Source organism: Ranitomeya imitator, chromosome 4 (assembly GCF_032444005.1).
Source record: "Ranitomeya imitator isolate aRanImi1 chromosome 4, aRanImi1.pri, whole genome shotgun sequence".
In the NCBI taxonomy this organism is placed as follows: Eukaryota; Metazoa; Chordata; class Amphibia; order Anura; family Dendrobatidae; genus Ranitomeya; species Ranitomeya imitator.
The window spans coordinates 652,868,799-653,012,977 of record NC_091285.1 but is presented as its reverse complement, the minus strand read 5'-3'; the positions used below and the strand labels follow the sequence as shown (position 1 = coordinate 653,012,977).

The window sequence follows — 144,179 nt, the reverse complement described above, 5'->3', positions numbered from 1 at the left end:
TCTGCCCTCAGTCACTGGCTTTACTACTCTGGCGGAGAAAATTGCGCGGGAGCCCACGCCAATTTTTTCCGCCATTTAACCCTTTATTTTAAGAGCTAGAACGGCCAAATTTTGCAGATACACACTACTGACATTAGTAGTGTGGAATCTGCAAAAAAAATGGAGAGAAGACATGGTTTACTGTATGTAAACCATGTCTCAAATCATGTCGGGTTTTAGGAAGGAGAAAGAAAAAGCCGGTATTGGAATTACCGGCTTTCAAGCTGTATAGCGCTGGAAAAAATATTAATATATATACATATATGTGTCTCACTGACATATATATATATATATATATATATACCTATTCTACGTGTACACATTTATTCTACCTATTCTACTGTAAGCTGTCAGTGTGATTTTACTGTACACCGCACTGAATTACCGGCTTTTCTCTCTAATATATGTGTCTACTGACATATATATATATATATATATATATATATATATATATAGACAGTATATATATATTTTCTTTTCTTTTTGGGACACATGGATCACTTCTATAGCGGTATGTTGGTTTTGCTAGCCTGCGAGAAAACCACGCAGTACGGATGCCATACGGATTACATACGGAGGATGCCATGCGCAAAAAACGCTGACACACCCTGCCTACGGAGGAGCTACGGACCACTTTTTTCGGGACTTTTCAGCGTATTACGGCCGTAATATACGGACCGTATTGTTTTACGCTGTGTGTGACGCCGGCCTAATTATTCCAGCAATTTTTTATTCAATAAGTGAAATGGTGCTCCTTCCCTTTCAAGCCGATTCAGCGATGACAGCGGGTGATCAGCGACCAAAAAAAAGGTCCTGATCATACCCAGCGACCAACGATCTCCCAGCAGGGGCCTGATCGTTGGTCGCTGTCACACATAACGATTTCGTTAACGATATCGTTGCTACGTCACAAAAAGCAACGATATCGTTAACGAAATCGTTATGTGTGAAGGTACCTTTATAACTTCCTGTGAGGATATGGCCGCTTACGAAACACTATAGAACAAATGGATGAAGAGCGGAGACTTTTTCCAGCACGGAGCACCGGTTTTGTTGTGTTTTATTAGTGATTTTCTTGCTTGTCAGTTCATACTCAGGAATCAATGTTTCCATTGAGTGACAGTAAGCAGAGGAAGAGGAGCAGGCTAGATCTTAAGGTACCTTCACACTAAGCGACGCTGCAGCGATACCGACAACGATGTCGATCGCTGCAGCGTCGCTGTTTGGTCGCTGGAGAGCTGTCACACAGACAGCTCTCCAGCGACCAACGATGCCGGTAACCAGGGTAAACATCGGGTTACTAAGCGCAGGGCCGCGCTTAGTAACCCAATGTTTACCATGGTTACCATCGTAAAAGTAAAAAAACAAACACTACATACTTACCTACCGCTGTCTGTCCTCGGCGCTGTGCTTTCCTGCACTGACTGTGAGCACAGCAGCCGGAAAGCAGAGCGGTGACGTCACCGCTCTGCTTTCCGGCTGGCCGACGCTGACACAAGATGCAGGAGGAGTGCAGAGAAGCAGAGCACCGGGGACAGACAGCTGAAGGTAAGTATGTAGTGTTTGGTTTTTTTACTTTTACGAGGGTAACCAGGGTAAACATCGGGTTACTAAGCGCGGCCCTGCGCTTAGTAACCCGATGTTTACCCTGGTTACCAGTGAAGACATCGCTGAATCGGTGTCACACATGCCGATTCAGCGATGTCTGCAGGGAGTCCAGCGACGAAATAAAGTTCTGGACTTTCTGCAGCGACCAACAACATCACAGCAGGATCCTGATCGCTGCTGCGTGTCAAACACAACGATATCGCTATCCAGGACGCTGCAACGTCACAGATCGCTAGCGATATCGTTGTGAAGTTGTTTAGTGTGAAGGTACCTTTAGGTAAAGCTATGGCCAGACAGGAGACTGCTAAGGGTAAATGTAAATCAATTATCCTATCAATGCATTGTTCTACCAGCCTGGGCCCATGGGTGTGGATGGAAACAATAGACACAGGGGAGCCGTCACCACAGGGGGTCTCACAGCAGCCTCAGGTGATGGAATATGCTTTGCTACGTTCACATTTGCATTGTTGTGTGCTGCGTCGGCGGCGCAATGCACAACGCACGCAAAAACGCATGCAAAACGCAGCAAAACGCTGCGTTTTGTGACGCATGAGTTCATTTTTATAGTGCAAAAAAAATGCAACAAGCAGCATCCTCTGCGCCCTGACGCTTGCGCCCAAAAAACGCATGCGTCACAAAATGCAACAAAACGCATGTCCATGCGCCCCTTTGTTAAATATAGGGGCGCATGGCGCATGCGTCGCCGCGGTTGCGCCCGACGCACCGCAAATGTGAACGTAGCCTTCTGTGAGCTAAAGAAAATTGTTTCAAGGGGCAGGTTGAAATGGCACATGGATTGAATCAGGTTGTTGTTGGAGGGACTTCGAAGGTAGAGGACCCAAGCTGGGATGGATGATCTATGGAGTTTTGGAGATCGGTTGCCGACTGGAGGGGTATCCATGAGCTACAGTCGTGATATCCATCATCTGGAGGAACATAGGCTGTGACTGCACACTATCCAGCTGGAGATACCAAAAGGTGTGGGCCAACCAACAGTTGGGAGACAGGGGGTATCACCTGATATGGAGCCAGTGGAACTACCGATCTCAGATTGGGAACATGTGGACTGAGGACATTGTATGTTGGCCATCTACCTGGATTTGTTGTACAACCATGGAAGTATGGAATAAAAAATAGTTACATCGTTAACCTGCCTAGTTGATTTTTATAAGCCACAACCTCCGATCTTCACACTTCATAACAAAAAAAAAAAAATCAAAAACTGTGCTAATGTAAAGTCGACATGTGGGAAATATTATTTATTAACTATTTTGAGTGATATAAATTTTTGATTTAAGGGCATAAAAAATAAAAGTTTGAAAATTGCTAAATTTTCAAAATTTTTGCAAAATTTCCAATTTTTTTCACAAATAAACGCAAACCATATCAAAGAAAGTTTACCACTTTCATGAAGTACAAAAAATAATCTCAGAATATGCGGGATCCATTGAAGCGTTTCAGAATTATTACCTCACAAAGTGACATTGGTCAGAATTGTAAAAATTGGCCTGGTCATTATCATGAAAACAGTCTTTGAGGGTAAAGGGGTTAGGGACCACTTTTTATCATTGTTAATTAGGAAGTATACCTTTTTTCAGCAGTTATGCAATCTCTATCACTAGATTATTAATTGCCCGCAATGCCATTTGTTGTAAGGAAAGCCTTCATCCCTTCTAAATACACTGCTATAGCGCTAAATGTAAAGAACCGTTTCCTATTTAGCTGCTGGAATCGCCTTTTCTCCACCTGTAATGAGTGCCCCCTGGTCCTCAGTATGGTCATTGGAAGGAATAAGTCATTTAACAGTCCCTTGTACTGACCACACATCTATCTATACATGTAAATGAGATCTCTGAGGCGTCTTTTCTTCTAAGCTAAACAAGCCCAACTTTTCCAACCACTCCTCATAGGAGAGGCCTCCATCCCTTGTAATAATCTTGTTGCCCACCTTTGAACTTCTGAATATCTAAATGTGGAGCCCAAACCTGGATTCCATATTCTAGTTGCGATCTTACAATTTATTTAGATAGGTAATAATACCTTAAGGTCACAGGATTTCTCTTTTTATACACCCCAAAATCATGCTTGCTTTTCCAGCTGCTGCCTGACATTGAGTACTGCTCAGCTTACTTGTAACCAGAATACCCAAGTCCTTCTCCTGTTCTGTGGTCACTGATACATGTGTCTATTTGATGTATTAAGTCAGCACTAATTATTATTCATTTATATAGCACCATAGATTCCATGGTGCTGTACTGAGAAGGGGTTACATACAAGTTACAGATATCATATACAGTAAGCAAACTAACAATGACGGACTGGTACAGAGGGGCGAGGACCCTGCCCTTGCGGGCTTACATTCTACAGGATGGTGGGGAAGGAGACAGTAGGTTGAGGGTTGCAGGAGCTCCGGTGTTGGTGAGGCGGTAGCTTCGATAGTGGTGAGGAGGCAGCGGGGTCAGTGCAGGCTGTAGGCTTTCCTAAAGAGATGAGTTTTCAGGTTCCGTCTGAAGGATCCAAATGTGGTGGATAACCGGACGTGTTGGGGCACAGAATTCCAGAGGATGGTGGATATTCGGGAGAAGTCTTGGAGGCGGTTGGATGAGGAGCGAATAAGTGTGGAGGAGAGAAGGTCTTGGGAGGACAGGAGAGAAGGTCTTGGGAGGACCGGAGATCACGTGAGGGAAGATGTCGGGAGATTAGTTCAGAGATATATGGAGGAGACAGGTTGTGGATGGCTTTGTAGGTCAGTATTAGTAATTTGAACTGGATACGCTGAGGGAATGGGAGCCAGTGAAGAGATTTGCAGAGGGGGGAAGTGGAGGAGTAGGGAGGAGAGAGATGAATTAGTCCGGCAGCAGAGTTAAGGATGGACTGGAGAGATGCAAGGGTGTTAGCAGGGTGGCCACAGAAAAGGATGTTGCAGTAGTCGAGGCGTGAGATGATGATGATATACAGCAACAGGATTACTCCGGCCGTGGTGAATTACTCTACATTGATCATCATTAAAGGGAACCTGTCAGGAGGATTGTGCACAGTAACTTACAGACAGTGTCAGGTCTGTGCCGTTATACTGATTACAATGATACCTTGGTTGATGAAATCCGTCTTGTGGTTGTTGTTTAATCTATATTTGTAGTTTTCAGTTAATGAGATTCATGTGCGCCAAGGGGGCCTGTGGGTGGGGCTGTGGGCGACCTGTGGGTGGCTTGTGGGGGGGCAGCCTGTGGGTGGGGCTGTGGGCAGCCTGTGGGTGGGGCTGTGGGCGACCTGCGGATGACTTGTGGGTGGGGCTGTGGGCAACCTGTGGTGCATATGCATTTGTATAGCTTATGACAGGTCACAGACATATTTAAAAACACATAATACTAGTGAGGGTAGAATTAGTGGATAGTCTCCAGTTACTTATATAAAGTGCTAGTGCTTTGATTAGAGAAACAATTGGTAATTGCAGCTGCACTATCGGTGCATGGACTTATTGTTTGGTCACATAGACTAATCGGCAACTGTTATCAGACAGACATACTACTTGCAGCCCCTCTCCATACTTATCATTCCCTACTGATCAGAAATCCCAGTGGTTAAGGTATGAGTTTGTATCACTTAATCCACCAATCCCTGGCTATATGCCAGCAGATGAATGTCTCATCAAGTTAATTTACCACAAATCATTGTTTATTTGATTACCGATGAATCCTACCTATTTAGATTTCTATCAAAGTCCGCTGCGCCTATTCTTTTGTGGATATCTATAATATAACGCTGGGAGCGTCACTCTGTCCGAAGCCTTTATAGACTGCGCCGGCGCAAGCGCCGGCGCAGTCTGGGCCTCACAGAGTGACGCTCCCGGGAGATCGCGGTATGCGTTCACACTGAACGCACACCGCGATCTCCAACAGAGAAGCAGGGACCGCCAGGAGGGTGAGTATCGGCCATATTCACCTGTCCTGCATTCCACCGCTGAGCGCCGCCATCTTCCCGGTCTTCGGCCTGTTACCTTCAGTTCAGAGGGCGCGATGACGCGCTTAATGCGCGCCGGCGCCGCCCTCTGACTGAACAGTCACAGCCAGGAGACCGGGAAGATGGCGGCGCCCAGCGGTGGAACGGGACAGACAGGTGAGTATAGTAAGTGCTGGGGGGCCTGAGCTGGCGGCGATACCGGCACCTGACCCCCACAGCGCGCCGGTGTCCCCGCCTGCTCAGGCCCCCGGATGAGTGCAGCACATGACAGGATGGGGACGCAGGATGGTTGCAGCACATGACAGGATGAGGACGCAGGATGGGTGCAGCACATACCAGGATGGGGACGCAGGATGGGTGCAGCACATACCAGGATGGGGACGCAGGATGGTTGCAGCACATACCAGGATGGGGACGCAGGATGGGGACGCAGGATGGTTGCAGCACATACCAGGATGGGGACGCAGGATGGGGACGCAGGATGGGTGCAGCACATACCAGGATGGGGACGCAGGATGGGGACGCAGGATGGGTGCAGCACATACCAGGATGGGGACGCAGGATGGGTGCAGCACATGACAGGATGGGGACGCAGGATGGGTGCAGCACATACCAGGATGGGGACGCAGGATGGGTGCAGCACATACCAGGATGGGGACGCAGGATGGGTGCAGCACATGACAGGATGGGGACGCAGGATGGGTGCAGCACATGACAGGATGGGGACGCAGGATGGGGACGCAGGATGGGTGCAGCACATACCAGGATGGGGACGCAGGATGGGTGCAGCACATGACAGGATGGCGACGCAGGATGGGGACGCAGGATGGGTGCAGCACATGACAGGATGGGGATGCAGGATGGGGACGCAGGATGGGTGCAGCACATACCAGGATGGGGACGCAGGATGGGTGCAGCACATGACAGGATGGGGACGCAGGATGGGGACGCAGGATGGGTGCAGCACATGACAGGATGGGGACGCAGGATGGGTGCAGCACATGACAGGATGGGGACGCAGGATGGGTGCAGCACATGACAGGATGGGGGCGCAGGATGGGTGCAGCACATGACAGGATGGGGACGCAGGATGGGTGCAGCACATGACAGGATGGGGACACAGGATGGGTGCAGCACATGACAGGATGGGGACGCAGGATGGGTGCAGCACATACCAGGATGGGGACGCAGGATGGGTGCAGCACATGACAGGATGGGGGCGCAGGATGGGTGCAGCACATGACAGGATGGGGACGCAGGATGGGTGCAGCACATGACAGGATGGGTGCAGCACATGACAGGATGGGGGTGCAGGATGGGTGCAGCACATGACAGGATGGGGACGCAGGATGGGTGCAGCACATGACAGGATGGGAGCAGCACATGACAGGATGGGGACGCAGGATGGAGCAGCACATGACAGGATGGGGACGCAGGATGGGTGCAGCACATGACAGGATGGGGATGCAGGATGGGTGCAGCACATGACAGGATGGGGACGCAGGATGGAGCAGCACATGACAGGATGGGGATGCAGGATGGAGCAGCACATGACAGGATGGGGACACAGGATGGAGCAGCACATACCAGGATGGAGACCATATACCAATATAAATGCTCGCCACCCGGGCGTAGAACGGGTTCAATAGCTAGTACTATATACTGTGCACTTCACCAGTACATGCCGTTAAAAATGTAGCAGCCATTTGCCTCCCCAAAATGTTTCACTATGCATCATCACCAGTGGAATGAGCTATAAATCTGCCTGCTTGTTAGGCAATCTCTGCATATGTTGCGGCTATCAGCCACGACACAGACAGCCACGGGAACTCGAACATATTGTTCGAGCACGCCGCAGACACACATTTAGCACACAAACACATTTGCTCATTACTATTATTTATTAATCATGTAATTAGATGTATCTGATTATTATGCAGCATAGAAAAATCAAGAGGACACAGCTGCCTAAAAAGTGTAAAAATGTGCAAGACGAGGACTTAGCTGCTTGTAAAAGGTTAATCTACCAACCAAAGGACATAGCTGCTTGATTACAGTTAGTCGATTAGAGGAGGACATAGCTGTTGGAAAGGGTTAAGCTAGTATGGGGGACACACATGCATGTAAAGGGTTGCTCCCAGTGGCGTAACTACAAAGTTAGGGGCCCCGGTGCGAACTTCCAAATGGGGCCCCCCCCTGCAGCCCTGTCATACAACTCAATGTAACCCCCATAGAATAATGGCCACACATGATGCTCAATACTGTATAACGGCCACCACACATGATGCTGCATACTGTATAATGGCCACACATGATGCTGCATACTGTATAATGGCCACACATGATGCTCCATAGTGTATAATGGCCACACATGATGCTCCATAGTGTATAATGGCCACACATTGCTCCATACTGTATAATGGCCAGACAGTGCTCCATACTGTATAATGACCACCCACACATAGTGCTCCATAGTGTATAACGGCCACACAGTTCTCCATACTGTATAATGATCCCACATAATGCTCAATACTGTATAATGACCACAAATGATGCTCCATACTGTATAACGGCCACACATGATGCTCAATACTGTATAATGACCCCCCTCCTGTATGCATGGCTCATCTCCCTCCTATCCCATATACATAGCTCATATTACCCCTCCTACATGCATGACTCATATCTCCCCATGTATGCATGGCTCATATTCCGCCCCTGTATGCATGGCTCATATTCCGCCCCTGTATGCATGGCTTATATTCCCCCCTGTATGCATGGCTCATATTCCCCCCCCCCCCCGTATGTCCCCCCCCCCCCCCCCGTATGCATGGCTTATATTCCCCCCTGCATGGCTCATATTCCCCCCTGCATGGCTCATATTCCCCCCTGCATGGCTCATATTCCCCCCTGCATGACTCATATTCCCCCCTGCATGGCTCATATTCCCCCCTGCATGGCTCATATCCCCCCCTGCATGGCTTATATTCCCCCCTGCATGGCTCATATCCCCCCCTGCATGGCTTATATTCCCCCCTGCATGGCTTATATTCCCCCCTGTATGCAGGCTTATCTCTCCGCTCCTACTCGGCGCGCCGGCTTATGTCCTCCTTCATCCCCCGTCCCCCCGGCCCTCATACTCACCTGTCTTCCCACTGCACGGCCGTGCCGACATCCCTCGCGCTCTGACCCGACTCCAGGCGGCGGCGCCGGCGCAGCACCTTCTTCCTGCTTGAGCGGTCATGTGACACCGTTCATTAAGATCATGAATATGCGCATATTCATGATCTTAATGAGCGGTGTCACGTGACCGCTCAAGCAGGAACGAGCTGCAGTGCAGACGCCGAGACCATCGCTGGAGCAGGGTGAGTATTCAAGGCAGCGGCAGCGGCGGCGGCGGCGGCGGGGGGGGGGCCCTGGAGCGGGGGGAGGCACTGCCAGTCCGAGCCTGCCTGCCGGGCCCGGGCCCCTGACCTGCCGGGCCCGGTCGCACTGGCGACCGCTGCGACCGCGGTAGTTACGCCACTGGTTGCTCCGATTCTCTCGATTCATATTGCAAGCGCCTATAGCAAACACACTGAGGAGAAACTGTGGAAGGTTTTAACATTTTTTTTTTTGTTACACAGCCTAAGCTGACCTGCGGTGTGTTTCTGACATCCATAGCATGTCAATGTCTCTTGCGGTAAATATGTGTTTAACTTTTACAAATCTATGGGGAAAATCCATATGTGCATGTGTAGCAGAGCTGTGCTGTGTGTATAACACCGCAGAGAGACACTAACAATAGATTTATTACCTCCCTATTGTACCTTAGTACATGAAAATTAAATGAAATCCATCTTGTGGTTGTTGTTTAATCTTTATTTGCAGTTTTCAGTTAAAGAGATTCTCATCACAACCACAAGATGGATTTCTTCACCAGGTATCATTGTAATCAGTATAACGGCGCCGACCTGACACTGTCTGTAGTTACTGAGCACAATCCTGCTGACAGGTTCCCTGTAAGCATCATATTCATTTTCAGCACCACAAAATTTATTAAATTCAACTGTTCTTGTCTGTGAGCCAATTTGGCTGTAGAAAAGTGTGACCGTCTGTATCCAGAGCAATGAGAACGGATCTTCCACAATTTCGCCCACGTGGAATGGAAAATTCTGCATGGAAAGAAAAAATGTTGCATCAATAAGTAACGTGTTATTTATTCCATGGATTCAGCACGGAGAAGTCTTGTTACATGGCGCTAGTCCTTGTGCTAATTTGCAGCAGAATCTGTAATAGGCCGGTCCCACAAGTGTGAATAGACCCTTGGGGGTGGATTGTGTTACCTGTGAATTTGCCATAGACTCCACTGCAGATTTTACACTTTGTATTAAGGGGTTATACAAAGGATTACATAAATAGGATAGGTGATAACTTATTGATCGGGTGAGGGTCTAATGGCTGGAGCCTGTATCAACTACCTGCCCGCCGCTCCATTCATTCTCTACGGGATTGTTGGAAAAAGCCGAGTGCAGCACTGAGCAGCCCCTAGGGAATTAATGGAGCGGCGCTCACACATGCGCACTTGCCTTCCACTATGATCCTATTTTCTGGGGTTTTATCAGAACCAATGCGATAATAAATTTATCACAGAATTTAAATGAACCAAAAAATGAAAAGCAATAAAAAAACAAACAACTAACAAGCATGCTAAGTACTAACCACTATACGATCACGGCTGGCTGTAGGATGGGCTGCAGTGAAGGGTGCTGTCTCTTTAATGACCTCACACTATACAGTAGAGTGCTCTGTATGAGAAACATGTCAGTCTGGTCTATATTGCATCTACAGCATGTGGGATTTCTCCATGCAAAGTTTTTATCCTCTTAACCCCTTAAGGACCAGAGGTATTTCTGTTTTTGCTTTTCCATTTTTCGCTCCCCTTCTTCCCAGAGCCATAACTTTTTTTTATTTTTCCGTCAAAATGGCCATGTGAGGGCTTATTTTTTGCGGGACGAGTTGTACTTTTGAACGACACCATTGGTATTACCATATTGTGTACTAGAAAACGGGAAAACAATTACAAGTGCGGTGAAATCCCACACTTTTTTGTTTTGCTTTTTTACCAGGTTCACTAAATGCTAAATCTGACCTGTCATTATGATTCTCCAGGTCATTACAAGTTCATAGACACCAAATATGTCTAGGTTCATTTTTATGTACTGTATTTTTCGGACCATAAGACGCACCCCAAATTTGGGGTGAAAATTGCAGAAAAAAAAGATTTTTTATAAGATGGGGGTCCATCTTATTATCTGAATTTAAGGTATCTTACCTGAGGGCTGGCGGTGACAGAGCAGGGACACAGGAGGCATGGTGTCGGCAGAGGTGCAGTGATGCTGAGGCGCGGTGGGCGGTACAGCGTGCACCTGAGCAGGGTCCCTTCTTGCTTAGGTGGGCAACGCCACGGCCTGGTGTTCCTGGGGGGTTGCGTTAGTGCTGTGGCGGCGGCAGAGGTGCGGTCACCTCCTCAGGTGAGTTCTCGATCTCCATCTGCGCACGCGTGGCCTCAGGAAGATGGCCGCCGCCACCGAGAAAGCCGTGATTCACCCGGCTCTGCTGCTCGCCTTGGATACCAGGCTGCGCCTTTACCTCACCTGTGGAAGGGACCCTGCTCACGCCATACCGCTCACCGCGCCTCATCATCCTCGCACCTCTGCCGCCACCACACCACTGCCGGTAAGCCTGCATTTTAACTATAAACGTACCACCCATTTTCCTCACAATTTTTGTGGGGAAAAAGTGCGTCTTATAGTCCAAAAAATACGCTAAGTGGTGAAAAAAAATCCAAACTTTGCTTTAAAAAAAAACAAAAAAACACCACTTTCCGATGCCCGTAGCGCCTACATGTTTTGTGATCTGGGGTTGGGTGAAGGCTTATTTTTTGCGCGCCGAGCTGACATTTTTAGTGATACCATTTTGGTGCAGGTATGTTCTTTTGATCGCCAATTATTGCATTTTAATTTAATGTTGTCGCGTTTTGACTCTTTTTTTTTTCACTACGCTGTTTAGTGATCAGGTTATTCCTTTTTTTTTTTTATTGATAGATCGGGCGATTCTGAATGCAGCGATACCAATTATGTGTAGGTTTGAATTTTTTTATTGTTTTATTTTGAATGGGGCGAAAGGGGGGTGATTTGAACTTTCACACTTTTTTTTATTTTGTAATATTTTGAAAAACATTTTTTTTTACATTTGGCTTATGCTGGACTCTATAAAATGAATGAAATTTTATTATATTGTTCATCAATTGTAATCATGATACCAACGATTTACGTACATGTCGAAAATAACTTATTTTTATGTAGTACGGCTTTTTTGAACTTTAACACTGTTTGTCATATGTCAGAAGACTGTCTGGCGCCGTTATTTGAATTCTGAACGTATATAAGCGAGGCAATAGTACCATGTGTCATATCTTTCTGTGGAAACGTCCTGAAGAAGCCACGAGCTTCGAAACGCGTTGAAAAAACCACCCGAACATCTTATAACTATATCTGGATCCATCATTTGTCACAGCAGCGCGGATTTTATCCACATTCATCTATTATAACGGTTCTGAGAGGTCGCAGCGCCGACCTGAGGATCTGCAGCAGCTGACAACTACACGTTTTTACTGTGTACCACCAGGTGAGTTCTCTCATAATTGATTGGAAACAATCCTGGGGATAAGACCCTATTTGCGCTTTTTTGTCTCCTACCTTTCTATACTTAATAGACTCCATAGGAGACTAGAAGCTGCCATAACCCGATCGGCTCTGCTATATACAGGCAATGATCAGATTGCCTGTATGTAGCAGAATTACTCATTTGCTATGAGCGCCGACCACCAGGCGGCGCTCATAGTAATCCAGCAGTGACAACCATAGAGGTCTCCAGGAGACCTCTGGTTGTCATGCCGACCCACAGTCATGTGACACGGGCGCCGATGGGAGGAGGTAATGAAGCGCTTCCTGCGCGTGCATGTTAAATGCCGCTGTCAGAGTTTGATCAGCTGTCATGTGTCAGAAAAGGTGCAGGCTCATCGCCAGAGCCGGCACTAAACGGGAAGGCGTCCAATGACGGACTAAGCCCGTCATTGGACGTTAAGGGGTTAATATATTGCAATCATCCTATTATACAGCACTGTTTACTTACAATTGATCATTTTGTTCTTTTCCAGCTAACTTATCTGTTTTCCATTAGGTCTATGACATCACGTGATTGACCCCTTCCTGACCTGTGACGCCACGTAGGCATCAAGAAAGTCAGTGCCAATCCGACCTGTGATGCCTACGTGGCATCATGGAGGGATCACGTCCCTGCAGATCGAGTGAAAGGGTTAACTCCAATTTCACCTCTGCAGGGACAGGGGGAGTGGTACTTTAGCCCAGGGGGGTGGCTTTGCCCCCACGTGGCTACGATCGCTCTGATTGGCTGTTGAAAGTGCAACAGCCAATCAGAGCAATTTGTAATATTTCACCTATGAAAAGTGGTGAAATATTACAATCCAGCCATGGCCGATGCTGCAATATCATCGGCCATAGCTGGAAACTCTGATCTGCACCCCCCACCGATCTCCTCCCCAGTCCTCCGTTCTGTGTTCCGCTCCCCCCATCCTCCGGTCCGCTCCCCTCATGCTCCGATCCACCCCCCGTGCTCCTATCCACCCCCCCATGCTCCCTCCCCCAGCCCCTCATACTTACCGAGCCTCCCGTTGTCCGTCCGTCTTCTCCATGGGCGCCGCCATCTTCCAAAATGGCGGGCGCATGTGCAGTGTGCCCGTCAGCAGATTCGTTCCATGTACATTTTGATCACTGTGATAAAAACTATCACAGTGATCAAAATAAAAAAAACTAGTAAATGAACCCCCCCTTTACCACCCCCATAGGTAGGGACAATAATAAAATAAAGAAAATATATTTACTTTTATTTTTCCACTAGGGTTAGCGTTAGAACTAGGGTTAGGCTAATTCCACACTAGCGTCGGTACGGGGCCGTCGCCATGCGTCGGCCCGACGTACCGACGCAAACTGCGAAAATAATGAACAACGGGAGCAGCGGATGCAGTTTTACAATGCATCCGCTGCCCCATTGTAAGGTGAAGTGACATGCTGCGGAATGTAAACCGCTGCGTTTCCGCAGTTTTTTCCGCAGCATATGCACAGCATTTTTTGTTTTCCATAGGTTTACATTGAACTGTAAACTCATGGGAAACTGCTGCGGACCCGCAGCTGCGGAAACGCTGTGGATCCGCAGCATTTTACTCAGCGTGTGCACATACCCTTAGAATTAGGCTATGTGCACACGGTGCGGATTTGGCTGCGGATCCTTGTAAACCTATGGAAAACCAAATCCGCTGTGCCCATGATGTGGAAACACACTTGGAGCTAATTTTTCATTCAAAAAGTCAAATGGCGCTCTTTCCCTTCCGAGCCCTGCCATGTGCCCAAACAGTGGTTTACCCCCACACGTGAGCTATCATTGTACTCATGAGAAATTGCCCAATAAATATTAGGATCCATAAATATAGTTAAAAAAGGGGAACTATCTGCGCTGGAATCAAAATTTAAACCCCTTGTGAGGACCGAAACTATTAGGAAATAATGACTGCTAAAAACAACAATGTGTAAAAAAAGTGAAGATTAAGATAACAGATAGGCGTTGCTGTTATATAGTAACCTAGTAGTGTGGTAGCTGATGACAAACTAAAGACCAAGGAACTAGAGATAATGCAACCGCCGTAAAAAATATTAGAAATATATTAAAAAGGCATTTGTAAATAAGATGTACCTGGTGAGGCTACAGCTATAAGGTGCAATCTTCCGTCGCTGAGTCCACTTGTGTTGCCAAAGAAGGGTAGAATCAAGTGAATGCCGTGTGTTACCTTCAGGAGTACGGGCTGCAGGCACTGCCCCGGCCGGCGGCAGAAAGTCCTGCGCTCGCTTCCTCCGTGGAGTGTGTCAGCGCTGCTGGGCTGAGCCGCTAGGTACTCTGCTAGGATTTGGTCCATTACACTCTCCTTAGCCTGTCACATGAGCAATCACGTGACCGTGATGTCACGTAAGGTCATGCAACAGCAGAGTACCTAGCGGCTCAGCCCAGCAGCGCTGACACACTCCACGGGACTAGTAGAAATTATGTCTCCATATCTTACCAGGGGGTCTAGCTAGGGCCGAGAAGAAAAAGCAACATTTGGCACCTTCTAGGTCTTGGAGGTGAGACGTTAATTGCGGCCTGAGGGAACGTATCCCTGAGGACCTTTCCACAAGAGAAAATAATATATTCATTGGGGGCGCAGCTGTGGCCCAATCAAACAGGCAGCATTTATGATATTGGCCTGAGAGGTCGGTCTAGAAACCTGACCTCAGACTAAAGTTGTAAATTTAGGCTGCAGACAGAGAATTGTGTTCACATGATGGGGGCAGCCTGAGAAGCTGATGTGATCTAATCTACATTCTTCCTTCCCTCAGGGAGCAGAAAGCAACCATCAGTTAGATGATTTCTATAAGTTTTCTCCTGTTTATTTTGACACTGTTTTGCATAAGTTGTATGTCTTTTTATTACCATATTTTTATACCTTTTTCTTATTGTAAGCATTGAACTTTTTGCTATTAAAGTATAAAACTTTAACAAGTTGAACCTTGAATGTTCTAAAAGGATCCATAGCCTAAAGGTGTGAGCCTTATGAGTGATAGACATATTTTTATTAGTATTATTGTTAGTTCCGGGACTCATCGCCTGGGTATTCGATGAGTAGTGGCAGCGCGTATGAGCGGGGTCTGTGGCCTGGGTCGGTGTGATTTATGCTCCCATTACAGCATAGGACAGAGGTTGAATGCTGGGACTGAAAGTGGGGAGATAGATTAACCCTTGCAGGCACAACCCCAAGTCACATGTGAGAGCAGGCACGTGACGAATAAGTGACCCCACGGAGTAGGGATCCGTGACAACTTCCTATAATCATCACAAGCTTCTTAGGCCGGCGTCACACTTAGCGTAGGGAAATACGGTCCATTTTTTACAGGCGTAATACGCAGAAATGTTCCTGAACAGTGACCCGTATTCAATGCGAGGATGCAATTTTTTTCTCAAAAAACTATCCGTGTGTCATCCGTATGGCGAGATTTTCTCACCGGCTTGCAAAATGGACATAGAATGGATCCATGGGCTCAAATATTCATACATACATATTACAGAGCTAGATTGCAGAAAAGCCGGTAATTCAATTGCCGGCTTTTGCCATCTCCTCATCAAACCCAACAGGTTATCCGTTATATTTTTACATATTCCTCACTAATAATGTTAGTAGTATCTGTGTGCAAAATTTGGGAGCTATTACAACACCATATGTATTTATTTCAATAAAATACTTAATTCTTAATGTGTGTATTTATAACCCTTTACTACTATTGGATTAATAATGGATAGGTGTCTTATTGACATCTCTCCATAATTAACCAGGTTTAATGTCACCTTACAATAGCAAGGTGACATTAACCCCTAATTACCCCATATCCCACCGCTACTCGGGAGTGGGAAGAGAGAGGCTAAGTGTCAGAATAGGCGCATCTTACAGATGTGCCATTTCTGGTGTGGCTGGGGGCAGATGTTTTTAACCGGGGGAGTCCTATAACCATGGTCCCTCTCTAGGCTATTAATATCTGCCCTTAGTCACTGGCTTTCCCACTCTGGCGGAGAAAATTGTGCGGGAGCCCACGCCAGTTTTTTCCGTGATTTAACCCTTTATTTTAACAACTAGAGCACCCAAATTTTGCACACACACTACTAACATTATCAGTGAGGAATATGTAAAAATATAACGGATAAGAAATGGTTTATTGTATGTAAACCATGTCTCATATCCTGTCGGGTTTGACAAGGAGATAGCAAAAGCCGGCAATTGAATTATCGGCTTTTCCATCTAGCACTGTATTAAATATAAATATACAGTACATGTGTGTGTCAATGATGAATATATATATTTATATATACACACACACACACGTATACTATGTACCACAGAGAGAACACAGTCACTATGTCCCATAAAATATCAACCTTTATTAAATATATATTTCAGAGCGCAACCACGGCTCCTTCCTCAGGACACACTCCTCAGGACACGACACACTCACACCCCCTGAGGAAGGAGCCGTGGTTGCGCTCCGAAACGCGCGTCGGGGTGGGCTCTGGATCCCCCACTGCTGGCGCACATTAGGTAAATACCCGGGTAATATATGCGGCTACTCCTACATATGTTTGTGGATATATGATCAGATATGGACGTATTGAGCGAGAATGTTCCTTTGCATTAGCAGTATACTCTTTGTATAGGTCCATTGCTGACCCTTGTAGGTCACTATTACTAGATACTAATTTTCTAGGCCCATATTCCCGTTCACATTATGTGTTATAGACTACCATATTCTTATGTGCTGATGCAGTGGGGGGTACCATGTAGCCCTTTGTGTATGATGGTGTTGCAATACAGTTGGTCTTACCAGCCCCATTTTACCTTATGTACTTGGTCTTTTGTTATGTTTTTTATATATATTTAATAAAGGTTGATATTTTATGGGACATAGTGACTGTGTTCTCTCTGTGGTACATTAGGATTCCTGTCTTACAGTTGTCCCTTTTATTTTATTCCTGATATACACACATGCCACACTGTGTGCCATTGGCAGCATTAATTATTGGTATTATTTTGTGTGATCTCTGTGTGTACTATGTGTGCTACAATTTCATCACCTATACTATGTGTAGACATTTATTTTATCTATTCTATTCTAACCTGTCAGTGTGATTTTACTGTACACCGCACTGAATTAACAGCTTTTCTATAGAACACCGCTGCGTATTTCTCGCAAGTCACACGCATGGTCCGTGTGTAATTCGTATTTTTCTCGCCCCAATAGACTCTCATTGGTGGATTTTTTCACGCAATATGCTGACAGACGCAGCATGCTGTGATTTTCCCAGCCCAGAAAATACGGCCGAGAAATATACGGCAGATAGGAGCTGCCCCATAGAGAAATATTGGTCCGTGTGCAATGTGGGTTTTTTTTTGCGCCTCTCATACGTCCATATTCCTCTCAACTGGGATTTTGGCGCACTCTTCTTTTGCAAACTATTACATGTGTCTCATATATGAAGGCGGCAACAGCAATTTTAGTATCTCTCCACAGATGTTCAATGGGATTGAGATCCGGACTTATTGCTGCCACTTCAAAACTCTCCAGCGCTTTGTTTCCATCTGGGTGCTTCTTGATGTATGTTTGGGGTCATTGACGCAAACCCAGCTTTCTGACAGTGGGCACTACAATGCAATCCAAAATCTTTTGGTAATCTTTAGATTTAATGATACCTTGCACAGAGTCAAGGCACCCAGTGCAAGAGGCAGCAAAGAAACCTCTAAAACATTTTTGAAATTCCACCATATTTGACTGTAGGTGCTGTGTTCTTTTCTTTGTAAGCCTCATTCTGTTTTCAGTAAACAATAGAATGATGTGCTTTACCAAAAAGCTTTATCTTGTTCTCATCTGTCTACAACAGTGTTCTCCAAATCCAGTCCTCAAGAGCCACCAACAGGTCATGTTTTCAGGATATCCTTAGTATTGCACAGGTGATAATTGCATCACCTGCACAGGCAAGCATTCACTGACCTGTGTAATACTAAGGAAATCCTCAAAACATGACCTGTTGGTGGCTCTTGAGAACCGGAGTTGGGGAACACTGGTCTACAAGATGCTTTCCCAGAAGGATTTTGGCTTACTCAAGTACATTTTGGCAAACTGAAGTCTAGCATTTTTATGTCTTCGTGTCAGCAGTGGGGTCATCCAGGGTCTCTTGCCATAGCGTTTAATTTCATTCAAATGTCGACGGATAGTTTGCGCCGACACTGATGGACCTGAGCCTGCAGGACAACTTGAATTTGTTTTGATTGGGGCTGCTTCGCCCCCAGATGGACTATCCTGGTTTGCAATCTTTCAAAAAAATTTTCTTTGACGTCCACATACTGGGGGATTAGCTACAGTGCCATGAGTTGTAAATTTCTTTATTATGTTGCACACTGTGAACAAAGGAACATCGAGATCTCTGAAGATGGAGTTGAAACCTTGAGATTATTGATAATTTTCAACAATTTTGGTTCTCAAGTCCTCAGACAGTTCTCTTGTCTTCTTTCAGTTCTCCATGTTTAGACAGTTCTCTTCTCTGTATATTTGTGATGATCCAATGCACACAAAGGAAATACACACGTGCAATTATAATTATTTTCTGGGAGAAAATTATTTTCTTGAACAATTTCAAGGGTGTTAACACTTTCAGCAATGACTATGTAGAAACAGGAGGTCAATTTTCCCTGCATGACTCATGGAGTCACTGAAAACGCAACTGACAGAAGGAGGGAGCAGCTGGGTCAGGAGTTGAAGAGGGGAATAATTTCTACAGGGACTACAGACCCTGTTTCTACATAAACCAGAGGAGAAAATAAATAAATAAATTAGTTGGGTAGAAAGGCAAAATGAGCAATTGTAAGTGTACTATATAACATGATTGCAATATGTGACACTGACAAAAACTAATGGGCGAGCTACCTTAAGGACTTTTTTCCACATAGCAAACATTTTTTTTTTGTGGGGGGGGGGGTAACATACTTTTTGGTATATGGCCCTGATAAAACTTTATTGATGCTTCCAAGTGTGGTTTATGTGCAGTGGAAAAGCACTAAACACACTTTTTTTTAACCTGGAGACTTTGCACCTCATGCAAGCTTATAAGGAAAATTAGCACAAACAACTCGCAAGAAACATTGACAGGCATATTGGCAGCTTAGAAACATGTGCTGCAGATCAGTTTATACAGCGTAAAAAAATAAATAACAGTGGGTATAAGATTTCTATAAATCCCCTCAACTTTGCTGGAACTGTAAGGGTATGTGCACACATTCAGTATTTGATTGCTCTTGGCAAGAAAAGCGCAGCGGCAATAATGTCTGTTTTTCGTGCAGATTTTTCCCCACTCAGGAGTGAAATCTGTGGCAAAATCGCAGAAACAATTGACATACTGCAGGTATAAATCTGCATGTCACAAATAAGCAACGTGTACGAAAATTCTGGAGTCTCATTCACTTTGCTGGCATCAGGAAACTCATTTTAAAAAAATAAATAAAAGCGACAAATCTGCAACGTGTGCACAGGCCTTCAGACACTGCATTTTTTGTTCCTTAAATGAAAATATGCAGCGTCAAAAACTTATCCTGAGAACCTAATTGGAACCGCTGAATGTGCGGTTGGAAAGGTACGAGGAAATCCAGGATAGGGCGAGGTCTTTGATGCCAAAGGAGGAGAGGATCTGTAGTAAGAGGCAGTGGTCAACTGTGTTGAAAGCAGAGGACAGGTCTAGAAGGAGTACAGAGTATTGTCCATTAGCTTTCGCGGTAAGTAGGTCGTTAGTGATTTTGGTCAGGGCTGTCTCAGTTGAGTGATGGGGGCGGAAACCAGATTGTAGATGGTCAAAGAGCAAGTTAGATGAGAGGTGGAAGGAAAGTTCAGAGTGGACCTGCTGCTCCAGGAGTTTGGAAGCAAATACGAGCAGCGATATTGGGCGATAGCTGGACATATCAGTTGGATCGAGGGTTGGCTTTTTAAGGATAGGCGTGATTGTGGCATGTTTGAAAGCAGAAGGGAAGGTGCCAGAAGATAGTGATAGGTTGAAGAGGTGGGTTAGGGATGGGATAAGTGTGGTAGTGAGGTTGGGGAGGAGGTGGGATGGGGTCGAGCGCACAGGTGGTGAGGTGCAATCTGGAGAGGAGACAGTTAAGCCCCCCTTCAGTGATGTTGGATAGGGAGGTTATGGGGTTTGGGCATTGGTCTGTTATACAAAGGGGTTGTGGTGGTTGAACAATGAAGACTTGCCTTGTCTGGGTGATCTTATTTTTAAAGTGTGTGGCAAGGTCCACTGCAGAGATGAGGGAGGTTGAAGGGGGCAGAGGAGGGAGTTGAAGGTTTTGAATAACTGTTTGGGGTTGTAGGATAGGGAAGATACGAGGGTTGTGAAGTAGGCCTGTTTAGCAGAGGTGAGAGCAGATTTAAAAGTGAATGTTGCCTGTTTGAATGCAGTGAAGTCGTCTTGCAGGTGTGTTTTCTTCCAACGCCGCTCCGCAACCCTGGACCCTTGCCGGAGCTTTTTAGTGTAGTTATTGTGCCAGGGTTGTCAATTGATACGTCGCACTCTGCCATGGACGAGGGGCAACTGTGTCAATAGCTGATGCGAGAGTGGCATTGTAGACAGCAGTGGCACTGTCTGTGTCATGGAGGATATGGATGCCAGGGGTAGGATAGAGTCAGAGAGTGTGTGGGTGTCTAGGTGTGCAAGGTTTCTGCGGGTTTCCTATACTGGGGTTGGTCTGTACTCCTCTTTTTTCTTTGGCTCACCATGGGGTATTTTTACTTGATAATACCCTTTGTGCGAAGTGGTTATATAGTCATCCCCACTTTTTTCCTCTAGCCTTACAGAGAACCTGCGTTCTTCTATGCTACATATATTGCCATTTTTTCCAGCAGGTGGGGCTACTCCTTTGTGCACTTCCTTGGCAATATATTTATACATGGTATTATGCACACTTACAATATGCAATAAATCTATATCATAACAAGTTATCATTAGTATCAGAATTATTTTAGTTTTACTTAACTCTTTTTTTTTTCTTTCTTACAGATTCCCAGTGTCCACACATTTCTTGTGGGACACTCCCAGTATCCAGCTTAACCATTGTTTATCCCTACCCTTTTGTGTCTTTGCACCTCCCTATTAACCAACCCTATTGTTTATGTCCATTGTCATCATCATTATCACTGTCTAGCATTGCTGTTTGTTCCTGGCTCATCCCTTTTCACTGTGCATGCCCTGCAGTGGTATCTCACACTGCTGTACCTTACATCCTGCATATATTTTTTCCTCCTTCATTGGAGCATTACATTCCCTCCTGGGTTCATAATGCACTATGCTGAGCTCCTTCGGCACATGTGCATTGTGTACTATGGGCAGAGAGTCTGCCTGCACGGCTCCTTGCCCTCATGCTGTGTGACTTCCTCTTCCGGTCCCTTGCTTGCCTCGCTCCTGATCATACCAAAAGGTATATAAACTGCTATTGATCATTTTATCTACATCTTCCCCTGACGAAGCCGTCCTTACAACGGCGACACGCGTTGGGCTCCTCCCCACGCTGCTCTCTGCCTGACCTTACCTTCCCCCGGCTGCAGCACCTCTATTTCAGCTGTGTTATATGTGGGTTCTGCTGATTCTTACTTATTCGAGGCTGTGGTAGTGAATTTAGGCACAGTTTTTCATCCAGAACTCCCTGTATCTTGTGCCTTGCGGCCTCTGGTGCAATACTTACCTCTCTTTGCTGTCCTCTATGCTGTGTCTTGTGACCACTGACAGTGTAATCTTGCGTCTGCATACAGGTATTTCTGGTATATTTGCCTTAGGGAGTGTTGCTTCATGGTTGGTTTTATCGGTGGTTATTGCCCATCGGTTCTATACCTTTCCGGGGTGTGTATTTATGGTATTTTCTATATTCTAGGTCGTTTTTTCATTATGACTATGCATATTATCTTTACTATATATAACATGACCTTTTGTATTTTGGCAGTAGCACTGGGGATGTTGTTGTATACATGTATTTTTTAAGTGTTTTTATATATTTGTATCAATAAAAGTTTTGCCTCTTTATATATAATTATATAGCGGTGTGCTCTCTTTTGGAGTGGTTCTCTATCCATTTTTGTGCTATCTACGCTACCACTCGTTGTACCCCTCCAACCGACAGTATACTATTAGTAGTGCACCAGTGTTTCTTTTCTTCTATAGGTTTCTGCGGGGGTGCGCATTTTGCTGGACATGGATGACCGGTGGGGAGGACAGGGATGAGAAGGTGAGCAGATGATGGTCGGATAGAGGGAGAGGGGAGGTGGTGAAGTTAGATAGAGACGAATACCAAGTCTAATGTATGTCCGTCTGTGTGGGTGGCTGCGGAGGACCACAGATTAAGCCCAAAGGATGAGGTAAGGGACAGAAGTTTGGAGGCTGTTGACTGAAGAGTATCAATGGGGATGTTGAAGTCACCCATGATGATGGTGGGAATGTCAGCAGAGAGAAAGTGAAGAAGCCAGTTGGAGAAATTGGTCAATAAAGGCAGTGGCCGGGCCTGGAGTTTAGTATATAGTTTGGGTAAGATTAAATACCAGACTATGGAATTCATACTACCTACAAAAGGTCCACCATTAAAGAGTCCGACAACACCAGTATTCAGTTTATATAGGATATACTATGTTGTAGAGGACATAACTCATATGCTAATGAGGTTTCGATGCACCCTTTGCATGGCCGAGTTTGGTGCACTGTTATGACTCCTTGTTTGCATAATGGGGTCCTTCCACCCATGTCTGATTGAAGCGAGCACTGCCTGAATGCCGTCGGTTTGTGTGCGCTCTGGCAAGTGAACACCATCAATCAAAAGCAGATGAAGGGCCCCTATATGCAAATGAGAAGGTGTAACGGTACACCAAACTTTTGGCCACACCGAGGCCTACTAATTTGCATATGAATTAAAAATTATTTGCTCAGGTACACTGCTAGTACGGTTCTTATAGGTGACAAGTCCCGAACAACACCATATAGCCCATTTAAAATGCTTTTTTTGCTGGATACAAGACTCCCTTTAAAGAAGATTTAAGTAGAAATTCTAACTCTGGAAGACCCGTGTAATACTTAATTTCCCCTGCAGGGGAGCTGTAAGGATATTGAACACCTGTTGCTGAGAAGATAGGTCCCAGTTGAGTTTACGTCCCGTTCTCTCGTCTGTAAGTTGTGTTTCATGGGATACCCATAGATGAGACAAGGTACTTAGGATAGCTACCGCTCTGAAGAATGAAGGAAGGTTTCTTTCCACGTATGTACAGGGACAGCGGAGAATCTGTACTTAGAACTGCTGACCACCAACAACCACCCATTAATAGTCTATGCTGAGTAGTTGGGCTCCCTACAAGGATCCCACTGAAGTTGCCATGTCCTCCTTTATGAACTCCAGCCATCCCAGATTAATGTTAAATTGGAGCCAAGTCGCTGTTTGAAGATGAGCAATAAAAAAAAAAAAAACCCACGGTCAAATTAGGTACAGAACAACATTTTATTACAAAGGAAAAAAAAAACCCTTATCTAAAAACAATAGGAGCCAAAATAGCAACTGAAGTCCTTCTGATGGTCATAACGTAGGATGCAATCTCCCACTAATCCGAGCAGTCTGATCCCAGACTGTGGACTAAGGGCAGAGACAGACTGCCGTATAACGTGCGCGAGAATCGCATCGCACTGCACGGACTGGCCCGGCACCTCTCCTGACCTGAGCAAGACAGCGTGATGGATTACTATGCAGCTGTCAAGTTCCGGTCAGGAGAGCCGACATCCAGTACAAGGTTTACGATGCGATTCTCGCACGAGAAATACAGCAGTCTGTCTCTGCCCTAACACCGAAAATCCGGAGAGCACTGGGTGAGGGCAGCGAGAAGGTGACGGCTACTGGTAATACAACTCCAGGTTCATCCCATCGTGTATTTCATCTGGAAGGGAATCAGTTAAGGAATGATTGTCCTGGAAGTGTGCAGTTTACTCAAGTACCACGACTGTCGAGTTGTTAGAATACCATGGAGAATTGAATTATTATTTCTCACAAATTCACCAAAAGGCGAAAAATTTTCCTCCCCTTCACCCAATATTGCTATTTATTAGTCATGTAATAAGAGGTCTCTGTACTATTCAGCCCAGAAACATGTCCAACTGAGAATTTTAGAACAGGTTCGACAACCTCATGTCTGAATAGAAGCGCGTCGAGGAAACATGGGCGAAGGGAGTAGTGTGTTTAGTTTTTACTGTCATTCACTTGTTTGGGGGAGGGGGGGGGTAATATGTGGGCCAGTCATTGTGTTTGGGGGCTGCGCGGGAATGCTGTGGTGTCTATACTGTGTTGGGAATCATCATTCTTTGCTGGGGGATGATGTGAGGTCCAACATACTGAATTGGGGAGCAGGATCATCATGCTGTGTGGTGAGATCACGAGGACAATACTGTGAGGGTCATCATTCTGTATACAAAAAGCTCTAGGGGATCATACTGCAAGGAGGTCATCATTCTGTGTGTGGTGTCATACTTTTTGGCAGGTTGCAGAGGCATACTTTGTGGGGAGATGTGAAACCCATATTGAGTAGGTGGGCTGTGGGAAGGCATGAAACCTTATGTGGGTCTATGGGGGGGTCATTATTCTGTGTTTGAGGGTTGTGTGAAAGCATACTGTGTGTAGGTGGCTGTGAGGGTCAACATAAGGTGTTGGAGGAATGGGCGATCATAGGGAGCTATACAGGATCATACTGCATGGGTATGTATGTTGAGGGGCTATTGGACAGTCATACAGTGATGGGAGTATGTGCAGGAAAACATACTTTGTGGGGGCAGTCTGTGCAGGGCTGGGGGAACCATCGAACTATGTGGGGAGGCTGTGCAGAAATACCGTTTTTGGATGAGCTGTTGACCATGTTAAAAGGGCTGAATAACAGGAGCAGTATGAGTTTAATGATTTTTATAAGCTTTGTATAAAAAGCACAAATTATAGGATTTTTATCTGCACAATAAACAGTAAAATGTTGTCATTGTTACTATTGAACAGAATTAATTTCAGCATACTCGTTCAACACTTTGCAACAGTCACGGTCTCAAGTGGCACCTTGGGGAAAGTCATTTTTTGGCCCATTTCTGTTCTAGAGGAAGATGTGGCTGCATGTAACGTGTTAATCTACTAGAGAAGAACATAGCTGCGTGTAAAGGGTTAATCCACTAGAGGAGAACCTAGCTGCGTGTGAAGGGTTAATTGAGTTGAGAACATAGCTGCTTGTAAAGGGTTAATAACGAGGACACATATGGTTCTAGAGAGTTTTTCAGAGTCTTTCAATAAGAAAGGTTTTATACTTAAGAGATAGTAGATCATCTTTAAACAAAATTAAATGTTCCATCTCGCATGCCATGCATCCACATTATTTCACACCCCAGCATTGTGGCCCCATAACAGCAGGAGACCTGTATACATCTGGAATTCCTAGAAGCCGTAGGACACAACCTTCACTTCAGACTTTTACCCATTTCCTTGGAACATCCTCTGAAGCCCCCTGACATTATTGCTCCTCCAGTGTGGGATCCACAACAAAATATTGAGATTTCTATGAGTGTTCATTCTCAGAAAGGATACAGTCGGCAAGTGAAACGTGGTCCTTAAATATCGTGTACCTGAAAACGGAAAATACCCAGAAAACGTTAGACCTTCTACACAATCATTACAGAGCATGTCACATTCAACTTCTTACACACAAGAGATATAGATGACACTTTTTTGGGCTGAAAGTCCCCCTCTCTGCTTATACTCGAGTCATACCCAGGGGTCGGCAGGGGAGGGGGAATCGGAGCTGTGTAATAATACTCACCTGCTCCTGGCGCAGTCCCTGCACTTCCCTGGCAGCTTCTTCCTGTAGTGAGCAGTCACATGGTACCGCTCATTACAGTAATGAATATGGACGCGACTCCACTCCCATAGGGGTGGAGCCGCATATTCATTACTGTAATGAGCGGTACCACGTGACCGCTCACTACAGGAAGAAGCTGCCAGGGAACCAGGGAAGTGCAGTGACTGCGCCAGGAGCAGGTGAGTATAACAGTGCGCGATATTCATCTGCTCCCCATTCCACCGTCGGCGCCGCTGCGTCTTCTGCAGTGACGCTCAGGTCAGAGGGCGCGATAACGCAATTAGAGCACGCCGCCCTCTGCCTGAACAGTCAGTGCAGAGAACAAGGAAGACACAGCGGCGGTCGGCGGTGGAACGGGAAAGGCGAGTATAGCAAGTGCCGGGGGCCTGAGCGACGAGAGGTGAGTATGTCTTTTTTTTTTATCGCAACAACAGCATATGGGGCAAATGTCTGTATGGAGCATCTTATGGGGCCATGTGCAGCATTATATAGGGCAAATATCTGTATGGGGCCATATACAGCATTATATGGGGAAATTATATGTATGGGGCATCTTATGGGGCCATGTGCAGCGTTTATGGGGCAAATATCTGTATGGGGCCATGTGCATCATTATATGGGGCAAATGTCTGTATGGAGCATCTTATGGGGTCATAATTAACATTTGTGCAGCATTATATGGGGCATATTTTAATGTGGAGCATCTTATGGGGCCATCATGAACTGTATGGAGCATTATATGGGGCTCCTGATTCAATATGGATATTCAAAAACAACCTACTGATGTCTCAATTTTACTTTTATTGGTACCAATTTTTACTTTTGACATTTACCGGTAGCTGCTGCATTTCCCACCCTAGGCTTATACTCGAGTATTTAATTTCTCACAGTTTTTTGTTGGAAAAAAAAAATATATATATATATATATATATATATATATATTTATTTTTTTTTTTTTTTTTTTTTTTTTTTTTTTTTTTTTTTTTACACACATACATACAAAGATATCCCAAAAATCTGGCCTATGCCTGGGGGGGGGGGGGGGCTTTGCACCCGATTTTTCTTTTTTCCTCTCTTTTGTATTCTTGTGCTGCTTTAATATTCTTGTTTTTGATAAGACAGATACACACTGCTGGAGTGGTGCTACAAAACTAAGGTCCCTGCAGCTAATATATTTCCCGCCACCGTCTTCACCTTTTATCATCACTGTTACAGTCCCACGGTGACATCTTGTTACAGCCATTTTTGACTGACTGGAAGTCAGAAGTAACGGTCACAAGATGTCAGCAAGGAACTCAGACTTGCACTGAAAAGTGACCCGTGACGCGCTCCAGTATATACTGGTGAAATTCGGCAGGTCATGAACTGCAGGAGACCAACAGGAGTGGTGACGATAGAAGGTGAAGATGGCGGGAGGTAAGTGTAAGACTAGGGGTAGGGAGCTTAGATTAGAAGCACCACTCCAACACCTGGTTTGGTGTAAGAGGCGAGTTCAGAGCTTGGTCTAAACATCATTTAAAACAAAATCGCCGGAGTGGCGCTTCCTAATATAACTTGCATTACAAAATCTTCAGTTTTATTCAAATTAGTTGATCTAAAAGTGAAGAGTGCCTTGTCCATGGACTGGAGCGGTGCTAATTTTCTTACCCCCCCCCCCCCCCCAGGATCTGAGGTTTGGCTTATAATTATCTAGGCTGGCTGAAAGGTCGACTGTGTCGACCTTCACACAAATGGCACCACAGCTGCGGATCAGTCGCCTTGGGAAACCTGGGAGATAAGGAAACTCACACTGACCCGGACTGTGGTTGCGCGGAGCGACGTGCTCATCTCTAATCGGGACCTGCATGGGCGCAGCATGTCCTGAGCAGCTGAAGGACCGGTCACAGGCTCAGACGCAACTTCAAACTGTGGTAATGTAGACTGCATGAGTGCGGTTTGATGGGGAGTGTGGGAGCCGGGGCCGTGCTCACTGTACCATGCTCCACAGCGTCACTCACTATGGGAGCCGGGGCCGTGTTCACTGTACTATGCTCCACAGCGTCACTCACTATGGGAGCGTGTGAGGCGGGGGCCGTGCTCACATATTACCTGTTCTATACTCCACAGCGTCGCTCACTATGGGAGCGTGTGAGGCGGGGGCCGTGCTCACATATTACCTGTTCTATACTCCACAGCGTCACTATGGGTGCGTGTGAGGCGGGGGCCGTGCTCACATATTACCTGTTCTATACTCCACAGCGTCACTCACTATGGGAGCGTGTGAGGCGGGGCCGTGTTCACATATTACCTGTTCTATACTCCACAGCGTCACTCACTATGGGAGCGTGTGAGGCGGGGGCCGTGCTCACATATTACCTGTTCTATACTCCACAGCGTCACTATGGGTGCGTGTGAGGCGGGGGCCGTGCTCACATATTACCTGTTCTATACTCCACAGCGTCACTCACTATGGCAGCGTGTGAGGCGGGGGCTGTGTTCACATATTACCTGTTCTATACTCCACAGCGTCACTCACTATGGGAGCGTGTGAGGCGGGGGCCGTGTTCACATATTACCTGTTCTATACTCCACAGCGTCACTCACTATGGGAGCGTGTGAGGCGGGGGCCGTGCTCACATATTACCTGTACTATACTCCACAGCGTCACTATGGGTGCGTGTGAGGCGGGGGCCGTGCTCACATATTACCTGTTCTATACTCCACAGCGTCACTCACTATGGGAGCGTGTGAGGCGGGGGCCGTGCTCACATATTACCTGTACTATACTCCACAGCGTCACTATGGGTGCGTGTGAGGCGGGGGCCGTGCTCACATATTACCTGTTCTATACTCCACAGCGTCACTCACTATGGGAGCGTGTGAGGCGGGGGCCGTGCTCACATATTACCTGTACTATACTCCACAGCGTCACTCACTATGGGAGCGTGTGAGGCGGGGGCCGTGCTCACATATTACCTGTTCTATACTGCACAGCGTCACTCACTATGGGAGCGTGTGAGGCGGGGGCCGTGCTCACATATTACCTGTACTATACTCCACAGCGTCACTCACTATGGGAGCGTGTGAGGCGGGGCCGTGTTCACATATTACCTGTTCTATACTCCACAGCGTCACTCACTATGGGAGCGTGTGAGGCGGGGGCCGTGCTCACATATTACCTGTACTATACTCCACAGCGTCACTATGGGTGCGTGTGAGGCGGGGGCCGTGCTCACATATTACCTGTTCTATACTCCACAGCGTCACTCACTATGGGAGCGTGTGAGGCGGGGGCCGTGCTCACATATTACCTGTACTATACTCCACAGCGTCACTCACTATGGGAGCGTGTGAGGCGGGGCCGTGCTCACATATTACCTGTACTATACTCCACAGCGTCACTCACTATGGGAGCGTGTGAGGAGGGGGCCGTGCTCACATATTACCTGTTCTATACTCCACAGCGTCACTCACTATGGGAGCGTGTGAGGCGGGGGCCGTGCTCACATATTACCTGTACTATACTCCACAGCGTCGCTCACTATGGGAGCGTGTGAGGCGGGGGCCGTGCTCACATATTACCTGTTCTATACTGCACAGCGTCACTCACTATGGGAGCGTGTGAGGCGGGGGCCGTGCTCACATATTACCTGTACTATACTCCACAGCGTCACTATGGGTGCGTGTGAGGCGGGGGCCGTGCTCACATATTACCTGTTCTATACTCCACAGCGTCACTCACTATGGGAGCGTGTGAGGCGGGGGCCGTGCTCACACATTACCTGTACTATACTCCACAGCGTCACTCACTATGGGAGCGTGTGAGGCGGGGGCCGTGTTCACATATTACCTGTACTATACTCCACAGCGTCACTCACTATGGGAGCGTGTGAGGCGGGGGCCGTGCTCACATATCTCCTGTACTATACTCCACAGCGTCACTCACTATGGGAGCGTGTGAGGCGGGGGCCGTGCTCACATATTACCTGTACTATACTCCACAGCGTCACTCACTATGGGAGCGTGTGAGGCGGGGGCCGTGCTCACATATTACCTGTTCTATACTCCACAGCGTCACTCACTATGGGAGCCGGGGCCGTGTTCACTGTACTATACTCCACAGCGTCACTATAAGAGCGTGTGAGGCGGGGGCCGTGCTCACATATTACCTGTTCTATACTCCACAGCGTCACTCACTATGGCAGCGTGTGAGGCGGGGGCCGTGCTCACATATTACCTGTTCTATACTCCACAGCGTCACTCACTATGGGAGCGTGTGAGGCGGGGGCCGTGCTCACATATTACCTGTTCTATACTCCACAGCGTCACTCACTATGGGAGCCGGGGCCGTGTTCACTGTACTATACTCCACAGCGTCACTATAAGAGCGTGTGAGGCGGGGGCCGTGCTCACATATTACCTGTTCTATACTCCACAGCGTCACTCACTATGGCAGCGTGTGAGGCGGGGGCCGTGCTCACATATTACCTGTTCTATACTCCACAGCGTCACTCACTATGGCAGCGTGTGAGGCGGGGGCCGTGTTCACATATTACCTGTACTATACTCCACAGCGTCACTCACTATGGCAGCGTGTGAGGCGGGGGCCGTGCTCATATATTACCTGTACTATACTCCACAGCGTCACTCACTATGGCAGCGTGTGAGGCGGGGGCCGTGCTCACATATTACCTGTACTATACTCCACAGCGTCACTCACTATGGCAGCGTGTGAGGCGGGGGCCGTGCTCACATATTACCTGTACTATACTCCACAGCGTCACTCACTATGGGAGCGTGTGAGGCGGGGGCCGTGCTCACATATTACCTGTTCTATACTCCACAGCGTCACTCACTATGGCAGCGTGTGAGGCGGGGCCGTGCTCACATATTACCTGTACTATACTCCACAGCGTCACTCACTATGGGAGCGTGTGAGGCCGGGGCCGTGCTCACATATTACCTGTTCTATACTCCACAGCGTCACTCACTATAGGAGCGTGTGAGGCGGGGGCCGTGCTCACATTACCTGTACTATACTGCACAGCGTCACTCACTATGGGAGCGTGTGAGGCGGGGGCCGTGCTCACATATTACCTGTACTATACTCCACAGCGTCACTCACTATGGGAGCGTGTGAGGCGGGGGCCGTGCTCACATATTACCTGTTCTATACTCCACAGCGTCACTCACTATGGCAGCGTGTGAGGCGGGGCCGTGCTCACATATTACCTGTTCTATACTCCACAGCGTCACTCACTATGGGAGCCGGGGCCGTGTTCACTGTACTATGCTCCAGAGCGTCACTCATTATTCTGATGGTTTTGGTTGTTGGCAGGCCGTCCCCTATACCATCTTAAAGCCTAATTAGACAGGCCGATCACCTGACAAAAGAGCAAAAGGCTCATTTCATGCGCGATCCATCAGTTTATATATAAAGTTGATATTTCAGTGCGCAGTCCATGTGTTATGACCCGGCTTACACACTTAGCTCTGGGTGTGACCACCGCCCCCGGCCACTTACACACCAGCAGGAGACAACGCTCGGCGCCCATTCCCGGGGACTCACCACTTCTTCAGGACTATCTTCTCCCACCGTGTTCCCGTCTGAGCAGCTATCAATTTCTTTAGATCTTTGATGGTGTCTTCTGAGCTGCACAACACAACGTTAAGGAAACACCAAAATACAATGATCGGCCTGCAGTAACATATACAGAATATCTGATAACCTTGAGAAAATAAGTAAGTGAGACTGATGCCAAGAGGGACACACGGCCTCCTCCGTGCGGCGGGGCGTCTGGCCAGTCCGTCAGAATCACATTTCCTCGCACATCCTATGGAGGGTCTTGTTTGCGGCGGACACTGGAAGGATACTTGCATTTTACTCGCACTTTCTTCCCCAATCGGTCGTTACACACCACCTCAATCATGATGAGGCCTGGAGGTAAAAGAGTCGGTGAATTTATGGGACCGTAGTCAAAGGCCTTATTGACCCCTAAAGGGACTGTCCAGCACTTTTATATGCAAGGCACATTCTTCAGATAAATCATCAATATCAGATTAGTAGCACTAGAAGCAGCGGGGGTGCCGGACCGCCACTGATCACCTCTCCGAAGGATAGGCCTTTAATATAAAAGTACACCTGACAAAAAGGGTATTTCCATCATCAAAATCCGATCCCAATATGTAGTCGCTGTAAAAGTAATAATATGAGCAAATCCCTCCAATTAGAAATGTAGTATAGTTCTTCCGATTAACTATGTCGCTTACCCTACGTGAAGGGCACTGCAGTAGCTAAGGTATCCATGGTTGCGACTAGTCATATAGTAACAGTTGCTGGTGGTCGTAACCATGGATACCTAAGCTACTACAAGACCCTGCACATGGGGTAAGCGACATGGCTAATCAGGAGAACTATACTACATGTCTAATTGGAGGGATTTGCTAACATTTTTATTACTACTACGTATTGGGATTGGATCTTGTAGAGGGGAATACCCCTTTAAGGACTGGGTAATTTTTTCTCATTTTCTCCTCTCCTTCCTAGAGCCACAGCTGCTTTTGTTTTGTTTTTTCGCATAGACATTTTTTTGCTGTGACAGTTGAATGACATCGTTCATTTAATTATCTAACGTCCTGAAATAACAAGAAAATGGTGAGCGGTGAAATAAGCGTGATGCTTTATACGACACAGGCTGTGGGGCACAGATGACCCGGTGGTGCGGTTATCCAGGCCCGCACCGTTACAGCAATTACAGACTTATATAGGTTTTTTTTTTTTTTTAAGTGCCTTGAAAAAAAAATGTAAACCTTTGTGACCGTACGTGCCCCAAAATGGCTCCAGTACAGAGTCAGCGTCACCCGCAGACAACAGAGTCCTCACTGGAAAATGAAGAAATGGGTCTCACATCATGCTGACACAAAGTAATAAACATTTTTTTTTTCACAAAGTGATCAATAACTTTATCATTTTTTGGCGGAGGCGCAACTACAAAAACAGAAATTCAGGGCACATGGCCCTTCACCTCCTCGCACAATCTAGAAGAAATGGCAGTCTCGCCTGATGCTCAGTCTGCAGCTTCATGGTAGCACAGGGATGGCTGTGAGGGGCTCTTCAGTAGTCCCCCAGTTGCTATGGCCCACAGTGATCAGGAGGCACCAATATCGGCACATTGTTTAGATGCCACTGTCTGAGATCGGCATGTAAGGGGCTAATCAGCAGCCATCAGTGCGAGCCCCAGGGATAGGGGACGTCTGTATGACACAGCAGACACCTGCAGCGTATGGAGAAGGGTCCGCTCCCGATGACGCCCCCATACACCCTCCACTGCATGCTGGTACATTATGTTAGGAAGGGGTTAAAACACAGTTGGTCGCCTCAGGGTTATAGCTTTAAAAAAAAAAAAAAAAAAACTGGATCCTTTGGGATTCTTTAAGTTTTATGCAAATTAGGTGCTTGGAGCGCCGTGGGCGGGGCCACATCAGCCACAGCACCTTTCTTTCTCTGACTGATCCAGAGGGATTGGGTGAAAGGGGTGGAGCTTGCTGACGATCACACGGCCCCACCCACTGCGCTTTGAGCCCCTTATTTGCATATTTGTCAGTATATGCCGCCTGTGACAGAAATAAGCCTCCATCATAAGTACAGAGTGAAATGAGACCCCAGGGCCCGGCTCCTGCTGGAAAGGCTGTCAGTCAGTCGGGATCAGTGCACACGGACGGCCTCGGTCCCCCGCTCAGGGCTGAACCCCGGACTGGCCGGGCAGCAGGATCCGACACTTCCAGTAATCCCAGAGTGCTCGGGGGCCGCCGTACAGACCGCACCTAGGGGCGCCCTCTGCTGGTGGCATCTGTGTGGCCCCTACTTACATCCTGACACCGGAGAGTTCAGACCCCGTCCAATAATCCAGGCGCTTTCCTCATCACGCCCCCAGAATCCGGATTACAGGCAGCGTCAGTCCCTGCAGCATCATACAGACCGTCACACGGTCCATAGAAGGCATGCTGGGACTTCTAGTCCGGACGGAGCCTGCTAGGAGGCAATAAACAGAAACGTCCCGGCGTCATTACCCATAACCCACAGGGACTGTGACCGCCACGTACCGTGAGGAGCCGCCGCACCGCTGTCACCGAGAAGAACGCTACACTAACTTCCGGCGGAAGCGAGACGTACTGTCTAGACAGCAGGGCGGAGTTTATGGCCAGAAGACAGGCTGCCTAGTCCGTTGGAGGTCTACTCTATGGTATGATCGGTGCAGCGTCCACCAGAGGGCGCTCGTGTGTCAGACGTTTAACAGCCACGGCCGGGCGGCCCCCGAGCACTTCTGGTATTGGGGCAATAGCCCTGGATCGTCAGATGCCGGATTACTGGAAGTGTCGGATCCTGCTGCCCGGCCAGTCCGGGGTTCAGCCCTGAGCGGGGGACCGAGGCCGTCCGTGTGCACTGATCCCGACTGACAGCCTTTCCAGCAGGAGCCGGGCCCTGGGGTCTCATTTCACTCTGTACTTATGATGGAGGCTTATTTCTGTCACAGGCGGCATATACTGACAAATATGCAAATAAGGGGCTCAAAGCGCAGTGGGTGGGGCCGTGTGATCGTCAGCAAGCTCCACCCCTTTCACCCAATCCCTCTATGATCAGTCAGAGAAGGAAAGGTGCTGTGGCTGATGTGGCCCCGCCCACCGCGCTCCAAGCACCTCCCAAAGGATCCAGCTTTTTTTTTTTTTTAAAGCTATAACCCCGAGGCGACCAACTGTGTTTTAACCCCTTCCTAACATATAATGTACTGGCATGCAGTGGTGGGTGTATGGGGGCGTCATCGGGAGCGGACCCTTCTCCATACGCTGCAGGTGTCTGCTGTGTCATACAGACGTCCCCTATCCCTGGGGCTCGCGCTGATGGCTGCTGATTAGCCCCTTACATGCCGATCTCAGACAGTGGCATCTAAACAATGTGCCGATATTGGTGCCTCCTGATCACTGTGGGCCATAGCAGCTGGGGGACTACTGAAGAGCCCCTCACAGCCATCCCTGTGCTACCATGAAGCTGCAGGCTGAGCATCAGGCGAGACTGCCATTTCTTCTAGATTGTGCGAGGAGGTGAAGGGCCATGTGCCCTGAATTTCTGTTTTTGTAGTTGTGCCTCCGCCAAAAAATGATAAAGTGATTGATCACTTTGTGAAAAAAAAAAGTTTATTACTTTGTGTCAGCATGATGTGAGACCCATTTCTTCATTTTCCAGTGAGGACTCTGTTGTCTGCGGGTGACGCTGACTCTGTACTGGAGCCATTTTGGGGCACGTACGGTCACAAAGTTTTACATTTTTTTTTCAAGGCACTTAAAAAAAACAACAAAAAAACTATACAAGTCTGTAATTGCTGTAACGGTGCGGGCCTGGATAACCGCACCACCGGGTCATCTGTGCCCCACAGCCTGTGTCGTATAAAGCATCGCGCTTATTTCACCGCTCACCATTTTCTTGTTATTTCAGGACGTTAGATAATTAAATGAACGATGTCATTCAACTGTCACAGCAAAAAAAATGTCTATGCGAAAAAAAAACAAAAGCAGCTGTGGCTCTAGGAAGGAGAGGAGAAAATGAGAAAAAATTACCCAGTCCTTAAAGGAGTATTCCCCTCTACAAGATCCAATCCCAATACGTAGTAGTAATAAAAATGTTAGCAAATCCCTCCAATTAGACATGTAGTATAGTTCTCCTGATTAGTCATGTCGGTTACCCCATGTGCAGGGTCTTGTAGTAGCTCAGGTATCCATGGTTACGACCACCGGCAACTAACTGTTACTATATGACTAGTCGCAACCATGGATAGCTAAGCTACTGCAGTGCCCTTCACATAGGGTAAACGACATAGCTAATCAGAAGAACTATACTATACTAGATGGTGGCCCGATTCGAACGCATCGGGTATTCTAGTGACGTAGCATATTGCCCAGTGACGCAGTATATTACCTAGTGACGTAGTATTCAGCACAGAGCCACGTAGTATATTGGACAGCGATGTAGTATATTGCCCAGTGACGTAGTATATTACCTAGTGACGTAGTATTCAGCACAGAGCCACGTAGTATGTTGCCCAGACACGTAGCATACAGCACAGAGCCACGTAGTATATTGGACAGCGATGTAGTATATTGCCCAGTGACGTAGTATATTACCTAGTGACGTAGTATTCAGCACAGAGCCACGTAGTATGTTGCCCAGACACGTAGCATACAGCACAGAGCCACGTAGTATATTGGACAGCGATGTAGTATATTGCCCAGTGACGCAGTATATTACCTAGTGACGTAGCATACAGCACAGAGCCACGTAGTATATTGCCTAGTGACGTAGCATACAGCACAGAGCCACGTAGTATATTGGACAGCGATGTAGTATATTGCCCAGTGACGCAGTATATTACCTAGTGACGTAGCATACAGCACAGAGCCACGTAGTATATTGGACAGCGATGTAGTATATTGCCCAGCCACATATGTCACAGGTTAAAAAATAAACATATACTCCCCTTCCGATCCGAGGGCACATTGTAGTTCTAACATTCTCACCATACTTGTAGTTTTGTCGCCTGTGTGAGGTACAGGCGGCAGCTTCCGGTCCCAGCCTGCTCGCGCAGGGCCTATGATGACGTCGTGGTCACATGACCGTGACGTCATGGCAGGTCCTTCTGCCAGACCATCCGTGCCAACGGAACGTGCCGGTTGCGTCGCGAGGAGCGGAAAAGGCGGCGTAGGTGAGTATGTAATTTTATTTATTTTATTATTATTAACCCTGTGTGAGCCGTGAGCGGAGGGGTGTATCCGGGCGCCGGGCAGTGAGTGCGGGGAGTAAGGAGCGGCCATTTTCTTCCGGACTGTGCGCGTCGCTGATTGGTCGCGGCAGCCATGACAGGCAGCTGGCGAGACCAATCAGCGAACAAATAACCGCGACAGACAGGACAGACGGAAGTGACCCATAGACAATTATATAGTAGATTTCTAATTGGAGGGATTTGCTCATATTATTACTTTTACAGCGACTACATATTGGGATCGGATTTTGATGATGGAAATACCCTTTTTGTCAGGTGTACTTTTATATTAAAGGCCTATCCTTCGGAGAGGTGATCAGTGGCGGTCCGGCACCCCCGCTGCTTCTAGTGCTACTAATCTGATATTGATGATTTATCTGAAGAATGTGCCTTGCATATAAAAGTGCTGGACAGTCCCTTTAGGGGTCAATAAGGCCTTTGACTACGGTCCCATAAATTCACCGACTCTTTTACCTCCAGGCCTCATCATGATTGAGGTGGTGTGTAACGACCGATTGGGGAAGAAAGTGCGAGTAAAATGCAAGTATCCTTCCAGTGTCCGCCGCAAACAAGACCCTCCATAGGATGTGCGAGGAAATGTGATTCTGACGGACTGGCCAGACGCCCCGCCGCACGGAGGAGGCCGTGTGTCCCTCTTGGCATCAGTCTCACTTACTTATTTTCTCAAGGTTATCAGATATTCTGTATATGTTACTGCAGGCCGATCATTGTATTTTGGTGTTTCCTTAACGTTGTGTTGTGCAGCTCAGAAGACACCATCAAAGATCTGAAGAAATTGATAGCTGCTCAGACGGGAACACGGTGGGAGAAGATAGTCCTGAAGAAGTGGTGAGTCCCCGGGAATGGGCGCCGAGCGTTGTCTCCTGCTGGTGTGTAAGTGGCCGGGGGCGGTGGTCACACCCAGAGCTAAGTGTGTAAGCCGAGTCATAACACATGGACTGCGCACTGAAATATCAACTTTATATATAAACTGATGGATCGCGCATGAAATGAGCCTTTTGCTCTTTTGTCAGGTGATCGGCCTGTCTAATTAGGCTTTAAGATGGTATAGGGGACGGCCTGCCAACAACCAAAACCATCAGAATAATGAGTGACGCTCTGGAGCATAGTACAGTGAACACGGCCCCGGCTCCCATAGTGAGTGACGCTGTGGAGTATAGTACAGGTAATATGTGAGCACGGCCCCCGCCTCACACGCTGCCATAGTGAGTGACGCTGTGGAGTATAGTACAGGTAATATGTGAGCACGGCCCCCGCCTCACACGCTCCCATAGTGAGTGACGCTGTGGAGTATAGTACAGGTAATATGTGAGCACGGCCCCCGCCTCACACGCTCCCATAGTGAGTGACGCTGTGGAGTATAGAACAGGTAATATGTGAGCACGGCCCCCGCCTCACACGCTCCCATAGTGAGTGACGCTGTGGAGTATAGTACAGGTAATATGTGAGCACGGCCCCCGCCTCACACGCTCCCATAGTAAGTGACGCTCTGGAGTATAGAACAGGTAATATGTGAGCACGGCCCCCGCCTCACACGCTGCCATAGTGAGTGACGCTGTGGAGTATAGTACAGGTAATATGTGAGCACGGCCCCCGCCTCACACGCTCCCATAGTAAGTGACGCTGTGGAGTATAGAACAGGTAATATGTGAGCACGGCCCCCGCCTCACACGCTCCCATAGTAAGTGACGCTGTGGAGTATAGAACAGGTAATATGTGAGCACGGCCCCCGCCTCACACGCTCCCATAGTAAGTGACGCTGTGGAGTATAGAACAGGTAATATGTGAGCACGGCCCCCGCCTCACACGCTCCCATAGTGAGTGACGCTGTGGAGTATAGTACAGGTAATATGTGAGCACGGCCCCCGCCTCACACGCTGCCATAGTGAGTGACGCTGTGGAGTATAGTACAGGTAATATGTGAGCACGGCCCCCGCCTCACACGCTCCCATAGTGAGTGACGCTGTGGAGTATAGTACAGGTAATATGTGAGCACGGCCCCCGCCTCACACGCTCCCATAGTGAGTGACGCTGTGGAGTATAGTACAGGTAATATGTGAGCACGGCCCCCGCCTCACACGCTCCCATAGTGAGTGACGCTGTGGAGTATAGAACAGGTAATATGTGAGCACGGCCCCCGCCTCACACGCTCCCATAGTGAGTGACGCTGTGGAGTATAGAACAGGTAATATGTGAGCACGGCCCCCGCCTCACACGCTGCCATAGTGAGTGACGCTGTGGAGTATAGTACAGGTAATATGTGAGCACGGCCCCCGCCTCACACGCTCCCATAGTGAGTGACGCTGTGGAGTATAGTACAGGTAATATGTGAGCACGGCCCCCGCCTCACACGCTCCCATAGTGAGTGACGCTGTGGAGTATAGTACAGGTAATATGTGAGCACGGCCCCGCCTCACACGCTGCCATAGTGAGTGACGCTGTGGAGTATAGTACAGGTAATATGTGAGCACGGCCCCCGCCTCACACGCTCCCATAGTGAGTGACGCTGTGGAGTATAGTACAGGTATTATGAGAGGACGGCCCCCGCCTCACACGCTCCCATAGTGAGTGACGCTGTGGAGTATAGTACAGGTAATGTGAGCACGGCCCCCGCCTCACACGCTCCCATAGTGAGTGACGCTGTGGAGTATAGTACAGGTAATATGTGAGCACGGCCCCCGCCTCACACGCTCCCATAGTGAGTGACGCTGTGGAGTATACTACAGGTAATATGTGAGCACGGCCCCGCCTCACACGCTGCCATAGTGAGTGACGCTGTGGAGTATAGAACAGGTAATATGTGAGCACAGCCCCCGCTTCACACGCTGCCATAGTGAGTGACGCTGTGGAGTATAGTACAGGTAATATGTGAGCACGGCCCCGCCTCACACGCTGCCATAGTGAGTGACGCTGTGGAGTATAGAACAGGTAATATGTGAGCACGGCCCCGCCTCGCACGCTGCCATAGTGAGTGACGCTCTGGAGTATAGTACAGGTAATATGTGAGCACGGCCCCCGCCTCACACGCTCCCATAGTGAGTGACGCTCTGGAGTATAGTACAGGTAATATGTGAGCACGGCCCCCGCCTCACACGCTCCCATAGTGAGTGACGCTGTGGAGTATAGTACAGGTAATATGTGAGCACAGCCCCCGCCTCACACGCTCCCATAGTGAGTGACGCTGTGGAGTATAGAACAGGTAATATGTGAGCACGGCCCCCGCCTCACACGCTCCCATAGTGAGTGACGCTGTGGAGTATAGAACAGATAATATGTGAACACGGCCCCCGCCTCACACGCTCCCATAGTGAGTGACGCTGTGGAGTATAGTACAGGTAATATGTGAGCACGGCCCCCGCCTCACACGCTGCCATAGTGAGTGACGCTGTGGAGTATAGAACAGGTAATATGTGAGCACGGCCCCGCCTCACACGCTGCCATAGTGAGTGACGCTCTGGAGTATAGTACAGGTAATATGTGAGCTCGGCCCCCGCCTCACACGCTCCCATAGTGAGTGACGCTGTGGAGTATAGTACAGGTAATATGTGAGCACAGCCCCCGCTTCACACGCTCCCATAGTGAGTGACGCTGTGGAGTATAGAACAGGTAATATGTGAGCACGGCCCCGCCTCACACGCTCCCATAGTGAGTGACGCTGTGGAGTATAGAACAGGTAATATGTGAGCACAGCCCCCGCTTCACACGCTCCTATAGTGAGTGACGCTCTGGAGTATAGAACAGGTAATATGTGAGCACGGCCCCCGCCTCACACGCTCCGATAGTGAGTGACGCTGTGGAGTATAGTACAGGTAATATGTGAGCACGGCCCCCGCCTAACACGCTCCCATAGTGAGTGACGCTGTGGAGTATAGTACAGGTAATATGTGAGCACAGCCTCCGCCTCACACGCTCCCATAGTGAGTGACGCTCTGGAGTATAGCACAGGTGATATGTAAGCACGGCCCACGCCTCACACGCTCCCATAGTGAGTGACGCTGTGGAGTATAGTACAGGTAATATGTGAGCACAGCCCCCGCCTCACACGCTCCTATAGTGAGTGACGCTCTGGAGTATAGCACAGGTGATATGTAAGCACGGCCCACGCCTCACACGCTCCCATAGTGAGTGACGCTGTGCAGTATAGTACAGGTAATATGTGAGCACGGCCCCCGCCTCACACGCTCCCATAGTGAGTGACGCTGTGCAGTATAGTACAGGTAATATGTGAGAACGGCCCCCGCCTCACACGCTCCCATAGTGAGTGACGCTATTAATGGAAAGGCATCTGCTGCTGATGCTCCTGCTGGCTCTGTTGTATCTGCTGCATCAACAGCCTGTTGGTCTCTTGCTGCCGTTGCTCCTGCTGTGACTGCAACTGGACCCAGTGTTTCAGCAGGTCCTCCATTTTCCCCGGCAATGCTTGCTTGCTGGCTTACAACAGACTTGACCCAGGACATTCAATAATAGACTTACGTCTTCCGCTGGGAACGCTGCCCGCACGTCTACCACCAATTGTAGGGATTTCACTCACTCAGGTGCGACGGCTGACACTCAGGAGGCACGTTCCTTTAAAAGTTCACAGTTCACTTCATAAACCACATGGCAAAATAAGAGCAAACAAATAGCCTTTAGCTCAGGAAAAGGAAACAGTGTCCAGTCCATCAGGCTCAGTCCTGGAGCCTTAACACACTCAGGAGGGTTTCACCTCCACACATATCTGCTGTGTTAAGCATTAGCCTGTCTTGTATAGAGCTAACCACACCCAGTAACCCATCATGATTAGCCATGTGGTCTGACATCACCACAGGTCCTGAAACACATAATCTTGTATATATATGTGCAAGAAAGAAATACTCCAGGCTACATTACAGCAACAAGGCACTTATGTGACACATACCTCCCGTCGACTACACACCCTTTAGCTATGCTACAGTACACAGAATTAAAAATAAGATGTAAAACACATAAGTCATAAGATTTTCAAAAAAAATTATGCAGATACAATACAGTAGATGTCAGCACCTAGGGGTGCTCTTCTTTGATTTTCCCTTGGGTAAATATGCTATCCTGGTTTTACTTGAAGTCTGTACCACCTTGTGTGCCTATGTTGATCTTATACAACAAACCATTATACATGGAACATGCTAAAGAAGCCGGCTGTTCACAGAGTGCTGTATCCAAGCAGATTAATGGAAAGTTGAGTGGAAGGAAAAAGTGTGGTAGGAAAAGGTGCACAAGCAACCGGGATAACCGCAGCCTTGAAAGGATTGTTAAGAAAAGGCCATTCAAAAATTTTGGGGGAGATTCACAAGGAGTGGACTGCTGCTGGAGTCATTGCTTCAAGAGCCTCCACACACAGAGGTATCCAGGACATGGGCTACAAGTGTCACATTCCTTGTGTTAACCCACTCATGACCAATAGACACCGCCAGAAGCGTTTTATCTGGGCAAGGAGAAAAAGAACTGGACTGTTGCTCTCTGGTCCAAGGTGTTTTTTCAGATGAAAGTAAATTTTGCATTTCATTTGAAAATCAAGGTCCCAGAGTCTGGAGGAGGAGTGGAGAGGCCACAATCCAAGCTGCTGGAGGTCTAGTGTGAAGTCTCCACCATCAGTGATGGTTTGGGGAGCCATGTCCTGTGCTGGTGTAGGTCCACTGTGTTTTATGAAGACCAAAGTCAGCGCAGCCGTCTACCAGGAGATTTTAGAGCACTTCATACTTCCCTCTGCCGACAAGCATTTTGGAGATGGAAATTTCATTCTCCAGCAGGACTTGGCCCCTGTCTACACTGCCAAAAGCACCAATACCTGGTTTAAAAACAACAGTATCACTGAGCTTGATTGGCCAGAAAACTCGCCTGACCTTAACCCCATAGAGAATCTATGGAGTATTTTCAAGAGGAAGATGAGACACCAGACCCAACAATGCAGATGAGCTGAAGGCTGCTATCAAAGCAACCTGGGCTTCCATAACCCCTCAGCAGTGCCACAGGCTGATCGCCTCCATGCCACGCCGCATTGATGCAGTAATTGATGCCAAAGGAGCCCAGACCAAATATTGAGTGCATTTACTGAACACACATATCAGTAGGCCAACATCTCGGATTTTAAAATCATTTTTCAAACTGGTGTTATCAAGTATTCTAATTTACTGAGATAATGACTTTTGGGTTTTCATTGGCTGTAAGCCATAATCATCAACATTAACAGAAATAAACACGTGAAATAGATCATTCTGTGTGTAATGACTATGTAATATACAAATTGTCTCCAGAGAGGAAGAGGACTAGAACTCTAGTGCCACCTATAGGAACTAGGAATTCTATATAATGAGTTTCACTTTTTGTATTGAAGAACTGAAATAAATTAACTTTTGAATGATATTCTAATTTTGTGAGAAGTACCTGTATTTCTCTTCTTTTTTTTGTACTAATAAAAATGTATTGATCTATATTGTGGCAGCGAGTATGCTCGTTACTCGGGTTTCTCGGAGCATGCGCCGGTGTTCTCTGAGTATTTCAGCGTGCTCGGAGATTTAGTTTATGTTTATGTATACCCCTCCTCACATGTAAAGCGCCATGGAATAAATGGCGCTATAATAATAAATAATAATAATGTCGACACACATGCATGATTTGCAGCTGCTAGATTAGTGGGGGTTTGCCTTACGATGTTTTTTTTTTCCCCTTTTTTAAGAAAGAGGAAGACATTTAAACTTTAAAAAGATGTGTTTGCTTAAAAAAAAAATTTACCCCAATCTACTTATTTACTGGGCAGACTTGGCGTTGCACAATGGATCATATAGAAGAAGAAATGACCAGCTCCCTCAGTCCAGAACTCAAGGGACTACTTGCAGCAAATTAAGACGAGAAGAAGATAGGCTTCCAGCTTCTTGAGTTTTTCAGTATCAGAGCAGGTTTGCATTCGAAACGCGTTGCTGTATCCGCTGTGATCATGGAATCTTTTTTTTATGGAATAATTGTTTTTTTCGAAAACTCATGAAGCTGGAAGTCTTCCTTTTTCTTATTACACAATGCATGAATCTGTAGACTTACTTTTTGAAAGACATGGTAGAGTTTTATCAGAAGAGGTTCATCAACTGTTCCTAAAAAAAAAAATGCACTTACCTGCGCAGACAATAACACTTTGGCTCTGGTGAAAGGTACAGGCACAACCATATACAGTATGCCATAACTTTTGGGAAAAAATACCCTACATTTACTGTCCGTACTACACCCTGCTGTGAAATCCGGGCTCAGAGGATACTTCGTTTCTCTCTGTTTTGCTCCTATTGTTAAGATGCAATGACCAACACCAGATATGACTTTTACACCACAAATTTCAGAAGTAACTCTTCCTGCAGATGTTAATGCATGTATTTCTTCTTTATTTATTTCAGGGGGGTGGTTTGAAAGGCATATCCAAAATAGCTACATCCTTAAAGGGAATATGTCAGCAGGTTTTTTATATTTAATCTGAGAGCGACATGACGTAGGGGCAGAGAGCTTGAGTCCAAGGATGTGTCATTTACTGGACTGTGTTCTGTAGTTTCAATACAATCAGTGTTTCATGAAAAGGAGACTATGACTGGAGGACTAGGTCTTACGTGCAGGCTAGTCAGGCTAATCTGTGTAACCCCGCCCCCAATACAGTAAGCAGCCAATCAGTTGTGTGGGCGGGGTTATATGCAGCTCAGCATTCTGAACACTGCTAGATCTACACCAGAGAAAACAACAGATCAAAACTACACCAAGTAGTTTAGCAAGTGACACATCACTGGAAACAGGGTCTCTGTCCCTACATCATGCTGATCTCAGATTCTGTAGTAGAATCTTACTGACAAATTCCCTTTAAATCATTTTGTTCTGTTGGTTTTAGCATAAGAAAATATTCCCATGGCGTGGAACAGGGGCACATAATTATACAGGCTGTGAGCAAGTTACAGTGCCGTCGGCCAAAGACAGGATTTTTGTTAGCGGATTTCATTTGATGTCTATGTGATACAGCAGACGATTCCAGGACATCCAAGCTTGGATTTTATCTCTGCGCTACTATTTTTTGAAGATAAACTCATCTCTATCTTGCTTTGAATAATCAAAAAACTGACCACCTGCTACGAAGACCCCTGTACTTTTTTAAAAGAAAACTGAGGTTTTCTCACAGACCGGTAAAATTACCTTTATTTTGTTGGAGAACTTGGACAATTTGAGTTTGGATTTTTGCCAGCTCGAATGTCATATCCATAAGTGGCAATCAGCTCTTTTGCAGACTTAGGGGCTTGATCTTCTTCCCGAAATTAGTCGTGCTTCCACCTCCCCTTGACCTCAATATGTTGTTTTTTAATCCTGTAAATAGATATGTTTTGATCATATGGTTGATTTTCTGGACTCGCTCATAGTTGGTTCTGCTAATAAATGCCGTATTATTTTATCCTCATGATCTCACCTGGGTGACCTGTCATTTATCCATCGGAGGTCATGATGATAGTACTTTTTGTTCCGAGGAACGTAAGCTGGATTATTACGGTCTTTATAGTAAGCCACTTTTTGATATTTCTTTTCTTGCCTGTGTTTCTTCTTCCCCTTCTTTTCTTGCATGGGGACCTCCTTTAAAAGGAATATGGAAACTAAGAATAACGTAGGAGTATTGATGGTGAATAATGAACTTAACGCTCTCGGCCAAACTACCATCTAAAAGTGCCAGGCGGATAGTAGTGCAGACAAGAGTTCCCGACACTTTTTGACCCAAACTGTCCAGCTCTAGTTACATAAGGAGACAGTCACTGGAATCAATGATGATTCATGGGCGAGTTGCACCGTGATCATGCAAGTCTTTATCAATTTAGACATCATGGAAGTCAAAGTGAGAATGAGGTGCCACGACAAGGAAATGTCAACTGGTGTCAAACCAGAAGCCAGGAGAGTACGTCATAAACAGAAGGAATGCAAATATGAAAAACAAGTCAGCTCATCTGTCCATGCTACTCCTCATCTGATCCCGCACGGAAGGAAGCCGAGCAACTGGTTAGAAATGAACACGTGGAGAAAATCCAGCGGGATATACAGTACAGACCAAAAGTTTGGACACACCTTCTCATTTAAAGATTTTTCTGTATTTTCATGACTATGAAAATTGTACATTCACACTGAAGGCATCAAAACTATGAATTAACACATGTGGAATTATATACTTAACAAAAAAGTGTGAAACAACTGAAATTATGTCTTATATTCTAGGTTCTTCAAAGTAGCCACCTTTTGCTTTGATGACTGCTTTGCACACTCTTAGTAACATAGTTAAGGTTGAAGGAAGACTATAAGTCCATCTAGTTCAACCCATAGCCTAACCTAACATGCCCTAACATGTTGATCCAGAGGAAGGCAAAAAAAAACCCATGTGGCAAAGAGTAAGCTCCACTTTGGGGAAAAAAATTCCTTCCCGACTCCACATACGGCAATCAGACTAGTTCCCTGGATCAACGCCCTATCAAGGAATCTAGTGTATATAACCTGTAACATTATACTTTTCAAGAAAGGTATCCAGTCCCCTCTTAAATTTAAGTAATGAATCACTCATTACAACATCATACGGCAGAGAGTTCCATAGTCTCACTGCTCTTACAGTAAAGAATCCACGTCTGTTATTATGCTTAAACCTTCTTTCCTCCAGACGTAGAGGATGCCCCCTTATCCCTGTCTCAGGTCTGTGATTAAAAAGATCATCAGAAAGGTCTTTGTACTATCCCCTCATATATTTATACATTAACATAAGATCACCCCTTAGCCATTGTTTTTCCAAACTAAACAGCCCCAAGTGTAATAACCTATCTTGGTATTGCAGGCCCCCCAGTCCTCTAATAACCTTGGTCGCTCTTCTCTGCACCCGCTCCAGTTCAGCTATGTCTTTCTTATACACCGGAGACCAGAACTGTGCACAGTATTCTAAGTGTGGTCGAACTAGTGACTTGTATAGAGGTAAAATTATGTTCTCCTCATGAGCATCTATGCCTCTTTTAATGTATCCCATTATTTTATTTGCCTTTGTAGCAGCTGCCTGACACTGGCCACTAAGTGTGAGTTTGTCATCCACCCAGGTCTTTTTCATTGACGGTTTTGCCCAGAGTTTTAAAATTAAAGAGAACCTGTCACCCCGTTTTTTTCAGTATGAGATAAAAATACCATTAAATAGGGCCTGAGCTGTGCTGGACAATAGTGTATTTTGTGTACCCTGATTCTCCACCTATGCTGCCGAAATACCTTACCAAAGTCGCCGTTTTCGCCTGTCAATCAAGGTGATCTGGTCAAATGGGCGTGGTGAAATCGCTTCTTCTCCCCCAGATCTTGCTTATCTTTCCGTTGGTGGCGTAGTGGTTTGCGCATGCCCAACAGGGGAATGCACTGCGCAGCTGAAGAAAAAGAGCACAATTTGCGCTATTCTCCGTTTTTCCGCTGGCGGCGGCCATCTTCCTGAGGCCGCGCGTGCGCAGATGGAGCGCTCTGCTGCCCGGGGCTTCAGGAAAATGGCCTCTGGATGCCGCGCGTGCGCAGATGGGGATTGCGGCGGCCATTTTCCTGAAGCCGAGTTCGCATCTCGGCTTCAGGAAAATGACCGCCACGATCCCCACCTGCGCACGCACGGCATCCCGAGGCCATTTTCCTGAAGCCCCGGGCAGCAGACACAAAACAGACATGTTCCTGGTGAGTTTTCAAGTCTGGAGAGAAAATATGAATGTTATCGAGGTAAATTACAACAAATCTTCCAATGCAATCAGAGAAAATATTATTCATAAAATTTTGAAACAGCAGGTGCATTTCCTTAGTCTTGCCCAGGTAATAATTGCATCACCTGTGCAATGCAAAGGAAATCCTGAAAACATGACCTGTTGGTGGGCCTTGAGGACTGGAGTTGGGGACCCCTGCATTAGATAATCCGAAAGGCATGACAAGGTTTTCAAACAGACCCTCAGATGTTAACCCCTTCATGACCGTGGGATTTTCCGTTTTTCCGTGTTCGTTTTTCACTCCCCTCCTTCCCAGAGCCATAACTTTTTTATTTTTCCGTCAATTTTGCCATGTGAGGGCTTATTTTTTGCGGGACGAGTTGTACTTTTGAACGACATCATTTGTTTTAGCATGTCGTGTACTAGAAAACGGGAAAAAAATGCCAAGTGCATTGAAATTGCAAAAAAAGTGCAATCTCACACTTGTTTTTTGTTTGGCTTTTTTGCTAGTTCACTAAATGCTAAGACTGACCTGACGTTATGATTCTCCAGGTCATTACGAATTCATAGACACCTAACATGACTAGGTTATTTTTTATCTAAGTGGTGAAAAAAAATTCCAAACCTTTCTAAAAAAAAAAAAAATGCGCCATTTTACGATACTCGTAGCGTCTCCATTTTATATGATCTGGGGTCGGTTGAGGGCTTATTTTTTGCGTACCGAGATGACGTTTTTAATGATAGCATTTTGGTGCAGATATGTTCTTTTGATCGCCCGTTATTGCATTTTAATGCAATGTCACGGCGACCAAAAAAACGTAATTCTGGCGTTTCGAATTTTTTTCCCGCTACGCCGTTTAGCGATCAGGTTAATGCTTTTTTTTTATTGATAGGTCGGGCGATTCTGAACGCGACGATACCAAATATGTGTAAGTGTGATTGATTTTTTTTTTTTTATTGATTTATTTTGATTGGGGCGAAAGGGGGGTGATTCAAACTTATGTTTTTTTATTTTTTTCACATTTTTTTTTACTTTTTTTTTTTCACTTTTGCCATGCTTCAATAGCCTCCATGGGAGGCTAGAAGCAGGCACAGCACGATCGGCTTTGCTACATAGCAGCGATCTGCTGTTTGCTGCTATGTAGCAGAAAAACAGGTGTGCTGTGAGCGCCGACCACAGGGTGGCGCTCACAGCTGCCGAGGATCAGTAACCATAGAGGTCTCACGGACCTCTATGGTTACTAAATACAAGCATCGCCGACCCCCGATCATGTGACGGGGTCAGCGATGCCATCATTTCCGGCCACCCTTCCGGATGCGGTAGTTAAATGCCGCTGTCTGCGTTTGACAGCGGCATTTAACTAGTTCATAGGCGCGTGCAGATCGCGATTCTGCCTGCGCCTATTACGGGCACATGTCAGCTGTTCAAAACAGCTGACATGTCCCGGCTTTGATGCGGGCTCACCGCGGAGCCCTGCATCAAAGCAGGGGAGCTGACGTCGGACGTACTATACTGTCCGACGTCGATAAGGGGTTAAAAACGCCATTTTACTCTCATCACCCTTCCGGATGCGTATCAAATTGTAAGCCCCTCTAAGATCAAGTTTAGAAAACATCATGGCCCCAAGAAGCTGATTATACAGGTCGGTATGAGTGGAAGTGGATAGGTATTTTTAACCATGATCTTACTTAGTTCTCGGAAATCAAGTCAAGGACGGAGACCCCCCCATAATTCTTTTTAAGAAACAAAAATTCAGCAGCTATAAGGAAGGAGGAAGGATGGATATGACCCTTCCGTAAACTTTCGCTAACATTCTTTCATAACAACCCGCTCAGGCCCCAACAAATTGTAAAGGTGAGCTTTTGGCAACTTGGTGCTAGGAATAAGATCAATAGCGCAATCATAGGGATGATGGGGAGATAGTATCTCCACCTCTTTTTCCCAAGAACACATCTCCAAAGTCCTTCAGGTACCCCAGAAGACCCTCCAGACTAGCGGAGCATATTTGTACATTTTTTAGACATTTCTTGTAACAATTGGGGCTCCACTTCACAATCTCCTTATGACACCAATCAATAACTGGATTGTGAACCTGCAACAATGGAAACCCCAGTACCAATCTAGCAAGTAAATTATCCAACACAAAACAGGAGATAGATTCAGAGTGGAGTGCTCCCGCTTGGAGAGTGAAATCAACCATTGCTCTCTTGACCAAATTGGTAGCTAATGGTATCTTGTCAAGAGCGATGATTTGAATGGGTCTTTCGAAACTAACTGTCCCTAACTTCAGAACCAGTCCCAAATCAATTAGCAGCACATCCACAGTCAATAAACGCTAATGTTGATAACACCTGGTTCTCGAAGGAAATCATCGTATTTAACAGTACTTTATCAGAGCAAGAACAAGGTACCTGGGAGTCTGGGTGACCTTCTCGGCCATCACCCAGACTCAGACGTTCTTCCGATGGTTTGATAGCTTGAGGACGAGTTGGGCAATTCTTAAGAAAATGTCCAGAGAGACCACAGTATAGACAGAGTTCGAGATCTTGTCTCCGTCTTCTCTCCGCAGTGCGAAGACTTGCAACCCTAAGCTCGGGTAAATGGACCTGCTCCAAGAGCATCCTTGAGTGTCTTGGAAAGGCCTCTTTGGAACTGGCACCTGAGAGCATCATCGTTCCATAGAACTTCGGTGGAACACTGCTGGAACTTAGTACAGTAGTCCTCAGCTGTGCAAACCCTCTGTGTCAGGTTCATGATCTTAATCACAGCGACCTGGATTCTGTCGGGTTCATCATGTATCAGACCTAAACTGTCAAAAAAGGCATCAACAGAAAACCATTCTGGGGCATGTGGGAACAAAGAAAATGAAGAGAAGGAATATAAACCAGCTCACCCATGATGGATAAGCTAAGTTTCGGGAGCACGGACCCGCTGTGTCCAGGCATGTAGAATCCAAAAGAAAAAATTGTCTAAAGAAAATGCCCAGGTCTGAAGAACCCCTCACAGTAGGGACATGGTTAGTCTCACCCGCTGGAACTCCTCCCCTGATGACCGGGGACGCAGGGTCAAAAAATAACTTACAGCTCTCCTTGAATACCCTAAACTGGTCTTTCTCTCCCAAAAATTTATCAGGGAGGGATATCAAAGGTTCTGGAGAGACTAACTGTACATCAGAAGGTACTGACGTCACAGCCACTGCCGGCAGTGGGGGCTATGGGGGGGTCTTCATTAAATGATTTATCTGACCCTGCAACTGATATTGCGATGACTCCAGACTCTGCCAGATCCTGAGTCATCTGCATCAAATTCGCTACCTTGTCACAAAATCTGTGAATAGGATCCATACTGGCGAAAAAGAAAAATGTATGGGCCAGACGTAATGTCACGCTAGTCACTTCTCACAGCCAAGCCGTGAGTCAAAGTGGTCAAGGAGTCCAAGGTCAGAAGCCAGGAGGGTACGTCACAAACCGATGGAAGAGACAAAAGCGTAGACAGGTAATGTTCTGAAGGTTTAAACAGGCGGATGGTCAGAACTAAGTCAAAGGTCAGGCAACCAGATCAAGCACACAGAACTCAAGGCACAGGAGAGCACAGCGCAAACCTCACAAGCTGAATGTGCATCTAGCAGCGTTCTGGGAGACACAGCTCAGTTAAGAAGCATGGCAATCAACTGAAACAATAAATACATGGAGACAGCCGATGCCTCACAGTTTCAGATTAGTTGGTTGAGCTGTCAATTAACACACTGATGGCTCAGCACGCCCCTGTACCAGTTTGGATGGCCAAGCTGTCAATCAAAGTACTGACAGCTTCAGAACATCTCTAAACTCTGCCCTTCACCTCGCCAAACAGACCTACTTCACCACCCTGATCTCCTCACCATCCAACAACCCCAAGAAACTTTTTCACACCTTGCACTCCCTCCTCAGGCCAAAAGCACAAGCCTCTATCACAGACATTTGTGCTGATGACCTGGCCTCCCACTTTATAGAGAAAATAGACAATATCCGTCAGGAAATGCGCTCCCAAGCACCAAGTTCCGTGACTCCCATCCCTCCCTGCATCTTCCCTGGCTCACTCTCCACATTTGATCCCATCACAGAAGAAGTCTCCAGGCTCCTCTCTTCTTCTTGTCTGACTACATGCACTACCGACCCCATTCCCTCTCATCTCCTCCAGTCTCTCTCTCTCCAGTCGTCACTACTCAACTAACTACAATCTTTAATCTCTCACTCTCTTCAGGCATTTTCCCGTCCTCCTTCAAACACTGTATCATTACTCCGTTACTAAAGAAACCCGCCCTCGACCCATCCTGCACAAATAACTACAGACCGGTCTCCAACCTCCCCTTCATCTCTTAACTCTTGGAGCGCCTAGTCTACTCCCGCCTTACCAGTTACCTCTCCACTCACTCCCTCCTGGACCCTTCACAGTCCGGCTTCCGCCCCCTACACTCGACAGAAACTGCACTCATCAAAGTGACCAACGACCTTCTGACAGCAAAATGTAACGGTGACCACTCTCTGCTCATTCTGCTCGATCTTTCTGCAGCTTTCAACACTGTTGACCACTCTCTCCTACTCTCTAGGCTCCAGTCACTAGGCATTAAGGACACTGCTCTCTCCTGGTTCTCCTCCTATCTTTCTGACCGCTCCTTCAGTGTTCTGTTCTCTGACTCCACTTCGTCTCCTCTTCCTCTCACTGTCGGGGTACCCCAGGGCTCAGTTCTTGGCCCCCTTCTGTTCTCTCTGTACACGGCCCCAATTGGACAGACCATCAGCAGATTTGGCTTTCAGTACCATCTTTATGCCGACGACACACGACTATACACGTCATCCCCTGACCTTACCCCCGCTGTACTACAGAACACCACTGACTGTCTGTCCGCAGTCTCCAACATCATCTCCACTCTCTATCTGAAACTCAACCTTTCCAAAACTGAACTTCTTCTGCTCCCACCGTCTAATAACCTCCCTAAACCTGATATTTCCCTCTCCATGGGTGGCACCATAATAACACCCAGGCAGCAGGTGTGTTGTCTGGGTGTTACGTTTGACTCCAATCTCTCCTTCACACCCCATATACAATCTCTTGCCCGCTTGTGCCGCTTACACCTAAAGAACATAGAATCCGCCCTTTTCTCACTATGAAAACAACAAAAACCCTCGCTGTCGCCCTGATCCACTCCAGCCTGGACTACTGCAATGCTCTATTAATTGGCCTCCCCATTACTCAACTTTCCCCTCTCCAGTCTATCCTTAATGCAGCAGCCAGGGTTGTCTATCTAGCTAATCGTTACTCGGACGCGTCCGCTCTTCGCCAGTCGTTACACTGGCTGCACATTCATTATAGAATACAATTCAAAGAACTTGTTCTCACCCACAAAGCTCTTCACAGTGCGGCACCCCCTTACATCTCCTCCCTCATTTCGGTCTATCGGCCTAACTGACCTCTGCACTCTGCAAATGACTTTCGACTAACCTCTGCAGTAATCCGTACCTTCCACTCCCGACTGCAAGACTTCACCGTGCTACGCCAATTCTCTGGAATGCTCTACCCCAAGATATTAGGTCTATTCACAATTTGCATAGTTTTAGGCGCTCCCTTAAAACACATTTGTTCAGAGCGGCCTATCACGTTCCCTAATCAAACCCATTCACTACTTCCATCTATCCCCCACTCCCTGAAGATGGCTGGACCATCATTGTAAATACATCATTGTAAATACACACCTGTACTTTGTAAGCTCTCACGAGCAGGGTCGTATTATGTTGCTTTAATTATGGTATTGTTAACATTGTTACTTATGGCTGTTGTGTTTGAAACTGTTAAACTGTAAATCGCTGCGGAACATGTTGGCTCTATATAAATAAAGATTATTATTATTATTAAACCAGATTGAATGGCTGTGCTGTCAGTAGCTGCATCCCAGACACCCTGAGGGGCAGAACCGTGACACAATGCTAATGGAAAAAAAAAAGTGGCACATAAAGGATGGGTAGAAATGCATCGACTATCTTTCCCATGAATCACTCAGCTAAAAGGACAATATTATTGAGCAGATTAATACAGATTTGTATCACTTATGTTTTACCTGTCCATCTCCAATCTGATGTAGTTCCTTTATATATGTTTCCTGGACTGTTTTGGAGTTTTGCGCTTCCATGGATGGGGCGTCAATGGAAACATTTTCTACTTTGGATCGGATTTTCTTGGACTCATTATTTATGTAATAAGCATAACAGCCCTCCTAGGTAGAACAAGATGAATAATTAATGGCCTACCACATATGACTGCCGAGACCCACGATACCACTCTCCCACAAAGTGACGCCACACAAGGAAAATTAAACTATAAATTGTTTATTTTATGAAATAATTTTGTTCATGTAAATTCAATCTTATCTTTTGGCTTAAAATTAGGGTCGCAGCTTAGAACCGGCAAAATTTGCCAACCAATCGGGTGTAGGGAGATTGTCTGCCTTCCGGTCTCCCGGCGCAGGTATCCTCACCACCATAATCTCCACCCATTCCGCCACGGAGTAGCCCGTGATACGACCCACCCAAAGAATGGAGCACCTGAACCACCCCTTCCCGAATCCCATCCAGGAATATATCTAAACCGGCGTCATTCAGATGGACCCCATCTGGCAGGAGAAGACCTGAATTATCCCCCTCTAGTCGGTGGTGCCTCACCACCACACCATTCTTGAACCTAATGAAGCGAGATATCCGCTGGTTTAAGGTGCGTCGAGATCTTTCCATGGCGCTCAGCTCCCTGGCGCCCCGCCAAACCAATCTAGGAATCACCTCCGACCAGACTAAACACATTGCTGTAAAGAAAGCCGGAAATTTGTCCAAATCAGCTCTCATCAGGGTCAACAGTTCCGCGAGAGGAAAAGAAGCCAGGTCGTTCCCACCGGCATGAACAACCACCACTGTCGGGGAAGACGCGACTCTTGCGATACGCACAACTTCCGGAAGGACTTGAGACCAGGTAAGTCCCCTTGTTCCACGCCAAATAACATCCATTCCCGTAAGACCCAGCGATCGACCTCCTGGACGTAGTTCCGCACGCCGTGCTGCCCAATATATGAAAGAATGACCCACCAGCCATACGCTGGGCCGCATACCATCTGAAAACAAACGAAACAACAATAATGTTAAGCAACGAGCAATGTAAGCTAGGAAAACTACGGTAAAAGCATAAGCAAAATCCGCATAAGAATGTTATCTTGGCCGAAAACTCTTACATGACTAATTCAGGCCTGATATACCTAGTAAAACAGCGGGACCTCCATCTACCAACCCTCTGAATATCTGCTTCGAAAAGACCCGCCCTAAAGGCTTCGGTCGCTGCGCCGATCCTAAACGAATGGGTACCGAAATCTGCCGCTGGCAGACCTAGGAATGACAGAGCGTGTCTAAGGACCGCCAAAAACTGGCACGACAAAAAAGGGGAGCCGTTTTCGTGGATGAACAATTGAGACCCGCTACTCCTAACCTGCATGAAATTTTTTATTAACACTAAGGGGCAAATCACCCCCCTGATGGCAAAAAGAGGGAACCAAGTGCCCCTGCCTTCCTGATCGGTTTTGGATCTGCGCACCCTCACCCTCAACCCGTCGTCGCAGATCACCAAGTCGTCCATCTGCAGGCCGCCAGCCCTGCAACGGGACGAGGGGAGTATTTCGCTAACCCGCATGGCCCCGAAAAAAGCCAGGCCGAAAGCCGCCGAGACCAAAGTGGCTTCGTAAACTGAGTCAGAAACATTAACCGAAACCTTAACCAAACTAGACAGTAGTTGGAAAGAAATAGGCCTCCTTTGGTCGTTCCGCACGCTTACCCGACGCCAGCCCATCAGTACTTGCCCAATCAAAAAATGCTTGGTTGAATCAGGCCACCCACGTAGTTTAAAATGAAAAGCGACGCCCGATAAGCGGTTACGAGCCACCGCTGCCGAAACCCCTGATGCCTGCAATCGCGCCAGGAAAGCCAAAGTGACCTGAAGTCTCAGAGCCCGAATCACCTACCGGTTTCTCAGCTGCCAAGCTGCACCACTCATCCCATGCCTTACCATATGCTCTCCAGGTGGACGGAGCGATGGACGACCTTATCAGGGGAATTAATTCTCCAGGACATCCCAAACCGAAGGAGGGCATTCCAGGATTTGCTGTAGTTCCCTCGGCTGCCGGCCAAACCGCACCTGTGGATCAGACCGATGTATAACATTCGTAAAATCGTCATTCTTAAAAGCATAGGCGCTCGCCTTTATCCATGTGTTGTACTCCAAGCATTTTAACACCGTGAACCCAATGACCTTTATGATGGGTACAGAGGAAGATGACAGGAAATTAATGGCATGTATAGCCTTGTCCGATCTAAGCTGCAGCCGGATACGCTTGTTGCATAAAAACAGTCCCCAAAGTTCCATGGCCGCCGCAAGAGGGAACAGCTCAACTAGAACCAGGTCCTGGTGCCATGCTCTGGAAACCCAAGATTCCGGCCATGAACCCACGCACGTCTGGTCCCCAAAACTGATGCTGAAACCAACAGAGTCCGTCAGACCAAAACTTAGGCCCAGGCTGTCACTGACACATTCCTCCTGCTGAAAACATGTTTTGCCGTTGTAGGAAATGAGGAAACGCTGCCATATCATCAGATCCCTGCGCAGTTGAGCAGTGATCCTAATCCTGTGGTGAGGTTGCCTCACGCCTCTCGTGGCCAGAATCAACCTGCGAGAAAAGATTCTGCCCATCGGCATTATCTTACAAGCGAAATTCAGTGAACCGAGAAGGGATTGCATTTGAACTAGGGAAACCTTACCGACCGATAAAAACCCCGCGATTAGATCTAATAGCTTAGCAATCTTATCCTGGGGCAGCCTGAATTCCATGGCGACCGAGTCAATTTCAATCCCCAGGAAGGAGATTATGGGGACCGGGCCAACCGTTTTTTCCGGAGACAGGGGAACGCCGAAAAGGGACATGACATCCTTAAATTGGGCCAGGGCCTGGGAACATGATTCCTAATTGGCCGGACCCACAAGCAAAAAATTGTCAAGGTAGTGCGTAATTGATGGCAAACGCGTTACCTTACGAGCGACCCAATCCAGAAATGTGCTAAACATTTCAAAATAATGGCAGGAAATTGAGCATCCCATAGGAAAGCATGTGTCGTAGTAGTATCGGCCCTCGAACATGGCTCCTAACAGGTGGTAGCAGTCTGGGTGAATCGGGAGCAGCCGAAAAGTGGATTCGATATCAGATTTTGCCATAAGGGCGCCCGGCCCGGCTTTTCTGACCATTTCAACCGCTCTGTCAAAAGAAATATATGTTACCGAGGTGTCGTCACCCGGAATGTCGTCGTTCACCGAGCTGCCTTTAGGGTAAGACAAATGGTGAATCAGGTATTTTCCCGGTTCTTTCTTGGGAACTATGCCCAATGGGGAAACCCTCAAGTTATAAAAGGGGGGGCGTCAAATGGGCCCCGCAATCGTCCTGCTTGAATTTCCTTATTCAATTTTTTGTAAAGGATGGCTGGGGAGTTCCTGGCAGATTTTAAATTAGGGGATGACTGGGGTTTGCTCAAGAAAACGAAAGGGATGAAAAAAACCAAAAGAAAAACCAAAGCTGATTTGAGCCACGGCCGGTTTATTGGGGTATCTGGCCAGCCACGGTTCCATGTTTTTTGCGCTCACCGGTGTCAGATGGTTCACCCCCTGCGGGAGTCTTACTGCTACCCACTTTTTGAGGGGGTCTGGAGCATTTTGAAGCAGAGTGGGATCCCCCACACGCAGAACATTCGTGTTTATATTTGCATAATCCATAGAATTTGCAGTGACCCTCATTGAAGAGCCAACAAGTGCCTGGTCTTCGTATAACCGCCGACCCTGAACTACTGGCCGGGCCGGCGGGAGACCCGGGAAAGGGCTGCAAGGTTTTTTGAGCCATCATCAAACGCAACCATGAATCAGTGGCTTTGACCCCCCACCCCAAGTGTGGGTTAATGGCTAGCCGGCGGCGGAAATCTTCGTCATATTTCCACCATGCCGAACCGCCGTGGGACTTGTATGAATTGTAGATACTGTCTAAATAAATGAAGAGCTCGGAACAACGTTCCGGGTGCTTCTCACCCATCCTAGAACAGCGAAAGCCTGAAGCCAATTGTTAATAGTTTTGGCTACTTTCGGCTTCCTGTCGTACATACACTTTTTCGCCTATTCGTCTCTCCTTGTCCACAGAGTGCTGCTCGGTGGATATGAGGGACCAAATGTCGACAAACTCGTTAGCCCAAATTTGTTCCTTCACGCTGATATCTAGATGTGACCCTGGGGGTGGAACACCGCAAAAAAGTCCATCTTTGTAGATGTCCGGGCGGGGAGGGGGGATGGATGGCCTAGGTGGCGCCGTCGATTGCAGCAACCTGGGATTTACAAAAATCCTCCCACCGCCCGTGCCAAGAGGGATCGCGTCCGCTAAATTCACCGTCTTACCCCTATCACCACTCCAAGCCCCAGTAAAAGCGTACTCACCGGGTTGTATGCTAGGTTCCGGGCGACTCTGCTCCTGAGTTCCGTGAGCGTTAGCACTTCGCCGCTCCCCCCGGGACGCGGACCTGTGTCGTGATGAACAGTGTCGGCGAGATCGGCTGGATGAACTATCCGACGATGATGGAGATCGCCACCTCGACGACCTAGACCGCCTGATGCGGCGACTGGATCTGGACCTATGGGAATGCCCCCTGCTGCTATAGTGTTCCCTACGCCTTTTTCTGCGTCGGCGACCGTGTCCTGATGACGACGAGGAGGAGATGCTGCGCGCGGAGCAGTTACCCGCGCTCTGATTGCCAACCAGAGCCGGGGTGCCAGCACCCTGTGTGGGAGGTCCAACACTTGTTGCCACCAGCGATACAACTGCTGAGGTGTTCTGATGTTCTCCTGCTCCTACAGATAAATGTTTTGGAACTACTTGCCCCCCAGGGGTTAAAGAAGGGGGTGTTGTAAAAATCAATGGGCAAGAGGGGAAAGGGGGATTCCACTCTCGCTCCTGTGTGCCCCGCTACAGTTTGCTGCCCGAGTATTGATGCAGAACGTATCTGTTGTTGGGCTGCTATTAATGCCTCACATCCCCTCCCTGTGCTATTGCCGTTTTCCTCCATTGATTGTGGTGTCGGGGAATTTATCTCCTGTGATTCTTATACCCCCCCCCCCACCTGACCTAGCTATGGTGCCCAGCGGCTGCTGCTGTGTACCCCCTCCCCATGCAACCTTAGCCGCCGAAGGAGCGACGCCGAAGTGTCGCAGAATATCCCCCTCCTGCACTTGCCCGACTGCAGCTGCTGAGCCGCGCTGCCTTCCGCCCACGTGTGAGGAAGCACGCGCACTCGCGCCGCGCGCGCTCCTCTTTGATTGTAATGCCGGGCTCAGGCCCTGCCAGAACGCCACCCGCCCGACGGCATCGCCTGGCTCGCTGCAGGGAGGGAGCTGCTCGCGGCCAGTATCGCCGCTAGCCAGTCGCTACCCTCCATGCTAATTTTTTCTCTCACCGCCTCCTGGAGCGGGTCCATTGTGCCGGCAGCCCCAAACAGGTCCGGGTCCAAACTGAGAGGATCCGGAAGCGCTAAAAAGCGCGCCAACCCCTTTTCAAATGAGGCCACGCCCCCCGGCGGCATGACCTCCAATCATCAGCGCCGTCACCCCATGTAAAGGCCCGGCAGTCAGGGGACAGCGGGACTGCCGCAGTGTCCCTCACTCTCGACAGACTTCCAACTTGGGACATCAAGAATCATGATTTTTCCATTTATAAAGTGACCCTCCAGAAAAGTTCTTAATTGCAGTTCTCAAAAAGTCCATAATCATTAGCTAAAGTGGTGGGAGCCCAACTGATGTGGGGGAAGATGTTGAATGGGCACGTTTGATTTTAGATGGCTGATTACGCATTCTTTTCTTGGAGATATGTCTGTGGGTGGCTTTTTCATAGAGAACATAGGAGCACTTGGCTGATCGAGATCGGCAGCCAAAATGGCTGTCAGCCGAAAAATCGACTGAAGCATCATTCCGCCAACAGCCATCTAATGTTTATGGGGTGACTTTAAACTTTAGACCCACATTGATGTCCTTAACAAAAAGTACATGAAGTTCACAACATGGGACGTGGTGACCTAAGCATTACATCCGTTTCTCAATTTCTTTTCTTTGCTAAGGGCATAAATATAGTTTCCATACTCTTATATATAACCTGACCGGTATGTACAAGTTAACAACTCACTAAGAAAACACATGCACTCTTTTTATGACCATGTAGCTGACGAGGTAACTGGTCAAATCCATCCAGTTGCAATTTTTTGAGTTGCTCTTTTTTGTACTTTTTTTGGAAACGTGCTTTAGACATCTTTATTCGAATGTCCTCTCACGACACATAAATGTAATAAAGAAGAATCCCATACTAGGACCACCCTCCTAAAGGCATAAAAGAGATGTGTTGTAAGCAGCATCCATCTATGGAAAACCTGACTCTTGGTTTAACCTTGTAACGACTGCAGATACGCCTTTTAACGGCGGCAGTTAAGGGTACTTAAACCACAGCACCGCTTTTTAATGGAGCTGAGGTTTAAGTGTACAGCGCCCCCTAGCATCGGAATTTCTCAAGATTCTCGGCTACTGGGGGCAGGCGGGCATGATTCTGGTCACTATTGACATTGAATCTCTTTATACATCGATTAGCCACAAAGATGGGTTGAGGGCAGCCCGCTTCTTCCTCGAGACTGCCAAGTGGGATGGACATTTTTCGGAGTTTGTTTTGGATTTACTTGAGTTCATTTTGACTCAATTATTTTGCTTTCAAGGATAGATTTTATTTGCAGACACAGGGTACAGTGATGGGCGCGGCATGTGCCCCGTCATATGCAAATCTATTTTTGGGATATTGGGAGACAGATTTTTCAGGGCGACGGGGCACATGAAGCGGACCCGGTGATGGGCTGGTTTCACTACATTGATGATGTTCTCATGGAACGGTGGCGAGACCAGCCTAACCAGATTTATGCAGGAACTCAACAATAACATTTTTAATTTAAGGTTTACGTATACATGGCATGCAAATAAGATTGAGGTTTTTGGATATTACTTTGGACAAATTACACTGGACAAATGTCTTTTTTCGGCCTTACTAACTATGTAACTATGTTACTTTATATGTTGACGAGGATGGCTCTATTGAAATGGACTTGTTCCGAAAAGAGACATCTGTAAATTCACTTTTGCATGCCTCCTCGGCACATAACTATTCAGTGATTAAGGCAATCCCAGTTGGGCAATTCTTGAGGAATAGGCGGGTATGTTCTACGGAGGACCACTTTGAGAGACAGTCTGCCATTCTTACTGAACAGTTTAAGGCTCGAGGTTACAACAGTCGGTGTATCAGGGCAGGGTATGGGCGGGCAAAGTCATCACGAAGGGAGGATTTGTTGTTACAATCTAAAAAACCCAAATCGGACAAGGAGTCTGGGGTCAGATTCATTTCCACCTCCAACTGTCACTGGGGTCGGATCCTGGAGATACTTAAACATTGGTCGATTTTACAGACCGATAATGTGTTGGCATCACAGTTGACAAAGTCACCTCTAATGATACAACATAGGGGAAAAAATCTAAAGGATAATCTAGTGAGGAGCCACTATGTGGCCAAGAACAAGAATTTCTTTAATGTGGGTAGCCCAAGACAGGGATGTTTCCCCTGTTGTTCATATGTTGCGTGCCCTAACATTCTGAGATGTGGGACTTTTAAGACGTCTGATGGGAACAGGGAATTTAAGATTCGAGAATTTATCTCATGTAACATTACATGTGTGATATATTATGCCACATGTCCCTGTTCCTTGATTAACATTGGTCTCACGTCCAGAGAACTGAAGGTTAGGACACGCGAACACGTATGGGACATTTTGGCTGCTGAAGAAGCTACTGATTTGTCCAGTCTAAAGACTTTGCCAATGCAATTCCGGATGTACCACGGATCCAACCCTTGTGGCTTGAAGGTGAGGGGCATCGATAAGATCTATGGACGAATCAGGGGTGTCAATATTACCACAGTGTGAATGTAAATGGATTGTCACCCTTGACTATTATTTGGCCTCCCCATTACTCAACTTTCCCCTCTCCAGTCTATCCTTAATGCAGCAGCCAGGGTTGTCTATCTAGCTAATCGTTACTCGGACACGTCCGCTCTTCACCAGTCGTTACACTGGCTGCCCATTCATTATAGAATCTAATACAAAGTACTTGTTCTCACTCACAAAGCTCTTCACAGTGCGGCACCCCCTTACATCTCCTCCCTCATTTCGGTCTATCGGCCTAACCGACCTCTGCGCTCTGCAAATGACTTTCGACTAACCTCTGCAGTAATCCGTACCTTCCACTCCCGACTGCAAGACTTCACCGTGCTACGCCAATCCTCTGGAATGCTCTACCCCAAGATATTAGGACTATTCACAATTTGCATAATTTTAGGCGCTCCCTTAAAACACATTTGTTCAGAGCGGCCTATCACGTTCCCTAATCAAACCCATTCACTACTTCCATCTATCCCCCACTCCCTGAAGATGGCTGGACCATCATTGTAAATACATCATTGTAAATACACACCTGTACTTTGTATCTCCCCCACCTCATTATAGATTGTAAGCTCTCACGAGCAGGGTCGTATTATGTTGCTTTAATTATGGTATTGTTAACATTGTTACTTATGGCTGTTGTGATTGAAACTTTTAAACTGTAAATCGCTGCGGAACATATTGGCGCTATATAAATAAAGATTATTATTATTATTAAACCAGATTGAATGGCTGTGCTGTCAGTAGCTGCATCCCAGACACTTTGAGGGGTAGAACCGTGACACAATGCTAATGGAAAAAAAAAAGTGGCACATAAAGGATGGGTAGAAATGCATCGACTATCTTTCCCATGAATCACTCAGCTAAAAGGACAATATTATTGAGCAGATTAATGCAGATTTGTATCACTTATGTTTTACCTGTCCATCTCCAATCTGATGTAGTTCCTTTATATATGTTTCCTGGACTGTTTTGGAGTTTTGCGCTTCCGTGGATGGGGAGTCAATGGAATCATTTTCTACTTTGGTTCGGATTTTCTTGGACTCATTATTTATGTAATGAGCATAACAGCCCTCCTAGGTAGAACAAGATGAATAATTAATGGCCTACCACATATCTCTCGATAGACTTCCAACTTGGGACATCAAGAATCATGATTTTTCCATTTATAAAGTGACCCTCCAGAAAAATACTTAATTGCAGTTCTCAAAAAGTCCATAATCATTAGCTAAATTGGTGGGAGCCCAACTGATGTGGGGGAAGATGTTGAATGGGCACGTTTGATTTTAGATGGCTGATTACGCATTCTTTTCTTGGATAAATGTCTCTGGGTGGATTTTTCATAGAGAACATAGGAGCACTTGGCTGATCGAGATCGGCAGCCAAAATGGCTGTCAGCCGAAAAATCGACTGAAGCATCATTCCGCCAACAGCCATCTAATGTTTATGGGGTGACTTTAAACTTTAGACACACATTGATGTCCTTAACAAAAAGTACATGAAGTTCACAACATGGGAACGTGGAGACCTAAGCATTACATCCGTTTCTCAATTTCTTTTCTTTGCTAAGGGCATAAATATAGTTTCCATACTCTTATATATAACCTGACCGGTATGTACAAGTTAACAACTCACTAAGAAAACACATGCACTCTTTTTATGACCATGTAGCTGACGAGGTAACTGGTCAAATCCATCCAGTTGCAATTTTTTGAGTTGCTCTTTTTTGTACTTTTTTTGGAAAAGTGCTTTAGACATCTTTATTCGAATGTCCTCTCACGACACATAAATGTAATAAAGAAGAATCCCATACTAGGACCACCCTCCTAAAAGGCATAAAAGAGATGTGTTGTAAGCAGCATCCATCTATGGAAAACCTGACTCTTGGTTTAACCTTGTAACGACTGCAGATACGCCTTTTAACGGCGGCAGTTAAGGGTACTTAAACCACAGCACCGCTTTTTAATGGAGCTGAGGTTTAAGTGTACAGCGCCCCCTAGCATCGGAATTTCTCAAGATTCTCGGCTACCGGGGGCAGGCGGGCATGATTCTGGTCACTATTGACATTGAATCTCTTTATACATCGATTAGCCACAAAGACTGGTTGAGGGCAGCCCGCTTCTTCCTCGAGACTGCCAAGTGGGATGGACATTTTTCGGAGTTTGTTTTGGATTTACTTGAGTTCATTTTGACTCACAATTATTTTGCTTTCAAGGATAGATTTTATTTGCAAACACAGGGTACAGTGATGAGCGCGGCATGTGCCCCGTCGTATGCAAATCTATTTTTGGGATTTTGGGAGAGAGATTTTTCAGGGCGACGGGGCACATGAAGCGGACCTGGTGATGGGCTGGTTTCGCTACATTGATGATGTTCTCATGGAACAGTGGCGATACCAGCCTAACCAGATTTATGCAGGAACTCAACAATAACATTTTAAATTTAAGGTTTACGTATACATGGCATGCAAATAAGATTGATGTTTTTGGATATTACTTTATATGTTGACGAGGATGGCTCTATTGAAATGGACTTGTTCCGAAAAGAGACATCTGTAAATTCACTTTTGCATGCCTCCTCGGCACATAACTATTCAGTGATTAAGGCAATCCCAGTTGGGCAATTCTTGAGGAATAGGTGGGCATGTTCTACGGAGGCCCACTTTGAGAGACAGTCTGCCATTCTTACTGAACAGTTTAAGGCTCGAGGTTACAACCGTCGGTGTATCAGGGCAGGGTATGGGTGGGCAAAGTCATCACGAAGGGAGAATTTGTTGTTACAATCTAAAAAACCCAAATCGGACAATGAGTCTGGGGTCAGATTCATTTCCACCTCCAACTGTCACTGGGGTCGGATCCTGGAGATACTTAACAAACATTGGTCAATTTTACAAACCGATAATGTGTTGGCATCACAGTTGACAAAGTCACCTCTAATGATACTGTCAAGGTAAAAATATATATCTTTATACTCTTTTGTACTTTTATATTCTTATGCTGTGAAACAATAAGTTTTTCCCCTTTGCTTGCTAATGCATATGTAATTGTATTTAAGATGGCTGCCAGTATTCACCTTTGGCCCAGATTCACCCTGCTGAAGAAACAAGTTACACATTCCAGAAGGACAAGTATCATTTCTCTGGAAATGATACTTAAAGCGATGTGGACAAGATGTGGACAAAGGAAGATTCATCAGATGATGTCAGAGCCAATCAGAGGGACTGAATACTAGATACATTGCTTAACCCCTGCCTATCCCCGCCCTCTGCACACCTTCCCCCAATAGATCATATAATGTTGTGTATTAAGAAATAAAGCCAGTTGCTGTGACGTTGCTACACTATGTAGACACAGGAGCAGGCACTGAGTTTGAACTAGCTTTTGTCTGACTCATTCTTCACCCCGGTACCACTGCTATTAATCTGATTTGGAATGACTGGTGAAGGAAGGGTATTGTCATGACGACCCCGACAATTTGGCGCAACCAACGTGGGGCGTGGCCGGCGATCCGAGACCCCCTGGACCCATGCCTGGACGACACCCGTAGTGGCTGACCTCGAGGACTGATCACCCTCCAAACACGGTAAGTGGAGAACACATACTATGTATGTGTCACACTTGCTAGTGTTTCACCCATTATTGGTTAGTCTGTGGTCTCCTTGGGTCTGGAGAGTGACCGGTCGAGTGGTGAGACCGAGCGCAATCCCGTGCCACGCTTCGAACCAGCAACTGAGAGACGTCGCACTCTGCGCGTCCTCGTGTACACCACACCTCCTCCACCGGTCATTGTACTCCATTCAACCACCCTACCCGTGACTATTGCCTAGTAGTGATAGAGTGAAAGATTGAGAAAGTTGTAGATTGGGGGCGGCTGAGAGAAGGGATAGGAGACGTAGCCTCTGTGATATTGCACGCACATACATCGGTAATTAAGACGTCCCAAGAGGGGGACCACCAGAAACACTTGCACACACTTGCACATATCGGTAATTAAGACGTCCCAAGAGGGGGACCACCAGAAACACTTGCACACACTTGCACATATCGGTAATTAAGACGTCCCAAGAGGGGGACCACCAGAAACACTTGCACACACTTGCATATATCGGTAATTAAGACGTCCCAAGAGGGGGACCACCAGAAACACTTGCACACACTTGCACATATCGATAATTAAGACGTCCCAAGAGGGGGACCACCAGAAACACTTGCACACACTTGCACATATCGGTAATTAAGACGTCCCAAGAGGGGGACCACCAGAAACACTTGCACACACTTGCACATATCGGTAATTAAGACGTCCCAAGAGGGGGACCACCAGAAACACTTGCACACACTTGCACATATCGGTAATTAAGACGTCCCAAGAGGGGGACCACCAGAAACACTTGCACACACTTGCACATATATCGGTAATTAAGACGTCCCAAGAGGGGGACCACCAGAAACACAGTGGAGGGGTCTCACTAGGAGACAGCCTCCCAACGTTTAGAATATCGTGACAGGACAGACTGTAATCACTGGTGTTCAGGTTAGGGAAAAATATTGAGCGCGAGGCTCTTTATTCATAACACGTCGAGCGCGAGGCTCCGTGTTAGGACACAAGTGTTGCTGTCGCTGTCAGCGGCTTGCTGCAGAAGGGCGTAGTATTCTGTGAGTCATGTTGCGTCTCTTATAGCAGAAGAAGTCCGTGCCCCACAGGTTAGATGAGGATGCTGTGGAAGTCAAGACAATAGTAGAGTCACGGGAGGGCAAGAAGGCAGTCAACAATGTTGAGAGGTTGATGGAGAGGAAAGATGAAAGGATGCAGAGCCCGTGTTTGGTTATAAAATACCTCAATCATTAGTTTTTCTAGGGTGTTCTGGCATATGAATTGTGTGAAGGTTTTGTAGAAATTAATTGAGTGAGAACTGCTGTATTTCGTTACTCTGTGTGGTTTTCCGAGACACCCGATGAGAGGGGTCAAACAGCTGCGCTGTGCCCTTCTTTGTGTTGAGGAATGCTGTAAATTCTTATCTCTGTGTTTATAGCTGATGGGAGGGGTGAACCCCTGCGCGAATTGTTTCTGATTTCTTCTCTTTGTGCTGCGGGCCAGAGAAAGGGGGGGCCATGCAGCTGCGCTGAAGAATATGGTGGAGCTGTGTATATTCTGTCCTTGGTCCATTAAAAGTAGTACAAAGTTTTCAGAAGAGCTTAACCCATTCTGTATCAGCAGCTGCAGCGATCTCTGCTCGCTCTGTAGCCCCCCCCCCCCCCCACAGCTGCAAGGACACAGCTGGCAGCTCCATTCCTTATCAGTGGCCCAAGCAGAGGACTCCAGCTCCAGCCCCCCTCCCCTACACAAATCCAGTCTTATATTCCAATATCCATTTTAACCCTGTGTCTGGAAATCTCTCTCGCCATGTTAATTCTCAGACCAAGACAAGACAGATGGACTTGTAAATATTACGGTCAGACAAACCCAGACTAGAGAAATACTTGTATAATCTGTGCTGTAACCCAACCTAAGTGAATTACACTGAATCCTGTCCAGACAAGATCACATGTAGTGATATAAGAAGCTGACACAGGATTGTGGGTAGTGGGGACATTAACTTTTGGGAGTAAGCTGACAGTAATCCTTTTGGGAAGGAGCTGTAGACCAGCATGTCATGTCACCCCCAACCGGTCATCTAGTCACCCCCACCACCAGAGAACCAACCACATCAGGCAGTGTAAGACAGATACAGGAGTATTATCCCTGGAAGCCCTCTGACTAGTTAGCTACGCTAAAATAATTGGCTGACCCTGAGAACAAACCTTTCCCAATATACAGACAAAGATAATATGATGGACGTATAAGTGCACCTGAGCAGACCTAGAGAGTTGGTGAGCCAAGATGATGGTCAGATGGTATTTATGTTATATAACCCCTATGTAGATGAGTATAATGAGATGTGTATCTTACACGTCCTTTCCCGATCAGTTTGCAGAGAGGAAAAAAAAAAAAAAAAAAAAAAAGGGGGGATAGTGTCTCTAACCCTGGCAGTTAGAATATCCTTATGTCACGCTGCTTCAGTATGTGGGTAATTTTTAGTTTTTTTGTTGTGTGCACAGACAGAGCAGGAAGCCATTGTTGCCACTGTTAGTTTTCGCAAGTATCTGGCAGATCTGAACTGTCGGGTTTCGGCCTCGAGACTTCGGTTCTGCCTTGGTCAAGTGATATTTTTGGGTCACTGTCTCCTTCAGGGTGCCAGACACCTCACAGAAGAAAAAAAAAATAGCCGTCAGCTACAAAAGATGAGACTGAGCTCCAGCGTTTTCTTGGACTATGTACTTATTGTTGTCAGTGGATACTGGACGCATCCCGCATAGTGCTACCTCTCTACAAGGCCCTGAAAGACGGTTCAAGATATCGTGATGATTTTGGCAGATTCCACACCGGATACGCTGTTACTACGGAAGACACTGTAGCGCACGGAGCTGCACTCCCTCCCTCCCTGTCAGGACAAGAAGCAGAACTTCAGGATCTGTCTACTGCATGTGTTCTGGCCAAAGACAGGCGGGCTAATATATACACGGACTCACAGTATGCATTTGGTATTGCTCATGATTTCGGAGCTCTATGGGCCAATCGAGGATTTGTTACTACCGCCGGGACTCCAGTGAAGAATGCTGAAGCTGTTAAAACCCTCATGGACTCAATCAAATTACCTACTTAGGTGGCCATTATCAAAGTTAAGGAGCACGGTCCTAGGAACAGTCCACAGACTGTTGGTAACGCCTGTGCGGATATGCAAGCAAAAGCCGCTGCTCTTCTGCCCGTTGAACAGACCATACCAGCTATGGTGACCACACGCTCTCAGCGTAAACAGTAACAAGAAACACTGACTCTACAGGAACCTGATGATCTATGCCAGACTGAGGTTTTCTGCCGGACCCCGCGAGACCGCTTAATGACGATGCAGAGAATGTCTGCAAAGGAAGAAGTGAAGCAGTGGAAAGCTGATGGAGCACGTATGGACAATGGTCGCTGGAAAAAGGACCAACTTGTGTGTCTCCCTAAGCGGATGTACCCTGCTATTGCCACGTGGGCGCATGGGCCCACACATCGAGGTATCTGTCAGACCTGCAATCCCGGTCAACTTCAAAGTGTACCCCCGAAGCACCTTGCTACGCCCGACTATCCTTTCCAAAGGATCCAGGTGGACCACATCACGTTGCCTAAGTCTGGAGGGTATGAATATTGTCTGGTGGTTGTCGATATGTTCTCCAGTTGGCCAGAAGTATTCCCCGTTACCAACGTGACTGCAAAGACCACAGCAAAGAAACTGGTGATGGAAGTTATATGCAGATATGGTGTTCCGGAAGTTGTTGAAAGTGACCAAGGCCCGGCCTTTCCTTCTCATGTGTATCAGGAGGTTCTGACAATGCTTGGATCCACTGTAGCCCTCCATACTCCGTACCATCCACAGTCCAGTGTGAAAGTTAAGAGGCTGACCGGCACACTGAGGGGACAATTGACCAAAATGATGCAGGAGACTACGGCTCCATGGCCAGGGCTCTTACACATTCGTACTACCCCCATTGCAAAATATGGCCTGTCCCCATATGAGATATTGTTTGGTGCTAGGTTCTTAGTTGCAAATTTCCAGTCTCAGTAGTTGTCAGAAGAAACTGACTGTGCTGTTCAATATGTTATTCAGCTTAGTAAAAATGTTGCTAACACCCATGTTTTAGTTTTTTCTTCCCTTCCAGATTCAGAAACCAATATTGGTCACAATTTGAAGCCTGGTGGTTTTATGGTCGTGAAAAGCTATGTCAGAAGACACGGACTAGAACCCCTGTATGATGGTCCCTACCAAGTCCTCATCACTTCTATGTCAGTAAAGCTGGAAGGGAGGCCGACATGGATCCATGTATCGCACTGCAAGCTGGTCAAACAGACTAGTAGCAAATAAGGGGACATAATGTTTTAGTTTTTCGTATTTCCATATAAAAATATTGGTAACCGTATGGGACAGTCTAAATTCCCCAATATTCTTGAATAATAAGTTTGTACAATACCATGAAAGATTAGTAGTACAGATGGGTATAGCCAATAAAATTGTCAGTTATACAAATGTGGGATAAATTGCTTAGGGCCACAGATTATCCAGATGATCAAATTTGGGATATATTGGATATACTTAATACTACTGCCTGTGTTATGAATCTGTTGAAGGGTCTAAAGTCCACTGATTGCTCAGATTATGTCCCACTAATTCATGAAGAACCCAAACTAAAGGTGCCAGGGGGGGATAACCGTATTAGCTGATAATTATACCTGCTATAATTCCCACGACACTACAGGTACACCAGTAGGGGTCTTCGAGACAGGTTTCTGCAAAGAGAACAGTTCCCTAGATACTAACTTGCTAGTTAATCATACACAGTATATGTACGATATTTATTGGTTATGTGGAGATGTAAGCTCCGTCCTAGGTTGCCTAATACCTGGATAGGTCAATGTACCCTTGTTAAACTAGCTATGCAATTCAAGATTTTACCTTGGGATCCGGAGACACCAGATGAATATACCAGAAAGAGGAGAAGTCTCGATCAGCTCCACATGAGTTATGAAGAAGATCTATTGGTATATGTCGATGGCATTGGAGTGCCAAGGGGGGTGCCTGACCAATTTAAAGCCCGGAACCAGATCTATGCTAGCTTTGCTTCTTTAATCCACAAGTGCAGATTAATAAAAATGTTGATTGGATCAATTACATATATTACAGTGAACAAAGGTTTGTCAATTTTATCTGTGATGCTTTCCAAGGTATAGTTGAGGAATTGGGCCCTAACACTAGAATGACCCTTCAAAACCGACTAGCCCTGGATATGATCTTAGCTGAGAAAGGAGGAGTCTGTGGGATGGTGGGAGAGGAATGTTGTACCTATATCCCTCAGAACTCTGGGGTAAATGGAAAGACCATGATAGCCCTTAGAAAGATAAATGGGTTAGCAGCAGAAATAAAAACTAATGCTGGAGTAGACATCTTTTTTTTCTGGTTGGTTGGGTGGGCTCAAAGGATTTCTTCAACAAGCTTGTCTGATACTGATTGCTCTCCTTGTAGTTGGATCGATCATTCTCTGTTGTGTTATTCCCCTGTATAAAAAGGTTATTGCTGAAGCAACTCCGACTGGCACCTTCCTCAACCAAGAAGTAGATCCACTAGAGTACGATGGCACTGATCCAGGGGAGATCCCCAAGCATGTCCCCTTAAGAAATTAGACAAAACCCCTTACTCTCAGATGATGCTAAGAGATTTAGTTTAGGGACAGCGGGAGAACTCCATGTGAAGCTAGTGAAGGGTTCAGCTGCCTGGAGGCCTCTCACAAGGGGAGAGCTTCTGAGGTGTCTGGATGAAGAAATCCACCTCCCCTTTCCCCATCACATGGACAGTCTCGAAGGATCTTTCTTTTTAGGGAAAACTTAGTGTTTAGGGGGGATTGTCAAGGTAAAAATACATATCTTTATACTCTTTTGTACTTGTATATTCTTATGCTGTGAAACAATAAGTTTTTCCCCTTTGCTTGCTAATGCATATGTAATTGTATTTAAGATGGCTGCCAGTATTCACCTTTGGCCCAGATTCACCCTGCTGAAGAAACAAGTTACACATTCCAGAAGGACAAGTATCATTTCTCTGGAAATGATACTTAAAGCGATGTGGACAAGATGTGGACAAAGGAAGATTCATCAGATGATGTCAGAGCCAATCAGAGGGACTGAATACTAGATACATTGCTTAACCCCTGCCTATCCCCGCCCTCTGCACACCTTCCCCCAATAGATCATATAATGTTGTGTATTAAGAAATAAAGCCAGTTGCTGTGACGTTGCTACACTATGTAGACACAGGAGCAGGCACTGAGTTTGAACCAGCTTTTGTCTGACTCATTCTTCACCCCGGTACCACTGCTTTTAATCTGATTTGGAATCACTGGTGAAGGAAGGGTATTGTGACGACCCCGACAATACAACGGAGGGGAAAAAATCTAAAGGATAATCTAGTGAGGAGCCACTATGTGGCCAAGAACAAGAATTTCTTTAATGTGTGTGTAACAACTCTGCTGGCATCACGGCATGGCCTCACATCTCTCACACAATCTTACCCACTGCTCCAGGCCATGATGTGGTTTCTGTTTCATGCCAGCTCCATGTTCTGTGTCTCTGCTCTGTGCATGCTTCATGGCTGTGTGTATAGGGGGCTGGCGCCTGAACTCTCTGGTTCTTATAGGAATCAGGTGCATCTGTCTAATCAGTTCCTGACCAATTACCAAGAGGCCTCCTGTATATAGTGCAGCTCCACCCTGTGGACTGGCCTGTGCAACTTACTCCCTCAGTCAGTTCTTAGCTGCTGAGGTGCCAGGTCCTGTCTCGGTTACTCTTTCTTGTCTGCCACCCAGGGGGGCGTTGTACCCTGGTCTTGTCCTGTGTAGCCACCCAGTGGGGCGTTGTACCCTGGTCTCTGTCTTATGTAGCCACCCAAAGGGGCATCATACCCTGGCTTGTGTCTATGTCTCTGTGTCTTGTCTTGTTCCTGACTGTCTTAGTCTAGTCCTATTCCTCTGTCTGTTCATATCTGTCTTGGTTTGCCTTTTCTGCTCTGTTCGCCACTGTCTGTGGCTCTGCTTCTCCTTGCTTTACACTCTGTGGCTTTGCTCTCAGCTCTGCACTCTGACTTTGCTCCGCACTCTGTGGGTTTGCTCTGTGGCTCCGCTCCTTGCGGTTCTACCTGGCTCCGCCTCCGGCATCTCCGCTCCTGGCTCCGCCTCCTGCATCTCCGCTCCGCCTCCTGCATCTCCGCTCCGCCTCCTGCATCTCCGCTCCGCCTCCTGCATCTCCGCTCCGCCTCCTGCATCTCCGCTCTTGGCTCCGCCTCTTGCATCTCCGCTCTTGGCTCTGCCTTCTCCTTCTCTTCTCTTAGTTCCACCTTCTACTTCTACTCAGCCTCCTGCGTTTCTGTTCTTGGTTCTAGCTCTTGTGCTTTCGCTCTGCATCCACTCTTGCGGTCTTTCTCTACTTGTTATTTAGTCCTATCTGAACAGGTTCCTACATGTTTCACATACCTGCCTGCAGACCGGTCCCTACCGGTTCTTCCTATGTTCCAGTGTCTCTGTTGTACCCGTCTGCCTGCCTGTGTCCCAGCCGTGCCCACCTGTCAGCCAGAGTGCCAGCCGTGCCCGCTCCGTTCCTTAGTGGGATCAGCAGCCACAGCCAGACATCACCCAGGAGTGGCACCTGGTTGTTTCCTATTGCACAAGTCTGACCTCACCATCAGAGGCTCCAGCGAACACCTAGGAAGCTACTTAGTTACGCCCCTTCCAGGGAAGTTTGGTCTGTGGTCCAGTGGGGCCACACCCCCGTATGCCCGCGCCATCCAGTCTGGGCGCGTGCGTGACAATTTGCACAGGCCATGGTCCCCGCTGAGTCCCATGTGCCTTCGCTCTCGGAGCAAGATGAACTCTCTTCTTGCCAGTATTGGCCTCCGAGGAAAATGTTTACCCAGTCTGAAAGCCAGTCCTTCACAGCTCCATCCCCAATTGTCATCTCTAATGAGCTGTTTGAGCGACTTCAAGCCTGCGCTCCTAATGACGAATCCATGCCAGCAGATCCTCCATGCTACTATGGGGACCCAAAGCAATGTCGTGTGTTCCTGGAGCGGTGCTTGCGTTATTTCAACTCGCATGCTACCCAATTCCCCACTGACTGGTTGTAAGTAGGTTTCTTAATGGCCTACCTTAGAGGAGATGCTTTGATGTGGTGCGACCCCCTTTGGGAAGCATGGGACCCCATCATCTCGAATCTGCCGGCCTTCCTGGTGGCCTTCTGTAAAGCCTTCGATGAGCCAAGTACTGCATCTCCTGAAAAGTCTTCCCCTTCAAGCTCACAGAGACGGTCCAGACGAAAGAAACCTGTAGGTAAACCGTCACTTCCGTCCATGACCGTCCAAGACTCATCTGTTCCACAACTCGCCAAAACGGCCACCCGAGCAAGATCCAAGAGGTCTAATAAGAGGGGTCTGGCAAATCTGCAGCCTGAATCGGGTGCTGAGATTGAAATACGGTATCCCTGTGGTTGTAAAGAACATTCGGATGGTCTCTGCCCTGTGAAGCCTGTACTCCAAAACCCTGGGCCAGTAGGAGAGGCTGCCCCTGGCGAGAGTACTTCCTCTCCGTCAAAGTTAATGACTGTTTCTCTGCCTTCTGGGAGCTTTGGTGTGTTTAAGCCGCCTATCATTCGGAGTCAGTGTATGGTCTCCGTTCTTCAGCTCCAGAACCCGGTGTGGGCGTTGCCTGATAATGGCCGAGCCCTGCTAAAGAGCAGTCTAGTCCTGCAAGGACAACTACAGCTCCAAGTTGGAGCCTTATACATGAAGAAGTTTGCTTTCCGTATGCTGTCTGTTATGCCCATGGGTCATTCTGAGCCAAGGACTCTACCACCCACTCTGGTCAAGAGTTCCAGTAAAGTGCTTCGTTTGAACTTACCCAGTCTTGAGAAGTGTCTGGTTCCCATGCGTCAAAGACACTCAGTAGTGTCATCTTCTTCAGCTGGTCTGCTAATCGTCGAGTCAAGGTGTGCTGATGTCACCGAAGATGGGGAAGCTGTGACTATCTCTCCACACATCTCCAGCGACTATACCAGTAAACAGTCGTCGAGTCAAGGTGTGCTGACGTCACCGAAGATGGGGAAGCTGTGACTATCTCTCCACACATCTCCAACGACTATACCTGTAATCCGTTCCTAGGAACATCCCCGCCGTTTGGACGAATTCTTCTGGATAACGGGCATAAGATGGTTCCTATGTGGATACCTTCAGCGTCCTTGTGGCCGGCTGGTGAAGATTTCAAAACAGAAGTTTGTTCACCTCAATTTTTCTCTGACCCGGTGGAGCTGTTGTTCTCCACTCTCATCTCTAATGAATTTTCTTGTGTTCCGTACCTAAATACATCTCTGCTACCTGTCGGGCAAAAGTTAAATCCTATGAGAAGGCTTCCAGTTTCCTTGTGTCCGGCTGATGAGGATGTTAAGACAGCAGCATTCAATTCCCTGTTACCTGTCTACCTGAAGGAGGTGGTCCAGCTCATTGTGGAAGCTAACCCTGTTGAGCACCAAGAGACATTGTCTTATGAGATTCCTGGTGACCCGCCTGCCTTATTCTACCCTGAAGATGTCATGGTGGCCTGGACTATGTGTGCTCCTATCCTTCTTCTACAAGTTATTATGGCAGGCATGAAGAAGAGGGGCCGTAAAGGGTACTGTAACAACTCTGCTGGCATCACGGCATGGCCTCACATCTCTCACACAATCTTACCCACTGCTCCAGGCCATGATGTGGTTTCTGTTTCATGCCAGCTCCATGTTCTGTGTCTCTGCTCTGTGCATGCTTCATGGCTATGTGTATAGGGGGCCGGCGCCTGAACTCTCTGGTTCTTATAGGAATCAGGTGCATCTGTCTAATCAGTTCCTGACCAATTACCAAGAGGCCTCCTGTATATAGTGCAGCTCCACCCTGTGGTCTGGCCTGTGCATTTTACTCCCTTAGTCAGTTCTTAGCTGCTGAGGTGCCAGGTCCTGTCTCGGTTACTCTTTCTTGTCTGCCACCCAGGGGAGCGTTGTACCCTGGTCTTGTCCTGTGTAGCCACCCAGTGGGGCATTGTACCCTGGTCTTGTCCTGTGTAGCCACCCAGAGGGGCATCATACCCTGGCTTGTGTCTATGTCTCTGTTGCTTGTCTCGTTTCTGACTGTCTTAGTCTAGTCCTATTCCTCTGTCTGTTTATATCTGTCTAGGTTTGCCTTTTCTGCTCTGTTCGCCACTGTCTGTGGCTCTGCTTCTCCTTGCTTTACGCTCTGTGGCTTTGCTCTCACCTCTGCACTCTGACCTTGCTCCGCACTCTGTGGCTTTGCTCTGTGGCTCCGCTCCTAGCGGTTCTACCTGGCTCCGCCTCCAGCGTCTCCGCTCCGCCTCCAGCGTCTCTTCTCTTGGCTCCGCCTCCAGCGTCTCTTCTCTTGGCTCCGCCTCCAGCGTCTCTTCTCTTGGCTCCGGCTCCGCCTTCTCTCTTGGCTCCGGCTCCGCCTTCTCTCTTGGCTCCGCCTTCTCTCTTGGCTCCGCCTTCTCTCTTGGCTCCGCCTTCTCTCTTGGCTCCGCCTTCTCTCTTGGCTCCGCCTTCTCTCTTGGCTCCGCCTTCTCTCTTGGCTCCGCCTTCTCTCTTGGCTCCGCCTTCTCTCTTGGCTCCGCCTTCTCTCTTGGCTCCGCCTTCTCTCTTGGCTCCGCCTTCTCTCTTGGCTCCGCCTTCTCTCTTGGCTCCGCCTTCTCTCTTGGCTCCGCCTTCTCTCTTGGCTCCGCCTTCTCTCTTGGCTCCGCCTTCTCTCTTGGCTCCGCCTTCTACTCGTACTCAGCCTCCTGCGTTTCTGTTCTTGGTTCTAGCTCTTGTGCTTTCGCTCTGCATCCGCTCTTGCGGTCTTTCTCTACTTGTTACTTAGTCCTTCTATCTGAACAGGTTCCTACCTGTTTCACATACCTGCCTGCAGACCGGTCCCTACCGGTTCTTCTTATGTTCCAGCCGTACCCGCCTGCCTACCAGAGAGCCAGCCATGTCCGCCTGCCCGCCAGTGTCTCTGGTGTACCCGTCTGCCTGCCAGAGTGCCAGCCGTGCCCGCCTGTCAGCCAGAGTGCCAGCCGTGCCCGCTCCGTTCCTTAGTGGGATCAGCAGCCACAGCCAGACATCACCCTGGAGTGGCACCTGGTAGCTTCCTATTGCACAAGTCTGACCTCACCATCAGAGGCTCCAGCGAACACCTAGGAAGCTACTTAGTTACGCCCCTTCCAGGGAAGTTTGGTCTGTGGTCCAGTGGGGCCACACCCCCTTATGCCCGCGCCAACCAGTCTGGGCGCGTGCGTGACAGTGGGTAGCCCAAGACAGGGATGTTTCCCCTGTTGTTCATATATTGCGTGCCCTAACATTCTGAGATGTGGGACTTTTAAGACGTCTGATGGGAACAGGGAATTTAAGATTCGAGAATTTATCTCATGTAACATTACATGTGTGATATATTATGCCACATGTCCCTGTTCCTTGATTAACATTGGTCTCACGTCCAGAGAACTGAAGGTTAGGACATGCGAACACGTATGGGACATTTTGGCTGCTGAAGAAGCTACTGATTTGTCCAGTCTAAAGACTTTGCCAATGCAATTCCGGATGTACCACGGATCCAACCCTTGTGGCTTGAAGGTGAGGGGCATCGATAAGATCTATGGACGAATCAGGGGTGTCAATATTGCCAAAATATTGGCACAGTGTGAATGTAAATGGATTGTCACCCTTGAGTATTATTTGGCCTCCCCATTACTCAACTTTCCCCTCTCCAGTCTATCCTTAATGCAGCAGCCAGGGTTGTCTACCTAGCTAATCGTTACTCGGACACGTCCGCTCTTCACCAGTCGTTACACTGGCTGCCCATTCATTATAGAATCTAATACAAAGTACTTGTTCTCACCCACAAAGCTCTTCACAGTGCGGCACCCCCTTACATCTCCTCCCTCATTTCGGTCTATCGGCCTAACCGACCTCTGCGCTCTGCAAATGACTTTCGACTAACCTCTGCAGTAATCCGTACCTTCCACTCCCGACTGCAAGACTTTTCCCGTGCTACGCCAATCCTCTGGAATGCTCTACCCCAAGATATTAGGACTATTCACAATTTGCATAGTTTTAGGCGCTCCCTTAAAACACATTTGTTCAGAGCAGCCTATCACGTTCCCTAATCAAACTCATTCACTACTTCCATCTATCCCCCACTCCCTGAAGATGGCTGGACCATCATTGTAAATACATCATTGTAAATACACACCTGTACTTTGTATCTCCCCCACCTCATTATAGATTGTAAGCTCTCACGAGCAGGGTCGTATTATGTTGCTTTAATTATTGTATGGTTAACATTGTTACTTATGGCTGTTGTGTTTGAAACATTTAAACTGTAAATCGCTGCGGAACATGTTGGCGCTATATAAATAAAGATTATTATTATTATTAAACCAGATTGAATGGCTGTGCTGTCAGTAGCTGCATCCCAGACACCCTGAGGGGTAGAACCGTGACACAATGGTAATGGAAAAAAAAAAGTGGCACATAAAGGATGGGTAGAAATGCATCGACTATCTTTCCCATGAATCACTCAGCTAAAAGGACAATATTATTGAGCAGATTAATGCAGATTTGTATCACTTATGTTTTACCTGTCCATCTCCAATCTGATGTAGTTCCTTTATATATGTTTCCTGGACTGTTTTGGAGTTTTGCGCTTCCGTGGATGGGGAGTCAATGGAATCAGTTTCTACTTTGATTCGGATTTTCTTGGACTCTTTATTTATGTAATGAGCATAACGGCCCTCCTAGGTAGAACAAGATGAATAATTAATGGCCTACCACATATCTCTCGATAGACTTCCAACTTGGGACATCAAGAATCATGATTTTTCCATTTATAAAGTGACCCTCCAGAAAAATACTTAATTGCAGTTCTCAAAAAGTCCATAATCATTAGCTAAATTGGTGGGAGCCCAACTGATGTGGGGGAAGATGTTGAATGGGCACGTTTGATTTTAGATGGCTGATTACGCATTCTTTTCTTGGATAAATGTCTCTGGGTGGATTTTTCATAGAGAACATAGGAGCACTTGGCTGATCGAGATCGGCAGCCAAAATGGCTGTCAGCCGAAAAAAATCGACTGAAGCATCATTCCGCCAACAGCCATCTAATGTTTATGGGGTGACTTTAAACTTTAGACCCACATGGATGTCCTTAACAAAAAGTACATGAAGTTCACAACATGGGAACGTGGAGACCTAAGCATTACATCCGTTACTCAATTTCTTTTCTTTGCTAAGGGCATAAATATAGTTTCCATACAATTATAGGGGGCATCGATAAGATCTATGGACAAATCAGGGGTGTCAATATTGCCAAAATTTTGGCACAGTGTGAATGTAAATGGATTGTCACCCTTGATACCCTCGCCCTCAAGAGACTCAACGAAAAGTTGAGTTTTACTCCCTTCTTGTGACATATCCTGCCCTATACTCTATTTCCACCATTTACTCCTCCTGTTTATGCAATTTATTGGATGCAAAAAATTTGATCTATGACAAATTTGTCTTCCCGCTCCTTTCAATGAACTTGTCTCCCATTCTGTTTTATTTGTATATTTATTTTCTTTTTGTGTTTTTTAATTTTTACTTTATATTTTTATAATATGTGAGCACGGCCCCAGCCTCACACGCTCCCATAGTGAGTGACGCTGTGGAGTATAGTACAGGTAATATGTGAACACGGCCCCCGCCTCACACGCTCCCATAGTGAGTGACGCTGTGGAGTATAGAACAGGTAATATGTGAGCACGGCCCCCGCCTCACACGCTCCGATAGTGAGTGACGCTGTGGAATATAGTACAGGTAATATGTGAGCACGGCCCCGCCTCACACGCTCCCATAGTGAGTGACGCTGTGGAGTATAGAACAGGTAATATGTGAGCACGGCCCCCGCCTCACACGCTCCTATAGTGAGTGACGCTGTGGAGTATAGTACAGGTAATATGTGAACACGGCCCCCGCCTCACACGCTCCCATAGTGAGTGACGCTGTGGAGTATAGTACAGGTAATATGTGAACACGGCCCCCGCCTCACACGCTCCCATAGTGAGTGACGCTGTGGAGTATAGAACAGGTAATATGTGAGCACGGCCCCCGCCTCACACGCTCCCATAGTGAGTGACGCTGTGGAGTATAGAACAGGTAATATGTGAGCACGGCCCCCGCCTCACACGCTCCTATAGTGAGTGACGCTGTGGAGTATAGAACAGGTAATATGTGAGCACGGCCCCCGCCTCACACGCTGCCATAGTGTGTGACGCTGTGGAGTATAGAACAGGTAATATGTGAGCATGGCCCCCGCCTCACACGCTCCCATAGTGAGTGACGCTGTGGAGTATAGAACAGGTAATATGTGAGCACGGCCCCCGCCTCACACGCTGCCATAGTGAGTGACGCTGTGGAGTATAGAACAGGTAATATGTGAGCACGGCCCCCGCCTCACACGCTGCCATAGTGAGTGACGCTGTGGAGTATAGAACAGGTAATATGTGAGCACGGCCCCCGCCTCACACGCTGCCATAGTGAGTGACGCTGTGGAGTATAGAACAGGTAATATGTGAACACGGCCCCCGCCTCACACGCTCCCATAGTGAGTGACGCTGTGGAGTATAGAACAGGTAATATGTGAGCACGGCCCCCGCCTCACACGCTCCCATAGTGAGCGACGCTGTGGAGTATAGTACAGGTAATATGTGAGCACGGCCCCCGCCTCACACGCTCCCATAGTGAGCGACGCTGTGGAGTATAGTACAGGTAATATGTGAGCACGGCCCCCGCCTCACACGCACCCATAGTGAGTGACGCTGTGGAGTATAGTACAGGTAATATGTGAGCACGGCCCCCGCCTCACACGCTCCCATAGTGAGTGACGCTGTGGAGTATAGTACAGGTAATATGTGAGCACGGCCCCCGCCTCACACGCTCCCATAGTGAGTGACGCTGTGGAGTATAGTACAGGTAATATGTGAGCACGGCCCCCGCCTCACACGCTCCCATAGTGAGTGACGCTGTGGAGTATAGAACAGGTAATATGTGAGCACGGCCCCCGCCTCACACGCTGCCATAGTGAGTGACGCTGTGGAGTATAGTACAGGTAATATGTGAGCACGGCCCCCGCCTCACACGCTCCCATAGTGAGTGACGCTGTGGAGTATAGTACAGGTAATATGTGAACACGGCCCCCGCCTCACACGCTCCCATAGTGAGTGACGCTGTGGAGTATAGTACAGGTAATATGTGAACACGGCCCCCGCCTCACACGCTCCCATAGTGAGCGACGCTGTGGAGTATAGAACAGGTAATATGTGAGCACGGCCCCCGCCTCACACGCTCCCATAGTGAGTGACGCTGTGGAATATAGTACAGGTAATATGTGAGCACGGCCCCCGCCTCACACGCTCCCATAGTCCCACACACGCTCCCATGATGTCTAAATTGATAAAGACTTGCATGATCACGGTGCAACTCGCCCATGAATCATCATTGATTCCAGTGACTGTCTCCTTATGTAACTAGAGCTGGACAGTTTGGGTCAAAAAGTGTCGGGAACTCTTGTCTGCACTACTATCCGCCTGGCACTTTTAGATGGTAGTTTGGCCGAGAGCGTTAAGTTCATTATTCACCATCAATACTCCTACGTTATTCTTCGTTTCCATATTCCTTTTAAAGGAGGTCCCCATGCAAGAAAAGAAGGGGAAGAAGAAACACAGCCAAAAAAAGAAATATCAAAAAGTGGCTTACTATAAAGACCGTAATAATCCAGCTTACGTTCCTCGGAACAAAAAGTACTATCATCATGACCTCCGATGGATAAATGACAGGTCACCCAGGTGAGATCATGAGGATAAAATAATACGGCATTTATTAGCAGAACCAACTATGAGCGAGTCCAGAAAATCAACCATATGATCAAAACATATCTATTTACAGGAGTGAAAAACAACATATCAAGGTCAAGGGGAGGTGGAAGCACGATAAATTTCGGGAAGAAGATCAAGCCCCTAAGTCTGCAAAAGAGCTGATTGCCACTTATGGATATGACATTCGAGCTGGCAAAAATCCAAACACAAATTGTCCAAGTTCTCCAACAAAATAAAGGTAATTTTACCGGTCTGTGAGAAAACCTCAGTTTTTTTTTTAAAGAAGTACAGGGGTCTTCGTAGCAGGTGGTCAGTTTTTTGATTATTCAAAGCAAGATAGAGATGAGTTTATCTTCAAAAAATAGTAGCGCAGAGGTAAAATCCAAGCTTGGATGTCCTGGAATCGTCTGCTGTACCACATAGACATCAAATGAAATCCGCTAACAAAGATCCTCTGTCTTTGGCCGACGGCACTGTAACTTGCTCACAGCCTGTATAATTATGTGCCCCTGTTCCACGCCATGGGAATATTTTCTTATGCTAAAGCCAACAGAACAAAATGATTTAAAGGGAATTTGTCAGTAAGATTCTACTACAGAATCTGAGATCAGCATGATGTAGGGACAGAGACCCTGTTTCCAGTGATGTGTCACTTGCTAAAGTACTTGGTGTAGTTTTGATCTGTTGTTTTCTCTGGTGTAGATCTAGCAGTGTTCAGAATGCTGAGCTGCATATAACCCCGCCCACACAACTGATTGGCTGCTTACTCTATTGGGGGCGGGGTTACACAGATTAGCCTGACTAGCCTGCACGTAAGGCCTAGTCCTCCAGTCATAGTCTGCTTTTCATGAAACACTGATTGTATTGAAACTACAGAACACAGTCCAGTAAATGACACATCCTTGGACTCAAGCTCTCTGCCCCTACGTCATGTCGCTCTCAGATTAAATATAAAAACCTGCTGACATATTCCCTTTAAGGATGTAGCTATTTTGGATATGCCTTTCAAACCACCCTCCTGAAATAAATAAAGAAGAAATACATGCATTAACATCTGCAGGAAGAGTTACTTCTGAAATTTGTGGTGTAAAAGTCATATCTGGTGTTGGTCATTGCATCTTAACAATAGGAGCAAAACAGAGAGAAACGAAGTAACCTCTGAGCCCGGATTTCACAGCAGGGTGTAGTACGGACAGTAAATGTAGGGTATTTTTTCCCAAAAGTTATGGCATACTGTATATGGTTGTGCCTGTACCTTTCACCAGAGCCAAAGTGTTATTGTCTGCGCAGGTAAGTGCATTTTTTTTTTTAGGAACAGTTGATGAACCTCTTCTGATAAAACTCTACCATGTCTTTCAAAAAGTAAGTCTACAGATTCATGCATTGTGTAATAAGAAAAAGGAAGACTTCCAGCTTCATGAGTTTTCGAAAAAAACAATTATTCCATAAAAAAAAGATTCCATGATCACAGCGGATACAGCAACGCGTTTCGAATGCAAACCTGCTCTGATACTGAAAAACTCAAGAAGCTGGAAGCCTATCTTCTTCTCGTCTTAATTTGCTGCAAGTAGTCCCTTGAGTTCTGGATGCCTGAGTCTGAGGGAGCTGGTCATTTCTTCTTCTATATGATCCATTGTGCAACGCCAAGTCTGCCCAGTAAATAAGTACCGTATATACTCGAGTATAAGCCTAGGGTGGAAAATGCAGCAGCTACCGGTGAATTTCAAAAATTAAAATAGATGCTCCATATTGTTCATTATTGCCCCATAGATGCTCCTTATAAAGCTCTGTCATATATAATGCTCCATATTGTTCATTATTGCCCCATAGATGCTCCTTATAAAGCTCTGCCATATAGTGCTCTGCACCGTTCATTATTGCCCCATAGATGCTCCATATAAAGCTCTGCCATATAGTGCTCTGCACCGTTCATTATTGCCCCATAGATGCTCCTTATAAAGCTGTGCTACCGGTATATATAATGCTGCAATAAAAAATAAAAAAAATTAAAAAAAAGCCATACTCACCTTTCTTGCTTGCAGCTCCCGGCGTATCGTACCGGCGTCTCTCCGCACTGACTGATCAGGCAGAGGGCGGCGCGCACACTATATGCGTCATCACGCCCTCTGACCTGCACAGTCAGAGCGGAGAGACGCCGGGAAGATGGAGCGACGCCCGGCGTGTGGAACGCGGACAGGTGAATATGCGATACTTACCTGCTCCCGGCGTCCCGCTCCTTCTCCCGGACAGCTGGTCTTCGGTGCCGCTGCCTCTTCCTCTGTCAGCGATAACAGTTACCGCTGATCAGAGAAATGAATACGCGGCTCCGCCCCTATGGGAGTGGATTCCATATTCATTTCTCTAATGAGCGGTCCCACGTGACCGCTGAACAGGGGAAGAACTGCAGCACCCAAAGACCGTGGGACGGCAGGGGGAGCGCCAGGATCACCGGGACTAGGTAAGTATACCTCAGCGCCCTCTCCCCCTCATCCGCCGACCCCACCGCTACCGTGAATCGAGTATAAGCCGAGAGGGGCACTTTCAGCCCAAAAATTTGGGCTGAAAATCTCGGCTTATACTCGAGTATATACGGTAGATTAGGGTTATTTTTTTTTTTTTTTTTTTAAGCAAACACATCTTTTTAAAGTTTAAATGTCTTCCTCTTTCTTAAAAAAGGGGAAAAAAAAACATCGTAAGGCAACCCCCACTAATCTAGCAGCTGCAAATCATGCATGTCGACATTATTATTATTATTTATTATTATAGCGCCATTTATTCCATGGCGCTTTACATGTGAGGAGGGGTATACATAAACAAACTAAATCTCCGAGCACGCTGAAATACTCAGAACACCGGCGCATGCTCCGAGAAACCCGAGTAACGAGCATACTCGCTGCCACAATATAGATCAATACATTTTTATTAGTACAAAAAAAAGAAGAGAAATACAGGTACTTCTCACAAAATTAGAATATCATTCAAAAGTTAATTTATTTCAGTTCTTCAATACAAAAAGTGAAACTCATATTATATAGAATTCCTGCTTCCTATAGGTGGCACTAGAGTTCTAGTCCTCTTCCTCTCTGGAGACAATTTGTATATTACATAGAGTCATTACACACAGAATGATCTATTTCACGTGTTTATTTCTGTTAGTTGATTATGGCTTGCAGCCAATGAAAACCCAAAAGTCATTATCTCAGTAAATTAGAACACCAGTTTGAAAAATGATTTTAAAATCCGAAATGTTGGCCTACTGAAATGTGTGTTCAGTAAATGCACTCAATATTTGGTCTGGGCTACTTTGGCATCAATTACTGCATCAATGCAGCGTGGCATAAAGGGATCAGCCTGTGGCACTGCTGAGGGGTTATGGAAGCCCAGGTTGCTTTGATAGCAGCCTTCAACTCGTCTGCATTGTTGGGTCTGGTGTCTCATCTTCCTCTTGAAAATACTCCATAGATTCTCTATGGCAGGGGTCCCCAACTCCAGGCCTCGAGGGCCGCCAACAGTGCAGGTTTTCAGGATTTCTTTAGTATTGCATCGGTGGTAATGTGATCATCTGCACAGGTGATGATTCCAACCCCTGTGCAATACTAAGGAAATCCTGAAAACCTGCACTGTTGGCGGCCCTCGAGGCCTGGAGTTGGGGATCACTGCTCTATGGGGTTAAGGTCCGGCGAGTTTTCTGGCCAATCAAGCTCAATGATACTGTTGTTTTTAAACCAGGTATTGGTACTTTTGGCAGTGTGGACAGGGGCCAAATCCTGCTGGAGAATGAAATTTCCATCTCCAAAATGCTTGTCTGCAGAGGGAAGTATGAAGTGCTCTAAAATGTCCTGGTAGACGGCTGCGCTGACTTTGGTCTTCATAAAACACAGTGGACCTACACCAGCACAGGACATGGCTCCCCAAACCATCACTGATGGTGGAGACTTCACACTAGACCTCCAGCAGCTTGGATTGTGGCCTCTCCACTCCTCCTCCAGACTCTGGGACATTGATTTTCAAATGAAATGCAAAATTTACTTTCATCTGAAAAAACACCTTGGACCAGAGAGCAACAGTCCAGTTCTTTTTCTCCTTGCCCAGATAAAACGCTTCTGGCGGTGTCTATTGGTCATGAGTGGGTTAACACAAGGAATGCGACACTTGTAGCCCATGTCCTGGATACCTCTGTGTGTGGAGGCTCTTGAAGCAATGACTCCAGCAGCAGTCCACTCCTTGTGAATCTCCCCCAAAATTTTTGAATGGCCTTTTCTTAAAGGGAACCTGTCACCTGAATTTGGCGGGACTGGTTTTGGGTCATATGGGCGGAGTTTTCGGGTGTTTGATTCACCCTTTCCTTACCCGCTGGCTGCAATATTGGCTTGAAGTTCATTCTCTGTCCTCCGTAGTACACACCTGCGCAAGGCAAGATTTCTTTGCGCAGGCGTGTACTATGGAGGACAGAGAATGAACTTCAATCCAATATTGCAGCCAGCATGCAGCCAGCGGGTAAGGAAAGGGTGAATCAAACACCGGAAAACTCCGCCCATATGACCCAAAACCAGTCCCGCCAAATACAGGTGACAGAGTCCCTTTAACAATCCTTTCAAGGCTGCGGTTATCCCGGTTGCTTGTGCAACATTTTCTACCACACTATTTCCTTCCACTCAACTTTCCATTAATCTGCCTGGATACAGAACTCTGTGAACAGCCGGCTTCTTTAGCATGTTCCATGTATAATGGTTTGTTGTACAAGATCAACATAGGAACACAAGGTGGTACAGACTTCAAGTAAAACCATGATAGCATATTTACCCAAGGGAAAATCAAATAAGAGCACCCCTAGGTGCCGACATCTACTGTATTGTATCTGCATAATTTTATTTGAAAATCTTTTATGACTTATGTGTTTTACATCTTCCTTTTAATTCTGTGTACTGTAGCATGGCTAAAGGGTGTGTAGTCGACGGGAGGTATGTGTCACATAAGTGCCTTGTTGCTGTAATGTAGCCCAGAGTATTTCTTTGTTGTACATAACCATGTATATATATGTGTTTCAGGACCTGTGGTGATGTCAGACCACATGGCTAATCATGATTGGTTACTGGGTGTGGTTAGCTCTATACAAGACAGGCTAATGCTTAACACAGCAGATATGTGTGGAGGTGAAACCCTCCTGAGTGTGTTAAGGCTCCAGGACTGAGCCTGATGGACTGGACACTGTTTTCTTTTCCTGAGCTAAAGGCTATTTGCTGATATTTTGCCATGTGGTTTATGAAGTAATAAACCCTGTGAACTTTTAAAGGAACGTGCCTCCTGAGTGTCAGCCGTCGCACCTGAGTGAGTGAAATCCCTACAATTGGTGGTAGACGTGCGGGCAGCGTTCCCAGCGGAAGACGTAAGTCTATTATTGAATGTCCTGGGTCAAGTCTGTTGTAAGCCAGCAAGCAAGCATTGCCGGGGAAAATGGAGGACCTGCTGAAACACTTGGTCCAGTTGCAGTCACAGCAGGAGCAACGGCAGCAAGAGACCAACAGGCTGTTGATGCAGCATATACAACAGAGCCAGCAGGAGCATCGACAGCAGATGCAACAGAACCAGCAGGAGCAACGGCAGAGCCAGCAGGAGCATCGGCAGCAGATGCCTTTCCATTAATAGCGTCACTCACTATGGCAGCGTGTCAGGCGGGGGCCGTGCTCACATATTACCTGTTCTATACTCCACAGCGTCACTCACTATGGGAGCGTGTGAGGCGGGGGCCGTGCTTACATATTACCTGTACTATACTCCACAGCGTCATACAATTATTAGGTTCTGTAGAAGGACGTAGATCTGGGTATTTATTATGATGGAATATAGGCTGAACTGGATGGACAAATGTCTTTTTTCGGCCTTACTAACTATGTTACTATGTTACTATGTTACTCACTATGGGAGCCGGGGCCGTGTTCACTGTACTATGCTCCAGAGCGTCACTCATTATTCTGATGGTTTTGGTTGTTGGCAGGCCGTCCCCTATACCATCTTAAAGCCTAATTAGACAGGCCGATCACCTGACAAAAGAGCAAAAGGCTCATTTCATGAGCGATCCATCAGTTTATATAAAAAGTTGATATTTCAGTGCGCAGTCCATGTGTTATGACACGGCTTACACACTTAGCTCTGGGTGTGACCACCGCCCCCGGCCACTTAGGGTACCGTCACACAGTGAAATTTTGATCGCTACGACGGCACGATTCGTGACGCTCCAGCGTCGTAACAATATCGCTCCAGCGTCGTAGACTGCTGTCACACTTTGCAATGTACGACGCTGGAGCGATAATTTCATGACGTATGTGCGATGTAGAAGCCGTTGGTTACTATGCGCACATCGTATACGATATATGTTACACCATGCGATCATGCCGCCACAGCGGGACACTAGACGATGAAAGAAAGTTTCAAACGATCTGCTACGACGTACGATTCTCAGCGGGGTCCCTGATCGCAGGAGCGTGTCAGACATTGCGATATCGCTCGAACGTCACAGATATATCGCTCGAACGTCACGAATCGTGCCGTCGTAGCGATCAAAATTTCACTGTGTGACGGTACCCTTACACACCAGCAGGAGACAACGCTCGGCGCCCATTCCCGGGGACTCACCACTTCTTCAGGACTATCTTCTCCCACCGTGTTCCCGTCTGAGCAGCTATCAATTTCTTCAGATCTTTGATGGTGTCTTCTGAGCTGCACAACACAACGTTAAGGAAACACCAAAATACAATGATCGGCCTGCAGTAACATACACAGAATATCTGATAACCTTGAGAAAATAAGTAAGTGAGACTGATGCCAAGAGGGACACACGGCCTCCTCCGTGCGGCGGGGCGTCTGGCCAGTCCGTCAGAATCACATTTCCTCGCACATCCTATGGAGGGTCTTGTTTGCGGCGGACACTGGAAGGATACTTGCATTTTACTCGCACTTTCTTCCCCAATCGGTCGTTACACACCACCTCAATCATGATGAGGCCTGGAGGTAAAAGAGTCGGTGAATTTATGGGACCGTAGTCAAAGGCCTTATTGACCCCTAAAGGGACTGTCCAGCACTTTTATATGCAAGGCACATTCTTCAGATAAATCATCAATATCAGATTAGTAGCACTAGAAGCAGCGGGGGTGCCGGACCGCCACTGATCACCTCTCCGAAGGATAGGCCTTTAATATAAAAGTACACCTGACAAAAAGGGTATTTCCATCATCAAAATCCGATCCCAATATGTAGTCGCTGTAAAAGTAATAATATGAGCAAATCCCTCCAATTAGAAATCTACTATATAATTGTCTATGGGTCACTTCCGTCTGTCTGTCCTGTCTGTCTGTCGCAGTTAATTGTTCGCTGATTGGTCTCGCCAGCTGCCTGTCATGGCTGCCGCGACCAATCAGCGACGCGCACAGTCCGGAAGAAAATGGCCGCTCCTTACTCGCCGCACTCACTGCCCGGCGCCCGGATACACCCCTCCGCTCACACAGGGTTAATGCTGGCGGTAACGGACCGCGTTATGCCGCGGGTAACGCACTCCGTTACCGCCACTATTAACCCTGTGTGACCAAGTTTTTTTTTTTTTTACTATTGACGCAGCCTATGCAGCGCTAATAGTAAAAACATTGAATGTTAAAAAATAAGAAATAAAATTATATACTCACCTACGCCGCCTTTCCCGCTCCTCGCGATGCAACCGGCACGTTCCGTTGGCACGGATGGTCTGGCAGAAGGACCTGCCATGACGTCACGGTCATGTGACCACGACGTCATCATAGGCCCTGCGCGAGCAGGCTGGAACCGGAAGCTGCCGCCTGTACCTCACACAGGCGACAAAACTACAAGTATGGTGAGTATGTTAGAACTACAATGTGCCCTCGGATCGGAAGGTGAGTATATGTTTTTATTTTTTAACCTGTGACATATGTGGCTAGGCAATATACTACGTGGCTCTGTGCTGTATGCTAAGTGGCTGGGCAATATACTACGTGGCTCTGTGCTGTATGCTAAGTGGCTGGGAAATATACTACGTGGCTCTGTGCTGTATGCTACAAGGCTGGGCAATATACTACGTGGCTCTGTGCTGTATGCTACGTCACTGAGCAATATACTACGTTGCTGGGCTATATACTACATGACTGGGCAATATACTACATGACTGGGCAATATACTACATGACTGGGCAATATACTACATGACTGGGCAATATACTACATGACTGGGCTATATACTACTTCGCTGTGCAATATACTACATGGCTGGGCAATATACTACGTGGCTGGGCAATATACTACATCACTGGGCAATATGCTACGTGGCTCTGTGCTGAATACTACGTCACTAGGTAATATACTGCGTCACTGGGCAATATGCTACGTCACTAGAATACCCGATGCGTTCGAATCGGGCCACCATCTAGTATAGTATAGTTCTTCTGATTAGCTATGTCGTTTACCCTATGTGAAGGGCACTGCAGTAGCTTAGCTATCCATGGTTGCGACTAGTCATATAGTAACAGTTAGTTGCCGGTGGTCGTAACCATGGATACCTGAGCTACTACAAGACCCTGCACATGGGGTAAGCGACATGGCTAATCAGGAGAACTATACTACATGTCTAATTGGAGGGATTTGCTAACATTTTTATTACTACTACGTATTGGGATTGGATCTTGTAGAGGGGAATACCCCTTTAAGGACTGGGTAATTTTTTCTCATTTTCTCCTCTCCTTCCTAGAGCCACAGCTGCTTTTGTTTTTTTTTTGCATAGACATTTTTTTTGCTGTGATAGTTGAATGACATCGTTCATTTAATTATGTAACGTCCTGAAATAACGTACCGTGAGGAGCCGCCGCACCGCTGTCAGCGAGAAGAACGCTACACTAACTTCCGGCGGAAGCGAGACGTACTGTCTAGACAGCGGGGCGGAGTTTATGGCCAGAAGACAGGCTGCCTAGTCCGTTGGAGGTCTACTCTATGGTATGATCGGTGCAGCGTGCACCAGAGGGCGCTCGTGTGTCAGACGTTTAACAGTCGCTCAGGCAGATACATAATAAGCGCAAAGGCTGCAGGTGATTGTGTGTTATTATTGTGCAGTATAATGGGCCAGTCCGTATAATGGGCCAGTCCGTATAATGGGCCAGTCCGTGTAATGGGCCAGTCCGTGTAATGGGCCAGTCCCTGTAATGGGCCAGTCCCTGTAATGGGCCAGTCCCTGTAATGGGCCAGTCCCTGTAATGGGCCAGTCCCTGTAATGGGCCAGTCCCTGTAATGGGCCAGTCCCTGTAATGGGCCAGTCCCTGTAATGGGCCAGTCCCTGTAATGGGCCAGTCCCTGTAATGGGCCAGTCCCTGTAATGGGCCAGTCCGTATAATGGGCCAGTCCGTATAATGGGCCAGTCCGTATAATGGGTCAGTCCGTATAATGGGTCAGTCCGTATAATGGGTCAGTCCGTATAATGGGTCAGTCCGTATAATGGGTCAGTCCGTATAATGGGTCAGTCCGTATAATGGGTCAGTCCGTATAATGGGTCAGTCCGTATAATGGGTCAGTCCGTATAATGGGTCAGTCCGTATAATGGGTCAGTCCGTATAATGAGCCAGTCCCTATAATGAATCAGTCCGTGTAATGCACTGTTCCCCAACTCCGGTCCTCAAGAGCCACCAACAGGTCATGTTTTCAGGATTTCCTTAGTATTGCACAGGTGATTGAATGCTTGCCTGTCCAGGTGATGCAATTGTCACCTGTCCAATACTAAGGAAATACTGAAAACATGACCTGTTGGTGGCTCTTGAGGACTGGAGATGGGGAAACACTGGTATAATGGGTCAGTCCGTATAATGGGTCAGTCCGTATAATGGGTCAGTCCGTATAATGGGTCAGTCCTTATAATGGGTCAGTCCTTATAATGGGTCAGTCCTTATAATGGGTCAGTCCTTATAATGGGTCAGTCCTTATAATGAGCCAGTCCTTATAATGGGTCAGTCCGTGTAATGCACTGTTCCCCAACTCCGGTCCTCAAGAGCCACCAACAGGTCATGTTTTCAGGATTTCCTAAAGGTACTGTCACACTAGACGATATCGCTAGCGATCCGTGACATTGCAGCGTCCTCGCTAGCGATATCGTCCAGTGTGACAGGCAGCAGCGATCAGGCCCCTGCTGTGCTGTCGCTGGTCGGGGAAGAAAGTCCAGAACTTTATTTCGTCGCTGGATCTCCCGCTGACATCTCTGGATCGGCGTGTGTGACACCGATCCAGCGATGTCTTCACTGGTAACCAGGGTAAACATCGGGTTACTAAGCGCAGGGCCGCACTTAGTAACTTGATGTTTACCCTGGTTACCATCGTTAAAGTAAAAAAAACAACCACTACATACTTACCTACCGCTGTCTGTCCCCGGCGCTCTGCTTCTCTGCTCTCCTCCTGCACTGGCTGTGAGCACAGCGGCCGGAAAGCAGAGCGGTGACGTCACCGCTGTGCTTTCCGGCCGCTGTGCTCACAGCCAGAGCAGAGAAGCAGAGCGCCGAGGACAGACAGCGGTAGGTAAGTATGTAGTGGTTGTTTTTTTTACTTTAACGATGGTAACCAGGGTAAACATCGGGTTACTAAGCGCAGCCTTGCGCTTAGTAACCCAATGTTTACCCTGGTTACCGGCATCGTTGGTCGCTGGAGAGCGGTCTGTGTGACAGCTCTCCAGCGACCAAACAGCAACGCTGCAGCGATCCGGATCGTTGTCGGTATCGCTGCAGCGTCACTTAGTGTGACAGTACCTTTAGTATTGCACAGGTGATTGAATGCTTGCCTGTCCAGGTGATGCAATTATCACCTGTGCAATACTAAGGAAATCCTGAAAACATGACCTGTTGGTGGCTCTTGAGGACTGGAGTTGGGGAAGCACTGGTGTAATGGGTCAGTCCGTGTAATGGGTCAGTCCGTGTAATGGGTCAGTCCGTGTAATGGGTCAGTCCGTGTAATGGGTCAGTCCGTGTAATGGGTCAGTCCGTGTAATGGGTCAGTCCGTGTAATGGGTCAGTCCGTGTAATGGGTCAGTCCGTGTAATGGGTCAGTCCGTGTAATGGGTCAGTCCGTGTAATGGGTCAGTCCGTGTAATGGGTCAGTCCGTGTAATGGGTCAGTCCGTGTAATGGGTCAGTCCGTGTAATGGGTCAGTCCGTGTAATGGGTCAGTCCGTGTAATGGGTCAGTCCGTGTAATGGGTCAGTCCGTGTAATGGGTCAGTCCGTGTAATGGGTCAGTCCGTACAATGGGCCACCATCTAGTATAGTTCTTCTGATTAGCTATGTCGTTTACCCTATGTGAAGGGCACTGCAGTAGCTTAGCTATCCATGGTTGCGACTAGTCATATAGTAACAGTTAGTTGCCGGTGGTCGTAACCATGGATACCTGAGCTACTACAAGACCCTGCACATGGGGTAAGCGACATGGCTAATCAGGAGAACTATACTACATGTCTAATTGGAGGGATTTGCTAACATTTTTATTACTACTACGTATTGGGATTGGATCTTGTAGAGGGGAATACCCCTTTAAGGACTGGGTAATTTTTTCTCATTTTCTCCTCTCCTTCCTAGAGCCACAGCTGCTTTTGTTTTTTTTTCGCATAGACATTTTTTTTGCTGTGACAGTTGAATGACATCGTTCATTTAATTATGTAACGTCCTGAAATGACAAGAAAATGGTGAGCGGTGAAATAAGCGCGATGCTTTATACGACACAGGCTGTGGGGCACAGATGACCCGGTGGTGCGGTTATCCAGGCCCGCACCGTTACAGCAATTACAGACTTATATAGTTTTTTTTTTTTTTTAAGTGCCTTGGAAAAAAAATGAAAAAATGTAAACCTTTGTGACCGTACGTGCCCAAAACGGCTCCAGTACAGAGTCAGCGTCACCCGCAGACAACAGAGTCCTCACTGGAAAATGAAGAAATGGGTCTCACAACATGCTGACACAAAGTAATAAACATTTTTTTTCACAAAGTGATCAATCACTTTATCATTTTTTGGCGGAGGCACAACTACAAAAACAGAAATTCAGGGCACATGGCCCTTCGCCTCCTCGCACAATCTAGACGAAATGGCAGTCTCGCCTGATGCTCAGTCTGCAGCTTCATGGTAGCACAGGGATGGCTGTGAGGGGCTCTTCAGTAGTCCCCCAGCTGCTATGGCCCACAGTGATCAGGAGGCACCAATATCGGCACATTGTTTAGATGCCACTGTCTGAGATCGGCATGTAAGGGGCTAATCAGCAGCCATCAGCGTGAGCCCCAGGGATAGGGGACGTCTGTATGACACAGTAGACACCTGCAGCGTATGGAGAAGGGTCCGCTCCCGATGACGCCCCCATACACCCTCCACTGCATGCTGGTACATTATGTTAGGAAGGGGTTAAAACACAGTTGGTCGCCTCAGGGTTATAGCTTTAAAAAAAAAAAAAAAAACTGGATCCTTTGGGATTCTTTAAGTTTTATGCAAATTAGGTGCTTGGAGCGCGGTGGGCGGGGCCACATCAGCCAGAGCACCTTTCTTTCTCTGACTGATCCATAGAGGGATTGGGTGAAAGGGGTGGAGCTTGCTGACGATCACACGGCCCCACCCACTGCGCTTTGAGCCCCTTATTTGCATATTTGTCAGTATATGCCGCCTGTGACAGAAATAAGCCTCCATCATAAGTACAGAGTGAAATGAGACCCCAGGGCCCGGCTCCTGCTGGAAAGGCTGTCAGTCAGTCGGGATCAGTGCACACGGACGGCCTCGGTCCCCCGCTCAGGGCTGAACCCCGGACTGGCCGGGCAGCAGGATCCGACACTTCCAGTAATCCCAGAGTGCTCGGGGGCCGCCGTACAGACCGCACCTAGGGGCGCCCTCTGCTGGTGGCATCTGTGTGGCCCCTACTTACATCCTGACACCGGAGAGTTCAGACCCCGTCCAATAATCCAGGCGCTTTCCTCATCACGCCCCCAGAATCCGGATTACAGGCAGCGTCAGTCCCTGCAGCATCATACAGACCGTCACACGGTCCATAGAAGGCATGCTGGGACTTCTAGTCCGGACGGAGCCTGCTAGGAGGCAATAAACAGAAACGTCCCGGCGTCATTACCCATAACCCACAGGGACTGTGACCGCCACGTACCGTGAGGAGCCGCCGCACCGCTGTCACCGAGAAGAACGCTACACTAACTTCCGGCGGAAGCGAGACGTACTGTCTAGACAGCAGGGCGGAGTTTATGGCCAGAAGTCAGGCTGCCTAGTCCGTTGGAGGTCTACTCTATGGTATGATCGGTGCAGCGTCCACCAGAGGGCGCTCGTGTGTCAGACGTTTAACAGTCGCCCAGGCAGATACATAATAAGCGCAAAGGCTGCAGGTGATTGTGTGTTATTATTGTGCAGTATAATGAGCCAGTCCCTATAATGAGCCAGTCCGTATAATGGGTCAGTCCGTATAATGAGCCAGTCCCTATAATGAGCCAGTCCGTATAATGGGTCAGTCCGTATAATGAGCCAGTCCCTATAATGAGCCAGTCCCTATAATGAGCCAGTCCCTATAATGGGTCAGTCCGTATAATGGGTCAGTCCGTATAATGGGTCAGTCCCTATAATGAGCCAGTCCCTATAATGGGTCAGTCCGTATTATGGGTCAGTCCGTATAATGAGCCAGTCCCTATAATGAATCAGTCCGTGTAATGGGTCAATCCGTATAATGGGTCAGTCCGTATAATGAGCCAGTCCCTATAATGAATCAGTCCGTGTAATGCACTGTTCCCCAACTCCGGTCCTCAAGAGCCACCAACAGGTCATGTTTTCAGGATTTCCTAAAGGTACCATCACACTAGACGATATCGCTAGCGATCCGTGACATTGCAGCGTCCTGGCTAGCGATATCGTCCAGTGTGACAGGCAGCAGCGATCAGGCCCCTGCTGTGATGTCGCTGGTCGGGGAAGAAAGTCCAGAACTTTATTTCGTCGCTGGATCTCCCGCTGACATCTCTGGATCGGCGTGTGTGACACCGATCCAGCGATGTCTTCACTGGTAACCAGGGTAAACATCGGGTTACTAAGCGCAGGGCCGCACTTAGTAACTTGATGTTTACCCTGGTTACCATCGTTAAAGTAAAAAAAACAACCACTACATACTTACCTACCGCTGTCTGTCCCCGGCGCTCTGCTTCTCTGCTCTCCTCCTGCACTGGCTGTGAGCACAGCGGCCGGAAAGCAGAGCGGTGACGTCACCGCTGTGCTTTCCGGCCGCTGTGCTCACAGCCAGAGCAGAGAAGCAGAGCGCCGAGGACAGACAGCGGTAGGTAAGTATGTAGTGGTTGTTTTTTTTACTTTAACGATGGTAACCAGGGTAAACATCGGGTTACTAAGTGCGGCCCTGCGCTTAGTAACCCGATGTTTACCCTGGTTACCGGCATCGTTGGTCGCTGGAGAGCGGTCTGTGTGACAGCTCTCCAGCGACCAAACAGCAACGCTGCAGCAATCCGGATCGTTGTCGGTATCGCTGCAGCGTCGCTTAGTGTGACGGTACCTTTAGTATTGCACAGGTGATTGAATGCTTGCCTGTCCAGGTGATGCAATTATCACCTGTGCAATACTAAGGAAATCCTGAAAACATGACCTGTTGGTGGCTCTTGAGGACTGGAGTTGGGGAAGCACTGGTATAATGGGCCAGTCCGTATAATGGGCCAGTCCGTATAATGGGCCAGTCCGTATAATGGGCCAGTCCGTATAATGGGCCAGTCCGTATAATGGGCCAGTCCGTATAATGGGTCAGTCCGTGTAATGGGTCAGTCCGTGTAATGGGTCAGTCCGTGTAATGGGTCAGTCCGTGTAATGGGTCAGTCCGTATAATGTGTCAGTCCGTATAATGGGTCAGTCCGTATAATGGGTCAGTCCGTATAATGGGTCAGTCCGTGTAATGGGTCAGTCTGTATAATGGGTCAGTCTGTATAATGGGTCAGTCCGTATAATGGGTCAGTCCGTATAATGGGTCAGTCCGTATAATAGGTCAGTCTGTATAATGGGTCAGTCTGTATAATGGGTCAGTCCGTAGAATGGGTCAGTCGGTATAATGAGTCAGTCCATATAAAGAGTCAGTCCGTGTAATGGGTCAGTCTGTATAATGGGTCAGTCTCTATAATGGGTCAGTCCGTGTAATGGGTCAGTCCGTATAATGTGTCAGTCCGTATAATGGGTCAGTCCGTATAATGGGTCAGTCCGTATAATGGGTCAGTCCGTGTAATGGGTCAGTCTGTATAATGGGTCAGTCTGTATAATGGGTCAGTCCGTATAATGGGTCAGTCCGTATAATAGGTCAGTCTGTATAATGGGTCAGTCTGTATAATGGGTCAGTCCGTAGAATGGGTCAGTCGGTATAATGAGTCAGTCCATATAAAGAGTCAGTCCGTGTAATGGGTCAGTCTGTATAATGGGTCAGTCTGTATAATGGGTCAGTCCGTATAATGGGTCAGTCCGTGTAATGGGTCAGTCCGTGTAATGGGTCAGTCCGTATAATGTATAATCTTCTGGTGAAATCACTCTTTTGTTTATTTGGAGGTCACTTAGGGCCATTGTCTTGTTGAAAGGTGACGTTCCTCTTCATCTTCAGCGTTTTAGCAGAGGCCTAAAGGCTTTCTTGCAAAATCGACTAATATGTAGAACAGTTCATAATTCTCTCCACCCGACTAAGGCCCCAGTTCCAGCTGCTGAAAAACAGCCCCAAAGCATAATGCTGCCTCCAGCATGCCTCACTGTGGGTATGGTGTTCTTTTGGTGAGGCACTGTTGGTTTTGCACCAAACCTACCTTTTGGAATTATGCCCAGAATATTCCACCTTGGTCTCATCATCCTATAACAGTTTTCCCACAGGCTTTTGGCAGATATGATGTAGGTTTTGGTAAAACAGAGCTGGGCTTGGATGTTTTTCTTCGTAATGAAAGGCTTCCATCTACTCCACAGGCCAAACATATAAAGAATATGGGAGATTATTGTCACAGTCAGCACTTGCCAAAAAATCCTGCAGCTCCTTTAAAGGGAACCTGTCATCAGAAATAACACTATTAACCTGTAGATAACGGGTTAATGTTAACCTGCAGGTTACTAACCTGCCCGGAGCCCGCACACAGCCGAGTACAGCGGGGAGAAAATGAACTTTATTCTCCCCGGCAGCCACAGGGGGGCGGCGCTGGACCAGTCACACGGCTAAGTATGCAGAGCGGTAACTGTAACCGCGCCCCCAGCGCTCACTGACACTCCCTCTGCATTGGGGCCGGCTGTCAGTTAGGGCCGGCTGTCAGTCAGGGCCGGCTGTCAGTCAGGGCCAGCTGTCAGTCAGGGCCGGGAACGCGGTTACAGCTGCTCTCTATACACAGAGCGTGGACTGGACCTGCGCCGACGCCTCCTCCTTGACTGATACCGAATGCTGCCGGGGGAAAGAAAGGTGATTTTCTCCCCGTTGCATTCGGCTACGTGCAGGTGCCGGGCAGGTTAGTAACACTAGTAACCAGAAGATTAACCCCATATCTGCAGGTTAATAGCCTTATGTCTGGTGACCTTTAAAGCTGTTGTAGGACACTTAGTAGGATTCTTTTACAGGACAAAAATCTGGCATTTTAACAAGGGTGTGTAGACTTTGTATATTCACTGTAGAGTCCCCATAGCAGTGTTGTCTACAGAGTCTCTTAACAACAGTGCCATATACAACGCTGAAATAACAGCTGAGCCATACCAGTGTCATACAATACCATCTACAGCAGAGCCATACACAGTCCCTACAGCACAGCCATACACAGTCCCTACAGCACAGCCATACACAGTCTCTACAGCAGGGTCATACACAGTCCCTACAGCACAGCCATACACAGTCTCTACAGCAGGGTCATACACAGTCCCTACAGCACAGCCATACACAGTCTCTACAGCAGGGTCATACACAGTCCCTACAGCACAGCCATACACAGTCCCTACAGCACAGCCATACACAGTCTCTACAGCACAGCCATACACAGTCTCTACAGCACAGCCATACACAGTCCCTACAGCACAGCCATACACAGTCCCTACAGCACAGCCATACACAGTCTCTACAGCACAGCCATACACAGTCTCTACAGCACAGCCATACACAGTCCCTACATCACAGCCATACACAGTCTCTACAGCACAGCCATACACAGTCCCTACAGCACAGCCATACACAGTCTCTACAGCACAGCCATACACAGTCTCTACAGCACAGCCATACACAGTCTCTACAGCACAGCCATACACAGTCCCTACAGCACAGCCATACACAGTCTCTACAGCACAGCCATACACAGTCCCTACAGCACAGCCATACACAGTCTCTACAGCACAGCCATACACAGTTCCTACAGCACAGCCATACACAGTCTCTACAGCACAGCCATACACAGTCCCTACAGCACAGCCATACACAGTCTCTACAGCACAGCCATACACAGTCCCTACAGCACAGCCATACACAGTCTCTACAGCACAGCCATACACAGTCCCTACAGCACAGCCATACACAGTCCCTACAGCACAGCCATACACAGTCTCTACAGCACAGCCATACACAGTCCCTACAGCACAGCCATACACAGTCCCTACAGCACAGCCATACACAGTCTCTACAGCACAGCCATACACAGTCCCTACAGCACAGCCATACACAGTCCCTACAGCACAGCCATACACAGTCCCTACAGCACAGCCATACACAGTCCCTATAGCAGGGCCATACACAGTCCCTACAGCACGGCCATACACAGTCCCTACAGCACAGCCATACACAGTCCCTATAGCAGGGCCATACACAGTCTCTACAGCACAGCCATACACAGTCTCTACAGCGCAGCCATACACAGTCTCTACAGCGCAGCCATACACAGTCTCTACAGCGCAGCCATACACAGTCCCTACAGCGCAGCCATACACAGTCCCTATAGCACAGCCATACACAGTCCCTATAGCACAGCCATACACAGTCCCTACAGCGCAGCCATACACAGTCTCTACAGCGCAGCCATACACAGTCTCTACAGCGCAGCCATACACAGTCTCTACAGCGCAGCCATACACAGTCTCTACAGCGCAGCCATACACAGTCTCTACAGCGCAGCCATACACAGTCTCTACAGCGCAGCCATACACACTCTCTACAGCACAGCCATACACAGTCTCTACAGCACAGCCATACACAGTCCCTACAGCACAGCCATACACAGTCCCTACAGCACAGCCATACAAAGTCCCTATAGCACAGCCATACACAGTCCCTATAGCACAGCCATACACAGTCCCTATAGCACAGCCATACACAGTCCCTATAGCAGGGCCATACACAGTCCCTACAGCAGGGCCATACACAGACCCTACAGCACGGCCATACACAGTCCCTACAGCAGGGCCATACTCAGGCCCTACAGCACGGCCATACACAGTCCCTATAGCAGGGCCATACACAGTCCCTATAGCAGGGCCACACACTGTCCATATAGCAGGGCCATACACAGACCCTACAGCACAGCCATACACAGTCCCCATAGCAGGGCCATACACAGTCCCTACAGCAGGGCCTGTTGTGAATTCTGTTTGCAAACTCCCTCCTGTGGTCATGAATGGTACTTCGGCTGGTTCTGTCCTTGGGCTTCCTCTGGTGGATGTGAGTGGGGCTGCGGCTTCTGAGTTTCCGTCCACAGGTGACGAGGTTAAGTCATTGGGTGCTGCTCTATTTAACTCCACCTAGTGCTTTGCTCCTGGCCTCCAGTCAATGTTCCAGTATTGGTCTTGCTCTCTCCTGGATCGTTATTGTGGCCTGGTTTCCCTGCATAAGCTAAGTTCTGCTTGTGTTTCTTTTGTTTGCTATTTTTTCTGTCCAGCTTGCTATTTTGGTTTGTCTTGCTTGCTGGAAGCTCTGGGACGCAGAGGGAGCACCTCCGTACCGTTTGCCGGTGCGAAGGGTCTTTTTGCGCCCTCTGCGTGGTCTTTTTTAGGTTTTTGTGCTGACTGCAAAGCTATCTTTCCTATCCTCGGTCTATTCAGTAAGTCGGGCCTCACTTTGCTAAATCTATTTCATCTCTGTGTTTGTATTTTCATCTTTACTCACAGTCATTATATGTGGGGGGCTGCCTTTTCCTTTGGGGAATTTTCTCTGAGGCACGGTAGGCTTATTTTCATCATTTTCTATCTTCAGGGCTAGCTAGTTTCTTAGGCTGTGCCGAGGCGCCTAGGTCTGGTCAGGAGCGCTCCACGGCTATTTCTAGTGTGGTGTGATAGGATTAGGGATTGCGGTCAGCAGAGTTCCCACGTCTCAGAGCTCGTCCCATGTTATTAGTAACTATCAGGTCATTTTGTGTGCTCTTAACCACCAGGTCCATTGTTGTCCTAACCACCAGGTCATAACAGTACTGGAGGCCCAAAGTACTAATGCTTCTCAATAGAGGGAAAAGAGAAGTTCTGAGACCATTTTTTTTTCTTTGCACTGTGTTTTGTCTTTCTTTTCCCCTAGACATTTGGGTGGTGCAGGACACAGGTGTAGTGATGGACATTAAAGGTCTGTCCTCTTGTGTGGATTATCTCACTGCAAGAGTACAAAACATTCAAGACTTTGTGGTTCAGAATCCTATGTTAGAACCTAAAATTCCTATTCCTGATTTATTTTCTGGAGATAGAGCTAAGTTTCTGAATTTCAAAAATAATTGTAAACTGTTCCTAGCTTTGAAACCCCGCTCCTCTGGTGACCCAGTTCAACAGGTAAAGATCGTTATTTCCTTGTTGCGTGGTGACCCTCAAGACTGGGCATTTTCCCTTGCGCCAGGAGACCCTGTATTGCGTGATATTGATGCGTTTTTTCTGGCGCTCGGATTGCTCTATGATGAACCAAATTCAGTGGATCAAGCAGAGAAAATCTTGCTGGCTCTGTGTCAGGGTCAGGATGAGGTAGAGATATATTGTCAGAAGTTTAGGAAGTTGGCTGTGCTCACTCAGTGGAATGAATGTGCTCTGGCAGCAATTTTCAGAAAGGGTCTCTCTGAAGCCCTTAAGGATGTCATGGTGGGATTTCCCATGCCTGCTGGTCTGAATGAGTCTATGTCTTTGGCCATTCAGATCGATCGGCGCTTACGTGAGCGTAAAACTGTGCACCATTTGGCGGTATTATCTGAGCATAAACCAGAGCCTATGCAATGTGATAGGACTTTGACCAGAGCTGAACGGCAAGAACACAGATGTCGGAATGGGCTGTGCTTTTACTGTGGTGATTCCACTCATGCTATCTCCGATTGTCCTAAGCGCACTAAGCGTTTCGCTAGGTCTGCCACCATTGGTACGGTACAGTCGAAATTTCTTTTGTCCGTTACTTTGATCTGCTCTTTGTCGTCCTATTCTGTCATGGCATTTATGGATTCAGGCGCTGCCCTGAATTTGATGGACTTGGAGTATGCTAGGCGCTGTGGTTTTTTCTTGGAGCCCTTGCAGTATCCTATTCCATTGAGAGGAATTGATGCTACGCATTTGGCCAAGAATAAGCCTCAGTATTGGACCCAACTGACCATGTGCATGGCTCCTGCACATCAGGAGGATATTCGCTTTTTGGTGTTGCATAATCTGCATGATGTGGTCGTTTTGGGGTTGCCATGGCTACAGGTCCATAACCCAGTATTGGATTGGAAATCTATGTCTGTTTCCAGCTGGGGTTGTCAGGGGGTACATGGTGATTTTCCATTTCTGTCTATTTCATCATCCACCCCTTCTGAAGTTCCAGAGTTCTTGTCGGATTACCGGGATGTGTTTGATGAGCCCAGATCCAGTGCCCTACCTCCTCATAGGGATTGTGATTGTGCTATCGATTTCATTCCTGGTAATAAGTTTCCTAAAGGTACCGTCACACATAGCGACGCTGCAGCGATACCGACAATGATCCGGATCGCTGTAGCGTCGCTGTTTGGTCGCTGGAGAGCTGTCACACAGACCGCTCTCCAGCGACCAACGATCCCGAGGTCCCCGGTAACCAGGGTAAACATCGGGTAACTAAGCGCAGGGCCGCGCTTAGTAACCCGATGTTTACCCTGGTTACCATCCTAAAAAGTAAAAAAACAAACGCTACATACTTACCTTCTGCTGTCTGTCCTCGGCGCTCTGCTTCTCTGGTCTGGCTGTGAGCGCCGGGCAGCCAGAAAGCAGAGCGGTGACGTCACCGCTCTGCTTTCCGGCTGACCGACGCTCACAGCCAGAGCAGGAGGAGAGCAGAGCACAGCGCTGGAGGACAGACAGCAGAAGGTAAGTATGTAGTGTTTGTTTTTTTACTTTTAGGATGGTAACCAGGGTAAACATCGGGTTACTAAGCGCGGCCCTGCGCTTAGTTACCCGATGTTTACCCTGGTTACCAGCGAAGACATCGCTGAATCGGTGTCACACACGCCGATTCAGCGATGTCTACGGGGAGTCCAGCGACGAAATAAAGTTCTGGACTTTCTTCCCCGACCAGCGATCTCCCAGCAGGGGCCTGATCGCTGCTGCCTGTCACACTGGACGATATCGCTAGCGAGGACGCTGCAACGTCACGGATCGCTAGCGATATCGTCTAGTGTGACAGTACCTTTAGGGTCGACTGTTCAATCTGTCTGTGCCTGAGCACGCCGCTATGCGGAGTTATGTAAAGGAATCCTTGGAGAAGGGTCATATTCGCCCGTCGTCGTCGCCATTGGGAGCGGGGTTCTTTTTTGTGGCCAAGAAGGATGGTTCGTTGAGACCTTGTATTGATTACCGCCTTCTTAATAAAATCACAGTCAAATTTCAGTACCCCTTGCCGCTGCTGTCTGATTTGTTTGCTCGGATTAAGGGGGCTAGTTGGTTCACCAAGATAGATCTTCGTGGTGCGTATAATCTTGTGCGCATTAAACAGGGCGATGATTGGAAAACAGCATTTAATACGCCTGAGGGCCATTTTGAGTACCTGGTTATGCCATTCGGGCTTTCCAATGCTCCATCAGTATTTCAGTCCTTTATGCATGACATCTTCCGAGAGTACCTAGATAAATTCCTGATTGTATACTTGGATGATATTTTGGTCTTCTCGGATGATTGGGAGTCTCACGTAAAGCAGGTCAGAATGGTGTTCCAGGTCCTGCGTGCGAATTCTTTGTTTGTGAAGGGGTCAAAGTGTCTCTTTGGAGTTCAGAAGGTTTCATTTTTGGGTTTCATTTTTTCTCCTTCTACTATCGAGATGGACCCTGTTAAAGTCCAGGCCATTTATGATTGGACTCAGCCGACATCTCTGAAGAGTCTGCAAAAGTTCCTGGGCTTTGCTAATTTTTATCTTTGCTTCATTAATAATTTTTCTAGTCTTGCTAAACCGTTGACCGATTTAACCAAGAAGGATGCTGATGTGGTCAATTGGTCTTCTGCTGCTGTGGAAGCTTTTTAGGAGTTGAAGCGTCATTTTTCTTCTGCCCCTGTGTTGTGCCAGCCAGATGTTTCGCTACCGTTTCAGGTCGAGGTGGATGCTTCTGAGATTGGAGCAGGGGCTGTTTTGTCGCAAAGAAGTACTGATGGCTCGGTGATGAAATCATGTGCCTTCTTTTCCAGGAAGTTTTCGCCTGCTGAGCGTAATTATGATGTTGGCAATCGAGAGTTGCTGGCCATGAAGTGGGCATTCGAGGAGTGGCGTCATTGGCTTGAAGGAGCTAAGCATCGCGTGGTGGTCTTGACTGATCACAAAAATGTGACTTATCTAGAGTCTGCCAAACGGTTGAATCCTAGACAGGCTCGTTGGTCGCTGTTTTTCTCCCGTTTTGACTTTGTGGTTTCGTACCTTCCAGGTTCTAAGAATGTGAAGGCTGATGCCCTGTCTAGGAGTTTTGTGCCCGACTCTCCGGGTGTTCCTGAGCCGGCGGGTATTCTCAAAGAGGGGGTAATTTTGTCGGCCATCTCCCCTGATTTGCGGCGGGTGCTGCAAAAATTTCAGGCTAATAGACCTGACCGTTGCCCAGCGGAGAAACTGTTTGTCCCTGATAAATGGACGAGTAGAGTTATCTCTGAGGTTCATTGTTCGGTGTTGGCTGGTCATCCTGGAATCTTTGGTACCAGAGATTTGGTGGCTAGATCCTTTTGGTGGCCATCTCTGTCGCGGGATGTGCGTTCTTTTGTGCAGTGCTGTGGGACTTGTGCTCGGGCTAAGCCCTGCTGTTCTCGTGCCAGTGGGTTGCTTTTGCCCTTGCCGGTTCAGAAGAGGCCCTGGACACATATCTCTATGGATTTTATTTCGGATCTCCCTGTCTCTCAAAAGATGTCGGTCATTTGGATGGTTTGTGATCGCTTCTCTAAGATGGTCCATTTGGTACCCTTGGCTAAATTGCCTTCCTCCTCTGATTTGGTGCCATTGTTTTTCCAGCATGTGGTTCGTTTACATGGCATTCCGGAGAACATCGTTTCGGACAGAGGTTCCCAGTTTGTTTCGAGGTTTTGGCGAGCCTTTTGTGCTAGGATGGGCATTGATTTGTCTTTTTCCTCGGCTTTCCATCCTCAGACTAATGGCCAGACTGAACGAACCAATCAGACTTTGGAAACATATCTGAGATGCTTTGTTTCTGCTGATCAGGATGATTGGGTGTCCTTTTTGCCTTTGGCTGAGTTCGCCCTTAATAATCGGGCCAGCTCGGCTACTTTGGTTTCGCCGTTTTTCTGCAATTCTGGTTTCCATCCTCGTTTCTCTTCAGGGCAGGTTGAGTCTTCGGACTGTCCTGGTGTGGATACTGTGGTGGATAGGTTGCAGCAGATTTGGACTCATGTGGTGGACAATTTGACATTGTCCCAGGAGAAGGCTCAACGTTTCGCTAACCGCCGGCGCTGTGTGGGTCCCCGACTTCGTGTTGGGGATTTGGTTTGGTTGTCATCTCGTTATATTCCTATGAAGGTTTCCTCTCCTAAGTTTAAGCCTCGTTTCATTGGTCCGTATAGGATTTCTGAGGTTCTTAATCCTGTGTCGTTTCGTTTGACCCTTCCAGCTTCTTTTTCCATCCATAATGTATTCCATAGGTCATTGTTGCGGAGATACGTGGCGACTGTGGTTCCATCCGTTGATCCTCCTGCCCCGGTTTTGGTTGAGGGGGAGTTGGAGTATGTGGTGGAGAAGATTTTGGATTCTCGTATTTCGAGACGGAAACTCCAGTACCTGGTTAAGTGGAAAGGGTATGGTCAGGAAGATAATTCCTGGGTTTTTGCCTCCGATGTTCATGCTGCCGATCTGGTTCGTGCCTTTCATTTGGCTCGTCCTGGTCGGCCTGGGGGCTCTGGTGAGGGATCGGTGACCCCTCCTCAAGGGGGGGGTACTGTTGTGAATTCTGTTGGCAAGCTCCCTCCTGTGGTCATGAATGGTACTTCGGCTGGTTCTGTCCTTGGGCTTCCTCTGGTGGATGTGAGTGGGGCTGCGGCTTCTGAGTTTCCGTCCTCAGGTGACGAGGTTAAGTCGTTGGGTGCTGCTCTATTCAACTCCACCTAGTGCTTTGCTCCTGGCCTCCAGTCAATGTTCCAGTATTGGTCTTGCTCTCTCCTGGATCGTTATTGTGGCCTGACTTCCCTGCATAAGCTAAGTTCTGCTTGTGTTTCTTTTGTTTGCTATTTTTTCTGTCCAGCTTGCTATTTTGGTTTGTCTTGCTTGCTGGAAGCTCTGGGACGCAGAGGGAGCACCTCCGTACCGTTAGCCGGTGCGGAGGGTCTTTTTGCGCCCTCTGCGTGGTCTTTTTTAGGTTTTTGTGCTAACTGCAAAGCTATCTTTCCTATCCTCGGTCTATTCAGTAAGTCGGGCCTCACTTTGCTAAATCTATTTCATCTCTGTGTTTGTATTTTCATCTTTACTCACAGTCATTATATGTGGGGGGCTGCCTTTTCCTTTGGGGAATTTTCTCTGAGGCACGGTAGGCTTATTTTTCTATCTTCAGGGCTAGCTAGTTTCTTAGGCTGTGCCGAGGCGCCTAGGTCTGGTCAGGAGCGCTCCACGGCTATTTCTAGTGTGGCGTGATAGGATTAGGGATTGCGGTCAGCAGAGTTCCCACGTCTCTGAGCTCGTCCCATGTTATTAGTAACTATCAGGTCATTTTGTGTGCTCTTAACCACCAGGTCCATTGTTGTCCTAACCACCAGGTCATAACAAGGGCCATACATAGTCCCTATAGCAGGGCCATACACAGTCCCTATAGCAGGGCCATACACAGTCCCTATAGCAGAGCCATACAGAGTCCCTATAGCAGGGCCATACACAGATCCTACAGCACAGCCATACACAGTCCCTATAGCAGGGCCACACACTGTCCTTATAGCAGCGCCATAGACAGTCCCTATAGCAGGGCCATACACAGTCCCTACAGCACGGCTATACACAGTCCCTATAGCAGGGCTATACAGTCCCTATAGCAGAGCCACACACAGTCCGTATTGCAGGGCCATACACAGTCTTTACAGCACGGCTATACACAGTCCCTATAGCAGGGCTATACAGTCCCTATAGCAGAGCCACACACAGTCCGTATTGCAGGGCCATACACAGTCTCTACAGCACAGCCATACACAGTCTTTACAGCACGGCCATACACAGTCCCTACAGCACAGCCATACACAGTCCCTATAGCAGAGCCATACACAGTCCCTATAGCAGAGCCATACACAGTCCCTACAGCAGAGCCATACACAGTCCCTACAGCTCAGCCATACACAGTCCCTACAGCAGGGCCATACACAGTCCCTATAGCACAGCCATACACAGTCCCTACAGCACAGCCATACACAGTCCCTACAGCTCAGCCATACACAGTCCCTACAGCACAGCCATACACAGTCCCTACAGCTCAGCCATACACAGTCCCTACAGCACAGCCATACACAGTCCCTACAGCTCAGCCATACACAGTCCCTACAGCTCAGCCATACACAGTCCCTATAGCAGGGCCACACACAGTCCCACAGGGTCACCAATTCCTTATAATTTCCTAAACTGGGTTACTGAGTTTCTGTCCTGAATCTTCCTGTTTTACTTTTTACGGGAGAGGATCGATTACATTTTTCTTGTTTCAGTAAGTTCCACAGTGCCTTGAAAAAGTATTCTTACCCTGTGAACTTTTCCACATTGTTTCACATTACACCAATAAACATAAATGTTTTTTATTGGTATTTTATGTGATGCCAGCACTAAGTACAACATATTTGAGAAATGTAAATGAAATGATATATATCTGAAAACTGTGATGTGCATTTGTATTCAGCCCCCTGAGTCAATACTTTGTTGGACCACCTTTCACTGCATCAAAAAAGGAGAAATACCTGCCTAGTTAAATGGCAATGCTCCAAATTAGTATAGTCAACATCCAAAAAAGCAAACGAGAAGCAACATAGCCATAAAAATAATCAAATTTTATTAGAACACATAGAAATACACAAGACCAAAGTTCATAAAAAATGGGGCAGAAAATATGCAAAAGGAATAACCACCGTAAGGAAAAATATAATGCAAATGCCAAATATACAAAAGTAATCAATGAATGAAAAAGTAACTTAAATATAATAATTTGTGCGCAATAGACTAATATCAGACATGGCAATGGCCTATGCTGCGCAAAAGTAAAAAAGAAAAACCGGCATGCTAAATAGTCCTACCAGACAGTATTCACATAGGGCATATGAAGTGCAATCAGAGAAGTAGAAATCCTCTAAAGTAAACCATAGTTGGATAAATAATACGCTGCAAGAAGAAATATCTAAATATATTAGAAAAAAATTCCTTAGGAAAATAGAGCCATCCTCAGAATAAATATTCAAAAAAATTTTTTGCTCTGCAAAAGAAGCCAGTGCACGCAAAAAGTGAACATGGTATTAAACCCGTATCTATGATGTAACCAGATGGCTTAAAAGATGCATGCAGCTAAACAAAAACTAAAGGAGGATAGGATATGGACTTGAGACCCATCTAAGTTCAAACTCATATATGCTGAGAGTGCAATAATACAACAGATGGGGAATTAGCAACCATAATAATTACCTAACGGTGGTAGCAGCAACCCGACGCGCGTTTCGCGTGTAGCTTCGTCCGGGGATGAGTGCATACTAAGTGCGCGTTGCCAGATGCTTAAGTAGTAGAAGATTAATGAGGATTGGTTGCAGTAAGATTACGGCGCTTCCGTGGGCGCTCCTGCATGCTACCGCTGCTGATCGGCGACATGTGACGCGTGGCCACTCCTCCCGGCCCGACGCGTCAGGGCGGGGGGCGGACCAGGCGCCAGCTGAGACGCGTCTCCACAGCGACCACAGAAACAGGGAGCCCACGCAAGCGCACACTGCACCAAGAGTAGTAGGAGGTACAGACGCCAACTGGGACGCGTCTCCACGGCGACCACAGAAACAAGGAGCCCGCGCAAGCACACACTGCGCTAAAGAAAAAAATGTACACAGCCATGATGCGTCCCCAAGGTAAGAAAGGCCCGTCAGAGTGGAGACCATCCTATAGAGGGTATTAGAAGATGAAGGCGCCATCTATAGAGACCGCTTAAGACCGCAGAAGAAATTATACCCGGAAGGACAAAAGCTAATTAGTTTAGAGGAAACAACCTCCAACCAATGAAAAATAGTGTCAAGGTGCTATACCCAATTAACACTCATGTGTGTCTACAGTCTATAAGGAGCACCAAAAGGATGCTCCCCATAATCTAAGTGCAAGATAAAACACTATAACCTAATAGTAAAAAAGCTATTAAAATGCATATAAATATACATCTCCCATTATCAAAACATGCATATACAATAAATACTAGTGCATAAAATGCCTGTGTAATATATATACAGTCACAGGAAATATAATTGTATTTGTTAGAACATGTGCAGCGAGTGTCCATAAAATATTAAGAGAGAAAACAGGTCCTTCTTGATACGGTCATCCTAACTTTAAAACGAAGCGGGAATGTTCGTAACGGCATCAGACCTCGTGAAGATGGATAAGGAAATCGTGATTAAACCAGTACTTCATAACATCAGTGAACTTACTAGAAAAATGAAAATCAAGAGTTAAAAACAAATAATAACTAATACTAAATAAGCAATAAAAGCATACCTAAAAACAATAAAGAAAAAAACATAAAAACATAGCAGAAAGTTATCACAAAAATGGGGCAAAGCTGAGAACTTCATTTAAACCTGACGGTTGGATGGAACCCAACCTAAAAATCCACTGGGCCTCTAACTGTGCTAGTTTCTTCTTCCAGTTACCTCCCCGAGTGTCAACATAAACCTTATCAATACCAGTGACGGATAGAAGTGTAGCATCACAATTGTGGAATTTCCTAAAATGCCTAGGAATGGGCTTGAGGAGTGAAACATAAACATAAATGTTTTTTATTGGTATTTTATGTGATGCCAGCACTTAAGTACAACATATTTGTGAAATGTAAATGAAATGATAGATGGTTTTCTAAATATATATCTGAAAACTGTGATGTGCATTTGTATTCAGCCCCCTGAGTCAATACTTTGTTGGACCACCTTTCACTGGAATTACTGCTGCAAGTCTTTTGGGGTCTGTCTCTACCAGCTTTGCACATCTAGAGGTGACTTTCTTCTCTATTCTTCTTTGCACACTCGCTCTCAGTGAGATTGGATGGAGGCGTCTGTGAACCACAATTTTCTTATCTTGCCACAGAATCTCATTAGGATTTAGGTCTGGACTGTGACTGGGCCATTCACACACATAAATATGCTTTGAGCTAAACCATCCATTGTAGCTCTGGCAGGATGTTTAGGGTTGTTGTCCTGTCGAAAGGGAATCCAGTCTAAAGTCTTTGGCGGCCTCTTACAGGTTTTCCTCAAGAATTGAAAATATAAAAACAACTAAGGGCGCTGCACAAAGGGTTATTCCTTAATGTTACTCCCTGCTGCAAATAAACGGACACAACTACCAAAAATGTCCAGTATAAAGTGTAAACACAAGTAACTATAGGTATATGTATATTTGCGCTGGAGATCCCAATAGATCTAAAAAACAATGGGTAACAAGACTGTCTACATAGGGTGATATTGCTTATATCATGTACAAAAAGATTACCTTATCGGTATATAGTTGTCCTTCATGTATGCAGTCCACACAATATAGTAGGTGTTCACATATATATACACGTGCTGCAATCTCCCAAATATATGCACAGCAGTGACTTTTCCGAAAGTGTGTGAGGAAAGGGTGTTAGACCTGTCCCGGCCGGTGACAGTCACCCCTTACCTCACAGACGATGTTCCCGAATCTTCAGCGGTGAGACCGCGCTTCCTCAGATAGGTTCCCGGCGATGATCTCGGATCTACAGCGGTAAGACCGCGCTTCTCAAGGTAAATTGCCGGCGAGGTGCAGTGAAGCTGCAGGACCTCGCGTGACGTCACATGCACGTGATGATACACGTGATCGGCTAACGGAAAGCACCTAGGACCAAAAGACTTAATCCAACGCGTTTCAGTGTCGGCAGACTCCTTCTTCAGGGACTTTTTCTATTGTCCAATGGGATGATGACACAGGTAGAGTTCGTATTCATTTACCTACTTAACCTGGCGTCACTTCCCTTTTGGCTATGGACCCGTAGAAGCGCTCTTGTGTAGCGCGAAACGGCCGTCGTCTCGTCTGCCGCACTCTCCTCTGTTACCCTCCACTCCCCCGTGCCGTGAAGATGTACTGCTTGGTGTTACAATAAAGGACACTTGAAACTGCATTTTGGTGAGTGCATTTGCGTTTCTTTCATTGTTGGATCTCTCCTTGCTTGGGATGTCAGTTTCGATGGATGGCCATGTCATCGTAGGTTTGCAGTTGTGCCACACTCCTTCCAATTTTGGATCGTGGACTGAACATAACAGTTCTCTGTGAGATGTTCAGAGCTTGGGTCATTTTTTAGAAACTAACTCTGCTTTATTCTTCTCCACAACTTTATCCTTGACCTGTCTGGTGTGTTCTTTAGTTTTTATAATGCTGTTTGATCCCTAATGTTCTCACACCTCTGAGGCCTTCACACACCTGTTGTAGTTATACTAAGCATAAATTACACACAGGTGGACTCAATTTACTAATTATGTGATTCTGGAGGAAATTGGTCACTCAGGATTTTATTTAGGTGTATCAGACTACAGGGGCTGAATACAAATGCACTTCAAAATTTTCATATTAATATTTGTAAAATAATGAGAAAACCGTGTATCATTCTCTTTACACTTCACAAATACTTGTAAGTTTGTGGGTGTATCGTGAAAAAATGTGGAAAAGATCACGCGGTATGAATACTTTTTACAGCACTTTAAGATAAAGAGCCACATTTATCTCAAACAGTCTACTCCTTTCTACTCCACTGCTACATATTTATTTATTCAAACGTCAAACCTCAAGGATCAGTTTGGAGAAAATTACACCAGCGCCACTTTTTTAGTACGTTGATAACACTTCCCAATATTAGATAAGATTGTCAGGGAGACAAGTGTATCATATGTCGCAGGTCAATGCTGAATTTTGTTCTCCCTGTGATTTTGGCTCAGCATAATACATGGACGCGAAAACCCCGATCTCCTGTCCTCTGGCTCTCAGGGATTGTTAAGGATTGCACCGTAGAGATCACTTCCGATCCCAACCGTTGTCACTACATGTGGAGATCCTGCACCTCGGCACCCCGTATGACATCACTATTACTTCATAGGGATCACGCAGTGCAGTCTCCTCACTTGCATCAACATCATGTTCCGCACTTACTGGGGACACGTAAGGTTCGCTTCGCACAGTTTTCAGTTTTACACAGACACCCTCTTTCCACACTGGCCCCGAGAGGCACGGGGTTGAGAAAAGGTGGCCAATTCATCCACTGATGTGGCACCATGGTCGCTCATAACCCTGACAGACTGAGAGGACCCTTTCACTAGCACCATTGAAACAGATCCCTGCCAGCCCAGTAGGACTGCCACCAGTTCCTTGTTAGATATAAGCTCGGTCCGTTAACGGGATTATATCAGGCTAGAAACCAGCCCCGGTAACATGTGAAGTTAATACCGAGAACACGGACTTGCAGATTCGTGGATTGAGATAAAAGAGCAGCCCAAAGTTAAATTATATGTTTAATCACCTTAAGGGCTTGGTAGACAGAACACTATATATACACAATGGTTATACATATACCATAGAAATGCAAATACAGGTGAAGTACAAAAGATATAAGAAGATGGATCATATCAGTTACCTATTTGATGTTCGACCATGTATGCTAGGCCACTTGGGGCTGTCAGCTGGTTCCAGTTCCTTCCAAAATGTTACTCGACGTGGCCCCGGATGGTCCTTATCTCCCTCCCCCTGGGAGTTTGTGGCCAAAGCTCCCATAACCTATAAAAGATCATAACTTTCCCACAAAAGGTCATATGTATTGATGAGTGAGTGTACTCATTGCTCGGGTTTTCCCGAGCACACTCGGGTGGTCTCCGAGAATTTGTGACTGCTCGGAGATTTAGTTTTTGTTGACGCAACTGCATGATTTACAGCTGCTAGCCAGCCTGAGTACATGTGGGGGTTGCCTGGTTGTTAGGGAATCCCCACATATAATCAAGCTGTCTAGTAGTAGCAAATCATACAGCTGGGGCAAGGAAAACGAAATCTCCGAGCAGCCACAAATACTCAGAGACCACCCAAGCGTGCTCGAGAAAACCCGAGCAACGAGTATACTCACTCATCACTAGTCATATGGTGGTGCTTCTGGTGCTATTGTATCTTGCCGGGCTGCGTTACACTTGGAGACCAACCACGGCTTAGCTACCTGGCTTCTACTAGCCATTCTGTGTAACTCCCCACTCCATGGTGCCAAAACAGATCGAGACTCTGGAATGTGTTCAGCCCATTCCAGAGATCTCGAAAATGTAACTGGTGTGTGACTAGGACGTACGATAACTCCATATTTTCCTTAAATCTCTTTATGAAATTCTCATCTGACTGAAGAAAGTTTGAATGAAGCAGTCACACAGCGTGGGCTCCACAGGAGTTATAGTGGTGGCGGTGTCAGTTTTCACTTAGAAGCTGGTAAGGCTTGACCATCTGCTGAGCCAGGTGTCCTGTTACAGGTACCCTGCTGAAGGAGGATTGTATTATGATATGATATAGTTGATGGGCATGACTTAATTCCTCCATATTCTTTACAGGTATGTTCACAGTGAAAGGGGAAACCCATAGTACCATTAATGGGGTTTACCCACAAAGGACATTTCTCCATTCAAAATGTATGGGACAGACAGTAACAACTTAAAGGGGTTGTCTGATAACAAGATATATACATGCTCGAACTGCCACTCCATTCGTTCTCTATGGGGCTGCCGGAAAAAGCCACACACTGTACTTAGAAGTCCCAATAGAGGATGATGGGAGCAGCGGTTGAGGACACGCACTGCAGCTCCATTCTACTGCAATGAAAGTGCCCTGTTAAGGCGATCATTGGGGTTCCCTGCTTTGGTACCCCACTGATCTGGAAGTTAGCCCCTATCTTCTGTCCTCTTCCAGGTAGGTGACGATTTCCTTTCACCGAACAACCCTGTAAATAATTTGGATACAAGCTTTTTTTGTTCTTTTCCTATGTAAACTTTCAAAAGTTTGTGTTGCTTCATTTCGTAATATATCTTTAAAAGGATCCTAATTCTCTTTTTCTTGACACAAAGCTCCGAATCCCCTGCATAAATAGGGATATAAAAGATATTGTCCTGCACCTACCACTGGGGAGTGATTACTACAGATTCAGTATGCAGTAAGCTCCTGAGCTCCCTCTGGTGATGGCTGCAGGCAGTATATTATCTTTTAACTATGTCTATGTAGGGGTTTTGGAACTCTGTATTGGAAAAACATTCCTGGTGTGCATGAAACAACCACCATGTCCTTGTGTACAAATAGATCAAGAGCGCAGTAGTGTTATCCAGCAATAAAAAAGAAACCCTGTTTTAATATTTACTATATGGTTCTCTCACCCCTACATCCGCAGTATGAGGCAGAACTGAGTGTCAGACAGAGAGCCTTGGACAAATAGGACATGCTTAGTAAGTGGCAGATGGTTCGCCTGAGGAACCTCCAGCCAGCGGCACCCAGGAAGAACGGTATGAGGATATAATGTGTAGTACTCATCATAGCTGTGTACTGAGCTGTCATTACTTGGTTATTGTGCTGCAAACCAGAAATCTGGGCTAGATCCGGACGATAAAAGAACAATAGTTTGGGTCCATCTGGAGTTCCCTAAACAATACTAATTGTATAATGACTTCTCAAACAGTAGCCACATGGCACATACACAGCGATAACCTCATTGATATGTTACGGTACATTCCCCCCATATTAAATGCAGACACTTGCTGCTCCTTATAAGTACCTGTCACGTGTTTTTTATATGCAGTGCTGCAACATTCCCCATATCCACCGCCTCTACATGACACGCACAAGTAACTTCCATACGCTCCCTTATACATTCACCCATATACATTGCCCCAAGATAAGTACCTTCATATTTAAAGTAATGCATTATAGCCCCATATTCATAACCTGAAGTAGGAGAGGATAGAGATTCGTGGGTTGTTTAGTTCAGTTTCCTGCAAGAGGAGCCGACGTTGGTGGACAAGTGGGAAAGGCCGACACAGAGACCCTACAGCCTTATCTGGTTTACTTTACTACCTATATGAGACAGCAATACCTTCAAACCCTAGGCTAGCATTACTGTGTACCTGGCTTGGGCTACATCCGCAATACACTGGTTCATACAAACTGTGTCCCCAACCAAACTGCCACGGCCACACAGTATACCTATCGTAGTGAAACTTCCTATTAGGCAATATTGTGATCAAGGCCACGGGTTGGCCGAAACGATTTTGCCTATCGCTTCGTCACTACTATTGTCGGAATAAACTTTACACTTGGAGCAAATAACTTTCACCATACGAGTGCAGTGATTACTTTACTTTATGGTTTGTGGGACCTCAGGCCCCGTTCACTGGCACCGTGAGTCACAGTAGTCGAGTGCTAGCTTTCTATGCTTTCTATATGTTCTCACAAAAAACACGGCAATAAGCCCTAACTCGTTATACTGGTTTTGCTTTCTTCCAATACATTCCTTTGTATTATTCTGAATTTGGAACTATATCAACCCACTGTTGTAGTGGATACTCTTTTACCTTTGCATTTTAATATTTTATTTTTGGTCTTTCTGTCTTACAGCTGTGAAATACTATGAAACCAAAGAGGAAAATGATGTGAGTAACTGGAATTCGGAAGCTTGTTTTTATTGTCTCACCTGCCCACCAGTATAGGTGTCCCATCAAAATATTTTACTTATAGAAACAGGGAATTTCGAACAGGTTTTTTTGTAAATTGTAAACAAAAACCCTTTGATGCTCACTGTCCATGCAGCACTTCTCCTAGGATGGTGGAAAGCACCGTGACATCGGTTAACCTTTTTCCATTACCTTATAGCACATCGCAGGAAGCTAGTGAACCATCATACTAACAAAGCAACTTAAGCTGTTACCCCAGTGGTTCTTCAAATATGCAATTTCAAGGTGCCATTGGGTTCCCTGAAGATCCAAAAAGGCTGCATCCTACAACCTATCGAAAGGATCAAATTTTAAAGGGAACCTGTCACCCCGAAAATCGCGGGTGAGGTAAGCCCACCGGCATCAGGGGCTTATCTGCAGCATTCTGTAATGCTGTAGATAAGCCCCCGATGTTACCTGAAAGAGGAGAAAAAGACGTTATATTATACTCACCCAGGGGCGGTCCCGCTGCTGGTCCGGTCAAACGGGTGTCTCTGGTCCGCTTCGGCGCCTCCCATCTTCATTACAAGACGTTCTCTTCTGATCTTCAGCCACGGCTCAAAAGGGCAAACAAAGTACGCCTGCGCCAGAGCCGTGGCTGATATGTCACACAAAATAGTTAATAAATAACATTTCCCACATGTCTACTTTACATCAGCCCAATTTTGGAAACAAAATTTTGTTTTGTTAGGAAGTTATAAGGGCTAAAAGTTGAAAATTTCTCATTTTTTCAACAAACTTTACAAAACCTGTCACGGGGCAGAAACAGGAGAACAGGAGATGAGGAATCTGGGCCCCTGAACTGCCCCTCAGGCTAGGGGAAGCCCTGTCTTTCCTTAACTTGGGGGTACCCTTGAAGGTAGGGAGGCCCAAGTCACCGACCTGTCCCTGTCTCCTGTTAAACCCTGTACTAAACCCCCAACCCCCACCCCAGAGGGTGAACAGTGTAAACAGCACCACAAAGCAAATAAACAGGAACAAACAATATGAGAGTGAGGGGAACACGATACCAAAAGGTGAATGCACAAACTACAAAAGGACAAAGAGCAATAACACCACACTTAGCTTTCTCTGCTGCAATGCACCACACAGCAGAGTAAGGCTCCAGGAATGAGTATTTAGCAGTAGAACAGCACTCAGCAAGCTCCTTTTCCAGCAAGGTTGGTATCCAAAGGACCTGTATAACCAACAGTCAGCTGAAGCACTATCTAGCTAGAAGTGGCCTCCTGTGCTAAATCTTGTTTCATACTACGTATGTCATTTCCTTCTCCTCTCACAGTCATTACATGTGGGGGGCTATCTATCCTTTGGGGAATTTCTCTGAGGCAAGATAGTTTTCCTGCTTCTATCTTTAGGGGTAGTTAGCTCTTAGGCTGTGACGAGGTGCCTAGGCCGAGTTAGGAGCATTCCACGGCTACTTTTAGTGTTGTGTTGAGCTTAGGGACTGCGGTCAGTATAGTTCCCACACTCCCTGGTCGCCACCCTCCACACGACCAAAAGGAATGCGGCTTCTTAGGTGGTACAGATATTTTGGCGCGAGCTGGGCAGACACCGATAAAATGACCAGTCTGCCCACAGTAAAAACATGCCCCCACACCACGGCGAACCGCAGGCAACCCCATTTGAGAAACAACTCTCACCTGCATGGGTTCATCCACCTGCCCAGGTGTCCCCCCATCCCTAGCAAGGACTACCGGAGACACATTAGGTGTATGTCTCTCCCTCAAGCGTCTATCTACCTGGATGGCAAGGGACATGGCGGCCTCCAATGACCTGGGGGCGGCATACTGCACAAGAGCATCCTGCAACCTTGGAGACAGACCCTGCCTAAAATGGCTCCTAAGGGCAGGGTCATTCCACTGTGTGTCAGTGGCCCATCTCCTAAACTCCGAGCAGTAATCGTCAGCCGGCCGAGCCCCTTGCTTGATTTTACGCAGTCGGGATTCTGCCAGGGAGACGCCATCAGGGTCCCCATACACAGGCCCCAAAAAACTCATCCACCGACCGTAAAGATGGAGAACCGGCCGGCAGGGAGAAAGCCCAGGATTGAGGATCACCCTTAAGAAGGGAGGTTATAATCCCCACATGCTGTTCCTCACTCCCTGATGAACGAGGGCGGAGCCTGAAGTAAAGTTTACAGGCTTCCTGAAAAACCAAAAATGTATCTCTCCCTCCAGAGAACTTGTCAGGAAGAGATATCTTGGGCTGTGGTTGAGCATGTACCTGGGCCGAAGCCAAAAACCCCACCAACTGCTGCAGCTGCTGCACCACCTCACCACGCAGCACCTTAAACTCGTCGGTGAGGGTCTGAAGCAGTTGGGCAAAGGCCTGCATTTGAGCCATAGCTCACCAGAAGAAAAAAAATGGGTTGGTTATAATGTCACGGGGCAGAAACAGGAAAACAGGAGATGAGGAATCTGGGCCCCTAAACTGCCCCTCAGGCTAGGGGAAGCCCTGTCTATCCTTAACCTGGGGATACCCTTGAAGGTAGGGAGGCCCAAGTCACCGACCTGTCCCTGTCTCCTGTTAGACCCTGAACTAAACCCCCAACCCCTACCCCAAGGGGTGAACAGTGTAAACAGCACCACAAAGCAAATAAACAGGAATAAACAATATGAGAGTGAGGGGAACACGATACCAAAAGGTGAATGCACAAACTACAAAAAGACAAAGAACAATAACACCACACTTAGCTTTCTCTGCTGCAATGCACCGCACAGCAGAGTAAGGCTCCAGGAATGAGTATTTAGCAGTAGAACAGCACTCAGCAAGCTCCTATTCCAGCAAGGTTGGTATCCAAAAGGACCCGTATAACCAACAGTCAGCTGAAGCACCAGGTGACCTTATAAAGGATGGTGGAAGTGGTCCCAAACATCAGCTGACCCAGCAGCAATGCAATAACACCAGCGGCAACCGGGGGGAGTAAACTGCATTAACCCCCAATGACCAGAAAGGAAACAAGCTTTTAATCTGAAGGATACCAGATCTGCCACAAATCCAAACATGGATTGTGACAAAACCATTTTTTTAGGGACCACTTCACATTTGAAGTGACTTTGGGGGTCAATATAACAGAAAATTCCCAAAAGTGTCACCATTCTAAAAACTGCACCCCTCAAGGAGAGCAAAACCACATTCAAGAAGTTTATTCAGGTGCTTCACGAGAACAAAAGCAATGTGAAAGGAAAATAATGAATATTTTACTTTTTTCACAAAAAATTTACTTTGGAACCAAATTTTTTTTATTTTCACAAGGGTATTGGGAGAAAATGGAACACAAAATTTGTTGTGCAATTTCTCCTGAGTACACTGATACCCCATATGTGGGGAAAAGCCACTGTTTGGGTGCATGGCAGAGATCAGAAGGGAGGGAGCACTGTTTGACTTTTTGAACGCAAAATTGGCTGGAATCAATGGTGGCGCCATGTCGCGTTTAGAGACTCCCTGATCTACCTAAACAGTGGAAACCCCTCAATTATAACTCCAACCCTAAGCCTAACCATAATCCTAACTTTAACCGTAACCCTAACCACAACCCTAACCCTAATCCCAACCCTTACCATAACCCTAACCACCAACCTAACCCCAGCACACCCCTAACCGTAATCCCAACCCTATCCCTAGTCCTAACCCTAGCCCTAACTTTAGCCCAACTCACTTTAGCCCAACCCTAAACCTAACTATAGCCCAACTCGCTTTAGCCCAACTTGCTTTAGCCCAACTGTAACCCTAATGGAAAAATGGAAATAAATAAAAAAAAATTGTTTCATTATTTTTCCCTAACTAAGGGGGTGATAAAGGGGGTTTTATTTACCATTTGTTTTTATTTTGATCACTGTTGTAGGGTCTACACAGTAATCAAAATGATATAATCAGAAAAAAATGGAGTAAAAATGTCCAAAACACCATATTTATGAGATAAAAAATACACAGTTTATTATTTTAACAATACAAATAGTCAAAATGCACATATACATGCTGTGTACAGTATACAAAAACCAGGAAGTAAAACAGAGGAGACATGACGGAATACCGGGTTTGGGGAGGATAGCAAAATTCGTCCCCGGGATATGAGCATCAAAAGTATGAGTTATATTGGTTGTGTACAGACCCACGGGCTTGTATCACAATACATTAGTCATCTTTAGCCCAAACACCCCATAGTATATTCATTCTTACTGCTTACCCATCAGAACAATCAGGGGAGTATCTTCACCTCGCCCTGCAGCCCCGACGCGCGTTTCGCGGTTTTGCTTTTTCAACAGGGGTTGATCCTTTGCCAGTCTCATGTGTTTATATATATGAAAAACCGGAAGTGTCGCCGACAAGACGGCGCATGCGCGCCAGCACCCAGCGCACATCACCACCAAAAGCCGTCAGAGCAGGGCGCACATAGAGCGGAAATCCGCTGTATGACGTCAGGTAAAATGTGCACTCTGCCTCTACTGATAGCCATGGGGGAGAGCGGACACTGGAATTAACAAGCGCACATGCGCTCCGTCGGCGGCCATTTTATAGAAGACCACAGACGCAGCCATGTCCACAGGGACAATGGTATCATACTACCGCATCCTGGACTTAAATGCCCCGCTGCAAAACTACTAGTGACTACAATGACCTGCATTGTATTATTATAATAGTGAGAAGTGCAATCTAAACATCCTACTAAAGTGACCATCATTGTATAATGTAATCGTGACAGTAATATAATATATCATATTCAATCGTGCATAGCAGTTAATGAAGATTAAAGTGACAGTAGTGCATAAGTGGTATAGTCCCAAGAAAAAAGACAAGTATATATATACATATAGCGAATATGAAAACAACAAAGAAAATCTTATTTCTTTAAAACAGCCGTAGAAAAAGGGGGAAGGTGAATCCATCGTAACTCATATGACATCTGAGGTCGTGATCATTTAGAAAAATATAAACTAAAAATTAAAAAACACAAAAAGACAATAAATATGCAAATAAAACAGAATGAGAGACAAGTTCATTGAAAGGAGAGGGAAGACAAATTTGTCATAGATCAAATTTTTTACATCAAATAAATTGCATAAACAGGATGAGTAAATGGTGGAAATAGAGTATAGGGCAGGATATGTCACAAGAACTTTTCGTTGAGTCCCTTGGGGGCGAGGGTGTCAAGGGTGACAATCCATTTACATTCACACTGTGCCAAAATTTTGGCAATATTGCCACCCCTGATTCCTCCATGGATCTTATCGATGCCCCTCACCTTCAAGCCTCTAGGGTTGGATCCGTGGTACATCCGGAAGTGCCTTGACAAAGTCTTTAGACTGGACAAATCAGTAGCTTCTTTAGCAGCCAAAATGCAAAACGCCCTCAACGCATCTTTGTGTCTAATCGATGTATAAAGAAATTCGATGTCAATAGTGACCAGAATCATGCCCGCCTCGAGAGACAGCCCATCCACTCTCCTCAATACATCAGTAGTGTCCCTGACATAGGAGGGAAGCGTTTCCATTAAAGGTTTGAGATAGAAATCAATGAATTTGCATACATTGTCACACAACCCTCCTTCCAATGCCAGAGATAATTGGTCGGCCAGGCGGGTTCACAGCATCTTTATATACCTTGGGCAGGACACAGAATGTAGTGACCCTAGGGTCTTGGGCAACAATCAATCAAGAACCTTTTTCGGAACAATACCCAACTCATCAGCCGACACCAAGATTTGTTCCAGTTTATTAGAAAATAATTGAGTAGGATTCTGGGTCAGCACCCGATATGTATCTTTGTTCTAAGTAATCAAAGTGCCTCCCTTTCGTACTTTTCAATTGGCCAGATCACCACATTCCCTCCCTTATCTGCAGGTTCCATCTTCGGTTGTACCTAAAGGTACCTTCACACTAAACAACTTCACAACGATATCGCTAACGATCCGTGACGTTGCAGCGTCCTGGCTAGCGATATCGTTGTGTTTGACACGCAGCAGCGATCTGGATCCTGCTGTGACATCGCTGGTCGGAGCTAGAAGGCCAGCACTTTATTTCGTCGCTGGACTCCCGCAGACATCGCTGAATCGGCGTGTGTGACGCCGATTCAGCGATATCTTCACTGGTAACCAGGGTAAACATCGGGTTACTAAGCGCAAGGCCGCGCTTAGTAACCCGATGTTTACCCTGGTTACCAGCGTAAACGTAAAAAAAACAAACACTACATACTTACATTCCGGTGTCTGTCCCCCGGCATTCTGCTTCTCTGCACTGTCAGCGCCGGCCAGCCGTAAAGCACAGCAGTGACGTCACCGCTGTGCTTTCCGGCTAGCCGGCGCTCACACAGTGCAGAGAAGCACAGCGCCAGGGGACAGACACCGGAATGTAAGTATGTAGTGTTTTTTTTTTTTACGTTTACGCTGGTAACCAGGGTAAACATTGGGTTACTAAGCGCGGCCCTGCGCTTAGTAACCCGATGTTTACCCTGGTTAACAGGGGACTTCGCATAGTTGGTCGCTGGAGAGCTGTCTGTGTGATCATTGTCTAGATCGCTGCAGCGTCGCTTAATGTGAAGGTACCTTAAGTCATCCACTTTCCCCCCTTGTCGCTTTGTCCACAAGTGGACATTTTTTGTAAATTGGTCATTGAAGATCTAATGAAGATACCAAGAAATCTCTACAATGATAACCTAACATCTGATCAAAGAAAAGCATTGAGAAAGTTACAATCACTTGATAGGGTGGTTATCAAACCTGCAGATAAGGGGGGAATGTGGTGATCTGGCAAATTGAAAAGTACGAAAGGGAGGCACCACATCGGCGCTGTGGTTTAAGTACCCTTAACTGCCGCCGTTAAAAGGCATATCGGCGGTCGTTAAGAGGTTAAACCAAGAGTCAGGTATTCCATAGATGGATGCTGCTTACAACAGATCTCTTTTCTGCCTTTTAGGAGGGTGGTCCTAGTATGGCATTCTCCTTTATTACATTTATGTGTCGTGATAGGACATTCGAATAAAGATGTCTAAAGCAAGTTTCCAAAAAATGTACAAAAAAGAGAAACTCAAAAAATTGCAACTGGATGGATTTGACTAGTTACCTTGTCAGCTACATGGTCATAAAAAGAGTACATGTGTTTTCTTAGTGAGTTGTTAACTTGTACATACCGGTCAGGTTATATATAAAAGTTTGGAAGCTATATTTATGCCCTTAGCAAAGAAAAGAAATTGAGAAACGGATGTAATGCTTAGGTCTCCACATTCCCATGTTGTAGACAAGGGAAGTCTCCGAGACAGAGAAGTGTGAACTTCATGTCCTTTTTGTTTAGGACATCCATGTGGGTCTAAAGTTTAAAGTCACCCCATAAACATTAGATGGCTGTTGGCAGAATGATGGTTCAGTCGATTTTTCGGCTGACAGCCATTTTGGCTGCCTCTCCAATACTCAGCCGCTCTCAATCAGCCAAGTACTCCTAAGTTCTCTATGAAAAAGCCACCCACAGACATATCTCCAAGAAAAGAATACGTAATCAGCCATCTAAAATCAAACGTGCCCATTCAACATCTTCCCCCACATCAGTTGGGCTCCCACCACTTTAGCTAGCGATTAATGGACTTTTTGAGAACTGCAATTAAGAACTTTCTGGAGGATCACTTTATAAATGGAAAAATCATGACTCTTGATGTCCCAAGTTGGAAGTCTGTCGAGAGATATGTGGTAGGCCATTAATTATTCATCTTGTTCTTCCTAGGAGGGCTGTTATACTTATCACATAAATAAAGAGTCCATGAAAATCCGCACCAAAGTAGAAACTGATTCCATTGACACCCCATCCACGGAAGCGCAAAGCTCCAAAACAGTCCAGGAAACAAACATAAAGGAACTACATCAGATTGGAGATGGACAGGTAAAACATAAGTGATACAAATCTGTATTAATCTGCTCAATAATATTGTCCTTTTAGCTGAGTGATTCATGGGAAAGATAGTCAATGCATTTCTACCCATCCTTTATGTGCCACTTTCTTTTTTTCCATTACCATTGTGTCATTGTTCTACCCCTCAGGGTGTCTGGGATGCAGCTACTGACAGCACAGCCATTCAATCTGGTTTAATAATAAAAATATAATTAATATAATAATCTATATTTATATAGCGCCAACATATTCCGCAGCATTTTACAGTTTAACAATTTTAAACACAACAGACATAAGTAGCAACGTTAACAATACAATAATTAAAGCAACATAAGATGACCCTGCTCGTGAGAGCTTACAATCTACAATGAGGTGGGGGAGATACAAAGTACAGGTGTCTATTTACAATGATGTATTTACAATGATGGTCCAGCCATCTTCAGCGGGTGGGGGATAGATGGGGATAGTGAATGGGATACACACACACAAACATAAAATTAGTTTGATTAGAGAACGTGATAGGCCACTCTGAACAAATGTGTTTTGAGGGAGCGCTTAAAACTATGCAAATTGTGAATGGTCCTAATATCATGGGGTAGAGCATTCCAGAGGATTGGCGTAGCACGGGAGAAGTCTTGGAGTCGGGAGTGGGAGGTACGGATTAGTGCAGAGGTTAGTTGAAAGTCATTTGCAGAGTGCAGAGGTCAGTTAGGCAGATAGACAGAAATGAGGGAGGAGATGTAAGGGGGTGCCGCACTGTGGAGAGCTTTGTGGATGAGAACAAGTACTTTGAATTGGATTCTATAATGAATGGGCAGTCAGTGTAATGACTGGCGAAGAGCGGACGCGTCCGAGTAACGATTAGCCTGATAGACAACCCTGGCTGCTGCATTAAGGATAGACTGGAGAGGGGAAAGATGAGTAAGGGGAAGGCCAATTAATAGAGCATTGCAGTAGTCCAGGCGGGAGTGGATCAGGGCGACAGAGAGGGTTTTTGTTGTTTCCATAGTGAGGAAAGGGCAGATTCTATGTTCTTTAGGTGTAAGCGGCACGAGCAGGCAAGAGATTGTATATGAGATGTGAAGGAGAGATCGGAGTCAAACCTAACACCCAGACAGTGCGCTGTTGTGAATTCTGTGGTCAAGCTCCCTCCTGTGGTCATGAGTGGTACTTCGGCTGGTTCTGTCTATGAGCTTCCTTTGGTGGATGTGAGTGGGGCTGCGGCTTCTGAGTTTCCTTCCTCAGGTGACGAGGTTAAGTCGTTAGGTGCTGCTCTATTTAACTCCACCTAGTTCTTTGTTCCTGGCCTCCAGTCAATGTTCCAGTATTGGTCTTGCTCTCTCCTGGATCGTTCTTGTGGCCTGTCTACCCTGCATAAGCTAAGTTTTGCTTGTGTTACTTTTGTTTGCAATATTTTCTGTCCAGCTTGCTATATTGGTTTTTCTTGCTTGCTGGAAGCTCTGAGACGCAGAGGGAGCACCTCCGTACCGTTAGTCGGTGCGGAGGGTCTTTTTGCGCCCTCTGCGTGGTTGTTTGTAGGTTTTTGTGCTGATCGCAAAGCTATCTTTCCTATCCTCGGTCTATTCAGTAAGTCGGGCCTCACTTTGCTAAAATCTATTTAATCTCTGTTTGTATTTTCATCTTAACTCACAGTCATTATATGTGGGGGCTGCCTTTTCCTTTGGGGAATTTCTCTGAGGCAAGGTAGGCTTATTGTTACGGCCGCTACCGCTTCTCACCGCTCCTTGTCTGGGTCCCGCCGCGCTGTCCCCGCTTCTTCTCCTGCTGTCGCCGCTGCTCCCCTCGGCCGCTCGTCCTCCAGGTCGAGGCGCGCCGGTCCGTCTTCCTCCATTGCTGCTCGTTCCTTCAGCCCGGCTTCCGGTGGGCGGTACGCTCGTCCTCGGCGGACTCTTCCTCCACGTCTTAGACGTGCTGCTCCTGCGCAGGCGCGCAGGATCCTGTGTTAGGCATTCCTTCCTGGTTTCCTGATTTCGGATGCAGCCTCCGGTGTGCTGCAGCCAATCCAGGTAGAGTGCCTACTATTTCAGGCCGCCTCCTTTGCTAGGAGGTGCCTGAGTGTCATTAGCTTTTGCTTTAGCTTTTGCCTCCGGTCACGTTGCTGCTGTATCTCTGTGTCTCTTACTGGTCTTCCTCCTTCCCCTTCAGCTCCGACCTTGCTCTCCTTCTGTTCCAGTTCATCGTTCCCATTTTCGCTCATCATCTCTCCTCTCTCCCTACAGTTCCGTCTCGGGAATTCTACTGTTCCAGCTTGTCTTTTCATCCCTGAGTCCTCAGCCTCCAGTCCCGTTGTCCTCGGTCCAGGTTTTCTGTTTCGTGCTCATCCTCTATTTTCTCCCTTTCCTGAGCCGCCCCTCTTGGTATCTGCTACCGTGGATAGGAGACCCCTGGGCCTGCTCCTGACAGCCCCTGTATAGGGGTTGGTTACATCTGGTCTACTCGCCCAGGGGTAGGTCTACCACGGTCCAGAGGGTCCACTCTCGTTCTTGCTCAGAATCGTTATAGTACACTCAGGCCATGGACCCCGCAGGTGCCGCGTTCTCTGCTCAGAAGGAGTTAGCACATCTGCGCGAGAATCAACAACGCATTATGTCCTTCTTAAAGAACATGGAGTCCCGTCTGACTTCTTTACAAACTTCTGATCCAGTTATCGCTTCTCAGATTGCAGGCCTGCAGCAAGAGCTTTCTCAACAGCGAGATACGCAAGCACGTATGCTGTCTTATATGGCTTCCATAGACGACCGCTTATTTAATTTGCAGTCTGTTTCTACAGCTTCTGCTCAAGGTACGCAAGACTCTAATCTTGTTCCTTCATCCCATCCGTCACCTTGTCTTGGCAAACCTCCTAGGTTTGGCGGAGACCCCAAGCTTTGTAGGGGATTTCTTAACCAATGCCGCCTCCACTTTGAACTCCTCCCCCAACAATACCCTACCGATCGGGCCAAGGTGGCCTTCATGGTTTCGCATTTAGAGGGTGAGGCTTTGGCTTGGGTCAATCCCCTGTGGGAGCGGGATGATCCCATAGTCTCCCAATTAGCTTTTTTCCTTGAGACCTTCCGCCGGGTTTTTGATGAGCCCGGGCGCCTAGCCTCTACGACCGAGTCGCTTTTCAACCTGCAACAAGGCTCTCTTACTGTCGCTCAGTACGCCATCCGCTTTCGCACCCTAGCCTCCGAGTTAGGGTGGAACAATGAGGCCCTGGTTGGCGCTTTCTGTCGAGGTCTCTCTAGTCGGATAAAAGATGAGTTGGCAGGACGGGATACTCCAACCTCGTTGGAGGATCTCATATCTCTGTCAACACGCATTGACCTGCGCTTCCAGGAGCGAACGCGTGAGTCCACTAGAGAGAGGAGGTCTGTTCGTTCTTCACCATCTGTCCGTAGGTCGGGGAGTCCGCGGCCTTTGTTGTCCTCTTCGGCGTCTGCACCAGAACCTATGCAGGTAGATCGGGTCAAGCTGGCTGAGCAGCGTCGTCGGGAGAGACGTTCCCAGGGTCTCTGCTTTTATTGTGGTAGTGCTTCCCATCTTCTGCGAGCATGCCCCGTGAGACCGGAAAACTCCTCCGCCTAGGACAGGTAAGAGAGGCCTCCCTAGGTGTTTCTGATTCCTCTCAACCCTTGTGTCTGTCTGTCCTGTTTGTTCTTAATCAGAGACGATTTTCTGAAATTGCGTATGTGGATTCGGGCGCAGCAGGCAATTTTATCAGTCTTGAGGCAGTTCGGAGGCTTCGCGTTCCAGTTCTCTCATTGGACTCTCCTCGTCTGATTGCTTCTGTGGATGGAAGACCCTTGCAGGATGCCATTACCTTGGTTACGGAAGAGATTGAATTATGGATCAGGGCCCTACATCGTGAGAAGATCACTTTCTATGTTCTCCATAACCTCGCTCATGCTTTGCTTCTAGGGTTGCCTTGGCTCCGAATGCATGAGCCTACTCTTGACTGGCGGTCTGGTGACGTACTTCGTTGGGGATCTACGTGTCAAAAACAGTGTCTATTGTCTGTTAGCCCTGTGGCTCCGCCTCCTGCAGTTTCCGTTCCCTCTTGTTTACCCTCTCCATACTGGTCCTTCATAGACGTTTTTGATAAGAAAGAGGCTGAGACTCTTCCTCCGCATCGTGCCTACGACTGTCCGATCGAACTCCTTTCCGGTTCCACTCCGCCTAGAGGAAGAATTTATCCACTCTCTCCGGCTGAGACTAAAGCCATGTCCGAGTATATCCAAGAAAATTTGTCTAGAGGGTTTATCCGAAAGTCATCTTCCCCCGCAGGTGCGGGATTCTTCTTCGTCAAGAAGAAAGACGGGTCACTTCGTCCTTGTATCGACTACAGAGGTCTGAACAACATTACGATCAAGAACAAGTATCCTCTGCCGCTCATTCCGGAACTCTTTGATCGACTTAGAGGAGCGCGAATTTTCACTAAATTAGATCTTCGGGGTGCTTACAACCTTGTCCGAATTCGAGCCGGTGATGAATGGAAGACCGCATTTAACACTCGAGACGGTCATTATGAATACCTAGTCATGCCGTTCGGTCTCTGCAACGCTCCTGCAGTCTTCCAAGAATTCATTAATGACATCTTCCGTGACCTTCTCTACTCCTGTGTTGTGGTGTATCTTGATGACATCCTGGTCTTTTCTGTAGACTTACCGTCCCACAGAAGAAGTGTTCGTTTGGTTTTGCAACGACTAAGAGAGAATCGCCTTAATGCCAAATTTGAGAAGTGTCTCTTCGAACAAACATCTTTGCCTTTTCTCGGATACATCATTTCAGATGCCGGTCTCAAGATGGATCCTGAAAAGGTGAACGCTATTCTCCATTGGCCACGTCCCTATGGAATAAAAGCCGTTCAACGCTTTCTTGGATTCGCTAACTACTACAGGCAATTCATATCCCATTTCTCCTCTATAATTCGGCCACTCTCTGCTCTCACTCGCAAAGGATCCAACCCGAAGACTTGGACCACGGAGGTCGACAATGCCTTTGTTCTCTTGAAGAAGTCCTTTTCTTCCGCCCCAGTACTTCACCATCCGGAAGTTAATAAACCATTCGTTCTCGAGGTGGATGCCTCTTCCACGGGTGCCAGAGCAGTACTCTCCCAAAGGTCTCAAATGGGTCGATTAGTTCCGTGCGGTTTCTTTTCTAAAACGTTCTCTGCTTCTGAACGTAATTATACCATTGGGGACCGTGAACTTTTGGCCATAAAACTTGCTTTGCAGGAATGGAGGCATCTCCTTGAAGGAGCGGTTCATCCTTTTGTGATTTTCTCTGACCACAAGAAATTGGCTTACCTTCAAACTGCGCACAGACTTAATCCACGGCAAGCTCGATGGTCCCTGTTCTTTGCTCGCTTCGATTTCGAGCTCCGTTTTCGGCCTGCTAACAAGAATGTCAAGGCAGATGCACTGTCCAGACTTTCCCAGCCAGAAGACATTGACGAAGAACCTGCGCATATCCTGGATCCCTGCAAAGTCGTCACGGTGGCTCCTCTTAAGATGATCCGCCCTCCTCCGCGTAAGACACTAGTGACGGAGGATGACAAGATGAGAGTGCTTCGTTGGGGTCATTCCTCTAAATTGGCAGGTCATGCCGGAATAAAGAAGACCTTCCTTCTCATCTCTCGCTACTACTGGTGGTCTTCGCTACGCCAGGATATCAAAGACTTTGTCGCCTCTTGTCCCTCCTGTGCTAAGTACAAGGTGCCAAGACAGCTACCTCGTGGGAGTCTGCTTCCCCTTCCCGTACCTTCCTGTCCGTGGCAACATATCGCCATGGACTTCATCACCGATTTACCAAAATCCTCTGGTTGTACTGTCATCCTAACAGTCGTAGATCGGTTTTCTAAAATGGCGCATTTCATTCCTCTGCCTGGACTACCCTCGGCTCCTGAGTTGGCGAAAATTTTTATTTCTAATATTTTCAGACTTCATGGTTTTCCTCAAAACATCGTGTCTGACCGATGAGTTCAATTTACGTCACATTTTTGGAGGGCGTTCTGCAAACTCTCGAAGGTATCGCTGGATTTTTCGTCTGCTTATCACCCACAGACTAATGGTCAAGCGGAACATACGAATCAGATTGTGGCTTCCTATCTTCGTCATTTCATCAACGTCCACCAAGACGACTGGGTCAGCCTTTTGCCTTGGGCCGAGTTCGCCTATAATAATCACTCTAACGAGTCCTCCGCTAAATCTCCTTTTTTCATTGTCTTCGGTCAGCATCCGAATATGCCCCTCCCAATTTCTTCCGTGTCTGGAGTTCCGGCAGCAGATTCTTTATCTTCTAAATTCTCTGCAATCTGGGGTGAAGTTGAAGAGGCTCTCAATTTGGCCTCTGCTAAGATGAAGCGACATGCCGACAAGAGGCGTTTAGATTCTTCTCCATTTTCTCCTGGCGATAAGGTCTGGTTGTCCTCACGTTATATTAGGCTCAAGATTCCATCCTATAAACTTGGTCCCCGCTACATTGGTCCTTTTGAGGTTCTGAGTCAAGTCAACGAGGTTACCTACAAGCTGAGGTTGCCTGCTTCGCTCCGTATTCCCAATACTTTCCACGTGTCTCTACTCAAACCTGTCACTCTTAATCGCTTCCATCCCTCTTTTGGTACCTCTCCTCCGTCTGTCTGCGCCGATAACATTTTTGAGGTAAAGGATATTTTAGCCATGAAGAGGGTTCGTGGGAGAGATTTTTTCCTGATAGATTGGAGGGGTTTTGGTCCTGAGGAGAGATCGTGGGAACCTCGGGAGAATATCAATGCTCCTCGTCTTCTTAACAAATTCCTCTCCGGGATTGGGAGAGGGGATTTTAAGGAGGGGGGTACTGTTACGGCCGCTACCGCTTCTCACCGCTCCTTGTCTGGGTCCCGCCGCGCTGTCCCCGCTTCTTCTCCTGCTGTCGCCGCTGCTCCCCTCGGCCGCTCATCCTCCAGGTCGCGGCGCGCCGGTCCGTCTTCCTCCATTGCTGCTCGTTCCTTCAGCCCGGCTTCCGGTGGGCGGTACGCTCGTCCTCGGCGGACTCCTCCTCCACGTCTTAGACGTGCTGCTCTTGCGCAGGCGCGCAGGATCCTGTGTTAGGCATTCCTTCCTGGTTTCCTGATTTCGGATGCAGCCTCCGGTGTGCTGCAGCCAATCCAGGTAGAGTGCCTACTATTTCAGGCCGCCTCCTTTGCTAGGAGGTGCCTGAGTGTCATTAGCTTTTGCTTTAGCTTTTGCCTCCGGTCACGTTGCTGCTGTGTCTCTGTGTCTCTTACTGGTCTTCCTCCTTCCCCTTCAGCTCCGACCTTGCTCTCCTTCTGTTCCAGTTCATCATTCCCATTTTCGCTCATCATCTCTCCTCTCTCCCTACAGTTCCGTCTCGGGAATTCTACTGTTCCAGCTTGTCTTTTCATCCCCGAGTCCTCAGCCTCCAGTCCCGTTGTCCTCGGTCCAGGTTTTCTGTTTCGTGCTCATCCTCTATTTTCTCCCTTTCCTGAGCCGCCCCTCTTGGTATCTGCTACCGTGGATAGGAGACCCCTGGGCCTGCTCCTGACAGCCCCTGTATAGGGGTTGGTTACATCTGGTCTACTCGCCCAGGGGTAGGTCTACCACAGTCCAGAAGGTCCACTCTCGTTCTTGCTCAGAATCGTTATACTTATTTTTCTATCTTCAGGCTAGCTAGTTTCTCAGGCTGTGCCCGAGGCGCCTAGGTCTGTCAGGAGTGCTCCACGGCTACCTCTAGTGTGGTATGATAGGATTAGGGATTGCGGTCAGCAGAGTTCCCACGTCTCAGAGCTCGTCCTATGTTATTAGTAACTATCAGGTCACTTTGTGTGCTCTTAACCACTAGGTCCATTGTGGTTCTGAATCACCTGTTCATAACAGTACTGGAGGCCCAAAGTACTAATGCTTCTCAATAGAGGGAAAAGAGAAGTTCTGAGACCATTTTTTTTTCTTTGCACTGTGTTTTGTCTTTCTTTTCCCCTTTACATCAGGGTGGTTCAGAACACAGGTGTAGACATGGACATTCAAGGTCTGTCCTCTTTGATGAATAATCTCGCTATAAATGTACAGAACATTCAAGATTTAGTGGTTCAGAATCCTATGTTAGAACCTAAAATTCCTATTCCTGAGTTATTTTCTGGAGATAGAGCTAAGTTTCTGAATTTTAAAAATAATTGTAAACTATTTCTGGCTTTGAAACCCCGCTCCTCTGGTGACCCAGTTCAACAAGTTAAGATCATTATTTCTTTATTACGTGGCGACCCTCAAGACTGGGCATTTTCCCTTGCGCCAGGAGATCCTGCATTATGTAATATTGATGTGTTTTTTCTGGCGCTCGGATTGCTGTATGATGAACCTAATTCAGTGGATCAGGCAGAGAAAAATTTGCTGGCTCTGTGTCAGGGTCAGGATGAGATAGAGATATATTGTCAGAAGTTTAGGAAGTGGTCTGTGCTCACTCAATGGAATGAATGTGCGCTGGCAGCAATTTTCAGAAAGGGTCTCTCTGAAGCCCTTAAGGATGTCATGGTGGGATTTCCTATGCCTGCTGGTCTGAATGTGTCTATGTCTTTGGCCATTCAGATCGGTCGACGCTTGCGTGAGCGTAAAACTGTGCACCATTTGGCGGTATTATCTGAGCATAAACCTGAGCCTATGCAGTGCGATAGGACTTTGACCAGAGCTGAATGGCAAGAACACAGACGTCAGAATGGGCTGTGTTTCTACTGTGGTGATTCCACTCATGCTATCTCCGATTGTCCTAAGCGCACTAAGCGGTTCGCTAAGTCTGCCACCATTGGTACGGTACAGTCGAAATTTCTTTTGTCCGTTACTTTGATCTGCTCTTTGTCATCCTATTCTGTCATGGCATTTGTGGATTCAGGCGCTGCCCTGAATTTGATGGACTTGGAGTATGCTAGGCGCTGTGGGTTTGTCTTGGAGCCCTTGCAGTGTCCTATTCCATTGAGAGGAATTGATGCTACGCCTTTGGCCAAGAATAAGCCTCAGTATTGGACCCAGCTGACCATGTGCATGGCTCCTGCGCATCAGGAGGATATTCGCCACTCCATGGCTCAGCACCACCCTACATCTCCTCCCTGGTATCAGTCTACCACCCTACCCGTGCCCTCCGCTCCGCTAATGACCTCAGGTTAGCATCCTCAATAATCAGAACCTCCCACTCCCGTCTCCAAGACTTTACACGTGCTGCGCCGATTCTTTGGAATGCACTACCTAGGTTAATACGATTAATCCCCAATCCCCACAGTTTTAAGCGTACCCTAAAAACTCATTTGTTCAGACTGGCCTACCGCCTCAATGCATTAACCTAACGATCCCTGTGTGGCCTATTTATAATAAAAAAAAAAATAAAAAAGGTTCCTCGCATCATGTTCTCATACACTTTATGCAGTATTAGCCCTCTGTGTCTGTACTGCTACATACTCGTTCATGCAGCTTTACATGAACACCTGAGCCTTACACTATAGCTGGTCCGAATAACTAAAGCAATTGTTACCATCCACCTCTCGTGTCTCCCCTTTTCCCTATAGTTTGTAAGCTTGCGAGCAGGGCCCTCACTCCTCCTGGTATCTGTTTTGAACTGTATTTCTGTTATGCTGTAATGTCTATTGTCTGTACAAGTCCCCTCTATAATTTGTAAAGCGCTGCGGAATATGTTGGCGCTATATAAATAAAAATTATTATTATTATTATTATTATTTCTGGTGTTGCATAATCTGCATGATGTGGTCGTGTTGGGGTTGCCATGGCTACAAGTCCATAATCCAGTATTGGATTGGAAATCAATGTCTGTGTCCAGCTGGGGTTGTCAGGGGGTACATGGTGATGTCCCATCTCTGTCTATTTCATCATCCACCCCTTCTGAGGTCCCAGAGTTCTTGTCAGATTACCGGGATGTATTTGATGAGCCCAAGTCCAATGCCCTACCTCCGCATAGGGATTGTGATTGTGCTATCGATTTGATTCCTGGTAGTAAGTTTCCTAAAGGTCGACCGTTTAATTTATCTGTGCCTGAGCACGCCGCTATGTGGAGATACGTACAAGAATCCTTGGAGAAGGGTCATATTCGCCCGTCATCATCGCCATTGGGAGCAGGGTTCTTTTTTGTGGCCAAGAAGGATGGTTCGCTGAGACCTTGTATTGATTACCGCCTTCTAAATAAAATCACGGTCAAATTTCAGTACCCCTTGCCGCTGCTGTCTGATTTGTTTGCTCGGATTAAGGGGGCTAGTTGGTTCACCAAGATAGATCTTCGTGGTGCGTATAATCTTGTGCGTATTAAACGGGGCGATGAATGGAAAACAGCATTTAATACGCCCGAGGGCCATTTTGAGTACCTGGTTATGCCATTCGGGCTTTCTAATGCTCCATCAGTGTTTCAGTCCTTTATGCATGACATCTTCCGAGAGTACCTGGATAAATTCCTGATTGTATACTTGGATGATATTTTGGTCTTCTCGGATGATTGGGAGTCTCATGTGAAGCAGGTCAGAATGGTGTTCCAGGTCCTGCGTGCGAATTCTTTGTTTGTGAAGGGGTCAACGTGTCTCTTTGGTGTTCAGAAGGTTTCTTTTTTGGGGTTCATTTTTTCCCCTTCTACTATTGAGATGGACCCTGTTAAAGTTCAGGCCATTTATGATTGGACTCAGCCGACATCTCTGAAGAGTCTGCAAAAGTTCCTGGGCTTTGCTAATTTTTATCGTCGCTTCATCAATAATTTTTCTAGTATTGCTAAACCCTTGACTGATTTAACTAAGAAGGGTGCTGATGTGGTCAATTGGTCTTCTGCTGCTGTGGAAGCTTTTCAGGAGTTGAAGCGTCGTTTTTCTTCTGCCCCTGTGTTGTGCCAACCAGATGTTTCGCTCCCGTTCCAGGTCGAGGTTGATGCTTCTGAAATTGGAGCAGGGGCTGTTTTGTCGCAAAGAAGTTCTGATTGCTCGGTGATGAAACCATGCGCCTTCTTTTCCAGGAAGTTTTCGCCTGCTGAGCGAAATTATGATGTTGGCAATCGAGAGTTGCTAGCCATGAAGTGGGCATTCGAGGAGTGGCGTCATTGGCTTGAAGGAGCTAAGCATCGCGTGGTGGTCTTGACTGATCACAAGAACTTGACTTATCTCGAGTCTGCCAAACGGTTGAATCCTAGACAGGCTCGTTGGTCGCTGTTTTTCTCCCGTTTTGACTTTGTGGTTTCGTACCTTCCGGGCTCTAAAAATGTGAATGCGGATGCCCTGTCTAGGAGTTTTGTGCCCGACTCTCCGGGTTTGCCTGAGCTGGCGGGTATTCTCAAAGAGGGGGTAATTTTGTCTGCCATCTCCCCTGATTTGCGGCGGGTGCTGCAAAAATTTCAGGCTAATAGACCTGACCGTTGCCCAGCGGAGAAACTGTTTGTCCCTGATAGGTGGACGAATAGAGTTATCTCTGAGGTTCATTGTTCGGTGTTGGCTGGTCATCCTGGAATCTTTGGTACCAGAGATTTGGTGGCTAGATCCTTTTGGTGGCCGTCTCTGTCGCGGGATGTGCGTTCTTTTGTGCAGTCCTGTGGGATTTGTGCTCGGGCTAAGCCCTGCTGTTCTCGTGCCAGTGGGTTGCTTTTGCCCTTGCCGGTCCCGAAGAGGCCTTGGACACATATCTCTATGGATTTTATTTCGGATCTCCCCGTCTCTCAAAAAATGTTGGTCATTTGGGTGGTTTGTGATCACTTCTCTAAGATGGTCCATTTGGTACCCTTGTCTAAATTGCCTTCCTCCTCTGATTTGGTACCATTGTTCTTCCAGCATGTGGTTCGTTTACATGGCATTCCAGAGAACATCGTTTCTGACAGAGGTTCCCAGTTTGTTTCGAGGTTTTGGCGAGCCTTTTGTGCTAGGATGGGCATTGATTTGTCTTTTTCCTCGGCTTTCCATCCTCAGACAAATGGCCAGACTGAACGAACCAATCAGACCTTGGAAACATATCTGAGATGTTTTGTTTCTGCTGATCAGGATGATTGGGTGTCCTTTTTGCCTTTGGCTGAGTTCGCCCTTAATAATCGGGCCAGCTCGGCTACTTTGGTTTCGCCGTTTTTCTGCAATTCTGGGTTCCATCCTCGTTTCTCTTCAGGGCAGGTTGAGTCTTCGGACTGTCCTGGTGTGGATACTGTGGTGGACAGGTTGCAGCAGATTTGGACTCATGTAGTGGACAATTTGACTTTATCCCAGGAGAAGGCTCAACGTTTCGCTAACCGCAGGCGCTGTGTGGGTCCCTGACTTCGTGTTGGGGATTTGGTTTGGTTGTCATCTCGTTATATTCCTATGAAAGTTTCCTCTCCTAAGTTTAAGCCTCGTTTCATTGATCCGTATAGGATTTCTGAGGTTCTTAATCCTGTGTCTTTTCGTTTGACCCTTCCAGCTTCTTTTTCCATCCATAACGTATTCCATAGGTCATTGTTGCGGAGATACGTGGCACCTGTGCTTCCATCCGTTGATCCTCCTGCCCCGGTTTTGGTTGAGGGGGAGTTGGAGTATATAGTGGAGAAGATTTTGGATTCTCGTGTTTCGAGACGGAAACTCCAGTATCTGGTTAAGTGGAAAGGTTATGGTCAGGAAGATAATTCCTGGGTCTTTGCCTCTGATGTCCATGCTGCCGATCTGGTTCGTGCCTTTCATATGGCTCATCCTGGTCGGCCTGGGGGCTCTGGTGAGGGTTCGGTGACCCCTCCTCAAGGGGGGGGTACTGTTGTGAATTCTGTGGTCAAGCTCCCTCCTGTGGTCATGAGTGGTACTTCGGCTGGTTCTGTCTATGAGCTTCCTTTGGTGGATGTGAGTGGGGCTGCGGCTTCTGAGTTTCCTTCCTCAGGTGACGAGGTTAAGTCGTTAGGTGCTGCTCTATTTAACTCCACCTAGTTCTTTGTTCCTGGCCTCCAGTCAATGTTCCAGTATTGGTCTTGCTCTCTCCTGGATCGTTCTTGTGGCCTGTCTACCCTGCATAAGCTAAGTTTTGCTTGTGTTACTTTTGTTTGCAATATTTTCTGTCCAGCTTGCTATATTGGTTTTTCTTGCTTGCTGGAAGCTCTGAGACGCAGAGGGAGCACCTCCGTACCGTTAGTCGGTGCGGAGGGTCTTTTTGCGCCCTCTGCGTGGTTGTTTGTAGGTTTTTGTGCTGATCGAAAAGCTATCTTTCCTATCCTCGGTCTATTCAGTAAGTCGGGCCTCACTTTGCTAAAATCTATTTCATCTCTGTGTTTGTATTTTCATCTTAACTCACAGTCATTATATGTGGGGGCTGCCTTTTCCTTTGGGGAATTTCTCTGAGGCAAGGTAGGCTTATTTTTCTATCTTCAGGCTAGCTAGTTTCTCAGGCTGTGCCCGAGGCGCCTAGGTCTGTCAGGAGCGCTCCACGGCTACCTCTAGTGTGGTATGATAGGATTAGGGATTGCGGTCAGCAGAGTTCCCACGTCTCAGAGCTCGTCTTATGTTATTAGTAACTATCAGGTCACTTTGTGTGCTCTTAACCACTAGGTCCATTGTGGTTCTGAATCACCTGTTCATAACAGTGCGCCTGCTGCCTGGGTGTTATTATGGTGCCACCCACGGAGAGGGAAATGTCAGGTTTAGGGAGGTTAGTAGACGGTAGGAGCAGAAGAAGTTCAGTTTTGGAGAGGTTGAGTTTCAGATAGTGAGCGGACATGATGTTGGAGAGTCCAGACAGACAGTCAGTGGCGTTCTGTAGTACAGCGGGGGTAAGGTCAGGGGATGACGTGTATAGTTGTGTGTCGTCGGCATAAAAATGGTACTGAAAGCCAAATCTGCTGATGGTCTGTCCAATTGGGGCCGTGTAGAGAGAGACGAGAAGGGTGCCAGAGAACAGAACAATGAAGGAGCGGTCAGAAAGATAGGAGAACCAGGAGAGAGCAGTGTCCTTAATGCCTAGTGACTGGAGCCTAGAGAGTAGGAGAGGGTGGTCAACAGTGTCGAAAGCTGCAGAAAGATCGAGCAGAATGAGCAGAGATTGGTCACCGTTACATTTTGCTGTCAGCAGGTCGTTTGTCACTTTGATGAGTACAGTTTCTGTCGAGTGTAGGGGGCGGAAGCTGGACTGTGAAGGGTCTAGGAGGGAGTGAGTGGAGAGGTAACGGGTAAGGCGGGAGTAGACTAGGCACTCCAAGAGTTTAGAGATGAAGGGGAGGTTGGAGACCGGTCATTAGTTATTTGTGCAGGATGGGTTGAGGGCGGGTTTCTTTAATAACGGAGTAATGATAGAGTGTTTGAAAGAGGAAATGCCTGAGGAGAGTGAGAGATTAAAGATTGTAGTTAGTTGAGTAGTGACGACTGGAGAGAGAGACTGGAGGAGATGAAAGGGAATGGGGTCGGTAGTGCATGTAGTCAGACAAGAAGAAGAGAGGAGCCTGGAGACTTCTTCTGTGATGGGATCAAATGTGGAGAGTGAGCCAGGGAAGATGCAGGGAGGGATGGGAGTCACTGAACTTGGTGATTGGGAGCGGATTTCCTGATGGATATTGTCTATTTTCTCTATAAAGTGGGAGGCCTGGCCATCAGCACAAATGTCTGTGATAGGGGCTTGTGCTTTTGGCCTGAGGAGGGAGTGAAAGGTGTCAAAAAGTTTCTTGGGGTTGTGGGATAGTGAGGAGATCAGGGTGGTGAAGTAGGTCTGTTTGGCGAGGTGAAGGGCAGAGTTTAGAGATGTGCTGAAGCTGTCAGTACTTTGATTGACAGCTTGGCCATCCAATCTGGTACAGGGGTGTGCTGAGCCATCAGTGTGTTAATTGACAGCTCAACCAACTAATCTGAAACTGTGAGGCATCGGCTGTCTCCATGTGTTCATTGTTTCAGTTGATTGCCATGCTTCTTAACTAAGCTGTGTCTCCCAGAACTCTGCTAGATGTACATTCAGCTTGTGAGGTTTGCGCTGTGCTCTCGAGTTCTGTATGCTTGATCTGGTTGCCTGACCTTTGACTTCGTTCTGACCATCCAACTGTTTAAACCTTCAGAACATTACCTGACTAAGCTTTTGTCTCTTCCTTCTGTTTGTGACGTACCCTCCTGGCTTCTGACCTTGGACTCCTTGACCACTCTGACTCACGGCTTGGCTGTGAGAAGTGACTAGCGTCACATTACGTCTGGCCCATACATTTTTCTTTTTCGCCAGTATGGATTCTATTCACAGATTTTGTGACAAGGTAGCGAATTTGATGCAGATGACTCAGGATCTGGCAGAGTCTGGAGTCATCACAATATCAGTTGCAGGGTCAAATAAATAATTTGATGAAGACCCCCCAAAGCCCCCCAATGCCGGCAGTGGCTGTGACATCAGTACCTACTGATGTACAGTTAGTCTCTCCCGAACCTTTAATATCCCTCCCTGATAAATTTTTGGGAGAGAAAGACCAGTTTAGGGTATTCAAGGAGAGCTGTAAGTTATTTTTTGACCCTGCGTCCCCGGTCATCAGGGGAGGAGTTCCAGCGGGTGAGACTAACCATGTCCCTACTGTGAGGGGTTCCTCAGACCTGGGCATTTTCTTTGAACATTTTTTTCTTTTGGATTCTACATGCCTGGATACAGCGGGTCCGTGCTCCCGAATCTTAACTTATGCATCACGGGTGAGCTGGTTTATATTCCTTCTCTTCATTTTCTTTGTCCCCACATGCCCCAGAATGGTTTTCTGTTGATGCCTTTTTTGACAGTTTAGGTCTGATACATGATGAACCTGACAGAATCCTGGTCGCTTTGATTAAGATCATGAACCTGGCATAGGGGGGGTCGCACAGTTGAGGACTACTGTACTAAGTTCCGGCAGTGGTCCACCGAAGTTTTATGGAACGATGCTGCTCTCAAGTGCCAGTTGCAATGAGGCCTTTCCGAGACACTCAAGGATGCCTTTGCCCTCCATGACGCCCCTTGTTTTCTGATGTAGGCCATGACTCAGGCCATACGAATAGACCGGAGAATCCATGAGAGACATGGTGAACAGCAGGCTGCATGTTATACTACCCCGGAGCAGGTCCATTTACCCGAGGTTAGGGTTGCAAGTCTTTGCACTGCGGAGAGAAGACGGAGACAAGATCTCGAACTCTGTCTATACTGTGGTCACTCTGGACATTTTCTTAAGAATTGCCCAACTCTTCCTCAAGCTATCAAACCATCGGAAGAACGTCTGAGTCTGGGTGATGGCCGAGAAGGTCACCCAGACAACCAGGTACCTTGTTTTTGCTCTGATAAAGTACTGTTAAAGACGATTATTTCCTTCGAGAACCAGGTGTTATCAACATTAGCGTTTATTGACTGTGGGTGTGCTGATAATTTAATTGATTTGGGACTGGTTCTGAAGTTAGGGTTAGGGAGAGTTAGTTTCAAAAGACCCATTCAAATCATCGCTCTTGACAAGACACCATTAACTACCAATTTGGTCAAGAGAGCAACGGTGGATTTCACTCTCCAAGCAGGAGCACTCCACTCTGAATCTATCTCCTGTTTTGTGTTGGATAATTTACTTGATAAATTGGTACAGGGGTTTCCATTGTTGCAGGTTCACAATCTAGTTATTGATTGGTGTGAGAAGGAGATTGTGAAATGGAGCCCCAATTGTTACAAGAAATGTCTAAAAAATGTACAAATATGCTCCGCTAGTCTGGAGGGTCTTCTAGGGTACCTGAAGGACTTTGGAGATGTGTTCTTGGGAAAAAGTGGAGGAGATACTACCTCCCCATCATCCCTATGATTGCGCTATTGATCTTATTCCTAGCGCCAAGTTACCAAAAGCTCGCCTTTACAATTTGTTGGGGCCTGAGCGGGTCGTTATGAAAGAATATGTTAATGAAAGTTTACGGAAGGGTCATATCTGTCCTGCCTCCTTCCCTATAGCTGTTGGATTTTTATGTGTTAAAAAGAAAGATGGGTGGTCTCCGCCCTTGCCTTGATTTCCGAGAACTAAGTAAGATCACGGTTAAAAATACTTATCCTACTTCCACTCATCCCGACATGGTGTTTTCTAAACTTGATCTTAGAGGGGCTTACAATTTGATATGCATCCGGAAGGGTGATGAGAGTAAAATGGCGTTTTTAACATCTGAGGGTCTGTTTGAAAACCTTGTCATGCCTTTCGGATTCTCTAATGCACCTGCTATGTTTCAAAATTTTATGAACGATATTTTCTCTGATTGCATTGGAAGATTTGTTGTAGTTTACCTCGATGACATTCAAATTTTCTCTCCAGACTTGAAAAACTCACAAGGAACATGTCCGTGTTGTGTTACAAAGGTTGAGGGAGAACTCTGTTTGCTAAATGAGAGAACTGTGATTTTTTCTGTTCAGAAAATCTTTCTTGGGGTTTATCTTGTCAGCAGCAGGAGGGTTTAAGATTGACCTTGGGAAGGTGCAGGCCATAATTAATTGGGTTCAACCTCGTGATCTTAAAGCCTTGCAGTGGTTTCTGGGATTAGCCAATTATTATAGAAAATTTATCAAGGGGTTTTCACAGATTGCTAAACCACTTACTGACCTTAGGGTACCGTCACACTATACGATTTAGCTACGATCACGACCAGCGATATGACCTGGCCGTGATCGTAGGTAAATCGTAGTGTGGTCGCTGGGGAGCTGTCACACAGACAGCTCTCCAGCGACCAATGATGCCGAGGTCCCTGGGTAACCAGGGTAAACATCGGGTAACTAAGCGCAGGACCGCGCTTAGTTACCCGATGTTTACCCTGGTTACAAGCGTTAAACTAAAAAAAAACAAACAGCACATACTTACATTCTGGTGTCCGTCAGGTCCCTTGCAGTCTGGTTCCCGCACTCAGTGACTGCCGGCCGTAAAGTGAAAGTGAAAGCACAGCCGCTGTGCTCTGCTTTCACTTTACGGCCGGCAGTCACAGTGCGGGAAGCAGAGACGGCAAGGGACCTGACGGACACCAGAATGTAAGTATGTGCTGTTTGTTTTTTTTTAGTTTAACGCTTGTAACCAGGGTAAACATCGGGTAACTAAGCGCGGTCCTGCGCTTAGTTACCCGATGTTTACCCTGGTTACAAGCGAACGCATCGCTGGATCGCATCGCTAGATCGCTAGATCGGTGTCACACACACCGATCTAGCGATGACAGCGGGAGATCCAGCGATGAAAGAAAGTTCTAAACGATCTGCTACGACGTACGATTCTCAGCAGGATCCCTGATCGCTGCTGCGTGTCAGACACAGCGATATCGTAACGATATCGCTGGAACGTCACGAATCGTACCGTCGTAGCGATCGAAATGTTATAGTGTGACGGTACCCTTACACGTAAGGGGTTTGGTCGCCAGGTGCTGTCAGGACTTTTGAAAGGTTAATAGTGTTTTATGGCCGCACCCATTCTGATCCAACCTGATCTCCAAGAACCGTTCATTGTGGAGGTGGATGCTTTGGAGATCGAAGTGGGGGCAGTCTTATCACAGGAGCCCAAAACTCTGACTAACCTGCGTCCATGTGCTTTTCTTTCTAAAATATTTTCACCGGTGGAGAGAAATTATGATGTTGGGAATCGGTAGTTACTTGCTGTCAAATTGGCCTTTGAGGAATGGAGGCATTTTTTAGAGGGGTCAGTTCATCCAGTTACGGTGATCACGGATCACAGGAATTCAGCTTACATTGAATCGGCTAAAAGGTTAACTCCTAGACAGGCTAGAAGGTCCTTGTTTTTCTGTCAATTTAATTTTTCTGTTACATTACATTCAGGCCAGGGTCTAAGAATATGAAATGTAATGCTTTACCTCGTAGTCTAGATTCCATTTCTCCTCCAGAACCTCCATCCTCCATTATTCCTTAGGGTATTGTGGTGTCTCTGGTAACCTCTCAGCTGGAAGAGGAGATTCGTAAAGCCCAGGCGTTGGCTCCTTCCACTTCCCCAGGGTCCAGATTATCTGTGCCTGTATACCTAACATTGCGGGTATTAAAGGAAGTTCATGATTCCTTTTTAAGTGGTCATCCTGGGGTTACTGCCACAAGGAAAGCTATTGCTAGACTTTTTTGGTGGCCGTCCATGCATAATGATATTAAAAATTTTGTATCTGCTTGTGAAGTCTGCGCATGCGCCAAAGTCAGTCATAGCCAGCCGGCTGGGGAATGGGCTTCATTTCCTATTCCAGAAAGACCATGGACTCATTTGTCCATGGATTTCATTACAGATTTGCCTCTTTCTGATGGGAAAACTATTTGGGTGGTAGTTGATCGATTCAGCAAAGAAGGTTATTTTGTTGCTTTGTCGGGATTACCTAATGCAGAGACACTCTCCAGTTTGTTTATGTCTTATATTGTAATTAGTGTTGAGCATTCTGATACTGCAATATCGGGTATCGGCCGATATTCGCGGTATCGGAGTTCCGATACTGAGTTCCGATACTTTTAGAATATCGAATACCGGAATCGGAAGTTCCCATAATGCAATGAGCTAGTTTGATTTTATTCAGCCAATGAGGAATCCAAAGAAGTGTGGGCACATCCTGTTATGCATGTTAGGCATGTTAACTAATGGCATGGCTGTGATTGGCTGCTGAAATGATGTCATGATGCACTATAATGGAGTGTGGGTGGTGCGTGGGCAGTGACTGTGTCTGTGTGTGCGGGCGGGGTCTGTGCGGACCTCTCGGGGGTCTGTTCGGGCCTCACGGGGGTCTGGGCGGGCCTCTCGGGAGTCTGTGCGGGCCTCTCGGGGGTTGTGTGCGTGTGTGCAGTGTTGTGAATTCTGTGGCAGAGCTCCCTCCTGTGGTCACAAGTGGTACTTCGGCTGATTCTCTCTATGAGCTTCCGTTGGTGGAGGAGAGTGGTACTGCGGCTTCTGAGTTTCCTTCCTCAGGTGATGTGGTGAAGTCGTTAGGTGCTGCTCTATTTAACTCCACCTAGTGCTTTGATCCTGGCCTCCAGTCAATGTTCTAGTATTGGACTTGCTTCCTCCTGGATCGTTCCTGTGGCCTACTGCTCTGCATAGCTAAGTTGCTCTCATGTTATTTTTGTTTGCTGTTTTTTCTGTCCAGCTTGTTTATTTGATTTTTCTTGCTTGCTGGAAGCTCTGGGACGCAGAGGGTGTACCTCCGTGCCGTTAGTCGGTACGGAGGGTCTTTTTGCCCCCTTTGCGTGGTTGTTTGTAGGGTTTTGTGTTGACCGCAAAGTTACCTTTCCTATCCTTGCTCTGTTCAGAAAGTCGGGCCTCACTTTGCTAAATCTATTTCATCTCTACGTTTGTCTTTTCATCTTAACTCACAGTCATTATATGTGGGGGGCTGCCTTTTCCTTTGGGGTATTTCTCTGAGGCAAGGTAGGCTTGTTTTCTATCTTCAGGCTAGCTAGTTTCTCAGGCTGTGCCAAGTTGCATAGGGAGCGTTAGGTGCAATCCACGGCTGCCTCTAGTGTGGTTGGAGAGGATTAGGAATTGCGGTCAGCAGAGTTCCCACGTCTCAGAGCTCGTTCTATGTTTTTGGGTTATTGTCAGATCACTGTATGTGCTTTGACTTTTGTGTCCATTGTGGTACTGAATTACCAGCCATAACAGTACTGGAGGCCCAAAGTACTAATGATTCCCAATAGAGGGA

The 144,179-nt window shown here is 47.1% G+C and overlaps 2 protein-coding genes and 1 long non-coding RNA gene across 9 annotated transcripts; 1 reads left to right on the top strand and 2 right to left on the bottom strand.

Moving 5' to 3' along the window:
• Nucleotides 1–23,802: 23,802 nt before the first annotated feature.
• On the bottom strand, nt 23,803–34,369 carry UBL5 (ubiquitin like 5). 2 transcript variants are annotated; one of them, XM_069767040.1, is made up of 5 exons: nt 34,281–34,369; nt 32,052–32,115; nt 31,747–31,830; nt 25,928–25,965; nt 23,803–24,251 (listed from the first exon to the last, which is right to left on the bottom strand). In XM_069767040.1, exons 2-5 carry the CDS (start codon nt 32,105–32,107, stop codon nt 24,208–24,210), a joined length of 222 nt encoding a protein of 73 aa, XP_069623141.1. In that variant the 5' UTR covers nt 32,108–32,115; nt 34,281–34,369; the 3' UTR covers nt 23,803–24,207. The 2 variants fall into 2 exon arrangements, with proteins under 2 accessions (XP_069623141.1, XP_069623143.1); XM_069767042.1 differs by having other exon boundaries at nt 34,047–34,327.
• Nucleotides 34,370–37,160: 2,791 nt separating this feature from the next.
• Nucleotides 37,161–123,587, top strand: LOC138677139 (uncharacterized). 3 transcript variants are annotated; one of them, XR_011320863.1, is made up of 3 exons: nt 37,161–37,532; nt 37,754–37,837; nt 123,443–123,587. It is a non-coding gene; the product is annotated as an uncharacterized lncRNA (long non-coding RNA). The 3 variants fall into 3 exon arrangements; XR_011320864.1 differs by lacking the exon at nt 123,443–123,587 and adding an exon at nt 64,894–65,128; XR_011320862.1 differs by lacking the exon at nt 123,443–123,587 and adding an exon at nt 38,023–38,273.
• Nucleotides 46,843–94,582, bottom strand: LOC138677136 (uncharacterized). Of its 4 annotated transcripts, none has more exons than XM_069767036.1 (7): nt 90,234–90,532; nt 88,322–88,385; nt 88,017–88,100; nt 78,111–78,266; nt 62,760–62,915; nt 53,823–53,978; nt 46,843–47,412 (listed from the first exon to the last, which is right to left on the bottom strand). In XM_069767036.1, exons 2-7 carry the CDS (start codon nt 88,325–88,327, stop codon nt 47,308–47,310), a joined length of 663 nt encoding a protein of 220 aa, XP_069623137.1. In that variant the 5' UTR covers nt 88,328–88,385; nt 90,234–90,532; the 3' UTR covers nt 46,843–47,307. The 4 variants fall into 4 exon arrangements, with proteins under 4 accessions (XP_069623137.1, XP_069623140.1, XP_069623139.1 ...); XM_069767039.1 differs by lacking the exons at nt 46,843–47,412; nt 53,823–53,978; nt 90,234–90,532 and adding exons at nt 54,075–54,863; nt 55,805–55,933; nt 94,309–94,582; XM_069767038.1 differs by lacking the exons at nt 46,843–47,412; nt 53,823–53,978 and adding exons at nt 54,075–54,863; nt 55,805–55,933 and having other exon boundaries at nt 90,234–90,515.
• Nucleotides 123,588–144,179: the final 20,592 nt, after the last annotated feature.

Bases quoted from the DNA above. Each gene is read 5' to 3' on its own strand.
- UBL5 (XM_069767040.1), bottom strand. From the start codon at position 32,107: ATGATTGAGGTGGTGTGTAACGACCGATTGGGGAAGAAAGTGCGAGTA. The intron at 31,831-32,051 runs GTATCCTTCCAG...TGTGTTGTGCAG, and splicing joins AAAGTGCGAGTAAAATGCAA to CTCAGAAGACACCATCAAAG. The intron at 24,252-25,927 runs GTATCCTTTCTG...ATTCCCTTCCAG, and splicing joins CCACGTTTCACTTGCCGACT to ATGAAATACACGATGGGATG.
- LOC138677136 (XM_069767036.1), bottom strand. The intron at 62,916-78,110 runs GTAAAACATAAG...TGTTCTACCTAG, and splicing joins ATCAGATTGGAGATGGACAG to GAGGGCTGTTATGCTCATTA. The intron at 53,979-62,759 runs GTAAAACATAAG...TGTTCTACCTAG, and splicing joins ATCAGATTGGAGATGGACAG to GAGGGCTGTTATGCTTATTA.